This window comes from Pseudophryne corroboree, unplaced genomic scaffold, assembly GCF_028390025.1.
Source record: "Pseudophryne corroboree isolate aPseCor3 unplaced genomic scaffold, aPseCor3.hap2 scaffold_584, whole genome shotgun sequence".
NCBI classification, from domain to species: Eukaryota; Metazoa; Chordata; class Amphibia; order Anura; family Myobatrachidae; genus Pseudophryne; species Pseudophryne corroboree.
In genome coordinates, this window is record NW_026970183.1 from 18,637 (window position 1) to 136,207 (window position 117,571).

The 117,571-nt window shown below is 40.1% G+C and overlaps 35 non-coding genes and 2 pseudogenes across 35 annotated transcripts; 20 read left to right on the forward strand and 17 right to left on the reverse strand.

Annotated features, from left to right (window-relative positions):
• Positions 1-21,677: 21,677 nt before the first annotated feature.
• On the forward strand, positions 21,678-21,841 carry LOC135034590 (U1 spliceosomal RNA). Its single transcript, XR_010229752.1, has one exon. It is a non-coding gene; the product is annotated as a U1 spliceosomal RNA (small nuclear RNA).
• Positions 21,842-21,993: 152 nt separating this feature from the next.
• LOC135034518 (U1 spliceosomal RNA) lies at positions 21,994-22,156 on the forward strand. The gene has a single exon (XR_010229696.1). It is a non-coding gene; the product is annotated as a U1 spliceosomal RNA (small nuclear RNA).
• A 674-nt stretch (positions 22,157-22,830) lies between these two features.
• LOC135034597 (U1 spliceosomal RNA) lies at positions 22,831-22,994 on the forward strand. Its single transcript, XR_010229758.1, has one exon. It is a non-coding gene; the product is annotated as a U1 spliceosomal RNA (small nuclear RNA).
• Positions 22,995-23,146: 152 nt separating this feature from the next.
• On the forward strand, positions 23,147-23,309 carry LOC135034533 (U1 spliceosomal RNA). Its single transcript, XR_010229710.1, has one exon. It is a non-coding gene; the product is annotated as a U1 spliceosomal RNA (small nuclear RNA).
• A 674-nt stretch (positions 23,310-23,983) lies between these two features.
• LOC135034616 (U1 spliceosomal RNA) lies at positions 23,984-24,147 on the forward strand. The gene has a single exon (XR_010229777.1). It is a non-coding gene; the product is annotated as a U1 spliceosomal RNA (small nuclear RNA).
• Positions 24,148-24,297: 150 nt separating this feature from the next.
• Positions 24,298-24,461, forward strand: LOC135034504 (U1 spliceosomal RNA). Its single transcript, XR_010229683.1, has one exon. It is a non-coding gene; the product is annotated as a U1 spliceosomal RNA (small nuclear RNA).
• Positions 24,462-31,336: 6,875 nt separating this feature from the next.
• LOC135034583 (U5 spliceosomal RNA) lies at positions 31,337-31,452 on the reverse strand. Its single transcript, XR_010229745.1, has one exon. It is a non-coding gene; the product is annotated as a U5 spliceosomal RNA (small nuclear RNA).
• A 274-nt stretch (positions 31,453-31,726) lies between these two features.
• LOC135034573 (U5 spliceosomal RNA) lies at positions 31,727-31,842 on the reverse strand. Its single transcript, XR_010229736.1, has one exon. It is a non-coding gene; the product is annotated as a U5 spliceosomal RNA (small nuclear RNA).
• A 275-nt stretch (positions 31,843-32,117) lies between these two features.
• Positions 32,118-32,233, reverse strand: LOC135034569 (U5 spliceosomal RNA). Its single transcript, XR_010229732.1, has one exon. It is a non-coding gene; the product is annotated as a U5 spliceosomal RNA (small nuclear RNA).
• Positions 32,234-32,507: 274 nt separating this feature from the next.
• On the reverse strand, positions 32,508-32,623 carry LOC135034566 (U5 spliceosomal RNA). The gene has a single exon (XR_010229729.1). It is a non-coding gene; the product is annotated as a U5 spliceosomal RNA (small nuclear RNA).
• A 264-nt stretch (positions 32,624-32,887) lies between these two features.
• LOC135034581 (U5 spliceosomal RNA) lies at positions 32,888-33,003 on the reverse strand. Its single transcript, XR_010229743.1, has one exon. It is a non-coding gene; the product is annotated as a U5 spliceosomal RNA (small nuclear RNA).
• A 270-nt stretch (positions 33,004-33,273) lies between these two features.
• LOC135034571 (U5 spliceosomal RNA) lies at positions 33,274-33,389 on the reverse strand. Its single transcript, XR_010229734.1, has one exon. It is a non-coding gene; the product is annotated as a U5 spliceosomal RNA (small nuclear RNA).
• Positions 33,390-33,533: 144 nt separating this feature from the next.
• LOC135034557 (U1 spliceosomal RNA) lies at positions 33,534-33,661 on the forward strand (annotated as a pseudogene).
• A 593-nt stretch (positions 33,662-34,254) lies between these two features.
• LOC135034606 (U1 spliceosomal RNA) lies at positions 34,255-34,418 on the forward strand. Its single transcript, XR_010229767.1, has one exon. It is a non-coding gene; the product is annotated as a U1 spliceosomal RNA (small nuclear RNA).
• A 152-nt stretch (positions 34,419-34,570) lies between these two features.
• Positions 34,571-34,733, forward strand: LOC135034516 (U1 spliceosomal RNA). The gene has a single exon (XR_010229694.1). It is a non-coding gene; the product is annotated as a U1 spliceosomal RNA (small nuclear RNA).
• Positions 34,734-35,408: 675 nt separating this feature from the next.
• On the forward strand, positions 35,409-35,572 carry LOC135034627 (U1 spliceosomal RNA). Its single transcript, XR_010229788.1, has one exon. It is a non-coding gene; the product is annotated as a U1 spliceosomal RNA (small nuclear RNA).
• Positions 35,573-35,724: 152 nt separating this feature from the next.
• LOC135034541 (U1 spliceosomal RNA) lies at positions 35,725-35,887 on the forward strand. Its single transcript, XR_010229716.1, has one exon. It is a non-coding gene; the product is annotated as a U1 spliceosomal RNA (small nuclear RNA).
• A 9,214-nt stretch (positions 35,888-45,101) lies between these two features.
• LOC135034631 (U1 spliceosomal RNA) lies at positions 45,102-45,265 on the forward strand. The gene has a single exon (XR_010229792.1). It is a non-coding gene; the product is annotated as a U1 spliceosomal RNA (small nuclear RNA).
• Positions 45,266-45,417: 152 nt separating this feature from the next.
• Positions 45,418-45,580, forward strand: LOC135034522 (U1 spliceosomal RNA). Its single transcript, XR_010229700.1, has one exon. It is a non-coding gene; the product is annotated as a U1 spliceosomal RNA (small nuclear RNA).
• Positions 45,581-46,235: 655 nt separating this feature from the next.
• LOC135034604 (U1 spliceosomal RNA) lies at positions 46,236-46,399 on the forward strand. The gene has a single exon (XR_010229765.1). It is a non-coding gene; the product is annotated as a U1 spliceosomal RNA (small nuclear RNA).
• A 9,745-nt stretch (positions 46,400-56,144) lies between these two features.
• LOC135034542 (U1 spliceosomal RNA) lies at positions 56,145-56,307 on the reverse strand. Its single transcript, XR_010229717.1, has one exon. It is a non-coding gene; the product is annotated as a U1 spliceosomal RNA (small nuclear RNA).
• Positions 56,308-56,459: 152 nt separating this feature from the next.
• Positions 56,460-56,623, reverse strand: LOC135034629 (U1 spliceosomal RNA). Its single transcript, XR_010229790.1, has one exon. It is a non-coding gene; the product is annotated as a U1 spliceosomal RNA (small nuclear RNA).
• A 675-nt stretch (positions 56,624-57,298) lies between these two features.
• Positions 57,299-57,461, reverse strand: LOC135034517 (U1 spliceosomal RNA). Its single transcript, XR_010229695.1, has one exon. It is a non-coding gene; the product is annotated as a U1 spliceosomal RNA (small nuclear RNA).
• Positions 57,462-57,613: 152 nt separating this feature from the next.
• Positions 57,614-57,777, reverse strand: LOC135034617 (U1 spliceosomal RNA). The gene has a single exon (XR_010229778.1). It is a non-coding gene; the product is annotated as a U1 spliceosomal RNA (small nuclear RNA).
• Positions 57,778-58,370: 593 nt separating this feature from the next.
• On the reverse strand, positions 58,371-58,498 carry LOC135034558 (U1 spliceosomal RNA; annotated as a pseudogene).
• Positions 58,499-58,642: 144 nt separating this feature from the next.
• LOC135034572 (U5 spliceosomal RNA) lies at positions 58,643-58,758 on the forward strand. Its single transcript, XR_010229735.1, has one exon. It is a non-coding gene; the product is annotated as a U5 spliceosomal RNA (small nuclear RNA).
• Positions 58,759-59,028: 270 nt separating this feature from the next.
• On the forward strand, positions 59,029-59,144 carry LOC135034582 (U5 spliceosomal RNA). The gene has a single exon (XR_010229744.1). It is a non-coding gene; the product is annotated as a U5 spliceosomal RNA (small nuclear RNA).
• Positions 59,145-59,408: 264 nt separating this feature from the next.
• LOC135034568 (U5 spliceosomal RNA) lies at positions 59,409-59,524 on the forward strand. Its single transcript, XR_010229731.1, has one exon. It is a non-coding gene; the product is annotated as a U5 spliceosomal RNA (small nuclear RNA).
• Positions 59,525-59,798: 274 nt separating this feature from the next.
• On the forward strand, positions 59,799-59,914 carry LOC135034570 (U5 spliceosomal RNA). The gene has a single exon (XR_010229733.1). It is a non-coding gene; the product is annotated as a U5 spliceosomal RNA (small nuclear RNA).
• A 275-nt stretch (positions 59,915-60,189) lies between these two features.
• LOC135034574 (U5 spliceosomal RNA) lies at positions 60,190-60,305 on the forward strand. Its single transcript, XR_010229737.1, has one exon. It is a non-coding gene; the product is annotated as a U5 spliceosomal RNA (small nuclear RNA).
• Positions 60,306-60,579: 274 nt separating this feature from the next.
• On the forward strand, positions 60,580-60,695 carry LOC135034584 (U5 spliceosomal RNA). The gene has a single exon (XR_010229746.1). It is a non-coding gene; the product is annotated as a U5 spliceosomal RNA (small nuclear RNA).
• Positions 60,696-67,570: 6,875 nt separating this feature from the next.
• Positions 67,571-67,734, reverse strand: LOC135034505 (U1 spliceosomal RNA). The gene has a single exon (XR_010229684.1). It is a non-coding gene; the product is annotated as a U1 spliceosomal RNA (small nuclear RNA).
• Positions 67,735-67,884: 150 nt separating this feature from the next.
• LOC135034618 (U1 spliceosomal RNA) lies at positions 67,885-68,048 on the reverse strand. Its single transcript, XR_010229779.1, has one exon. It is a non-coding gene; the product is annotated as a U1 spliceosomal RNA (small nuclear RNA).
• A 674-nt stretch (positions 68,049-68,722) lies between these two features.
• LOC135034534 (U1 spliceosomal RNA) lies at positions 68,723-68,885 on the reverse strand. Its single transcript, XR_010229711.1, has one exon. It is a non-coding gene; the product is annotated as a U1 spliceosomal RNA (small nuclear RNA).
• Positions 68,886-69,037: 152 nt separating this feature from the next.
• LOC135034598 (U1 spliceosomal RNA) lies at positions 69,038-69,201 on the reverse strand. The gene has a single exon (XR_010229759.1). It is a non-coding gene; the product is annotated as a U1 spliceosomal RNA (small nuclear RNA).
• A 674-nt stretch (positions 69,202-69,875) lies between these two features.
• LOC135034535 (U1 spliceosomal RNA) lies at positions 69,876-70,038 on the reverse strand. The gene has a single exon (XR_010229712.1). It is a non-coding gene; the product is annotated as a U1 spliceosomal RNA (small nuclear RNA).
• A 152-nt stretch (positions 70,039-70,190) lies between these two features.
• Positions 70,191-70,354, reverse strand: LOC135034592 (U1 spliceosomal RNA). Its single transcript, XR_010229754.1, has one exon. It is a non-coding gene; the product is annotated as a U1 spliceosomal RNA (small nuclear RNA).
• Positions 70,355-117,571: the final 47,217 nt, after the last annotated feature.

Here is a 117,571-nt window from a genome sequence, read left to right on the forward strand (position 1 = left end):
ATGAGTGAGTGCTTCAGGATCTCTTGCACTTACATGTGCAGCAGAGTACTGCACTGGAAGCATGCTGGGCCCATAAGCCAGAGGTAGGCAGATTGAAACTATCCTTTGCTATATGCATTTTTTTTTTGTTCATTAAAGTAATCCAAAACTGGGATTGATATTTTAGCTTTTATTTTTACTTAAAGTACAATAACTTTTACCATTTTAATTTTTTTTAATAGTATATTGACAGTATTGTTTTCTTTCAAAAATCCAATTAATTTTCTTTACCCGATTATTAAAATGGTAATTGACAAAAACAAACTACATTGTCACCAGAAGAGCAATACAAAATGTACAAGTGATATATTAAAATCATCTTTTCAGCTTGAATTTCAATGATGCATTGGGGCAACGATTTTGTGAGAAACATCTTCACCCTTAAATAAAGATTTTCTTAATTCCTTACCTGTGTGCTAATTAGATATCACCTTGTTTTCACATTAAACAGACTTCCACATGAGAAAGCAGCAAGGATGCAGTGGCGTTAATGTTTCCTGGTGTCAACCTGTATTATTTCAGTAGATATTGAAATGAGGATGCATCTTGCTGCCTTTCCAATGAAGCAAGTTTAATTTAGTAATAGGTGAAAAACCATCACTACAAATATGTTAATCAGATACTTGGCTTTGTGGACACTTTTCAGAGAACAAATTAGTTAGCATAAAAATAAAGCCAGAAAATGAAGAGCTGTTTAATCATTCAATTGGATTTTTCTGCCAGCATATTTCTTTTTCTCTGCAACCCACTGCTAAATTGTGCTTCCTAGCTGTTTTTATAAAATCACTGAATCAAATCTAACTCTGATTACATCAGAGAAGGCCAGGTACCCTACACCATAAGAGGGGGTTTGCAATTTTGACTTGTCTACTTAAATATCACCAAAATCTGATCACAAGGTCAATTACGTCCCTGGGTGGGATTGAACCACCAACCTTTTGATTAATAGCTGAACACACTAACCGATTGCGCCACAGAGACACTTTGCGAAAAGTATATACTGACAAAGACTAATAAGCATTCATCTAGAACGTTTCCTAGAAAAACTTTAAAAAGTCAATAATCTGGAGAGTGTTTGTAAGATGTTTCTTCCAGCAACCAATGAAGAAACACATTGGTACTTTCGCATGATGAGTGAGTGCTTCAGGATCTCTTGCACTTACATGTGCAGCAGAGTACTGCACTGGAAGCATGCTGGGCCCATAACCCAGAGGTAGGCAGATTGAAACTATCCTTTGCTATATGCATTTTTTTTTTGTTCATTAAAGTAATCCAAAACTGGGATTGATATTTTAGCTTTTATTTTTACTTAAAGTACAATAACTTTTACCATTTTAATTTTTTTTAATAGTATATTGACAGTATTGTTTTCTTTCAAAAATCCAATTAATTTTCTTTACCCGATTATTAAAATGGTAATTGACAAAAACAAACTACATTGTCACCAGAAGAGCAATACAAAATGTACAAGTGATATATTAAAATCATCTTTCCAGCTTGAATTTCAATGATGCATTGGGGCAACGATTTTGTGAGAAACATCTTCACCCTTAAATAAAGATTTTCTTAATTCCTTACCTGTGTGCTAATTAGATATCACCTTGTTTTCACATTAAACAGACTTCCACATGAGAAAGCAGCAAGGATGCAGTGGCGTTAATGTTTCCTGGTGTCAACCTGTATTATTTCAGTAGATATTGAAATGAGGATGCATCTTGCTGCCTTTCCAATGAAGCAAGTTTAATTTAGTAATAGGTGAAAAACCATCCCTACAAATATGTTAATCAGATACTTGGCTTTGTGGACACTTTTCAGAGAACAAATTAGTTAGCATAAAAATAAAGCCAGAAAATGAAGAGCTGTTTAATCACTCAATTGGATTTTTCTGCCAGCATTTTTCTTTTTCTCTGCAACCCACTGCTAAATTGTGCTTCCTAGCTGTTTTTATAAAATCACTGAATCAAATCTAACTCTGATTACATCAGAGAAGGCCAGGTACCCTACACCATAACAGGGGGTTTGAAATTTTGACTTGTCTACTTAAAGATCACCAAAATCTGATAACAAGGTCAATTAAGACCCTGGGTGGGATTGAACCACCAACCTTTTGGTTAAAAGCCTTACACACTAACTGATTGCGCCTCCGCGACACTTTGCAAAAGTACATACTGACAAAGGCTAATAAGCATTCATCTAGAACGATTCCTAGAAACATTTTAAAAAGTCAATAATGTGGAGAGTTTTTGTATGATGTTTCTTCCATCAACCAATGAAGAAACACATTGGTACTTTCCCATGATGAGTGAGTGCTTCAGGATCTCTTGCACTTACATGTGCAGCAGAGTACTGTAATGGAAGCATGCTGGGTCCATAACCCAGAGGTAGGCAGATTGAAACTATCCTCTGCTATATGCATTTTTTTTTTGTTAATTAAAGTAATCCAAAACTGGGATTGATATTTTTGCTCTTTTATTTTTACTTAAAGTACAATAACTTTTACCATTTTAATTTGTTTTAATAGTATATTGACAGTATTGTTTTCTTTCAAAAATCCAATTAATTTTCTTTACCCGATTATTAAAATGGTAATTGACAAAAGCAAACTACATTGTCACCAGAAGAGCAATACAAAATGTACAAGTGATATATTAAAATCATCTTTCCAGCTTGAATTTCAATGATGCATTGGGGCAACGATTTTGTGAGAAACATCTTCACCCTTAAATAAAGATTTTCTTAATTCCTTACCTGTGTGCTAATTAGATATCACCTTGTTTTCACATTAAACAGACTTCCACATGAGAAAGCAGCAAGGATGCAGTGGCGTTAATGTTTCCTGGTGTCAACCTGTATTATTTCAGTAGATATTGAAATGAGGATGCATCTTGCTGCCTTTCCAATGAAGCAAGTTTAATTTAGTAATAGGTGAAAAACCATCCCTACAAAGATGTTAATCAGATACTTGGCTTTGTGGACACTTTTCAGAGAACAAATTTGTTAGCATAAAAATAAAGCCAGAAAATGAAGAGCTGTTTAATCAGTCAATTGGATTTTTTTGCCAGCATATTTCTTTTTCTCTGCAACCCACTGCTAAATTGTGCTTCCTAGCTGTTTTTATAAAATCACTGAATCAAATCTAACTCTGATTACATCAGAGAAGGCCAGGTACCCTACACCATAACAGGGGTTTTCGAAATTTTGACTTGTCTACTTAAATATCACCAAAATCTGATCACAAGGTCAATTACGTCCCTGGGTGGGATTGAACCACCAACCTTTTGATTAATAGCTGAACACACTAACCGATTGCGCCACAGAGACACTTTGCAAAAAGTACATACTGACAAAGACTAATAAGCATTCATCTAGAACGTTTCCTAGAAAAACTTTAAAAAGTCAATAATCTGGAGAGTTTTTGTAAGATGTTTCTTCCAGCAACCAATGAAGAAACACATTGGTACTTTCGCATGATGAGTGAGTGCTTCAGGATCTCTTGCACTTACATGTGCAGCAGAGTACTGCACTGGAAGCATGCTGGGCCCATAAGCCAGAGGTAGGCAGATTGAAACTATCCTTTGCTATATGCATTTTTTTTTTGTTCATTAAAGTAATCCAAAACTGGGATTGATATTTTAGCTTTTATTTTTACTTAAAGTACAATAACTTTTACCATTTTAATTTTTTTTAATAGTATATTGACAGTATTGTTTTCTTTCAAAAATCCAATTAATTTTCTTTACCCGATTATTAAAATGGTAATTGACAAAAACAAACTACATTGTCACCAGAAGAGCAATACAAAATGTACAAGTGATATATTAAAATCATCTTTTCAGCTTGAATTTCAATGATGCATTGGGGCAACGATTTTGTGAGAAACATCTTCACCCTTAAATAAAGATTTTCTTAATTCCTTACCTGTGTGCTAATTAGATATCACCTTGTTTTCACATTAAACAGACTTCCACATGAGAAAGCAGCAAGGATGCAGTGGCGTTAATGTTTCCTGGTGTCAACCTGTATTATTTCAGTAGATATTGAAATGAGGATGCATCTTGCTGCCTTTCCAATGAAGCAAGTTTAATTTAGTAATAGGTGAAAAACCATCACTACAAATATGTTAATCAGATACTTGGCTTTGTGGACACTTTTCAGAGAACAAATTAGTTAGCATAAAAATAAAGCCAGAAAATGAAGAGCTGTTTAATCATTCAATTGGATTTTTCTGCCAGCATATTTCTTTTTCTCTGCAACCCACTGCTAAATTGTGCTTCCTAGCTGTTTTTATAAAATCACTGAATCAAATCTAACTCTGATTACATCAGAGAAGGCCAGGTACCCTACACCATAAGAGGGGGTTTGCAATTTTGACTTGTCTACTTAAATATCACCAAAATCTGATCACAAGGTCAATTACGTCCCTGGGTGGGATTGAACCACCAACCTTTTGATTAATAGCTGAACACACTAACCGATTGCGCCACAGAGACACTTTGCGAAAAGTATATACTGACAAAGACTAATAAGCATTCATCTAGAACGTTTCCTAGAAAAACTTTAAAAAGTCAATAATCTGGAGAGTGTTTGTAAGATGTTTCTTCCAGCAACCAATGAAGAAACACATTGGTACTTTCGCATGATGAGTGAGTGCTTCAGGATCTCTTGCACTTACATGTGCAGCAGAGTACTGTAATGGAAGCATGCTGGGTCCATAACCCAGAGGTAGGCAGATTGAAACTATCCTCTGCTATATGCATTTTTTTTTTGTTAATTAAAGTAATCCAAAACTGGGATTGATATTTTTGCTCTTTTATTTTTACTTAAAGTACAATAACTTTTACCATTTTAATTTGTTTTAATAGTATATTGACAGTATTGTTTTCTTTCAAAAATCCAATTAATTTTCTTTACCCGATTATTAAAATGGTAATTGACAAAAACAAACTACATTGTCACCAGAAGAGCAATACAAAATGTACAAGTGATATATTAAAATCATCTTTCCAGCTTGAATTTCAATGATGCATTGGGGCAACGATTTTGTGAGAAACATCTTCACCCTTAAATAAAGATTTTCTTAATTCCTTACCTGTGTGCTAATTAGATATCACCTTGTTTTCACATTAAACAGACTTCCACATGAGAAAGCAGCAAGGATGCAGTGGCGTTAATGTTTCCTGGTGTCAACCTGTATTATTTCAGTAGATATTGAAATGAGGATGCATCTTGCTGCCTTTCCAATGAAGCAAGTTTAATTTAGTAATAGGTGAAAAACCATCCCTACAAAGATGTTAATCAGATACTTGGCTTTGTGGACACTTTTCAGAGAACAAATTTGTTAGCATAAAAATAAAGCCAGAAAATGAAGAGCTGTTTAATCAGTCAATTGGATTTTTTTGCCAGCATATTTCTTTTTCTCTGCAACCCACTGCTAAATTGTGCTTCCTAGCTGTTTTTATAAAATCACTGAATCAAATCTAACTCTGATTACATCAGAGAAGGCCAGGTACCCTACACCATAACAGGGGTTTTCGAAATTTTGACTTGTCTACTTAAATATCACCAAAATCTGATCACAAAGTCAATTACGTCCCTGGGTGGGATTGAACCACCAACCTTTTGATTAATAGCTGAACACACTAACCGATTGCGCCACAGAGACACTTTGCAAAAAGTACATACTGACAAAGACTAATAAGCATTCATCTAGAACGTTTCCTAGAAAAACTTTAAAAAGTCAATAATCTGGAGAGTTTTTGTAAGATGTTTCTTCCAGCAACCAATGAAGAAACACATTGGTACTTTCGCATGATGAGTGAGTGCTTCAGGATCTCTTGCACTTACATGTGCAGCAGAGTACTGCACTGGAAGCATGCTGGGCCCATAACCCAGAGGTAGGCAGATTGAAACTATCCTTTGCTATATGCATTTTTTTTTTGTTCATTAAAGTAATCCAAAACTGGGATTGATATTTTAGCTTTTATTTTTACTTAAAGTACAATAACTTTTACCATTTTAATTTGTTTTAATAGTATATTGACAGTATTGTTTTCTTTCAAAAATCCAATTAATTTTCTTTACCCGATTATTAAAATGGTAATTGACAAAAACAAACTACATTGTCACCAGAAGAGCAATACAAAATGTACAAGTGATATATTAAAATCATCTTTCCAGCTTGAATTTCAATGATGCATTGGGGCAACGATTTTGTGAGAAACATCTTCACCCTTAAATAAAGATTTTCTTAATTCCTTACCTGTGTGCTAATTAGATATCACCTTGTTTTCACATTAAACAGACTTCCACATGAGAAAGCAGCAAGGATGCAGTGGCGTTAATGTTTCCTGGTGTCAACCTGTATTATTTCAGTAGATATTGAAATGAGGATGCATCTTGCTGCCTTTCCAATGAAGCAAGTTTAATTTAGTAATAGGTGAAAAACCATCACTACAAATATGTTAATCAGATACTTGGCTTTGTGGACACTTTTCAGAGAACAAATTAGTTAGCATAAAAATAAAGCCAGAAAATGAAGAGCTGTTTAATCACTCAATTGGATTTTTCTGCCAGCATATTTCTTTTTCTCTGCAACCCACTGCTAAATTGTGCTTCCTAGCTGTTTTTATAAAATCACTGAATCAAATCTAACTCTGATTACATCAGAGAAGGCCAGGTACCCTACACCATAACAGGGGGTTTGAAATTTTGACTTGTCTACTTAAAGATCACCAAAATCTGATAACAAGGTCAATTAAGTCCCTGGGTGGGATTGAACCACCAACCTTTTGGTTAATAGCCTTACACACTAACTGATTGCGCCACAGCGACACTTTGCAAAACTATATACTGACAAAGGCTAATAAGCATTCATCTAGAACGATTCCTAGAAACATTTTAAAAAGTCAATAATGTTGAGAGTTTTTGTAAGATGTTTCTTCCATCAACCAATGAAGAAACACATTGGTACTTTCCCATGATGAGTGAGTGCTTCAGGATCTCTTGCACTTACATGTGCAGCAGAGTACTGTAATGGAAGCATGCTGGGTCCATAACCCAGAGGTAGGCAGATTGAAACTATCCTCTGCTATATGCATTTTTTTTGTTAATTAAAGTAATCCAAAACTGGGATTGATATTTTTGCTCTTTTATTTTTACTTAAAGTACAATAACTTTTACCATTTTAATTTGTTTTAATAGTATATTGACAGTATTGTTTTCTTTCAAAAATCCAATTAATTTTCTTTACCCGATTATTAAAATGGTAATTGACAAAAACAAACTACATTGTCACCAGAAGAGCAATACAAAATGTACAAGTGATATATTAAAATCATCTTTCCAGCTTGAATTTCAATGATGCATTGGGGCAACGATTTTGTGAGAAACATCTTCACCCTTAAATAAAGATTTTCTTAATTCCTTACCTGTGTGCTAATTAGATATCACCTTGTTTTCACATTAAACAGACTTCCACATGAGAAAACAGCAAAGATGCAGTGGCGTTAATGTTTCCTGGTGTCAACCTGTATTATTTCCGTAGATATTGAAATGAGGATGCATCTTGCTGCCTTTCCAATGAAGCAAGTTTAATTTAGTAATAGGTGAAAAACCATCCCTACAAAGATGTTAATCAGATACTTGGCTTTGTGGACACTTTTCAGAGAACAAATTTGTTATCATAAAAATAAAGCCAGAAAATGAAGAGCTGTTTAATCACTCAATTGGATTTTTCTGCCAGCATTTTTCTTTTTCTCTGCAACCCACTGCTAAATTGTGCTTCCTAGCTGATTTTTTATAAAATCACTTAATCAAATCTAACTCTGATTACATCAGAGAAGGCCAGGTACCCTACACCATAAGAGGGGGTTTGCAATTTTGACTTGTCTACTTAAATATCACCAAAATCTGATCACAAGGTCAATTACGTCCCTGGGTGGGATTGAACCACCAACCTTTTGACTAATAGCTGAACACACTAACCGATTGCGCCACAGAGACACTTTGCAAAAAGTCCATACTGACAAAGACTAATAAGCATTCATCTAGAACGTTTCCTAGAAAAACTTTAAAAAGTCAATAATCTGGAGAGTTTTTGTAAGATGTTTCTTCCAGCAACCAATGAAGAAACACATTGGTACTTTCCCATGATGAGTGAGTGCTTCAGGATCTCTTGCACTTACATGTGCAGCAGAGTACAGTAATGGAAGCATGCTGGGTCCATAACCCAGAGGTAGGCAGATTGAAACTATCCTCTGCTATATGCATTTTTTTTTTGTTAATTAAAGTAATCCAAAACTGGGATTGATATTTTTGCTCTTTTATTTTTACTTAAAGTACAATAACTTTTACCATTTTAATTTGTTTTAATAGTATATTGACAGTATTGTTTTCTTTCAAAAATCCAATTAATTTTCTTTACCCGATTATTAAAATGGTAATTGACAAAAGCAAACTACATTGTCACCAGAAGAGCAATACAAAATGTACAAGTGATATATTAAAATCATCTTTCCAGCTTGAATTTCAATGATGCATTGGGGCAACGATTTTGTGAGAAACATCTTCACCCTTAAATAAAGATTTTCTTAATTCCTTACCTGTGTGCTAATTAGATATCACCTTGTTTTCACATTAAACAGACTTCCACATGAGAAAGCAGCAAGGATGCAGTGGCGTTAATGTTTCCTGGTGTCAACCTGTATTATTTCAGTAGATATTGAAATGAGGATGCATCTTGCTGCCTTTCCAATGAAGCAAGTTTAATTTAGTAATAGGTGAAAAACCATCCCTACAAAGATGTTAATCAGATACTTGGCTTTGTGGACACTTTTCAGAGAACAAATTTGTTAGCATAAAAATAAAGCCAGAAAATGAAGAGCTGTTTAATCAGTCAATTGGATTTTTTTGCCAGCATATTTCTTTTTCTCTGCAACCCACTGCTAAATTGTGCTTCCTAGCTGTTTTTATAAAATCACTGAATCAAATCTAACTCTGATTACATCAGAGAAGGCCAGGTACCCTACACCATAACAGGGGTTTTCGAAATTTTGACTTGTCTACTTAAATATCACCAAAATCTGATCACAAGGTCAATTACGTCCCTGGGTGGGATTGAACCACCAACCTTTTGATTAATAGCTGAACACACTAACCGATTGCGCCACAGAGACACTTTGCAAAAAGTACATACTGACAAAGACTAATAAGCATTCATCTAGAACGTTTCCTAGAAAAACTTTAAAAAGTCAATAATCTGGAGAGTTTTTGTAAGATGTTTCTTCCAGCAACCAATGAAGAAACACATTGGTACTTTCGCATGATGAGTGAGTGCTTCAGGATCTCTTGCACTTACATGTGCAGCAGAGTACTGCACTGGAAGCATGCTGGGCCCATAACCCAGAGGTAGGCAGATTGAAACTATCCTTTGCTATATGCATTTTTTTTTGTTCATTAAAGTAATCCAAAACTGGGATTGATATTTTAGCTTTTATTTTTACTTAAAGTACAATAACTTTTACCATTTTAATTTTTTTTAATAGTATATTGACAGTATTGTTTTCTTTCAAAAATCCAATTAATTTTCTTTACCCGATTATTAAAATGGTAATTGACAAAAACAAACTACATTGTCACCAGAAGAGCAATACAAAATGTACAAGTGATATATTAAAATCATCTTTCCAGCTTGAATTTCAATGATGCATTGGGGCAACGATTTTGTGAGAAACATCTTCACCCTTAAATAAAGATTTTCTTAATTCCTTACCTGTGTGCTAATTAGATATCACCTTGTTTTCACATTAAACAGACTTCCACATGAGAAAGCAGCAAGGATGCAGTGGCGTTAATGTTTCCTGGTGTCAACCTGTATTATTTCAGTAGATATTGAAATGAGGATGCATCTTGCTGCCTTTCCAATGAAGCAAGTTTAATTTAGTAATAGGTGAAAAACCATCCCTACAAATATGTTAATCAGATACTTGGCTTTGTGGACACTTTTCAGAGAACAAATTAGTTAGCATAAAAATAAAGCCAGAAAATGAAGAGCTGTTTAATCACTCAATTGGATTTTTCTGCCAGCATTTTTCTTTTTCTCTGCAACCCACTGCTAAATTGTGCTTCCTAGCTGTTTTTATAAAATCACTGAATCAAATCTAACTCTGATTACATCAGAGAAGGCCAGGTACCCTACACCATAACAGGGGGTTTGAAATTTTGACTTGTCTACTTAAAGATCACCAAAATCTGATAACAAGGTCAATTAAGTCCCTGGGTGGGATTGAACCACCAACCTTTTGGTTAATAGCCTTACACACTAACTGATTGCGCCACTGCGACACTTTGCAAAAGTACATTCTGACAAAGGCTAATAAGCATTCATCTAGAACGATTCCTAGAAACATTTTAAAAAGTCAATAATGTGGAGAGTTTTTGTATGATGTTTCTTCCATCAACCAATGAAGAAACACATTGGTACTTTCCCATGATGAGTGAGTGCTTCAGGATCTCTTGCACTTACATGTGCAGCAGAGTACTGTAATGGAAGCATGCTGGGTCCATAACCCAGAGGTAGGCAGATTGAAACTATCCTCTGCTATATGCATTTTTTTTTTGTTAATTAAAGTAATCCAAAACTGGGATTGATATTTTTGCTCTTTTATTTTTACTTAAAGTACAATAACTTTTACCATTTTAATTTGTTTTAATAGTATATTGACAGTATTGTTTTCTTTCAAAAATCCAATTAATTTTCTTTACCCGATTATTAAAATGGTAATTGACAAAAGCAAACTACATTGTCACCAGAAGAGCAATACAAAATGTACAAGTGATATATTAAAATCATCTTTCCAGCTTGAATTTCAATGATGCATTGGGGCAACGATTTTGTGAGAAACATCTTCACCCTTAAATAAAGATTTTCTTAATTCCTTACCTGTGTGCTAATTAGATATCACCTTGTTTTCACATTAAACAGACTTCCACATGAGAAAGCAGCAAGGATGCAGTGGCGTTAATGTTTCCTGGTGTCAACCTGTATTATTTCAGTAGATATTGAAATGAGGATGCATCTTGCTGCCTTTCCAATGAAGCAAGTTTAATTTAGTAATAGGTGAAAAACCATCCCTACAAAGATGTTAATCAGATACTTGGCTTTGTGGACACTTTTCAGAGAACAAATTTGTTAGCATAAAAATAAAGCCAGAAAATGAAGAGCTGTTTAATCAGTCAATTTGATTTTTTTGCCAGCATATTTCTTTTTCTCTGCAACCCACTGCTAAATTGTGCTTCCTAGCTGTTTTTATAAAATCACTGAATCAAATCTAACTCTGATTACATCAGAGAAGGCCAGGTACCCTACACCATAACAGGGGTTTTCGAAATTTTGACTTGTCTACTTAAATATCACCAAAATCTGATCACAAGGTCAATTACGTCCCTGGGTGGGATTGAACCACCAACCTTTTGATTAATAGCTGAACACACTAACCGATTGCGCCACAGAGACACTTTGCAAAAAGTACATACTGACAAAGACTAATAAGCATTCATCTAGAACGTTTCCTAGAAAAACTTTAAAAAGTCAATAATCTGGAGAGTTTTTGTAAGATGTTTCTTCCAGCAACCAATGAAGAAACACATTGGTACTTTCGCATGATGAGTGAGTGCTTCAGGATCTCTTGCACTTACATGTGCAGCAGAGTACTGCACTGGAAGCATGCTGGGCCCATAACCCAGAGGTAGGCAGATTGAAACTATCCTTTGCTATATGCATTTTTTTTTGTTCATTAAAGTAATCCAAAACTGGGATTGATATTTTAGCTTTTATTTTTACTTAAAGTACAATAACTTTTACCATTTTAATTTTTTTTAATAGTATATTGACAGTATTGTTTTCTTTCAAAAATCCAATTAATTTTCTTTACCCGATTATTAAAATGGTAATTGACAAAAACAAACTACATTGTCACCAGAAGAGCAATACAAAATGTACAAGTGATATATTAAAATCATCTTTCCAGCTTGAATTTCAATGATGCATTGGGGCAACGATTTTGTGAGAAACATCTTCACCCTTAAATAAAGATTTTCTTAATTCCTTACCTGTGTGCTAATTAGATATCACCTTGTTTTCACATTAAACAGACTTCCACATGAGAAAGCAGCAAGGATGCAGTGGCGTTAATGTTTCCTGGTGTCAACCTGTATTATTTCAGTAGATATTGAAATGAGGATGCATCTTGCTGCCTTTCCAATGAAGCAAGTTTAATTTAGTAATAGGTGAAAAACCATCACTACAAATATGTTAATCAGATACTTGGCTTTGTGGACACTTTTCAGAGAACAAATTAGTTAGCATAAAAATAAAGCCAGAAAATGAAGAGCTGTTTAATCACTCAATTGGATTTTTCTGCCAGCATATTTCTTTTTCTCTGCAACCCACTGCTAAATTGTGCTTCCTAGCTGTTTTTATAAAATCACTGAATCAAATCTAACTCTGATTACATCAGAGAAGGCCAGGTACCCTACACCATAACAGGGGGTTTGAAATTTTGACTTGTCTACTTAAAGATCACCAAAATCTGATAACAAGGTCAATTAAGTCCCTGGGTAGGATTGAACCACCAACCTTTTGGTTAATAGCCTTACACACTAACTGATTGCGCCACAGCGACACTTTGCAAAAGTACATACTTACAAAGGCTAATAAGCATTCATCTAGAACGATTCCTAGAAACATTTTAAAAAGTCAATAATGTGGAGAGTTTTTGTAAGATGTTTCTTCCATCAACCAATGAAGAAACACATTGGTACTTTCCCATGACGAGTGAGTGCTTCAGGATCTCTTGCACTTACATGTGCAGCAGAGTACTGTAATGGAAGCATGCTGGGTCCATAACCCAGAGGTAGGCAGATTGAAACTATCCTCTGCTATATGCATTTTGTTTTGTTAATTAAATTAATCCAAAACTGGGATTGATATTTTTGCTCTTTTATTTTTACTTAAAGTACAATAACTTTTACCATTTTAATTTGTTTTAATAGTATATTGACAGTATTGTTTTCTTTCAAAAATCCAATTAATTTTCTTTACCCGATTATTAAAATGGTAATTGACAAAAACAAACTACATTGTCACCAGAAGAGCAATACAAAATGTACAAGTGATATATTAAAATCATCTTTCCAGCTTGAATTTCAATGATGCATTGGGGCAACGATTTTGTGAGAAACATCTTCACCCTTAAATAAAGATTTTCTTAATTCCTTACCTGTGTGCTAATTAGATATCACCTTGTTTTCACATTAAACAGACTTCCACATGAGAAAACAGCAAAGATGCAGTGGCGTTAATGTTTCCTGGTGTCAACCTGTATTATTTCCGTAGATATTGAAATGAGGATGCATCTTGCTGCCTTTCCAATGAAGCAAGTTTAATTTAGTAATAGGTGAAAAAACATCCCTACAAAGATGTTAATCAGATACTTGGCTTTGTGGACACTTTTCAGAGAACAAATTTGTTATCATAAAAATAAACCCAGAAAATGAAGAGCTGTTTAATCACTCAATTGGATTTTTCTGCCAGCATTTTTCTTTTTCTCTGCAACCCACTGCTAAATTGTGCTTCCTAGCTGTTTTTTTTATAAAATCACTTAATCAAATCTAACTCTGATTACATCAGAGAAGGCCAGGTACCCTACACCATAAGAGGGGGTTTGCAATTTTGACTTGTCTACTTAAATATCACCAAAATCTGATTACAAGGTCAATTACGTCCCTGGGTGGGATTGAACCACCAACCTTTTGATTAATAGCTGAACACACTAACCGATTGCGCCACAGAGACACTTTGCAAAAAGTCCATACTGACAAAGATTAATAAGCATTCATCTAGAACGTTTCCTAGAAAAACTTTAAAAAGTCAATAATCTGGAGAGTTTTTGTAAGATGTTTCTTCCAGCAACCAATGAAGAAACACATTGGTACTTTCGCATGATGAGTGAGTGCTTCAGGATCTCTTGCACTTACATGTGCAGCAGAGTACTGCAATGGAAGCATGCTGGGCCCATAACCCAGAGGTAGGCAGATTGAAACTATCCTTTGCTATATGCATTTTTTTTTTGTTCATTAAAGTAATCCAAAACTGGGATTGATATTTTAGCTTTTATTTTTACTTAAAGTACAATAACTTTTACCATTTTAATTTGTTTTAGTGCAAAAGGCATATCAGCAGTCAGCACTAACTGGTGACATGCCATTTGTACAAGTAAGCCATGTGTGACTAATATATAAACATACTTTATTAAATAACACCTCAAACTATCATACCCTGGATTCAAACCTATAACCTGTTGAATTCTAATCAAACACCCTACCCATGGAGCTACTTGATCCTGCATCTTTTCTAACCTCCAAAAACAGATTCAGTTGCATTTTCCAGCGTGTTTTGTTTGCGCCTTTGCAAATGTCTTACATCGACAAACTTATTTAGTACTATTTTGCAAATAGGGTTACATTGTCGCAACATTGTGTTCCCTAATTGCTTGATTTTTTAAATGCAACAATTGATAAAGACACCTGATAATTGCTCTGTGGAGTCTTATTTTGTGTTTTGTGTTTAGTCTTTAGATCTGAATTTGAATGTACTTGTGAACTAACTTAATTTCCTACTTCTAAATTCATTCCTAAATTCACTACTTACATGAATCCTGTAGTTGGGCATTTTGGGACTTCGATTGTGGGCATTGTTTTGTGTCCAGATCAGCAGCAGGTGGTGTGCATTTGCTGGAAAGGCATCGAAGACCTCCGATATGCTGCATCTCCTGATGTGTGTCTCCCTCAAGTGGCTGTCAGCAAATGCCTGCTAGACACCCCATTCCAAGCTGATTGTGACATCATGGAACATGCATCATAGAACAGGCATGCTAAAACATGGGTCTTCAACCTGCGACCCTCCAGCTGCTGTGGAACTACACATCCCAGCATGCCCTGCCTCAGTTTTAGCATACCTTAATAGCAAAACTGTGGCAGGGCATGCTGGGATGTGTAGTTTCACAGCAGCTGGAGGGCCACAGGATGAAGACCCATGTGCTAGAGCCAAGCCGCAGGTACATTGAATGCTAGCAAGCTGAATATTTAAATCCTTTTTGTTCCGCAGCATTCCAATGCGGAAGATTCCATGGAACCAGAGATCCTTCCATTGAGAAGGACATGCTGCCTGGATGACTACACTGTGCAAATTAAATCACGGAGCCAGTTGGCTTGTGGGTGGCTCTGGTGACTGGGTGGTTGGGTGGGTGGTGTGTCGGAAGTGGAGCGCATGCAAATGATTGTGTATCATCCAGCTAGTGAGAGAGAAAACTCATGCAGGAGTGTGCCTGCTTGTCAGTGGGTTATGCACCTTGCCAGACGTTAAATCTACATAGAGCAGCTGGAGGGGACAAGAGCAGGTTTGCAAAATATAGATAGAAGAGCATATATGCTGGCGCATTCTCCATGATTGTGTCAGCTTATGTTTTGGTGCACTGCACTTTCCTCCACTAAGTTTTAGCCATTTTTGTTAAGCTCAAGTGTAGTTGCTTCTCGGCCTTTTGGCTGTGATCTTGTATCGTGGTTGAAGGGTCTGCTGGAGGGAGGGATTGTTTTCTTCATTGGCGAAAGACCAAAGATATTCCAGGATGGAAGGCTTGGGAACACTATCTGTTTTTCAGTTGTGGAAGAGCACAGAGGTCGGATTGGACTACATTCTATAGTAAAGGATATCTTTCTATTTATTGACCCTCCCCTTATATGTGTCTGTGTTACAATAAAGCTTCGGTTTTGTGAATCCCTCACCCTCTTACACTCCACACCCATAGCCTTATTAACTGTTGTATTATTGTATAGTTTAAATGTATAGTGCAGTTCATGATTTATAGTGTAGGCTGGCCTGTGCTGTAGTTCTGGAACTGTACTATACCGTCAGCATTTGTATTGTGTTTTGGCTGTGCTGCAACACTGTACTTATGTGTGTAATGTTTATGTATGTTTTTTAATGTCAATAAAAACTGCTTTTTCAAGCCAATATCTGAAAACAATCAATGTTTATCTTTGATGGCAATAAAAGTGGTATGATATTTGATGCTTTTGAAAGGCAATATCTGATATGTCCCCTATCTGGGAACCATATATTAAATGGCTTTTCAGAAAAGGGAGATGGGAGAAGAGCTTTCAGTACTTGTAGGACCGATGCACATAAAGAAGCAAAAAAACATACATAAACATTACACACATAAGTACCGCGTTGCGGCAATGCCAAAACACAATAGAAATGCTGACGGTATAGTACAGTTCAAGAACTACAGCACAGGCCAGCCTACACTATAAATCATGAACTGCACTATACATTTAAACTGTACAATAATACAACAGTTAATAAGGCTATGGGTGTGGAGTGTAAGAGGGTGAGGGAATCACAAGCCCGAAGCTTTATTGAAAGACTGACACATATAAGGGGAGGATTAATAAATAGAAAGACATCCTTTACTATAGAATGTAGTCCAATCCGGTCTTTCAACTCTTCCACAATTGAAAAACGGATAGTGTTCCCAAGCCTTCCATCCTGGAATATCTTTGGTCTTTCGCCAATGAAGAAAGCAATCCCTCCCTCCAGCAGACCCTTCAACCACAATACAAGATCACAGCCAAAAGGCCGAGAAGCAACTACACTTGAGCTTAACAAAAATGGCTAAAACTTAGTGGAGGAAAGTGCAGTGCACCAAAACATAAGCTGACACAATCATGGAGAATGCGCCAGCATATATGCTCTTCTATCTATATTTTGCAAACCTGCTCTTGTCCCCTCCAGCTGCTCTATGTAGATTTAACGTCTGGCAAGGTGCATAACCCACTGACAAGCAGGCACACTCCTGCATGAGTTTTCACTCTCACTAGCTGGATGATACACAATCATTTGCATGTGCTCCACCTCCGACACACCACCCACCCAACCACCCAGTCACCAGAGCCACCCACAAACCAACTGGCTCCGTGATTTAATTTGCACAGTGTAGTCATCCAGGCAGCATGTCCTTCTCAATGGAAGGATCTCTGGTTCCATGGAATCTTCCGCATTGGAATGCTGCGGAACAAAAAGGATTTAAATATTCAGCTTGCTAGCATTCAATGTACCTGCGGCTTGGCTCTAGCACATGGGTCTTCATCCTGTGGCCCTCCAGCTGCTGTGAAACTACACATCCCAGCATGCCCTGCCACAGTTTTGCTATAAGGTATGCTAAAACTGAGGCAGGGCATGCTGGGATGTGTAGTTCCACAGCAGCTGGAGGGTCGCAGGTTGAAGACCCATGTTTTAGCATGCCTGTTCTATGATGCATGTTCCGTGATGTCACAATCAGCTTGGAATGGGGTGTCTAGCAGGCATTTGCTGACAGCCACTTGAGGGAGACACACATCAGGAGATGCAGCATATCGGAGGTCTTCGATGCCTTTCCAGCAAATGCACACCACCTGCTGCTGGTCTGGACACAAAACAATGCCCACAATCGAAGTCCCAAAATGCCCAACTACAGGATTCATGTAAGTAGTGAATTTAGGAATGAATTTAGAAGTAGGAAATTAAGTTAGTTCACAAGTACATTCAAATTCAGATCTAAAGTCTAGTTAGTCCACACGTCCTGGCAGTCGCCAGCATTTAAAAATGCCTTGATTAGAGGTACGGAATTAAATGTAGATAAGAAGTAGACACAAAATAAGACTCCGCAGAGCAGTTATCAGGTGTTTTTATCAATTGTTGCATTTAAAAAATCAAGCAATTAGGGAACACAATGTTGCAACAATGTAACCCTATTTGCAAAATAGTACTAAATAAGTTTGTCGATGTAAGACATTTGCAAAGGCGCATCCAAAACACGCTGGAAAATGCAACTGAATCTGTTTTTGGAGGCTAGAATAGGAAATGTGCATCGGTCCTACAAGTACTGAAAGCTCTTCTCCCATCTCCCTTTTCTGAAAAGCCATTTAATATATGGTTCCCAGATAGGGGACATATCAGATATTGCCTTTCAAAAGCAGCAAATATCATACCACTTCTATTGCCATCAAAGATAAACATTGATTGTTTTCAGATATTGGATTGAAAAAGCAGTCTTTATTGACATAAAGAAGCAAAAAAACATACATAAACATTACACACATAAGTACTGTGTTGCAGCACAGCCAAAACACAATACAAATGCTGTCGGTATAGTACAGTTCAAGAACTACAGCACAGGTCAGCCTACACTATAAATCATGAACTGCACTATACATTTAAACAATACAATAGTTAATAAGGCTATGGGTGTGGAGTGTAAGAGGGTGACGGAATCACAAGCCCAAAGCTTTATTGAAAGACAGACACATATAAAGGGAGGATTAATAAATACAAAGATACCCTTTACTATAGAATGTAGTCCAATCCGGTCTTTCAACTCTTCCACAACTGAAAAACGGATAGTGTTCCCAAGCCTTCCATCCTGGAATATCTTCAGTCTCTCGCCAATGAAGAAAACAATCCCTCCAGCAGACTCTTCAACCACAATACAATATCACAGCCAAAAGAGCGAGAAGCAACTACACTTGCGTTTAAACAAAATGGCTAAAACTTAGTGGAGGAAAGTGCAGTGCACCAAAACATAAGCTGACACAATCATGGAGAATGCGCCAGCATATATGCTCTTCTGTCTATATTTTCCAAACCTGCTCTTGTCCCCTCCAGTTGCTCCATGTAGATTTGACGTCTGGCAAGGTGCATAACTCACTGACAAGCAGGCACACTCCTACATGAGTTTTCTCTCTCACTAGCTGGATGATACACATTCATTTGCATGTGCTCCACCTCCGACACACCGCCCACCCAACCACCCAGTCACCAGAGCCACCCACAAGCCAACTGGCTCCGTGATTTAATTTGCACAGTGCAGTCATCCAGGCAGCATGTCCTTCTCAATGGAATAATCTCTGGTTCCATGGAATCTTCCGCATTGGAATGCTGCGGAACAAAAAGGATTTAAACATTCAGCTTGCTAGCATTCAATGTACCTGCGGTTTGGTTCTAGCACATGGGTCTTCATCCTGTGGCCCTCCAGCTGCTGTGAAACTACACATCCCAGCATGCCCTGCCACAGTTTTGCTTTTAAGGTATGCTAAAACTGAGGCAGGGCATGCTGGGATATGTAGTTCCACAGCAGCTGGAGGGTCGCAGGTTGAAGACCCATGTTCTAGCATGCCTGTTCTATGATGCATGTTCCGTGATGTCACAATCAGCTTGGAATGGGGTGTCTAGCATGCATTTGCTGACAGCCACTTGAGGCAGACACACATCAGGGGATGCAGCATATCGGAGGTCTTCGATGCCTTTCCAGCAAATGCACACCACCAGCTGCTGGTCTGGACACAAAACAATGCCCACAATTGAAGGCTCAAAATGCCCAACTACAGGATTAATGTAAGTAGTGAATTTAGGAATGAATTTAGAAGTAGGAAATTAAGTTAGTTCACAAGTACATTCAAATTCAGATCTAAAGACTAGGTAGGCCTCACGTCCTGGCAGCACCCAGCATTTAAAAATGCCTTGATTATAGGTAGGGAATTAAATGTAGATAAGAAGTAGACACAAAAGAAGACTCCACAGAGCAATTATCAGGTGTCTTTATCAATTTTTGCATTTAAAAAATCAAGCAATTAGGGAACACAATGTTGCGACAATGTAACCCTATTTGCAAAATAGTACTAAATAAGTTTGTCGATGTAAGACATTTGCAAAGGCGCAAACAAAACACGCTGGAAAATGCAACTGAATCTGTTTTTGGAGGTTAGAATAGATGCAGGATCAAGTAGCTCAATGGGTAGGGTGTTTGATTAGAATTTAACAGGTTTTAGGTTTGAATCCTGGGTATGATAGTTTGAGGTGTTATTTAATAAAGTATGTTTATATATTAGTCACACATGGCTTACTTGTACAAATGGCATGTCACCAGTTAGTGCTGACTGCTGATATGCCATTTACACAAACATGCCATGTGTGACTGTATATGCATTTAAGGAGGGCACCCCTGCAATACCACAAACCATTGAGTGTCAAGTATACTAGATATATCTTCATATCTCATGTGCTTTCTCTGAGACCAATCTTGTTATGCCCCTTCCCCACAAGGCATGCGCCTTTTGTCCATATTGCAAAAATGGGGGGGAGGGCATATAATTCTCTGTCACAGGGCACCAAAAAGTCTAGTTATGGCTCTGGTATGCATTATGTAATCTGGCAGACCATCTCTCCAACACTGGCTGGTTGGAATAGAAATCCGGTTATCTATGTGAGCAAATGACCATCAACGATTTACTCTCAAACACTAAAAAATGGACAAAAATGGTCCCCTAAACAAATTGGTTAAATTTTGGGTTTAACCAATTTGTGTAATGACCATTTTTGACCACTTTTCTAGTGTTTGGGAGCAAATGGTTAATTGACATTTGCTCCTATACATTACCAGATTTTCATTCCAACCATCCAGACTGGATAGATAGCCTGACAGATAATTGTGTAGTGTACGCCCAGGATAACTGTTAGTCATGCTTTATTTTATGGCGGCACATAAATGGGTGGACAGATCCAGGGCAAGCACTGCCCACTCATGCATAGTTGTCAACTGATGTGAAGTTCCAGGGGGCAATCTCAGTTATAAAGGGAAGTATCTGGAAATTGTCCCTAGTTAAAAAAAAAAAAAAAAATTTGATCAACTCCATTTATTTAGTATGATATCCCAGGTGATAGGATGCCGGCAGTCAGAACAACATACTTTATTAAATAACACATCTCAAACTACCATACCCAGGATTCAAACCTATAACCTGTTGAATTCTAATCAAACACCCTACCTATTGAGCTATTTGATCCTGCATAAAAATTGTGAACATTATATGAAGCTATTGGTACTTTGCAAAAAAAAAGAATCAGCATTACAACGCAGCAGATCCATGCAGTTTGCAGCCACACACTACATGTATCTGCTCAGCCACAATGCTGATTATTTCTTCACAAAGTACAAGGTGAGCTCCAAACAGAATTCTCTAGCTTAGAATTATACCTTTCTTTGCCAAACCTAGAAGTCGGGCCCCCCACCCTGGGATCCCCCAGAGGGAGGCCTGCACCGTCATGCGGCAGGCTTGTCCGTTTTGGAAGCAGGCTGATGGGCAGCCCAGGATTGCTTCAGTCTGGGCTTGGCAGGTCTGGAAACATGAGCTTGCTTTGGGTATGCCTGACCTTGGGTACGCTTTACCTGGAGGATGAAAGGGCCAAGAAAAGTACTTTTAGCCTTCTGCGTGGTAGGAGTCATACTAGGTAGGCAAGCTGTTTTAGCAGTAGCCAGATCAGCTACAATCTTATTGAGGTCTTCTCCAAAAGGAGATTCAACTGAGGCAGCACAAGGGAACTCTCATCTGGGGACAACAACTGCAGGGAGAACACATATTTTCAGATGAACATGGTAGGGCAGAAGGCTGCCTAATACTGAAGCACCCCCAAACAACAAATCAAATGCAACTTACTTGACAGAGATGTGCCTGAGCAACGGCCCTCCCCAGCCCTATCCCAAATCATACTTATTTTGCATAGGAGATACCATGGTCATGAAGATTGTTCTCCCAGGGTTAGGTTCATTCATTGCATTCTGGGTATGCTGACCCCTGTGATTTCCCCAAATGTGGGAAACTCGACTGCATTATTTGTGGTAGTGGGGGACTGTATTTGTGCTTTCCTCTGGTCAGCTCTGGTAAAATTCAGATTTCTTTGTCTCAGATCTTCCTCTAGCCTTGTTCTTCTTTCGAGAGTTCCCTTGTGCTGCCTCAGTTGGATCTCCTTCACTTGACAGGGGGGTGCCCGAGCAGCGACCCTCCCCAGCTCTAGCCCAACTCCTACTTACCTGCCAGGTGAGATACCATGATCATGAAGTTGCTTCTCCCAGGGCAAGGCTCACCCATTGCACTCTGGGTGTGCTGCCCCTGCGATTTCCCCAAATGTGGGAAACTTGACTGCATAATTTGAGTTTTCCCTGGTCGGCTCTCATGTAATTCAGATCTCTTTGTCTCAGGTCTCTCTCCAGCCTAGTTTGCTGTCTGGTTCCACTTCTTTTTTCTTGAGCCCCTCCCTTCTATACCCTTGTGCACTATCCTGACTTCTCCTCCCGTCTGCTTACTTTGTGCCTCCCAATGCACAATGCAAACTACGGGTAGTGCTGCAGGGCCCACACCCTTTTACTTGCTTTACAGAGCAGCTCTGGAGCTGTTACAGTGCCCAGCTGCTGCAAGAAATCAGCTTGAATGCTTCAGGGGCTGGGGAATGGCCAACATGAGCCCCACACCGAAGGAGGGTGGGGGTGCTTAATGCGAACTAGGGGTCATCCAAGCACCACAAAAGGCCTCCATGCCCTGCACGCTCCTTTTCTCTTTTCATATGCAGACAAGGGTTGAAGCCAACTTTGACCCACTGCTTGGATGACATCACCATATTCAAATCCATCTGCTGCAGGCCATCCCCCAGGAATGCTTGCACTAGTTGTTGCATTTGGTTTGTTGTTTGGGGGTGCTTCAGTATTAGGCAGCCTTCTGCCACCCCATGTTCATCTGAAAATATGTGTTCTCCCTGCAGTTGTTGTCCCCAGATGAGAGTTCCCTTGTGCTGCCTCAGTTGAATCTCCTTTACTTGACAGAGATGTGCCTGAGCAGCGGCCCTCCCCAGCCCTATCCCAAATCATACTTATTTTGCATAGGAGATACTATTGTCATGAAGATTGTTTTCCCAGGGTGAGGTTCATTCATTGCATTCTGGGTATGCTGACCCCTGTGATTTCCCCAAATGTGGGAAACTCGACTGCATTATTTGTGGTAGTGGGGGACTGTATTTGTGCTTTCCTCTGGTCAGCTCTGGTAAAATTCAGATTTCTTTGTCTCAGATCTTCCTCTAGCCTTGTTCTTCTTTCGAGAGTTCCCTTGTGCTGCCTCAGTTGGATCTCCTTCACTTGACAGGGGGGTGCCCGAGCAGCGACCCTCCCCAGCTCTAGCCCAACTCCTACTTACCTGCCAGGTGAGATACTATGATCATGAAGTTGCTTCTCCCAGGGCAAGGCTCACCCATTGCACTCTGGGTGTGCTGCCCCTGCGATTTCCCCAAATGTGGGAAACTTGACTGCATAATTTGAGTTTTCCCTGGTCGGCTCTCATGTAATTCAGATCTCTTTGTCTCAGGTCTCTCTCCAGCCTAGTTTGCTGTCTGGTTCCACTTCTTTTTTCTTGAGCCCCTCCCTTCTATACCCTTGTGCACTATCCTGACTTCTCCTCCCGTCTGCTTACTTTGTGCCTCCCAATGCACAATGCAAACTACGGGTAGTGCTGCAGGGCCCACACCCTTTTACTTGCTTTACAGAGCAGCTCTGGAGCTGTTACAGTGCCCAGCTGCTGCAAGAAATCAGCTTGAATGCTTCAGGGGCTGGGGAATGGCCAACATGAGCCCCACACCGAAGGAGGGTGGGGGTGCTTAATGCGAACTAGGGGTCATCCAAGCACCACAAAAGGCCTCCATGCCCTGCACGCTCCTTTTCTCTTTTCATATGCAGACAAGGGTTGAAGCCAACTTTGACCCACTGCTTGGATGACATCACCATATTCAAATCCATCTGCTGCAGGCCATCCCCCAGGAATGCTTGCACTAGTTGTTGCATTTGGTTTGTTGTTTGGGGGTGCTTCAGTATTAGGCAGCCTTCTGCCACCCCATGTTCATCTGAAAATATGTGTTCTCCCTGCAGTTGTTGTCCCCAGATGAGAGTTCCCTTGTGCTGCCTCAGTTGAATCTCCTTTACTTGACAGAGATGTGCCTGAGCAGCGGCCCTCCACAGCCCTATCCCAAATCATACTTATTTTGCATAGGAGATACTATTGTCATGAAGATTGTTTTCCCAGGGTGAGGTTCATTCATTGCATTCTGTGTATGCTGACCCCTGTGATTTCCCCAAATGTGGGAAACTCGACTGCATTATTTGTGGTAGTGGTGGACTGTGTTTGTGCTTTCCTCTGGTCAGCTCTGGTAAAGTCAGATTTCTTTGTCTCAGATCTTCCTCTAGCCTTGTTCTTCTTTTGAGAGTTCCCTTGTGCTGCCTCAGTTGGATCTCCTTCACTTGAAAGGTAGTGCCCGAGCAGCGACCCTCCCCAGCTCTAGCCCAACTCCTACTAACCTGCCAGGTGAGATACTATGATCATGAAGGTGCTTCTCCCAGGGCAAGGCTCACCCATTGCACTCTGGGTGTGCTGCCCCTTGCGATTTCCCCAAATGTGGGAAACTTGACTGCATAATTTGTGTTTCCCCTGGACGGCTCTCGTATAATTCAGATCTCTTTGTCTCAGGTCTCTCTCCAGCCTAGTATGCTGTCTGTTTCCACTTCTCTTTTCTTGAGCCCCTCCCTTCTATAACCTTGTGCACTATCCTGACTTCTCCTCCCGTCTGCTTACTTTGTGCCTTCCAATGCACAATGCAAACTACAGGTAGTGCTGCAGGGCCCACACCCTTTTACTTGCCTTACAGAGCAGCTCTGGAGCTGTTACAGTACCCAGCTGCTGCAAGAAATCAGCTTGAATGCTTCAGGGGCTGGGGCATGGCCAACATGAGCCCCACACCGAAGGAGGGTGGGGGTGTTTAATGCGAACTAGGGGTCATCCAAGCGTCGCAAAAGGCCGCCATGCCCTGCATATCCCTTTTCTCTTTTCATAAGCAGACGAGGGTTGAAGCAAACTTTGACCCACTGCTTGGATGACATCACTTGCTGCCTTTCCAATGAAGCAAGTTTAATTTAGTAATAGGTGAAAAACCATCCCTACAAAGGTGTTAATCAGATACTTGGCTTTGTGGACACTTTTCAGAGAACAAATTAGTTAGCATAAAAATAAAGCCAGAAAATGAAGAGCTGTTTAATCACTCAATTGGATTTTTCTGCAAGCGTATTTCTTTTTCTCTGCAACCCACTGCTAAGTTGTGCTTCCTAGCTGTTCTTTTATAAAATCACTTAATCAAATCTAACTCTGATTACATCAGAGAAGGCCAGGTACCCTACACCATAAGAGGGGGTTTGAAATTTTGACTTGTCTACTTAAAGATCACCAAAATCTGATGACAAGGTCAATAACATCCCTGGGTGGGATTGAACCACCAACCCTTTGGTTAATAACCAAACACACTAACCGATTGCACCACCGAGACACTTTGCAAAAGTACATACTGACAAAGGTTAATAAGCATTCATCTAGAACGTTTCCTAGAAAACTTTAAAAAGTCAATAATCTGGAGAGTTTTTGTAAAATGTTTCTTCCATCAACCAATGAAGAAACGCATTGGTACTTTCCCATGATGAGTGAGTGCTTCAGGATCTCTTGCACTTACATGTGCAGCAGAGTACTGCAATGGAAGCATGCTGGGCCCCTTAACCCAGAGGTAGGCAGATTGAAACTATCCTCTGCTATATGCATTTTTTTTTTGTTAATTAAAGTAATCCAAAACTGGGATTGATATTTTTGCTCTTTTATTTTTACTTAAAGTACAATAACTTTTACCATTTTAATTTGTTTTAATAGTATATTGACAGTATTGTTTTCTTTCAAAAATCCACTTAATTTTCTTTACCCTATTATTAAAATGGTAATTGACAAAAACAAACTACATTGTCACCAGAAGAGCAATACAAAATGTACAAGTGATATATTAAAATCATCTTTCCAGCTTGAATTTCAATGATGCATTGGGGCAACGATTTTGTGAGAAACATCTTCACCCTTAAATAAAGATTTTCTTAATTCCTTACCTGTGTGCTAATTAGATATCACCTTGTTTTCACATTAAACAGACTTCCACATGAGAAAGCAGCAAGGATGCAGTGGCGTTAATGTTTCCTGGTGTCAACCTGTATTATTTCAGTAGATATTGAAATGAGGATGCATCTTGCTGCCTTTCCAATGAAGCAAGTTTAATTTAGTAATAGGTGAAAAACCATCCCTACAAAGATGTTAATCAGATACTTGGCTTTGTGGACACTTTTCAGAGAACAAATTTGTTAGCATAAAAATAAAGCCAGAAAATGAAGAGCTGTTTAATCACTCAATTTGATTTTTTTGCCAGCATATTTCTTTTTCTCTGCAAACCACTGCTAAATTGTGCTTCCTAGCTGTTTTTATAAAATCACTGAATCAAATCTAACTCTGATTACATCAGAGAAGGCCAGGTACCCTACACCATAACAGGGGTTTTTGAAATTTTGACTTGTCTACTTAAAGATCACCAAAATCTGATAACAAGGTCAATTACATCCCTGGGTGGGATTGAACCACCAACCTTTTGGTTAATAGCTGTACACACTAACTGATTGCGCCACAGCGACACTTTGCAAAAGTACATACTGACAAAGGCTAATAAGCATTCATCTAGAACGTTTCCTAGAAAAACTTTAAATAGTCAATAATCTGGAGAGTTTTTGTAAGATGTTTCTTCCATCAACCAATGAAGAAACACATTGGTACTTTCCCATGATGAGTGAGTGCTTCAGGATCTCTTGCAATTACATGTGCAGCAGAGTACTGTAATGGAAGCATGCTGGGTCCATAGCCCAGAGGTAGGCAGATTGAAACTATCCTCTGCTATATGCGTTTTTTTTTTGTTAATTAAAGTAATCCAAAACTGGGATTGATATTTTTGCTCTTTTATTTTTACTTAAAGTACAATAACTTTTACCATTTTCATTTGTTTTAATAGTATATTGACAGTATTGTTTTCTTTCAAAAATCCACTTAATTTTCTTTACCCGATTATTAAAATGGTAATTGACAAAAACAAACTACATTGTCACCAGAAGAGCAATACAAAATGTACAAGTGATATATTAAAATCATCTTTCCAGCTTGAATTTCAATGATGCATTGGGGCAACGATTTTGTGAGAAACATCTTCACCCTTAAATAAAGATTTTCTTAATTCCTTACCTGTGTGCTAATTAGATATCACCTTGTTTTCACATTAAACAGACTTCCACATGAGAAAGCACAAAGGATGCAGTGGCGTTAATGTTTCCTGGTGTCAACCTGTATTATTTCAGTAGATATTGAAATGAGGATGCATCTTGCTGCCTTTCCAATGAAGCAAGTTTAATTTAGTAATAGGTTAAAAACCATCCCTACAAATGTGTTAATCAGAAACTTGGCTTTGTGGACACTTTTCAGAGAACAAATTTGTTAGCATAAAAATAAAGCCAGAAAATGAAAAGCTGTTTAATCACTCAATTGGATTTTTTTGCCAGCATATTTCTTTTTCTCTGCAACCCACTGCTAAATTGTGCTTCCTAGCTGTTTTTATAAAATCACTGAATCAAATCTAACTCTGATTACATCAGAGAAGGCCAGGTACCCTACACCATAAGAGGGGGTTTGAAATTTTCACTTGTCTACTTAAAGATCACCAAAATCTGATAACAAGGTCAATTACGTCCCTGGGTGGGATTGAACCACCAACCTTTTGGTTAATAGCCTTACACAGTAACTGATTGCGCCACAGCAACACTTTGTAAAAGTCCATACTGACAAAGGCTAATAAGCATTCATCTAGAACGATTCCTAGAAACATTTTAAAAAGTCAATAATGTGGAGAGTTTTTGTAAGATGTTTCTTCCATCAACCAATGAAGAAACACATTGGTACTTTCCCATGATGAGTGAGTGCTTCAGGATCTCTTGCACTTACATGTGCAGCAGAGTACTGTAATGGAAGCATGCTGGGTCCATAACCCAGAGGTAGGCAGATTGAAACTATCCTTTGCTATATGCATTTTTTTTTTGTTCATTAAAGTAATCCAAAACTGGGATTGATATTTTAGCTTTTATTTTTACTTAAAGGACAATAACTTTTACCATTTTAATTTGTTTTAGTGCAAATGGCATATCAGCAGTCAGCACTAACTGGTGACATGCCATTTGTACAAGTAAGCCATGTGTGACTAATATATAAACATGCTTTATTAAATAACACCTCAAACTATCATACCCAGGATTCAAACCTATAACCTGTTGAATTCTAATCAAACACCCTACCCATGGAGCTACTTGATCCTGCATCTTTTCTAACCTCCAAAAACAGATTCAGTTGCATTTTCCAGCGTGTTTTGTTTGCGCCTTTGCAAATGTCTTACATCGACAAACTTATTTAGTACTATTTTGCAAATAGGGTTACATTGTCGCAACATTGTGCTCCCTAATTGCTTGATTTTTTAAATGCAACAATTAATAAAGACACCTGATAATTGCTCTGTGGAGTCTTATTTTGTGTTTTGTGTTTAGTCTTTAGATCTGAATTTGAATGTACTTGTGAACTAACTTAATTTCCTACTTCTAAATTCATTCCTAAATTCACTACTTACATGAATCCTGTAGTTGGGCATTTTGGGACTTCGATTGTGGGCATTGTTTTGTGTCCAGACCAGCAGCAGGTGGTGTGCATTTGCTGGAAAGGCATCGAAGACCTCCGATATGCTGCATCTCCTGATGTGTGTCTCCCTCAAGTGGCTGTCAGCAAATGCCTGCTAGACACCCCATTCCAAGCTGATTGTGACATCATGGAACATGCATCATAGAACAGGCATGCTAAAACATGGGTCTTCAACCTGCGACCCTCCAGCTGCTGTGGAACTACACATCCCAGCATGCCCTGCCTCAGTTTTAGCATACCTTAATAGCAAAACTGTGGCAGGGCATGCTGGGATGTGTAGTTTCACAGCAGCTGGAGGGCCACAGGATGAAGACCCATGTGCTAGAGCCAAGCCGCAGGTACATTGAATGCTAGCAAGCTGAATATTTAAATCCTTTTTGTTCCGCAGCATTCCAATGCGGAAGATTCCATGGAACCAGAGATCCTTCCATTGAGAAGGACATGCTGCCTGGATGACTACACTGTGCAAATTAAATCACGGAGCCAGTTGGCTTGTGGGTGGCTCTGGTGACTGGGTGGTTGGGTGGGTGGTGTGTCGGAAGTGGAGCGCATGCAAATGATTGTGTATCATCCAGCTAGTGAGAGAGAAAACTCATGCAGGAGTGTTCCTGCTTGTCAGTGGGTTATGCACCTTGCCAGACGTTAAATCTACATAGAGCAGCTGGAGGGGACAAGAGCAGGTTTGCAAAATATAGATAGAAGAGCATATATGCTGGCGCATTCTCCATGATTGTGTCAGCTTATGTTTTGGTGCACTGCACTTTCCTCCACTAAAATTAATGTGTCACACCCATTGGCAGCAACCTTAGAATAGCTGCTGACGGGCACAATTGAGAAAGGAAGGGGGGGGGACATTTGAATCCAGCACATAGATGCAATTCAAATATGTAATTCGTACCTTCCTATTTTAAAATATAATGGATGAACCTCACCCTGTGAGAACAATCTTCATGATCAAGAGATCTCATATGCAAAATAAATATGAGTTGGGATAGGGCTGGGGAGGGCTGCTCGGGCAGCACCTCCCCCGTCAAGTTAAGGAGATTCAACTGAGGAAGCACAAGGGAACTCTCGTCTGGGGACAACAACTGCAGGGAGACCACATCTTTTCAGATGAACATGGGAGGGCGGAAGGCTGCCTAATACTGAAGCACCATATGCAACAACTAGTACAAGCATTCCTGGGGGAAGGTCTGCAGCAGACGGATTTGCATACGGTGATGTTATCCAAGCAGTGGGCCAAAGTTGACTGGAACCCTCATCTGCATATGAAAAGAGAAAAGGGGCATGCAGGGCATGGCGGCCTTTTGCAGTGCTTGGATGACCCCTAGTTCACATTAAACACCCCCACCCTCCTTTGGTGTGGGGCTCATGTTGGCCATGCCCCATCCCCTGAAGCATTCAAGCTGATTTCTTGCAGCAGCTGGGCACTGTAACAGCTCCAGAGCTGTTCTGTAAGGCAAGTAAAAGGGTGTGGGCCCTGCAGCACCACCTGTAGTTCGCATTGTGCGTTGGAAGGCACAAAGTAAGCAGACGGGAGGAGAAGTCAGGATAGTGCGCAAGGGCATTATTTTCTCTTAGTCCGTAGAGGATGCTGGGGTCACATTAAGAACCATGGGGTATAGACGGGATCCGCAAGAGACATGTGCACTTTAAGACTTTCAAAGGGTGTGAACTGGCTCCTCCCTCTATGCCCCTCCTCCAGACTCCAGTTATAGGAACTGTGCCCAGGGAGACGGACATTTCGAGGAAAGGATTTATTGTTAAACTAAGGTGAGCATCTTACCAGCTCACACCTTAAACATGCCGCAGAACGTGGCATTCAACAGAACACAAGCCAACGGCATGAACAATTGCAGCAAAAAGCTGACCAGAACCATAACACAACATGTGTATAACCACAAGTAATAACTGCAGACACAGTATGGACTGGGACGGGTGCCCAGCATCCTCTACAGACTAAGAGAAAAGGATTTACCGGTAGGTATTAAAATCCTATTTTCTCATACGACCTAGAGGATGCTGGGGTCACATTAAGAACCATGGGGTTATACCAAAGCTCTTGAACGGGTGGGAGAGTGCGTACGACTCTGCAGCACCGAATGACCCAACTTAAGGTTATCATCAGCCAAGGTATCAAACTTGTAAAACTTAGCAAAAGTGTTTACTAAATAGCTGCTCGGCAAAGTTGCAATGCCGAGACTCCCCGACCAGCTGCCAAGGATGAACCCACCTTTCTAGTAGAATGGGTCTTCACCTACTTCAGTAACGGCAATCCTGCCGTGGAACGAGCATGCTGAATCTTACCACAGATCCAGCGCATAATGGTCTGCATGGAAGCAGGACACCAAATCCTGTTGGGAGCATACAGGACAAACAGAGCCTCTGTTTTCCTAATCTGAACCGTTCTGGTGACATACATTTTCAAAGTTCTGACCACAGCCAGAGACTTTGACTCAACGAAGGTGTCAGTGGCCAAAGGCACCATGTGGAAAGATGAACCACCTTCGGCAGAAATTGTTGACGTGTCCTCAATTCTGCTCTATCTTCATGAAAGATCAAATAAAGGCTCTTGTGATACTGCATGGTTTGTACTGTTTTCCATGTGCTCCCAGACCTTTAAGCAAGTAGCATGGTCAAGAAAGTTCTGTTTGAAAAGAAACAACATTTACTGTCATTGTTATGCAAATAAACTTACATTAAAGCTAACAAGAAAGCACACTCGTTCTGTCTTTAAACTGATAAAAGAAACCCCAATAATATGGGGCATGCAAAAATTGAGATAAAACTCAGTTTTGCTCCTCTCCACGGAAATCTTTAATAAAAGGCGAAATATTTGTTAGTTCTGAAGAGAAACCAGAGCATGACCAAGATGCCACCTGTCGCCTGAGTGCCATGCCAGCAGTTCTCATTCAGCTGAAAGTGAGCACCCAATTTGAATGAAAGAAAGCAGATTTCTCACCAGGCTTCCCCTTGCTATAAACATGGTTTGTACTCTTTTCTATGTGCTCCCAGATCTTTCAAGCAATTAGTATAGTCAAGAAAGTTCTGTTTGAAAAGAAACAAACATTTACTGTCATTTCTATGCAAATGAGCTTACATTAAAGCACACTCGTTCTATCTTTAAACCGATAAAAGAAACCCCAATAAGACGGAGCATGCAAAAATTGAGATAAAACTCAGTTTTGCTCCTCTCCACGGAAATCTTTAGTAAAAGGCGAAAGATCTGTTCGTTTTGAAGAGAAACCAGAGCATGACCAAGATTCCACCTGTCGCCTGAGTGCCATGCCAGCAATCCTCATTCAGCTCAAAGTGAGCACCCAATTTGAAAGAAAGAAAGCAGATTTCTCACCAGGCTTCCCCTTGCTATAAACATGGTTTGTACTCTTTTCCATGTGCTCCCAGATCTTTCAAGCAATTAGTGTGGTCAAGAAAGTTCTGTTTGAAAAGAAACAAACATTTACTGTCATTTCTATGCAAATGAGCTTACATTAAAGCACACTCGTTCTATCTTTAAACCGATAAAATAAAATCCCAATAAGATGGGGCATGCAAAAATTGAGATAAAACTCAGTTTTGCTCCTCTCCACGGAAATCTTTAGTAAAAGGCGAAAGATTTGTTCGTTCTGAAGAGAAACCAGAACATGACCAAGATTCCACCTGTCGCCTGAGTGCCATGCCAGCAGTCCTCATTCAGCTCAAAGTGAGCACCCAATTTGAAAGAAAGAAAGCAGATTTCTCACCAGGCTTCCCCTTGCTATAAACATGGTTTGTACTCTTTTCCATGTGCTCCCAGATCTTTCAAGCATTTAGTATAGTCAAGAAAGTTCTGTTTGAAAAGAAACAAACATTTACTGTCATTTCTATGCAAATGAGCTTACATTAAAGCACACTCGTTCTATCTTTAAACCGATAAAAGAAACCCCAATAAGACGGAGCATGCAAAAATTGAGATAAAACTCAGTTTTGCTCCTCTCCACGGAAATCTTTAGTAAAAGGCGAAAGATCTGTTCGTTTTGAAGAGAAACCAGAGTATGACTAAGATTCCACCTGTCGCCTGAGTGCCATGCCAGCAGTCCTCATTCAGCGCAAAGTGAGCACCCAATTTGAAAGAAAGAAAGCAGATTTCTCACCAGGCTTCCCCTTGCTATAAGCATGGTTTGTACTCTTTTCCATGTGCTCCCAGATCTTTCAAGCAATTAGAATGGTCAAGAAAGTTCTGCTTGAAAAGAAACAGACATTTATAGTCATTGTTATGCAAATAAACTTACATTAAAGCTAACAAGAAACTGATAAAAGAAACCCCAATAATATGGGGCATGCAAAAATTGAGATAAAACTCAGTTTTGCTCCTCTCCACAGAAATCTTTAATAAAAGGCGAAAGATTTGTTCGTTCTGAAGAGAAACCAGAGCATGACCAAGATTCCACCTGTCGCCTAAATGCTGTGCCAGCAGTCCTCATTCAGATCAAAGTGAGCGCCCAACTTGAAAGTAAGCAGATTTCTCACCTGGCTTCTCCTTGCTATAAGCATGGTTTGTACTGTATTCCATGTGCTCCCAGATCTTTCAAGCAAGTAGCATGGTCAAGAAAGTTCTGTTTGAAAAGAAACAAACATTTACTGTCATTTCTATGCAAATGAGCTTACATTAAAGCACACTCATTCTATCTTTTAACCGATAAAAGAAACCCCAAAAAGATGGGGCATGCAAAAATTGAGATAAAACTCGGTTTTGCTCCTCTCCACGGAAATCTTTAATAAAAGGCGAAAGATTTGTTCGTTCTGAAGAGAAACCAGAGCATGACCAAGATTTTTATCTGAAAATATGTGTTCTCCCTGCAGTTGTTGTCCCCAGATGAGAGTTCCCTTGTGCTGCCTCAGTTGAATCTCCTTTACTTGACAGAGATGTGCCTGAGCAGCGGCCCTCCCCAGCCCTATCCCAAATCATACTTATTTTGCATAGGAGATACCATGGTCATGAAGATTGTTCTCCCAGGGTGAGGTTCATTCATTGCATTCTGGGTATGCTGACCCCTGTGATTTTCCCAAATGTGGGAAACTCGCTTTTATACCCTTGTGCACTATCCTGACTTCTCCTCCTGTCTGCTTACTTTGTGCCTTCCAATGCACAATGCAAACTACAGGTAGTGCTGCAGGGCCCACACCCTTTTACTTGCCTTACAGAGCAGCTCTGGAGCTGATACAGTGCCAAGCTGCTGCAAGAAATCAGCTTGAATGCTTCAGGGGATGGGGCATGGCCAACATGAGCCCCACACCGAAGGAGGGTGGGGGTGTTTAATGCGAACTAAGGGTCATCCAAGCGCCGCAAAAGGCCGCCATGCCCTGCATACCCCTTTTCTCTTTTCATATGCAGATGAGGGTTCCAGCCAACTTTGGCCCACTGCTTGGATGACATCACCGTATGCAAATCCGTCTTCTGCAGAACTTCCCCCAGGAATGCTTGCACTAGTTGTTGCATTTGGTTTGTTGTTTGGGGGTGCTTCAGTATTAGGCAGCCTTCTGCCCTCCCATGTTCATCTGAAAATATGTGTTCTCCCTGCAGTTGTTGTCCCCAGATGAGAGTTCCCTTGTGCTGCCTCAGTTGAATCTCCTTTACTTGACAGAGATGTGCATGAGCAGCGGCCCTCCCCAGCCCTATCCCAAATCATACTTATTTTGCATAGGAGATACCATGGTCATGAAGATTGTTCTCCCAGGGTGAGGTTCATTCATTGCATTTTGGGTATGCTGACCCCTGTGATTTACCCAAATGTGGGAAACTCGACTGCATTATTTGTGGTAGTGGGGGACTGTGTTTGTGCTTTCCTCTGGTCAGCTCTGTTAAAACTCAGATTTCTTTGTCTCAGATTTTCCTCTAGCCTTGTTCTTCTTTCGAGAGTTCCCTTGTGCTGCCTCAGGTGGATCTCCTTCACTTGACAGGGGGGTGCCCGAGCAGCGACCCTCCCCAGCTCTAGCCCAACTCCTACTTACCTGCCAGGTGAGATACTATGATCAGGAAGGTGCTTCTCCCAGGGCAAGGCTCACCCATTGCACTCTGGGTGTGCTGCTCCTACGATTTCCCCAAATGTGGGACACTTGACTGCATAATTTGTGTTTCCTCTGGTCGGCTCTCGTATAATTCAGATCTCTTTGTCTCAGGTCTTTCTCCAGCCTAGTTTGCTGTCTGTTTCCACTTCTTTTATCTTGAGCCCCTCCCTTCTATACCCTTGTGCACTATCCTGACTTCTCCTCCCGTCTGCTTACTTTGTGCCTTCCAATGCACAATGCAAACTACAGGTAGTGCTGCAGGGCCCACACAATCTTTTACTTGCCTTAAAGAGCAGCTCTGGAGCTGTTACAGTGCCCAGCTGCTGCAAGAAATCAGCTTGAATGCTTCAGGGGATGGGGCATGGCCAACATGAGCCCCACACCAAAGGTGGGTGGGGGTGTTTAATGCGAACTAGGGGTAATCCAAGCACCGCAAAAGGCCGCCATGCCCTGCACGCCCCTTTTCTCTTTTCATATGCAGATGAGGGTTGAAGCCAACTTTGACCCACTGCTTGGATGACATCACCATATGCAAATCCATCTGCTGCAGGCCTTGCCCCAGGAATGCTTGCACTAGTTGTTGCATTTGGTTTGTTGTTTGGGGGTGCTTCAGTATTAGGCAGCCTTCTGCCCTCCCATGTTCATCTGAAAATATGTGTTCTCCCTGCAGTTGTTGTCCCCAGATGAGAGTTCCCTTGTGCTGCCTCAGTTGAATCTCCTTTACTTGACAGAGATGTGCCTGAGCAGCGGCCCTCCCAGCCCTATCCCAAATCATACTTATTTTGCATAGGAGACACCATGGTCATGAAGATTGTTCACCCAGGGTGAGGTTCATTCATTGCATTCTGGGTATGCTGACCCCTGTGATTTCCCCAAATGTGGGAAACTCGCCTGCATTTTTTGTGGTAGTGGGGGACTGTGTTTGTGTTTTCCTCTGGTCAGCTCTGGTAAAAGTCAGATTTCTTTGTCTCATATATTCCTCTAGCCTTGTTCTTCTTTCGAGAGTTCCCTTGTGCTGCCTCAGTTGGATCTCCTTCACTTGACAGGGGGGTGCCCGAGCAGTGACCCTCCCCAGCTCTAGCCCAACTCCTACTTACCTGCCAGGTGAGATACTATGATCATGAAGGTGCTTCTCCCAGGGCAAGGCTCACCCATTGCACTCTGGGTGTGCTGCTCCTGTGATTTCCCCAAATGTGGGAAACTTGATTGCATAATTTGTGTTTCCCCTGGTCGGCTCTCGTATAATTCAGATCTCTTTGTCTCAGGTCTCTCTCCAGCCTAGTTTGCTGTCTGTTTCCACTTCTCTTTTCTGGAGCCACTCCCTTCTATGCCCTTGCGCACTATCCTGACTTCTCCCGTCTGCTTACTTTGTGCCTTCCAACGCACAATGCGAACTACAGGTAGTGCTGCAGGGCCCACACCCTTTTAGTTGCCTTACAGAGCAGCTCTGGAGCTGTTACAGTGCCCAGCTGCTGCAAGAAATCAGCTTGAATGCTTCAGGGGCTGGGGCATAGCCAACATGAGCCCCACACCAAAGGAGGGTGGGGGTGTTTAATGCGAACTAGGGGTCATCCAAGCACCGCAAAAGGCCGCCATGCCCTGCATGCCCCTTTTCTCTTTTCATATGCAGATGAGGGTTCCAGCCAACTTTGGCCCACTGCTTGGATGACATCACCGTATGCAAATCCGTCTGCTGCAGACCTTCCCCCAGGAATGCTTGTACTAGTTGTTGCATATGGTTTGATATTTGATGGTGCTTCAGTATTAGGCAGCCTTCCGCCCTCCCATGTTCATCTGAAAAGATGTGGTCTCCCTGCAGTTGTTGTCCCCAGACGAGAGTTCCCTTGTGCTTCCTCAGTTGAATCTCCTTAACTTGATGGGGGAGGGGCTGCCCGAGCAGCCACCCTCCCCAGCCCTATCCCAACTCATACTTATTTTGCATATGAGATCTCTTGATCATGAAGATTGTTCTCACAGGGTGAAGTTCATCCATTATATTTTAAAATAGGAAGGTACAAATTACATATTTGAATTGCATCTATGTGCTGGATTCAAATGTCCCCCCCCCCCCTTCCTTTCTCAATTGTGCCCATCAGCAGCTATTCTAAGGTTGATGCCAATGGGTGTGACACATTAATTTCTTCTGTGGGGTACACAGGACTCCACAAGGATTCACATTGGGGTGTAGAGTAGGATCTTGATCTGAGGCACCAACCGACTCAAAGCTTTTGACTGTTCCCAAGATGCTCAGCGCATCCTCCTCTATAACCCCGCTTCCATGAACAGGGAGCTCAGTTTGTAGTTGGTGCCTTCAGTAGCAGGCCACTTAACAGGGGCCTGCCTCAGGAAGCCAATTCTTAGCTATTCATTTTGACAAGAAAAGAAGAACTTGTTTTATGAGAATCTACAAGGGCTGCAGCAGGCTAGGTCTAATAGACATCTTTACTGCAGCTTCATCACTCCCAGCGGCACTGTATACTCCCGTGCCCTGGTTGCTGGGTCACTGCAGCGGAGGCTCCGGATTCTTCCTAAGGTCAGTCACACACACACCGCCCTTCCGGATCACGAGGCCGCTGATGAAGGGGAGCGTGGCCGTAGGGGGTGGACCGTGTGCGCACTGGCGTGGACACTGATTACTGGGCAGCCGCTCCACTAGCCACCAGGTACAGTTAAGGAGCACAGGTCTGGGGGGTTTTCTCCTATATTAAACCAATTTTGTACTGCCCGCAGCGCATTGTGATAGGTAATAGGGCCTGATTCAGGTTGGATTGCAATCACAATAAGTGATCCAACTGCAAAAATTGCTAAGAGCATACGCATGTGCCTGCATTTTCTGCAGCACCCCACAGAGAATGCGATCGCCTCTGCCTGTCAATCGGGGCAGGGGGGGAGAGGGGGGTCAGCAACACTCCATTTCCAAGTCAGGGATGGAGCGGTGCGGGGGCAAGGCTTCAAAATGGGGTCTGCAATGGAGGAGACACAGGGGGCGTGGTCACAGCAGCTGTATGACATCACATTCAGCCGCTGTGATCACAAAAATGGTGGCGGCTTCCTGCGCGCACATACAGTCTGCACCAGCAGGAGGCTACACCATTTTTTATGATCACGCTGAACTGCAGTGCGACTGCAATTACAGCATGGTCAAGAAGGGAGGCGTCATGCTGGGTGGCCATAAGAGATGAGCGGGTTCGGTTCCTCGGAATCCGAACCCGCCCGAGCTTCACCCTTTTTTGCTCGGGTCCGAGCAGACTCGGATCCTCTCGCCTTGCTCGGTTAACCCGAGCGCGCCCGAACGTCATCATCCCGCTGTCGGATTCTCACGAGACTTGGATTCTATATAAGGAGCCGCGCGTCGCCGCCATTTTCACACGTGCATTGAGATTGATAGGGAGAGGACGTGGCTGGCGTCCTCTCCGTTTAGATTAGAAGATAGAGACGAGTGACATTTGATTTACTACTAATTTGGGGAGCAGTTGAACTTGTCAGGAGTACTCAGTAGTGCAGAGTTTTGCTGATAGTGACCACCAGTTTTATTATTTATAATCCGTTCTCTGCCTGAAAAAAAACGATACACATACCATATCTGTGCTCAGCCTCAGTGTGCTGCATGATATATCATCTATGTATATCTGACTGTGCTGAGTGCTCACTGCTCACACAGCTTAATTGTGGGGGAGACTGGGGAGCAGTTATAGCAGGAGTACAGTGCACACTTTTGCTGCCAGTGTGACCACCAGTATATTGTCTGCCTGAAAAAGTTAAACACTCCTGTGGTGTTTTTTTTTTATTCTATAAATGCATTCTGCTGACAGTGTCCAGCAGGTCCGTCATACATATATTATATAAATATTTACCTGCAGTAGTGTTATATATTTTTTTTCATCTTTATCATCTCTATATTAGCAGACGCAGTACGGTAGTCCACGGCTGTGGCTATCTCTGTGTCGTCAGTGCTCGTCCATAATTGTATACCTACCTACCTGTGGTGGTTTTTTTTTTTCTATCTTCTTCATACTAGTAGTTTAGGAGTCTACTGACAGTGTCCACCAGGTCCATCATTATATTATATACCTACAGTAGTAATATATTTATTATATTATCTATACTAGCAGACGCAGTACGGTAGTCCACGGCTGTGGCTATCTCTGTGTCGTCAGTGCTCGTCCATAATTGTATACCTACCTACCTGTGGTGGGGTTTTTTTTTATCTTCTTCATACTAGCAGTTTAGCAGTCTGCTGACAGTGTCCACCAGGTCCGTCATTATATTATATACCTACAGTAGTAATATATTTATTATATTATCTATACTAGCAGATGCAGTACGGTAGTCCACGGCTGTACCTACCTCTGTGTCGTCAGTGCTCGTCCATAATTGTATACCTACCTGTGGTGGGGTTTTTTTTTCTATCTTCTTCATACTAGTAGTTTAGGAGTCTGCTGACAGTGTCCACCAGGTCCGTCATTATATTATATACCTACAGTAGTAATATATTTAGTATATTATCTATACTAGCAGACGCAGTACGGTAGTCCACGGCTGTACCTACCTCTGTGTCGTCACTCGTCCATAATTGTATACCTAACTGTGGTGGTTTTTTTTTTCTATCTTCTTCATACTAGTAGTTTAGCAGTCTGCTGACAGTGTCCACCAGGTCCGTCATTATATTATATATACCTACAGTAGTTATATATATTTTTTTTTATATCATTAATTATCATCTCTATACTAGCAGACGCAGTACGGTAGGCCACGGCTGTGGCTATCTCTGTGTCGTCAGTGCTCGTCCATAATTGTATACCTACCTACCTGTGGTGGAAGTTTTTTTCTATCTTCTTCATACTAGTAGTTTAGCAGTCTGCTGACAGTGTCCACCAGGTCCGTCATTATATTATATATACCTACAGTAGTTATATATATATTTTTTTTTATATCATTAATTATCATCTCTATACTAGCAGACGCAGTACAGTAGTCCACGGCTGTAGCTACCTCTGTGTCGTCAGTCACTCGTCATCCATAAGTATACTAGTATCCATCCATCTCCATTGTTTACCTGAGGTGCCTTTTAGTTGTGCCTATTAAAATATGGAGAACAAAAATGTTGAGGTTCCAAAAATAGGGAAAGATCAAGATCCACTTCCACCTCGTGCTGAAGCTGCTGCCACTAGTCATGGCCGAGACGATGAAATTCCATCAACGTCGTCTCCCAAGGCCGATGCCCAATGTCATAGTACAGAGCATGTAAAATCCAAAACACAAAAGATCAGTAAAAAAATGACTCAAAAATCTAAATAAAAATCGTCGGAGGAGAAGCGTAAACTTGCCAATATGCCATTTACCACACGGAGTGGCAAGGAACGGCTGAGGCCCTGGCCTATCTTCATGGCTAGTGGTTCAGCTTCACATGAGGATGGAAGCACTCAGCCTCTCGCTAGAAAAATGAAAAGACTTAAGCTGGCAAAAGCACAGCAAAGAACTGTGCGTTCTTCAAAATCACAAATCCACAAGGAGAGTCCAATTGTGTCGGTTGCGATGCCTGACCTTCCCAACACTGGACGTGAAGAGCATGCACCTTCCACCATTTGCACGCCCCCTGCAAGTGCTGGAAGGAGCACCCACAGTCCAGTTCCTGATAGTCAGATTGAAGATGTCAGTGTTGAAGTACACCAGGATGAGGAGAATATGGGTGTTGCTGGCGCTGGGGAGGAAATTGACAAGGAGGATTCTGATGGTGAGGTGGTTTGTTTAAGTCAGGCACCCGGCGAGACACCTGTTGTCCGTGGGAGGAATATGGCCATTGACATGCCTGGTGAAAATACAAAAAAAATCAGCTCTTCGGTGTGGAAGTATTTCAACAGAAATGCGGACAACAGGTGTCAAGCCGTGTGTTGCCTTTGTCAAGCTGTAATAAGTAGGGGTAAGGACGTTAACCACCTCGGAACATCCTCCCTTATACGTCACCTGCAGCGCATTCATCATAAGTCAGTGACAAGTTCAAAAACTTTGGGCGACAGCGGAAGCAGTCCACTGACCAGTAAATCCCTTCCTCTTGTAACCAAGCTCACGCAAACCACCCCACCAACTCCCTCAGTGTCAATTTCCTCCTTCCCCAGGAATGCCAATAGTCCTGCAGGCCATGTCACTGGCAATTCTGACGAGTTCTCTCCTGCCTGGGATTCCTCCGATGCATCCTTGAGTGTAACGCCTACTGCTGCTGGCGCTGCTGTTGTTGCTGCTGGGAGTCGATGGTCATCCCAGAGGGGAAGTCGTAAGACCATTTTTACTACTTCCACCAAGCAATTGACTGTCCAACAGTCCTTTGCGAGGAAGATGAAATATCACAGCAGTCATCCTGCTGCAAAGCGGATAACTGAGGCCTTGGCATCCTGGGCAGTGAGAAACGTGGTTCCGGTATCCATCATTACTTCAGAGCCAACTATAGACTTGATTGAGGTACTGTGTCCCCGGTACCAAATACTATCTAGGTTCCATTTCTCTAGGCAGGCGATACCGAAAATGTACACAGACCTCAGAAAAAGACTCACCAGTGTCCTAAAAAATGCAGTTGTACCCAATGTCCACTTAACCACGGACATGTGGACAAGTGGAGCAGGGCAGACTCAGGACTATATGACTGTGACAGCCCACTGGGTAGATGTATTGACTCCCGCCGCAAGAACAGCAGCGGCGGCACCAGTAGCAGCATCTCGCAAACGCCAACTCTTTCCTAGGCAGGCTACGCTTTGTATCACCGCTTTCCAGAATACGCACACAGATGAAAACCTCTTACGGCAACTGAGGAAGATCATCACAGAATGGCTTACCCCAATTGGACTCTCCTGTGGATTTGTGGCATCGGACAACGCCAGCAATATTGTGCGTGCATTATATCTGGGCAAATTCCAGCACGTCCCATGTTTTGCACATACCTTGAATTTGGTGGTGCAGAATTATTTAAAAAACGACAGGGGCGTGCAAGAGATGCTGTCGGTGGCCACAAGAATTGCGGGACACTTTCGGCGTACAGGCACCACGTACAGAAGACTGGAGCAACACCAAAAACGCCTGAACCTGCCCTGCCATCATCTGAAGCAAGAAGTGGAAACGAGGTGGAATTCAACCCTCTATATGCTTCAGAGGATGGAGGAGCAGCAAAAGGCCATTCAAGCCTATACATCTGACCACGATATAGGAGGTGGAATGCACCTGTCTCAAGCGCAGTGGAGAATGATTTCAACGTTGTGCAAGGTTCTGCAACCTTTTGAACTTGCCACACGTGAAGTCAGTTCAGACACTGCCAGCCTGAGTCAGGTCATTCCCGTCATCAGGCTTTTGCAGAAGAAGCTGGAGACATTGAAGGAGGAGCTAAGACAGAGCGATTCCGCTAGGCATGTGGGACTTGTGGATGGAGCCCTTCATTCGCTTAACCAGGATTCACGGGTGGTCAATCTGTTGAAATCAGAGCACTACATTTTGGCCACCGTGCTCGATCCTAGATTTAAAACCTACGTTGTATCTCTCTTTCCGGCAGACACAAGTCTGCAGGGGTTCAAAGACCTGCTGGTGAGAAAATTATCAAGTCAAGCGGAACTTGATCGGTCAACAGCTCCTCCTTCACAGTCTCCCGCAATTGGGGGTGCGAGGAAAAGGCTCAGAATTCCGAGCCCACCCGCTGGCGGTGATGCAGGGCAGTCTGGAGCGACTGCTGATGCTGACATCTGGTCCGGACTGAAGGACCTGCCAACGATTACGGACATGTCGTCTACTGTCACTGCATATGATTCTCTCACCATTGAAAGAATGGTGGAGGATTATATGAGTGACCGCATCCAAGTAGGCACGTCAGACAGTCCGTACGTATACTGGCAGGAAAAAGAGGCAATTTGGAGGCCCTTGCACAAACTGGCTTTATTCTACCTAAGTTGCCCTCCCACAAGTGTGTACTCCGAAAGAGTGTTTAGTGCCGCCGCTCACCTTGTCAGCAATCGGCGTACGAGGTTACTTCCAGAAAATGTGGAGAAGATGATGTTCATTAAAATGAATTATAATCAATTGCTCCGTGGAGACATTGACCAGCAGCAATTGCCTCCACAAAGTATACAGGGAGCTGAGATGGTGGATTCCAGTGGGGACGAATTGATAATCTGTGAGGAGGGGGATGTACACGGTGATGAATCGGAGGATGATGATGAGGTGGACATCTTGCCTCTATAGAGCCAGTTTGTGCAAGGAGAGATTTATTGCTTCTTTTTTGGTGGGGGTCCAAACCAACCCGTCATTTCAGTCACAGTCGTGTGGCAGACCCTGTCACTGAAATGATGGGTTGGTTAAAGTGTGCATGTCCTGTTTATACAACATAAGGGTGGGTGGGAGGGCCCAAGGCAATTCCACCTTGCACCTCTTTTTTCTTTTATTTTTCTTTGCGTCATGTGCTGTTTGGGGAGTGTTTTTTGGAAGGGCCATCCTGCGTGACACTGCAGTGCCACTCCTAGATGGGCCAGGTGTTTGTGTCGGCCACTTGGGTCGCTGAGCTTAGTCACACAGCTACCTCATTGCGCCTCTTTTTTTCTTTGCGTCATGTGCTGTTTGGGGAGTGTTTTTTGGAAGGGCCATCCTGCGTGACACTGCAGTGACACTCCTAGATGGGCCAGGTGTTTGTGTCGTCCACTTGGGTCGCTGAGCTTAGTCACACAGCTACCTCATTGCGCCACTTTTTTTCTTTGCGTCATGTGCTGTTTGGGGAGTGTTTTTTGGAAGGGCCATCCTGCGTGACACTGCAGTGCCACTCCTAGATGGGCCAGGTGTTTGTGTCGGCCACTTGGGTCGCTGAGCTTAGTCACACAGCTACCTCATTGCGCCTCTTTTTTTCTTTGCGTCATGTGCTGTTTGGGGAGTGTTTTTGGAAGGGCCATCCTGCGTGACACTGCAGTGCCACTCCTAGATGGGCCAGGTGTTTGTGTCGGCCACTTGGGTCGCTGAGCTTAGTCACACAGCTACCTCATTGCGCCTCTTTTTTTCTTTGCGTCATGTGCTGTTTGGGGAGTGTTTTTTGGAAGGGCCATCCTGCGTGACACTGCAGTGCCACTCCTAGATGGGCCAGGTGTTTGTGTCGGCCACTTGGGTCGCTGAGCTTAGTCACACAGCTACCTCATTGCGCCTCTTTTTTTCTTTGCGTCATGTGCTGTTTGGGGAGTGTTTTTTGGAAGGGCCATCATGCGTGACACTGCAGTGCCACTCCTAGATGGGCCAGGTGTTTGTGTCGGCCACTTGGGTCACTGAGCTTAGTCATCCAGCGACCTCGGTGCAAATTTTAGGACTAAAAATAATATTGTGAGGTGTGAGGTGTTAAGAATAGACTGAAAATTAGTGGAAATTATGGTTATTGAGGTTAATAATACTTTGGGATCAAAATGACTCCCAAATTCTATGATTTAAGCTGTTTTTTAGGGTTTTTTGAAAAAAACACCCGAATCCAAAACACACCCGAATCCGACAAAAAAAATTCGGTGAGGTTTAGCCAAAATGCGTTCGAACCCAAAACACGGCCGCGGAACCGAACCCAAAACCAAAACACAAAACCCGAAAAATTTCCGGTGCACATCTCTAGTGGCCATGCCATGTCACTGTGCAGGAGCCAGCACCGCTCACACACTTGTCCCCGGTGCAGCCCCCAACCCCCGGGACACCCGGAGCAACAAAATGTAGATTCAGGCCACCAGGCCACGCCCCTACCTATGAAACCATGCCTCCTTTTTACCATTGCGCTGCTTATCTGCGCGCACTGCATTACAATCTCCCTCGCCACCTCTCTGGGTGTCACCAGTGATAGTGACACCTCTGCCATGCTTGTAGCAGCTGGTCCTAAGATCTACACCTCAAGCCCTGAGTGTTTGCCCTTGTGACTTGTTGATCATCATAGCAAAGCAGATGCTTACAGAAAACTGCAGGGGCTTAGATTGAAAATAAAAAAAATTGATGGGTATAAGGTAGAGAGGAGCGGGTTCGGTTCTCCGAGAACCGAATTCCCCACGAACCCCACGAACTCCTCCTCCGAGGCAGGCTCGGTTGTTCCCGCCTGACTCGGAAAACCTGAACAAGGGAAAATGTCATCATCCCGCTGTCGGATTCTCGCGAGATTCGGATTTCATATAAAGAGTGCAAGCATTCCTGGGGGAAGGCCTGCAGCAGATGGATTTGCATATGGTGATGTCATCCAAGCAGTGGGTCAAAGTTGGCTTCAGAAACAAACAGGAATGCTTGCACTAGTTGTTGCATTTGGTTTGTTGTTTGGGGGTGCTTCAGTATTAGGCAGCCTTCTGCCCTCCCATGTTCATCTGAAAATATGTGTTCTCCCTGCAGTTGTTGTCCCCAGATGAGAGTTCCCTTGTGCTGCCTCAGTTGAATCTCCTTTACTTGACAGAGATGTGCCTGAGCAGCGGCCCTCCCCAGCCCTATCCCAAATCATACTTATTTTGCATATGAGATACCATGGTCATGAAGATTATTCTCCCAGGGTGAGGTTCATTCATTGCATTCTGGGTATGCTGACCCCTGTGATTTCCCCAAATGTGGGTAACTCGACTGCATTATTTGTGGTAGTGGGGGACTGTGTTTGTGTTTTCCTCTGGTCAGCTCTGGTAAAAGTCAGATTTCTTTGTTTCAGATCTTCCTCTAGCCTTGTTCTTCTTTCGAGAGTTCCCTTGTGCTGCCTCAGTTGGATCTCCTTCACTTGACAGGGGGGTGCCCGAGCAGCGACCCTCCCCAGCTCAAGCCCAACTCCTACTTACCTGCCAGGTGAGATACTATGATCATGAAGGTGCTTCTTCCAGGGCAAGGCTCACCCATTGCACTCTGGGTGTGCTGCCCCTGCGATTTCCCCAAATGTGGGAAACTTGACTGCATAATTTGTGTTTCCCCTGGTCGGCTCTCGTATAATTCAGATCTCTTTGTCTCAGGTCTCTCTCCAGCCTAGTTTGCTGTCTGTTTCCACTTCTTTTTTCTTGAGCCCCTCCCTTTTATACCCTTGTGCACTATCCTGACTTCTCCTCCTGTCTGCTTACTTTGTGCCTTCCAATGCACAATGCAAACTACACACCCTTTTACTTGCCTTACAGAGCAGCTCTGGAGCTGTTACAGTGCCAAGCTGCTGTAAGAAATCAGCTTGAATGCTTCAGGGGCTGGGGCATTGTCAACATGAGCCCCACACCGAAGGAGGGTGGGGGTGTTTAATGCGAACTAAGGGTCATCCAAGCGCCGCAAAAGGCCGCCATGCCCTGCATACCCCTTTTCTCTTTTCATATGCAGATGAGGGATCCAGCCAACTTTGGCCCACTGCTTGGATGACATCACCGTATGCAAATCCGTCTTCTGCAGAACTTCCCCCAGGAATGCTTGCACTAGTTGTTGCATTTGGTTTGTTGTTTGGGGGTGCTTCAGTATTAGGCAGCCTTCTGCCCTCCCATGTTCATCTGAAAATATGTGTTCTCCCTGCAGTTGTTGTCCCCAGATGAGAGTTCCCTTGTGCTGCCTCAGTTGAATCTCCTTTACTTGACAGAGATGTGCCTGAGCAGCGGCCCTCCCCAGCCCTATCCCAAATCATACTTATTTTGCATAGGCGATACCATGGTCATGAAGATTGTTCTCCCAGGGTGAGGTTCATTCATTGCATTCTGGGTATGCTGACCCCTGTGATTTCCCCAAATGTGGGAAACTCGACTGCATTATTTGTGGTAGTGGGGGACTGTGTTTGTGCTTTCCTCTGGTCAGCTCTGGTAAAAGTCAGATTTCTTTGTCTCAGATCTTCCTCTAGCCTTGTTCTTCTTTCGAGAGTTCCCTTGTGCTGCCTCAGTTGGAACTCCTTCATTTGACAGGGGGTGCCCGAGCAGCAATCCTCCACAGCTCTGGCCCAACTCCTACTTACCTGCCAGGTGAGATACTATGATCTTCACTGTTAGGGCAATCAGGATGTGGAATTCCCTGCCAGGGAAGGTGGTAATGGCGGACTCTGTAATTGGATTTAAAAAAGGAATGGATACATTTCTGAATGAAAAAGCTATCCAAGGTTATAATACTTAAAATATCAACATGGTTAATCCGGGGGTAACATGAGTTGTAGTAGCTAACTAGTCATAAAACATTATTCAGCAAGTATGTAGAATCATCACAACTTAAAACAGGTTGAACACGATGGGCAATTTGCCTCTATTCAACCTCAAAAACTATGTTACTATATGTTACTATATTACTATGTTACTGTAGTATACAGAACACCACAATGCAATGAGCAGTGATAGTGAGCACTGATGAGGATACTAGAACTGACACTGAGCAGCAAGATGCAGCACTGGACTATTAGTAATGTACTGTAGTATGCTGAGCACAACAATGCAGCACAAGACAATGAGCAGTGATACTGAGCACTGATGAGGATACTACTGAGAACTGACACTGAGCAGGAGAGACACACTACTAGTATTACTGAGCAGCAATAAGTATCCACTGATACTGAGCACTGATATTGAGATTTCCACTGAGAGAACATAGCCACGTCCTCTCCGCTCTCTCTTCAATGCACGAGTAAAAATGGCGGCAACGCGCAGCTCTTTATATGGAATCCGAATCTCGCGAGAATCCGACAGCGGGATGATGACATTTTCCCTTGTTCAGGTTTTCCGAGTCAGGCGGGAACAACCGAGCCTGCCTCGGAGGAGGAGTTCGTGGGGTTCGTGGGGAATTCAGTTCTCGGAGAACCGAACCCGCTCCTCTCTACCTTATACCCATCAATTTTTTTTATTTTCAATCTAAGCCCCTGCAGTTTTCTGTAAGCATCTGCTTTGCTATGATGATCAACAAGTCACAAGGGCAAACACTCAGGGCTTGAGGTGTAGATCTTAGGACCAGCTGCTACAAGCATGGCAGAGGTGTCACTATCACTGGTGACACCCAGAGAGGTGGCGAGGGAGATTGTAATGCAGTGCGCGCAGATAAGCAGCGCAATGGTAAAAAGGAGGCATGGTTTCATAGGTAGGGGCGTGGCCTGGTGGCCTGAATCTACATTTTGTTGCTCCGGGTGTCCCGGGGGTTGGGGGCTGCACCGGGGACTAGTGTGTGAGCGGTGCTGGCTCCTGCACAGTGACATGGCATGGCCACTAGAGATGTGCACCGGAAATTTTTCGGGTTTTGTGTTTTGGTTTTGGGTTCGGTTCCGCGGCCGTGTTTTGGGTTCGAACGCGTTTTGGCTAAACCTCACCGAATTTTTTTTGTCGGATTCGGGTGTGTTTTGGATTCGGGTGTTTTTTTCAAAAAACCCTAAAAAACAGCTTAAATCATAGAATTTGGGAGTCATTTTGATCCCAAAGTATTATTAACCTCAATAACCATAATTTCCACTAATTTTCAGTCTATTCTTAACACCTCACACCTCACAATATTATTTTTAGTCCTAAAATTTGCACCGAGGTCGCTGGATGACTAAGCTCAGTGACCCAAGTGGCCGACACAAACACCTGGCCCATCTAGGAGTGGCACTGCAGTGTCACGCATGATGGCCCTTCCAAAAAACACTCCCCAAACAGCACATGACGCAAAGAAAAAAAGAGGCGCAATGAGGTAGCTGTGTGACTAAGCTCAGCGACCCAAGTGGCCGACACAAACACCTGGCCCATCTAGGAGTGGCACTGCAGTGTCACGCAGGATGGCCCTTCCAAAAAACACTCCCCAAACAGCACATGACGCAAAGAAAAAAAGAGGTGCAATGAGGTAGCTGTGTGACTAAGCTCAGCGACCCAAGTGGCCGACACAAACACCTGGCCCATCTAGGAGTGGCACTGCATTGTCACGCAGGATGGCCCTTCCAGAAACACTCCCCAAACAGCACATGACGCAAAGAAAAAAAGAGGCGCAATGAGGTAGCTGTGTGACTAAGCTCAGCGACCCAAGTGGCCGACACAAACACCTGGCCCATCTAGGAGTGGCACTGCAGTGTCACGCAGGATGGCCCTTCCAAAAAACACTCCCCAAACAGCACATGACGCAAAGAAAAAAAGTGGCGCAATGAGGTAGCTGTGTGACTAAGCTCAGCGACCCAAGTGGACGACACAAACACCTGGCCCATCTAGGAGTGTCACTGCAGTGTCACGCAGGATGGCCCTTCCAAAAAACACTCCCCAAACAGCACATGACGCAAAGAAAAAAAGAGGCGCAATGAGGTAGCTGTGTGACTAAGCTCAGCGACCCAAGTGGCCGACACAAACACCTGGCCCATCTAGGAGTGGCACTGCAGTGTCACGCAGGATGGCCCTTCCAAAAAACACTCCCCAAACAGCACATGACGCAAAGAAAAATAAAAGAAAAAAGAGGTGCAAGGTGGAATTGCCTTGGGCCCTCCCACCCACCCTTATGTTGTATAAACAGGACATGCACACTTTAACCAACCCATCATTTCAGTGACAGGGTCTGCCACACGACTGTGACTGAAATGACGGGTTGGTTTGGACCCCCACCAAAAAAGAAGCAATAAATCTCTCCTTGCACAAACTGGCTCTATAGAGGCAAGATGTCCACCTCATCATCATCCTCCGATTCATCACCGTGTACATCCCCCTCCTCACAGATTATCAATTCGTCCCCACTGGAATCCACCATCTCAGCTCCCTGTATACTTTGTGGAGGCAATTGCTGCTGGTCAATGTCTCCACGGAGCAATTGATTATAATTCATTTTAATGAACATCATCTTCTCCACATTTTCTGGAAGTAACCTCGTACGCCGATTGCTGACAAGGTGAGCGGCGGCACTAAACACTCTTTCGGAGTACACACTTGTGGGAGGGCAACTTAGGTAGAATAAAGCCAGTTTGTGCAAGGGCCTCCAAATTGCCTCTTTTTCCTGCCAGTATACGTACGGACTGTCTGACGTGCCTACTTGGATGCGGTCACTCATATAATCCTCCACCATTCTTTCAATGGTGAGAGAATCATATGCAGTGACAGTAGACGACATGTCCGTAATCGTTGGCAGGTCCTTCAGTCCGGACCAGATGTCAGCATCAGCAGTCGCTCCAGACTGCCCTGCATCACCGCCAGCGGGTGGGCTCGGAATTCTGAGCCTTTTCCTCGCACCCCCAATTGCGGGAGACTGTGAAGGAGGAGCTGTTGACCGATCAAGTTCCGCTTGACTTGATAATTTTCTCACCAGCAGGTCTTTGAACCCCTGCAGACTTGTGTCTGCCGGAAAGAGAGATACAACGTAGGTTTTAAATCTAGGATCGAGCACGGTGGCCAAAATGTAGTGCTCTGATTTCAACAGATTGACCACCCGTGAATCCTGGTTAAGCGAATGAAGGGCTCCATCCACAAGTCCCACATGCCTAGCGGAATCGCTCTGTCTTAGCTCCTCCTTCAATGTCTCCAGCTTCTTCTGCAAAAGCCTGATGACGGGAATGACCTGACTCAGGCTGGCAGTGTCTGAACTGACTTCACGTGTGGCAAGTTCAAAAGGTTGCAGAACCTTGCACAACGTTGAAATCATTCTCCACTGCGCTTGAGACAGGTGCATTCCACCTCCTATATCGTGGTCAGATGTATAGGCTTGAATGGCCTTTTGCTGCTCCTCCATCCTCTGAAGCATATAGAGGGTTGAATTCCACCTCGTTTCCACTTCTTGCTTCAGATGATGGCAGGGCAGGTTCAGGCGTTTTTGGTGTTGCTCCAGTCTTCTGTACGTGGTGCCTGTACGCCGAAAGTGTCCCGCAATTCTTGTGGCCACCGACAGCATCTCTTGCACGCCCCTGTCGTTTTTTAAATAATTCTGCACCACCAAATTCAAGGTATGTGCAAAACATGGGACGTGCTGGAATTTGCCCAGATATAATGCACGCACAATATTGCTGGCGTTGTCCGATGCCACAAATCCACAGGAGAGTCCAATTGGGGTAAGCCATTCTGTGATGATCTTCCTCAGTTGCCGTAAGAGGTTTTCATCTGTGTGCGTATTCTGGAAAGCGGTGATACAAAGCGTAGCCTGCCTAGGAAAGAGTTGGCGTTTGCGAGATGCTGCTACTGGTGCCGCCGCTGCTGTTCTTGCGGCGGGAGTCAATACATCTACCCAGTGGGCTGTCACAGTCATATAGTCCTGAGTCTGCCCTGCTCCACTTGTCCACATGTCCGTGGTTAAGTGGACATTGGGTACAACTGCATTTTTTAGGACACTGGTGAGTCTTTTTCTGAGGTCTGTGTACATTTTCGGTATCGCCTGCCTAGAGAAATGGAACCTAGATAGTATTTGGTACCGGGGACACAGTACCTCAATCAAGTCTATAGTTGGCTCTGAAGTAATGATGGATACCGGAACCACGTTTCTCACTGCCCAGGATGCCAAGGCCTCAGTTATCCGCTTTGCAGCAGGATGACTGCTGTGATATTTCATCTTCCTCGCAAAGGACTGTTGGACAGTCAATTGCTTGGTGGAAGTAGTAAAAGTGGTCTTACGACTTCCCCTCTGGGATGACCATCGACTCCCAGCAGCAACAACAGCAGCGCCAGCAGCAGTAGGCGTTACACTCAAGGATGCATCGGAGGAATCCCAGGCAGGAGAGAACTCGTCAGAATTGCCAGTGACATGGCCTGCAGGACTATTGGCATTCCTGGGGAAGGAGGAAATTGACACTGAGGGAGTTGGTGGGGTGGTTTGCGTGAGCTTGGTTACAAGAGGAAGGGATTTACTGGTCAGTGGACTGCTTCCGCTGTCGCCCAAAGTTTTTGAACTTGTCACTGACTTATGATGAATGCGCTGCAGGTGACGTATAAGGGAGGATGTTCCGAGGTGGTTAACGTCCTTACCCCTACTTATTACAGCTTGACAAAGGCAACACACGGCTTGACACCTGTTGTCCGCATTTCTGTTGAAATACTTCCACACCGAAGAGCTGATTTTTTTTGTATTTTCACCAGGCATGTCAATGGCCATATTCCTCCCACGGACAACAGGTGTCTCGCCGGGTGCCTGACTTAAACAAACCACCTCACCATCAGAATCCTCCTTGTCAATTTCCTCCCCAGCGCCAGCAACACCCATATTCTCCTCATCCTGGTGTACTTCAACACTGACATCTTCAATCTGACTATCAGGAACTGGACTGCGGGTGCTCCTTCCAGCACTTGCAGGGGGCGTGCAAATGGTGGAAGGTGCATGCTCTTCACGTCCAGTGTTGGGAAGGTCAGGCATCGCAACCGACACAATTGGACTCTCCTTGTGGATTTGTGATTTTGAAGAACGCACAGTTCTTTGCTGTGCTTTTGCCAGCTTAAGTCTTTTCATTTTTCTAGCGAGAGGCTGAGTGCTTCCATCCTCATGTGAAGCTGAACCACTAGCCATGTAGATAGGCCAGGGCCTCAGCCGTTCCTTGCCACTCCGTGTGGTAAATGGCATATTGGCAAGTTTACGCTTCTCCTCCGACGATTTTTATTTAGATTTTTGAGTCATTTTTTTACTGATCTTTTGTGTTTTGGATTTTACATGCTCTGTACTATGACATTGGGCATCGGCCTTGGGAGACGACGTTGATGGAATTTCATCGTCTCGGCCATGACTAGTGGCAGCAGCTTCAGCACGAGGTGGAAGTGGATCTTGATCTTTCCCTATTTTTGGAACCTCAACATTTTTGTTCTCCATATTTTAATAGGCACAACTAAAAGGCACCTCAGGTAAACAATGGAGATCGATGGATACTAGTATACTTATGGATGACGAGTGACTGACGACACAGAGGTAGCTACAGCCGTGGACTACCGTACTGCGTCTGCTAGTATAGAGATGATAATTAATGATATAAAAAAATATATATATATAACTACTGTAGGTATATATAATATAATGACGGACCTGGTGGACACTGTCAGCAGACTGCTAAACTACTAGTATGAAGAAGATAGAAAAAAACTTCCACCACAGGTAGGTAGGTATACAATTATGGACGAGCACTGACGACACAGAGATAGCCACAGCCGTGGCCTACCGTACTGCGTCTGCTAGTATAGAGATGATAATTAATGATATAAAAAAAAATATATATAACTACTGTAGGTATATATAATATAATGACGGACCTGGTGGACACTGTCAGCAGACTGCTAAACTACTAGTATGAAGAAGATAGAAAAAAAAAACCACCACAGTTAGGTATACAATTATGGACGAGTGACGACACAGAGGTAGGTACAGCCGTGGACTACCGTACTGCGTCTGCTAGTATAGATAATATACTAAATATATTACTACTGTAGGTATATAATATAATGACGGACCTGGTGGACACTGTCAGCAGACTCCTAAACTACTAGTATGAAGAAGATAGAAAAAAAAACCCCACCACAGGTAGGTATACAATTATGGACGAGCACTGACGACACAGAGGTAGGTACAGCCGTGGACTACCGTACTGCATCTGCTAGTATAGATAATATAATAAATATATTACTACTGTAGGTATATAATATAATGACGGACCTGGTGGACACTGTCAGCAGACTGCTAAACTGCTAGTATGAAGAAGATAAAAAAAAACCCCACCACAGGTAGGTAGGTATACAATTATGGACGAGCACTGACGACACAGAGATAGCCACAGCCGTGGACTACCGTACTGCGTCTGCTAGTATAGATAATATAATAAATATATTACTACTGTAGGTATATAATATAATGATGGACCTGGTGGACACTGTCAGTAGACTCCTAAACTACTAGTATGAAGAAGATAGAAAAAAAAAAACCACCACAGGTAGGTAGGTATACAATTATGGACGAGCACTGACGACACAGAGATAGCCACAGCCGTGGACTACCGTACTGCGTCTGCTAATATAGAGATGATAAAGATGAAAAAAAATATATAACACTACTGCAGGTAAATATTTATATAATATATGTATGACGGACCTGCTGGACACTGTCAGCAGAATGCATTTATAGAATAAAAAAAAAACACCACAGGAGTGTTTAACTTTTTCAGGCAGACAATATACTGGTGGTCACACTGGCAGCAAAAGTGTGCACTGTACTCCTGCTATAACTGCTCCCCAGTCTCCCCCACAATTAAGCTGTGTGAGCAGTGAGCACTCAGCACAGTCAGATATACATAGATGATATATCATGCAGCACACTGAGGCTGAGCACAGATATGGTATGTGTATCGTTTTTTTTCAGGCAGAGAACGGATTATAAATAATAAAACTGGTGGTCACTATCAGCAAAACTCTGCACTACTGAGTACTCCTGACAAGTTCAACTGCTCCCCAAATTAGTAGTAAATCAAATGTCACTCGTCTCTATCTTCTAATCTAAACGGAGAGGACGCCAGCCACGTCCTCTCCCTATCAATCTCAATGCACGTGTGAAAATGGCGGCGACGCGCGGCTCCTTATATAGAATCCAAGTCTCGTGAGAATCCGACAGCGGGATGATGACGTTCGGGCGCGCTCGGGTTAACCGAGCAAGGCGAGAGGATCCGAGTCTGCTCGGACCCGAGCAAAAAAGGGTGAAGCTCGGGCGGGTTCGGATTCCGAGGAACCGAACCCGCTCATCTCTTATGGCCACCCAGCATGACGCCTCCCTTCTTGACCATGCTGTAATTGCAGTCGCACTGCAGTTCAGCGTGATCATAAAAAATGGTGTAGCCTCCTGCTGGTGCAGACTGTATGTGCGCGCAGGAAGCCGCCACCATTTTTGTGATCACAGCGGCTGAATGTGATGTCATACAGCTGCTGTGACCACGCCCCCTGTGTCTCCTCCATTGCAGACCCCATTTTGAAGCCTTGCCCCCGCACCGCTCCATCCCTGACTTGGAAATGGAGTGTTGCTGACCCCCCTCTCCCCCCCTGCCCCGATTGACAGGCAGAGGCGATCGCATTCTCTGTGGGGTGCTGCAGAAAATGCAGGCACATGCGTATGCTCTTAGCAATTTTTGCAGTTGGATCACTTATTGTGATTGCAATCCAACCTAAATCAGGCCCTATTACCTATCACAATGCGCTGCGGGCAGTACAAAATTGGTTTAATATAGGAGAAAACCCCCCAGACCTGTGCTCCTTAACTGTACCTGGTGGCTAGTGGAGCGGCTGCCCAGTAATCAGTGTCCACGCCAGTGCGCACACGGTCCACCCCCTACGGCCACGCTCCCCTTCATCAGCGGCCTCGTGATCCGGAAGGGCGGTGTGTGTGTGACTGACCTTAGGAAGAATCCGGAGCCTCCGCTGCAGTGACCCAGCAACCAGGGCACGGGAGTATACAGTGCCGCTGGGAGTGATGAAGCTGCAGTAAAGATGTCTATTAGACCTAGCCTGCTGCAGCCCTTGTAGATTCTCATAAAACAAGTTCTTCTTTTCTTGTCAAAATGAATAGCTAAGAATTGGCTTCCTGAGGCAGGCCCCTGTTAAGTGGCCTGCTACTGAAGGCACCAACTACAAACTGAGCTCCCTGTTCATGGAAGCGGGGTTATAGAGGAGGATGCGCTGAGCATCTTGGGAACAGTCAAAAGCTTTGAGTCGGTTGGTGCCTCAGATCAAGATCCTACTCTACACCCCAATGTGAATCCTTGTGGAGTCCTGTGTACCCCACAGAAGAAATTAATGTGTCACACCCATTGGCATCAACCTTAGAATAGCTGCTGATGGGCACAATTGAGAAAGGAAGGGGGGGGGGGGACATTTGAATCCAGCACATAGATGCAATTCAAATATGTAATTTGTACCTTCCTATTTTAAAATATAATGGATGAACTTCACCCTGTGAGAACAATCTTCATGATCAAGAGATCTCATATGCAAAATAAGTATGAGTTGGGATAGGGCTGGGGAGGGTGGCTGCTCGGGCAGCCCCTCCCCCATCAAGTTAAGGAGATTCAACTGAGGAAGCACAAGGGAACTCTCGTCTGGGGACAACAACTGCAGGGAGACCACATCTTTTCAGATGAACATGGGAGGGCGGAAGGCTGCCTAATACTGAAGCACCATCAAATATCAAACCATATGCAACAACTAGTACAAGCATTCCTGGGGGAAGGTCTGCAGCAGACGGATTTGCATACGGTGATGTCATCCAAGCAGTGGGCCAAAGTTGGCTGGAACCCTCATCTGCATATGAAAAGAGAAAAGGGGCATGCAGGGCATGGCGGCCTTTTGCGGTGCTTGGATGACCCCTAGTTCGCATTAAACACCCCCACCCTCCTTTGGTGTGGGGCTCATGTTGGCTATGCCCCAGCCCCTGAAGCATTCAAGCTGATTTCTTGCAGCAGCTGGGCACTGTAACAGCTCCAGAGCTGCTCTGTAAGGCAACTAAAAGGGTGTGGGCCCTGCAGCACTACCTGTAGTTCGCATTGTGCGTTGGAAGGCACAAAGTAAGCAGACGGGAGAAGTCAGGATAGTGCGCAAGGGCATAGAAGGGAGTGGCTCCAGAAAAGAGAAGTGGAAACAGACAGCAAACTAGGCTGGAGAGAGACCTGAGACAAAGAGATCTGAATTATACGAGAGCCGACCAGGGGAAACACAAATTATGCAATCAAGTTTCCCACATTTGGGGAAATCACAGGAGCAGCACACCCAGAGTGCAATGGGTGAGCCTTGCCCTGGGAGAAGCACCTTCATGATCATAGTATCTCACCTGGCAGGTAAGTAGGAGTTGGGCTAGAGCTGGGGAGGGTCACTGCTCGGGCACCCCCCTGTCAAGTGAAGGAGATCCAACTGAGGCAGCACAAGGGAACTCTCGAAAGAAGAACAAGGCTAGAGGAATATATGAGACAAAGAAATCTGACTTTTACCAGAGCTGACCAGAGGAAAACACAAACACAGTCCCCCACTACCACAAAAAATGCAGGCGAGTTTCCCACATTTGGGGAAATCACAGGGGTCAGCATACCCAGAATGCAATGAATGAACCTCACCCTGGGTGAACAATCTTCATGACCATGGTGTCTCCTATGCAAAATAAGTATGATTTGGGATAGGGCTGGGAGGGCCGCTGCTCAGGCACATCTCTGTCAAGTAAAGGAGATTCAACTGAGGCAGCACAAGGGAACTCTCATCTGGGGACAACAACTGCAGGGAGAACACATATTTTCAGATGAACATGGGAGGGCAGAAGGCTGCCTAATACTGAAGCACCCCCAAACAACAAACCAAATGCAACAACTAGTGCAAGCATTCCTGGGGCAAGGCCTGCAGCAGATGGATTTGCATATGGTGATGTCATCCAAGCAGTGGGTCAAAGTTGGCTTCAACCCTCATCTGCATATGAAAAGAGAAAAGGGGCGTGCAGGGCATGGCGGCCTTTTGCGGTGCTTGGATTACCCCTAGTTCGCATTAAACACCCCCACCCACCTTTGGTGTGGGGCTCATGTTGGCCATGCCCCATCCCCTGAAGCATTCAAGCTGATTTCTTGCAGCAGCTGGGCACTGTAACAGCTCCAGAGCTGCTCTTTAAGGCAAGTAAAAGATTGTGTGGGCCCTGCAGCACTACCTGTAGTTTGCATTGTGCATTGGAAGGCACAAAGTAAGCAGACGGGAGGAGAAGTCAGGATAGTGCACAAGGGTATAGAAGGGAGGGGCTCAAGATAAAAGAAGTGGAAACAGACAGCAAACTAGGCTGGAGAAAGACCTGAGACAAAGAGATCTGAATTATACGAGAGCCGACCAGAGGAAACACAAATTATGCAGTCAAGTGTCCCACATTTGGGGAAATCGTAGGAGCAGCACACCCAGAGTGCAATGGGTGAGCCTTGCCCTGGGAGAAGCACCTTCCTGATCATAGTATCTCACCTGGCAGGTAAGTAGGAGTTGGGCTAGAGCTGGGGAGGGTCGCTGCTCGGGCACCCCCCTGTCAAGTGAAGGAGATCCACCTGAGGCAGCACAAGGGAACTCTCGAAAGAAGAACAAGGCTAGAGGAAAATCTGAGACAAAGAAATCTGAGTTTTAACAGAGCTGACCAGAGGAAAGCACAAACACAGTCCCCCACTACCACAAATAATGCAGTCGAGTTTCCCACATTTGGGTAAATCACAGGGGTCAGCATACCCAAAATGCAATGAATGAACCTCACCCTGGGAGAACAATCTTCATGACCATGGTATCTCCTATGCAAAATAAGTATGATTTGGGATAGGGCTGGGGAGGGCCGCTGCTCATGCACATCTCTGTCAAGTAAAGGAGATTCAACTGAGGCAGCACAAGGGAACTCTCATCTGGGGACAACAACTGCAGGGAGAACACATATTTTCAGATGAACATGGGAGGGCAGAAGGCTGCCTAATACTGAAGCACCCCCAAACAACAAACCAAATGCAACAACTAGTGCAAGCATTCCTGGGGGAAGTTCTGCAGAAGACGGATTTGCATACGGTGATGTCATCCAAGCAGTGGGCCAAAGTTGGCTGGAACCCTCATCTGCATATGAAAAGAGAAAAGGGGTATGCAGGGCATGGCGGCCTTTTGCGGCGCTTGGATGACCCTTAGTTCGCATTAAACACCCCCACCCTCCTTCGGTGTGGGGCTCATGTTGGCCATGCCCCATCCCCTGAAGCATTCAAGCTGATTTCTTGCAGCAGCTTGGCACTGTATCAGCTCCAGAGCTGCTCTGTAAGGCAAGTAAAAGGGTGTGGGCCCTGCAGCACTACCTGTAGTTTGCATTGTGCATTGGAAGGCACAAAGTAAGCAGACAGGAGGAGAAGTCAGGATAGTGCACAAGGGTATAAAAGCGAGTTTCCCACATTTGGGAAAATCACAGGGGTCAGCATACCCAGAATGCAATGAATGAACCTCACCCTGGGAGAACAATCTTCATGACCATGGTATCTCCTATGCAAAATAAGTATGATTTGGGATAGGGCTGGGGAGGGCCGCTGCTCAGGCACATCTCTGTCAAGTAAAGGAGATTCAACTGAGGCAGCACAAGGGAACTCTCATCTGGGGACAACAACTGCAGGGAGAACACATATTTTCAGATAAAAATCTTGGTCATGCTCTGGTTTCTCTTCAGAACGAACAAATCTTTCGCCTTTTATTAAAGATTTCCGTGGAGAGGAGCAAAACCGAGTTTTATCTCAATTTTTGCATGCCCCATCTTTTTGGGGTTTCTTTTATCGGTTAAAAGATAGAATGAGTGTGCTTTAATGTAAGCTCATTTGCATAGAAATGACAGTAAATGTTTGTTTCTTTTCAAACAGAACTTTCTTGACCATGCTACTTGCTTGAAAGATCTGGGAGCACATGGAATACAGTACAAACCATGCTTATAGCAAGGAGAAGCCAGGTGAGAAATCTGCTTACTTTCAAGTTGGGCGCTCACTTTGATCTGAATGAGGACTGCTGGCACAGCATTTAGGCGACAGGTGGAATCTTGGTCATGCTCTGGTTTCTCTTCAGAACGAACAAATCTTTCGCCTTTTATTAAAGATTTCTGTGGAGAGGAGCAAAACTGAGTTTTATCTCAATTTTTGCATGCCCCATATTATTGGGGTTTCTTTTATCAGTTTCTTGTTAGCTTTAATGTAAGTTTATTTGCATAACAATGACTATAAATGTCTATTTCTTTTCAAGCAGAACTTTCTTGACCATTCTAATTGCTTGAAAGATCTGGGAGCACATGGAAAAGAGTACAAACCATGCTTATAGCAAGGGGAAGCCTGGTGAGAAATCTGCTTTCTTTCTTTCAAATTGGGTGCTCACTTTGCGCTGAATGAGGACTGCTGGCATGGCACTCAGGCGACAGGTGGAATCTTAGTCATACTCTGGTTTCTCTTCAAAACGAACAGATCTTTCGCCTTTTACTAAAGATTTCCGTGGAGAGGAGCAAAACTGAGTTTTATCTCAATTTTTGCATGCTCCGTCTTATTGGGGTTTCTTTTATCGGTTTAAAGATAGAACGAGTGTGCTTTAATGTAAGCTCATTTGCATAGAAATGACAGTAAATGTTTGTTTCTTTTCAAACAGAACTTTCTTGACTATACTAAATGCTTGAAAGATCTGGGAGCACATGGAAAAGAGTACAAACCATGTTTATAGCAAGGGGAAGCCTGGTGAGAAATCTGCTTTCTTTCTTTCAAATTGGGTGCTCACTTTGAGCTGAATGAGGACTGCTGGCATGGCACTCAGGCGACAGGTGGAATCTTGGTCATGTTCTGGTTTCTCTTCAGAACGAACAAATCTTTCGCCTTTTACTAAAGATTTCCGTGGAGAGGAGCAAAACTGAGTTTTATCTCAATTTTTGCATGCCCCATCTTATTGGGATTTTATTTTATCGGTTTAAAGATAGAACGAGTGTGCTTTAATGTAAGCTCATTTGCATAGAAATGACAGTAAATGTTTGTTTCTTTTCAAACAGAACTTTCTTGACCACACTAATTGCTTGAAAGATCTGGGAGCACATGGAAAAGAGTACAAACCATGTTTATAGCAAGGGGAAGCCTGGTGAGAAATCTGCTTTCTTTCTTTCAAATTGGGTGCTCACTTTGAGCTGAATGAGGATTGCTGGCATGGCACTCAGGCGACAGGTGGAATCTTGGTCATGCTCTGGTTTCTCTTCAAAACGAACAGATCTTTCGCCTTTTACTAAAGATTTCCGTGGAGAGGAGCAAAACTGAGTTTTATCTCAATTTTTGCATGCTCCGTCTTATTGGGGTTTCTTTTATCGGTTTAAAGATAGAACGAGTGTGCTTTAATGTAAGCTCATTTGCATAGAAATGACAGTAAATGTTTGTTTCTTTTCAAACAGAACTTTCTTGACTATACTAATTGCTTGAAAGATCTGGGAGCACATAGAAAAGAGTACAAACCATGTTTATAGCAAGGGGAAGCCTGGTGAGAAATCTGCTTTCTTTCATTCAAATTGGGTGCTCACTTTCAGCTGAATGAGAACTGCTGGCATGGCACTCAGGCGACAGGTGGCATCTTGGTCATGCTCTGGTTTCTCTTCAGAACTAACAAATATTTCGCCTTTTATTAAAGATTTCCGTGGAGAGGAGCAAAACTGAGTTTTATCTCAATTTTTGCATGCCCCATATTATTGGGGTTTCTTTTATCAGTTTAAAGACAGAACGAGTGTGCTTTCTTGTTAGCTTTAATGTAAGTTTATTTGCATAACAATGACAGTAAATGTTGTTTCTTTTCAAACAGAACTTTCTTGACCATGCTACTTGCTTAAAGGTCTGGGAGCACATGGAAAACAGTACAAACCATGCAGTATCACAAGAGCCTTTATTTGATCTTTCATGAAGATAGAGCAGAATTGAGGACACGTCAACAATTTCTGCCGAAGGTGGTTCATCTTTCCACATGGTGCCTTTGGCCACTGACACCTTCGTTGAGTCAAAGTCTCTGGCTGTGGTCAGAACTTTGAAAATGTATGTCACCAGAACGGTTCAGATTAGGAAAACAGAGGCTCTGTTTGTCCTGTATGCTCCCAACAGGATTTGGTGTCCTGCTTCCATGCAGACCATTATGCGCTGGATCTGTGGTAAGATTCAGCATGCTCGTTCCACGGCAGGATTGCCGTTACTGAAGTAGGTGAAGACCCATTCTACTAGAAAGGTGGGTTCATCCTTGGCAGCTGGTCGGGGAGTCTCGGCATTGCAACTTTGCCGAGCAGCTATTTAGTAAACACTTTTGCTAAGTTTTACAAGTTTGATACCTTGGCTGATGATAACCTTAAGTTGGGTCATTCGGTGCTGCAGAGTCGTACGCACTCTCCCACCCGTTCAAGAGCTTTGGTATAACCCCATGGTTCTTAATGTGACCCCAGCATCCTCTAGGTCGTATGAGAAAATAGGATTTTAATACCTACCGGTAAATCCTTTTCTCTTAGTCTGTAGAGGATGCTGGGCACCCGTCCCAGTCCATACTGTGTCTGCAGTTATTACTTGTGGTTATACACATGTTGTGTTATGGTTCTGGTCAGCTTTTTGCTGCAATTGTTCATGCCGTTGGCTTGTGTTCTGTTGAATGCCACGTTCTGCGGCATGTTTAAGGTGTGAGCTGGTAAGATGCTCACCTTAGTTTAACAATAAATCCTTTCCTCGAAATGTCCGTCTCCCTGGGCACAGTTCCTATAACTGGAGTCTGGAGGAGGGGCATAGAGGGAGGAGCCAGTTCACACCCTTTGAAAGTCTTAAAGTGCCCATGTCTCTTGCGGATCCCGTCTATACCCCATGGTTCTTAATGTGACCCCAGCATCCTCTACGGACTAAGAGAAAATAATGCCCTTGCGCACTATCCTGACTTCTCCTCCCGTCTGCTTACTTTGTGCCTTCCAACGCACAATGCGAACTACAGGTGGTGCTGCAGGGCCCACACCCTTTTACTTGCCTTACAGAACAGCTCTGGAGCTGTTACAGTGCCCAGCTGCTGCAAGAAATCAGCTTGAATGCTTCAGGGGATGGGGCATGGCCAACATGAGCCCCACACCAAAGGAGGGTGGGGGTGTTTAATGTGAACTAGGGGTCATCCAAGCACTGCAAAAGGCCGCCATGCCCTGCATGCCCCTTTTCTCTTTTCATATGCAGATGAGGGTTCCAGTCAACTTTGGCCCACTGCTTGGATAACATCACCGTATGCAAATCCGTCTGCTGCAGACCTTCCCCCAGGAATGCTTGTACTAGTTGTTGCATATGGTGCTTCAGTATTAGGCAGCCTTCCGCCCTCCCATGTTCATCTGAAAAGATGTGGTCTCCCTGCAGTTGTTGTCCCCAGACGAGAGTTCCCTTGTGCTTCCTCAGTTGAATCTCCTTAACTTGACGGGGGAGGTGCTGCCCGAGCAGCCCTCCCCAGCCCTATCCCAACTCATATTTATTTTGCATATGAGATCTCTTGATCATGAAGATTGTTCTCACAGGGTGAGGTTCATCCATTATATTTTAAAATAGGAAGGTACGAATTACATATTTGAATTGCATCTATGTGCTGGATTCAAATGTCCCCCCCCCTTCCTTTCTCAATTGTGCCCGTCAGCAGCTATTCTAAGGTTGCTGCCAATGGGTGTGACACATTAATTTTAGTGGAGGAAAGTGCAGTGCACCAAAACATAAGCTGACACAATCATGGAGAATGCGCCAGCATATATGCTCTTCTATCTATATTTTGCAAACCTGCTCTTGTCCCCTCCAGCTGCTCTATGTAGATTTAACGTCTGGCAAGGTGCATAACCCACTGACAAGCAGGAACACTCCTGCATGAGTTTTCTCTCTCACTAGCTGGATGATACACAATCATTTGCATGCGCTCCACTTCCGACACACCACCCACCCAACCACCCAGTCACCAGAGCCACCCACAAGCCAACTGGCTCCGTGATTTAATTTGCACAGTGTAGTCATCCAGGCAGCATGTCCTTCTCAATGGAAGGATCTCTGGTTCCATGGAATCTTCCGCATTGGAATGCTGCGGAACAAAAAGGATTTAAATATTCAGCTTGCTAGCATTCAATGTACCTGCGGCTTGGCTCTAGCACATGGGTCTTCATCCTGTGGCCCTCCAGCTGCTGTGAAACTACACATCCCAGCATGCCCTGCCACAGTTTTGCTATTAAGGTATGCTAAAACTGAGGCAGGGCATGCTGGGATGTGTAGTTCCACAGCAGCTGGAGGGTCGCAGGTTGAAGACCCATGTTTTAGCATGCCTGTTCTATGATGCATGTTCCATGATGTCACAATCAGCTTGGAATGGGGTGTCTAGCAGGCATTTGCTGACAGCCACTTGAGGGAGACACACATCAGGAGATGCAGCATATCGGAGGTCTTCGATGCCTTTCCAGCAAATGCACACCACCTGCTGCTGGTCTGGACACAAAACAATGCCCACAATCGAAGTCCCAAAATGCCCAACTACAGGATTCATGTAAGTAGTGAATTTAGGAATGAATTTAGAAGTAGGAAATTAAGTTAGTTCACAAGTACATTCAAATTCAGATCTAAAGACTAAACACAAAACACAAAATAAGACTCCACAGAGCAATTATCAGGTGTCTTTATTAATTGTTGCATTTAAAAAATCAAGCAATTAGGGAGCACAATGTTGCGACAATGTAACCCTATTTGCAAAATAGTACTAAATAAGTTTGTCGATGTAAGACATTTGCAAAGGCGCAAACAAAACACGCTGGAAAATGCAACTGAATCTGTTTTTGGAGGTTAGAAAAGATGCAGGATCAAGTAGCTCCATGGGTAGGGTGTTTGATTAGAATTCAACAGGTTATAGGTTTGAATCCTGGGTATGATAGTTTGAGGTGTTATTTAATAAAGCATGTTTATATATTAGTCACACATGGCTTACTTGTACAAATGGCATGTCACCAGTTAGTGCTGACTGCTGATATGCCATTTGCACTAAAACAAATTAAAATGGTAAAAGTTATTGTACTTTAAGTAAAAATAAAAGCTAAAATATCAATCCCAGTTTTGGATTACTTTAATGAACAAAAAAAAAATGCATATAGCAAAGGATAGTTTCAATCTGCCTACCTCTGGGTTATGGACCCAGCATGCTTCCATTACAGTACTCTGCTGCACATGTAAGTGCAAGAGATCCTGAAGCACTCACTCATCATGGGAAAGTGCCAATGTGTTTCTTCATTGGTTGATGGAAGAAACATCTTACAAAAACTCTCCACATTATTGACTTTTTAAAATGTTTCTAGGAATCGTTCTAGATGAATGCTTATTAGCCTTTGTCAGTATGGACTTTTACAAAGTGTTGCTGTGGCGCAATCAGTTACTGTGTAAGGCTATTAACCAAAAGGTTGGTGGTTCAATCCCACCCAGGGACGTAATTGACCTTGTTATCAGATTTTGGTGATCTTTATGTAGACAAGTGAAAATTTCAAACCCCCTCTTATGGTGTAGGGTACCTGGCCTTCTCTGATGTAATCAGAGTTAGATTTGATTCAGTGATTTTATAAAAACAGCTAGGAAGCACAATTTAGCAGTGGGTTGCAGAGAAAAAGAAATATGCTGGCAAAAAAATCCAATTGAGTGATTAAACAGCTTTTCATTTTCTGGCTTTATTTTTATGCTAACAAATTTGTTCTCTGAAAAGTGTCCACAAAGCCAAGTTTCTGATTAACACATTTGTAGGGATGGTTTTTAACCTATTACTAAATTAAACTTGCTTCATTGGAAAGGCAGCAAGATGCATCCTCATTTCAATATCTACTGAAATAATACAGGTTGACACCAGGAAACATTAACGCCACTGCATCCTTTGTGCTTTCTCATGTGGAAGTCTGTTTAATGTGAAAACAAGGTGATATCTAATTAGCACACAGGTAAGGAATTAAGAAAATCTTTATTTAAGGGTGAAGATGTTTCTCACAAAATCGTTGCCCCAATGCATCATTGAAATTCAAGCTGGAAAGATGATTTTAATATATCACTTGTACATTTTGTATTGCTCTTCTGGTGACAATGTAGTTTGTTTTTGTCAATTACCATTTTAATAATCGGGTAAAGAAAATTAAGTGGATTTTTGAAAGAAAACAATACTGTCAATATACTATTAAAACAAATGAAAATGGTAAAAGTTATTGTACTTTAAGTAAAAATAAAAGAGCAAAAATATCAATCCCAGTTTTGGATTACTTTAATTAACAAAAAAAAACGCATATAGCAGAGGATAGTTTCAATCTGCCTACCTCTGGGCTATGGACCCAGCATGCTTCCATTACAGTACTCTGCTGCACATGTAATTGCAAGAGATCCTGAAGCACTCACTCATCATGGGAAAGTACCAATGTGTTTCTTCATTGGTTGATGGAAGAAACATCTTACAAAAACTCTCCAGATTATTGACTATTTAAAGTTTTTCTAGGAAACGTTCTAGATGAATGCTTATTAGCCTTTGTCAGTATGTACTTTTGCAAAGTGTCGCTGTGGCGCAATCAGTTAGTGTGTACAGCTATTAACCAAAAGGTTGGTGGTTCAATCCCACCCAGGGATGTAATTGACCTTGTTATCAGATTTTGGTGATCTTTAAGTAGACAAGTCAAAATTTCAAAAACCCCTGTTATGGTGTAGGGTACCTGGCCTTCTCTGATGTAATCAGAGTTAGATTTGATTCAGTGATTTTATAAAAACAGCTAGGAAGCACAATTTAGCAGTGGTTTGCAGAGAAAAAGAAATATGCTGGCAAAAAAATCAAATTGAGTGATTAAACAGCTCTTCATTTTCTGGCTTTATTTTTATGCTAACAAATTTGTTCTCTGAAAAGTGTCCACAAAGCCAAGTATCTGATTAACATCTTTGTAGGGATGGTTTTTCACCTATTACTAAATTAAACTTGCTTCATTGGAAAGGCAGCAAGATGCATCCTCATTTCAATATCTACTGAAATAATACAGGTTGACACCAGGAAACATTAACGCCACTGCATCCTTGCTGCTTTCTCATGTGGAAGTCTGTTTAATGTGAAAACAAGGTGATATCTAATTAGCACACAGGTAAGGAATTAAGAAAATCTTTATTTAAGGGTGAAGATGTTTCTCACAAAATCGTTGCCCCAATGCATCATTGAAATTCAAGCTGGAAAGATGATTTTAATATATCACTTGTACATTTTGTATTGCTCTTCTGGTGACAATGTAGTTTGTTTTTGTCAATTACCATTTTAATAATAGGGTAAAGAAAATTAAGTGGATTTTTGAAAGAAAACAATACTGTCAATATACTATTAAAACAAATTAAAATGGTAAAAGTTATTGTACTTTAAGTAAAAATAAAAGAGCAAAAATATCAATCCCAGTTTTGGATTACTTTAATTAACAAAAAAAAAAATGCATATAGCAGAGGATAGTTTCAATCTGCCTACCTCTGGGTTAAGGGGCCCAGCATGCTTCCATTGCAGTACTCTGCTGCACATGTAAGTGCAAGAGATCCTGAAGCACTCACTCATCATGGGAAAGTACCAATGCGTTTCTTCATTGGTTGATGGAAGAAACATTTTACAAAAACTCTCCAGATTATTGACTTTTTAAAGTTTTCTAGGAAACGTTCTAGATGAATGCTTATTAACCTTTGTCAGTATGTACTTTTGCAAAGTGTCTCGGTGGTGCAATCGGTTAGTGTGTTTGGTTATTAACCAAAGGGTTGGTGGTTCAATCCCACCCAGGGATGTTATTGACCTTGTCATCAGATTTTGGTGATCTTTAAGTAGACAAGTCAAAATTTCAAACCCCCTCTTATGGTGTAGGGTACCTGGCCTTCTCTGATGTAATCAGAGTTAGATTTGATTAAGTGATTTTATAAAAGAACAGCTAGGAAGCACAACTTAGCAGTGGGTTGCAGAGAAAAAGAAATACGCTTGCAGAAAAATCCAATTGAGTGATTAAACAGCTCTTCATTTTCTGGCTTTATTTTTATGCTAACTAATTTGTTCTCTGAAAAGTGTCCACAAAGCCAAGTATCTGATTAACACCTTTGTAGGGATGGTTTTTCACCTATTACTAAATTAAACTTGCTTCATTGGAAAGGCAGCAAGTGATGTCATCCAAGCAGTGGGTCAAAGTTTGCTTCAACCCTCGTCTGCTTATGAAAAGAGAAAAGGGATATGCAGGGCATGGCGGCCTTTTGCGACGCTTGGATGACCCCTAGTTCGCATTAAACACCCCCACCCTCCTTCGGTGTGGGGCTCATGTTGGCCATGCCCCAGCCCCTGAAGCATTCAAGCTGATTTCTTGCAGCAGCTGGGTACTGTAACAGCTCCAGAGCTGCTCTGTAAGGCAAGTAAAAGGGTGTGGGCCCTGCAGCACTACCTGTAGTTTGCATTGTGCATTGGAAGGCACAAAGTAAGCAGACGGGAGGAGAAGTCAGGATAGTGCACAAGGTTATAGAAGGGAGGGGCTCAAGAAAAGAGAAGTGGAAACAGACAGCATACTAGGCTGGAGAGAGACCTGAGACAAAGAGATCTGAATTATACGAGAGCCGTCCAGGGGAAACACAAATTATGCAGTCAAGTTTCCCACATTTGGGGAAATCGCAAGGGGCAGCACACCCAGAGTGCAATGGGTGAGCCTTGCCCTGGGAGAAGCACCTTCATGATCATAGTATCTCACCTGGCAGGTTAGTAGGAGTTGGGCTAGAGCTGGGGAGGGTCGCTGCTCGGGCACTACCTTTCAAGTGAAGGAGATCCAACTGAGGCAGCACAAGGGAACTCTCAAAAGAAGAACAAGGCTAGAGGAAGATCTGAGACAAAGAAATCTGACTTTACCAGAGCTGACCAGAGGAAAGCACAAACACAGTCCACCACTACCACAAATAATGCAGTCGAGTTTCCCACATTTGGGGAAATCACAGGGGTCAGCATACACAGAATGCAATGAATGAACCTCACCCTGGGAAAACAATCTTCATGACAATAGTATCTCCTATGCAAAATAAGTATGATTTGGGATAGGGCTGGGGAGGGCCGCTGCTCAGGCACATCTCTGTCAAGTAAAGGAGATTCAACTGAGGCAGCACAAGGGAACTCTCATCTGGGGACAACAACTGCAGGGAGAACACATATTTTCAGATGAACATGGGGTGGCAGAAGGCTGCCTAATACTGAAGCACCCCCAAACAACAAACCAAATGCAACAACTAGTGCAAGCATTCCTGGGGGATGGCCTGCAGCAGATGGATTTGAATATGGTGATGTCATCCAAGCAGTGGGTCAAAGTTGGCTTCAACCCTTGTCTGCATATGAAAAGAGAAAAGGAGCGTGCAGGGCATGGAGGCCTTTTGTGGTGCTTGGATGACCCCTAGTTCGCATTAAGCACCCCCACCCTCCTTCGGTGTGGGGCTCATGTTGGCCATTCCCCAGCCCCTGAAGCATTCAAGCTGATTTCTTGCAGCAGCTGGGCACTGTAACAGCTCCAGAGCTGCTCTGTAAAGCAAGTAAAAGGGTGTGGGCCCTGCAGCACTACCCGTAGTTTGCATTGTGCATTGGGAGGCACAAAGTAAGCAGACGGGAGGAGAAGTCAGGATAGTGCACAAGGGTATAGAAGGGAGGGGCTCAAGAAAAAAGAAGTGGAACCAGACAGCAAACTAGGCTGGAGAGAGACCTGAGACAAAGAGATCTGAATTACATGAGAGCCGACCAGGGAAAACTCAAATTATGCAGTCAAGTTTCCCACATTTGGGGAAATCGCAGGGGCAGCACACCCAGAGTGCAATGGGTGAGCCTTGCCCTGGGAGAAGCAACTTCATGATCATAGTATCTCACCTGGCAGGTAAGTAGGAGTTGGGCTAGAGCTGGGGAGGGTCGCTGCTCGGGCACCCCCCTGTCAAGTGAAGGAGATCCAACTGAGGCAGCACAAGGGAACTCTCGAAAGAAGAACAAGGCTAGAGGAAGATCTGAGACAAAGAAATCTGAATTTTACCAGAGCTGACCAGAGGAAAGCACAAATACAGTCCCCCACTACCACAAATAATGCAGTCGAGTTTCCCACATTTGGGGAAATCACAGGGGTCAGCATACCCAGAATGCAATGAATGAACCTCACCCTGGGAAAACAATCTTCATGACAATAGTATCTCCTATGCAAAATAAGTATGATTTGGGATAGGGCTGGGGAGGGCCGCTGCTCAGGCACATCTCTGTCAAGTAAAGGAGATTCAACTGAGGCAGCACAAGGGAACTCTCATCTGGGGACAACAACTGCAGGGAGAACACATATTTTCAGATGAACATGGGGTGGCAGAAGGCTGCCTAATACTGAAGCACCCCCAAACAACAAACCAAATGCAACAACTAGTGCAAGCATTCCTGGGGGATGGCCTGCAGCAGATGGATTTGAATATGGTGATGTCATCCAAGCAGTGGGTCAAAGTTGGCTTCAACCCTTGTCTGCATATGAAAAGAGAAAAGGAGCGTGCAGGGCATGGAGGCCTTTTGTGGTGCTTGGATGACCCCTAGTTCGCATTAAGCACCCCCACCCTCCTTCGGTGTGGGGCTCATGTTGGCCATTCCCCAGCCCCTGAAGCATTCAAGCTGATTTCTTGCAGCAGCTGGGCACTGTAACAGCTCCAGAGCTGCTCTGTAAAGCAAGTAAAAGGGTGTGGGCCCTGCAGCACTACCCGTAGTTTGCATTGTGCATTGGGAGGCACAAAGTAAGCAGACGGGAGGAGAAGTCAGGATAGTGCACAAGGGTATAGAAGGGAGGGGCTCAAGAAAAAAGAAGTGGAACCAGACAGCAAACTAGGCTGGAGAGAGACCTGAGACAAAGAGATCTGAATTACATGAGAGCCGACCAGGGAAAACTCAAATTATGCAGTCAAGTTTCCCACATTTGGGGAAATCGCAGGGGCAGCACACCCAGAGTGCAATGGGTGAGCCTTGCCCTGGGAGAAGCAACTTCATGATCATAGTATCTCACCTGGCAGGTAAGTAGGAGTTGGGCTAGAGCTGGGGAGGGTCGCTGCTCGGGCACCCCCCTGTCAAGTGAAGGAGATCCAACTGAGGCAGCACAAGGGAACTCTCGAAAGAAGAACAAGGCTAGAGGAAGATCTGAGACAAAGAAATCTGAATTTTACCAGAGCTGACCAGAGGAAAGCACAAATACAGTCCCCCACTACCACAAATAATGCAGTCGAGTTTCCCACATTTGGGGAAATCACAGGGGTCAGCATACCCAGAATGCAATGAATGAACCTAACCCTGGGAGAACAATCTTCATGACCATGGTATCTCCTATGCAAAATAAGTATGATTTGGGATAGGGCTGGGGAGGGCCGTTGCTCAGGCACATCTCTGTCAAGTAAGTTGCATTTGATTTGTTGTTTGGGGGTGCTTCAGTATTAGGCAGCCTTCTGCCCTACCATGTTCATCTGAAAATATGTGTTCTCCCTGCAGTTGTTGTCCCCAGATGAGAGTTCCCTTGTGCTGCCTCAGTTGAATCTCCTTTTGGAGAAGACCTCAATAAGATTGTAGCTGATCTGGCTACTGCTAAAACAGCTTGCCTACCTAGTATGACTCCTACCACGCAGAAGGCTAAAAGTACTTTTCTTGGCCCTTTCATCCTCCAGGTAAAGCGTACCCAAGGTCAGGCATACCCAAAGCAAGCTCATGTTTCCAGACCTGCCAAGCCCAGACTGAAGCAATCCTGGGCTGCCCATCAGCCTGCTTCCAAAACGGACAAGCCTGCCGCATGACGGTGCAGGCCTCCCTCTGGGGGATCCCAGGGTGGGGGGCCCGACTTCTAGGTTTGGCAAAGAAAGGTATAATTCTAAGCTAGAGAATTCTGTTTGGAGCTCACCTTGTACTTTGTGAAGAAATAATCAGCATTGTGGCTGAGCAGATACATGTAGTGTGTGGCTGCAAACTGCATGGATCTGCTGCGTTGTAATGCTGATTCTTTTTTTTTGCAAAGTACCAATAGCTTCATATAATGTTCACAATTTTTATGCAGGATCAAATAGCTCAATAGGTAGGGTGTTTGATTAGAATTCAACAGGTTATAGGTTTGAATCCTGGGTATGGTAGTTTGAGATGTGTTATTTAATAAAGTATGTTGTTCTGACTGCCGGCATCCTATCACCTGGGATATCATACTAAATAAATGGAGTTGATCAAATTTTTTTTTTTTTTTTTAACTAGGGACAATTTCCAGATACTTCCCTTTATAACTGAGATTGCCCCCTGGAACTTCACATCAGTTGACAACTATGCATGAGTGGGCAGTGCTTGCCCTGGATCTGTCCACCCATTTATGTGCCGCCATAAAATAAAGCATGACTAACAGTTATCCTGGGCGTACACTACACAATTATCTGTCAGGCTATCTATCCAGTCTGGATGGTTGGAATGAAAATCTGGTAATGTATAGGAGCAAATGTCAATTAACCATTTGCTCCCAAACACTAGAAAAGTGGTCAAAAATGGTCATTACACAAATTGGTTAAACCCAAAATTTAACCAATTTGTTTAGGGGACCATTTTTGTCCATTTTTTAGTGTTTGAGAGTAAATCGTTGATGGTCATTTGCTCACATAGATAACCGGATTTCTATTCCAACCAGCCAGTGTTGGAGAGATGGTCTGCCAGATTACATAATGCATACCAGAGCCATAACTAGACTTTTTGGTGCCCTGTGACAGAGAATTATATGCCCTCCCCCCCATTTTTGCAATATGGACAAAAGGCGCATGCCTTGTGGGGAAGGGGCATAACAAGATTGGTCTCAGAGAAAGCACATGAGATATGAAGATATATCTAGTATACTTGACACTCAATGGTTTGTGGTATTGCAGGGGTGCCCTCCTTAAATGCATATACAGTCACACATGGCATGTTTGTGTAAATGGCATATCAGCAGTCAGCACTAACTGGTGACATGCCATTTGTACAAGTAAGCCATGTGTGACTAATATATAAACATACTTTATTAAATAACACCTCAAACTATCATACCCAGGATTCAAACCTAAAACCTGTTAAATTCTAATCAAACACCCTACCCATTGAGCTACTTGATCCTGCATCTATTCTAACCTCCAAAAACAGATTCAGTTGCATTTTCCAGCGTGTTTTGTTTGCGCCTTTGCAAATGTCTTACATCGACAAACTTATTTAGTACTATTTTGCAAATAGGGTTACATTGTCGCAACATTGTGTTCCCTAATTGCTTGATTTTTTAAATGCAAAAATTGATAAAGACACCTGATAATTGCTCTGTGGAGTCTTCTTTTGTGTCTACTTCTTATCTACATTTAATTCCCTACCTATAATCAAGGCATTTTTAAATGCTGGGTGCTGCCAGGACGTGAGGCCTACCTAGTCTTTAGATCTGAATTTGAATGTACTTGTGAACTAACTTAATTTCCTACTTCTAAATTCATTCCTAAATTCACTACTTACATTAATCCTGTAGTTGGGCATTTTGAGCCTTCAATTGTGGGCATTGTTTTGTGTCCAGACCAGCAGCTGGTGGTGTGCATTTGCTGGAAAGGCATCGAAGACCTCCGATATGCTGCATCCCCTGATGTGTGTCTGCCTCAAGTGGCTGTCAGCAAATGCATGCTAGACACCCCATTCCAAGCTGATTGTGACATCACGGAACATGCATCATAGAACAGGCATGCTAGAACATGGGTCTTCAACCTGCGACCCTCCAGCTGCTGTGGAACTACATATCCCAGCATGCCCTGCCTCAGTTTTAGCATACCTTAAAAGCAAAACTGTGGCAGGGCATGCTGGGATGTGTAGTTTCACAGCAGCTGGAGGGCCACAGGATGAAGACCCATGTGCTAGAACCAAACCGCAGGTACATTGAATGCTAGCAAGCTGAATGTTTAAATCCTTTTTGTTCCGCAGCATTCCAATGCGGAAGATTCCATGGAACCAGAGATTATTCCATTGAGAAGGACATGCTGCCTGGATGACTGCACTGTGCAAATTAAATCACGGAGCCAGTTGGCTTGTGGGTGGCTCTGGTGACTGGGTGGTTGGGTGGGCGGTGTGTCGGAGGTGGAGCACATGCAAATGAATGTGTATCATCCAGCTAGTGAGAGAGAAAACTCATGTAGGAGTGTGCCTGCTTGTCAGTGAGTTATGCACCTTGCCAGACGTCAAATCTACATGGAGCAACTGGAGGGGACAAGAGCAGGTTTGGAAAATATAGACAGAAGAGCATATATGCTGGCGCATTCTCCATGATTGTGTCAGCTTATGTTTTGGTGCACTGCACTTTCCTCCACTAAGTTTTAGCCATTTTGTTTAAACGCAAGTGTAGTTGCTTCTCGCTCTTTTGGCTGTGATATTGTATTGTGGTTGAAGAGTCTGCTGGAGGGATTGTTTTCTTCATTGGCGAGAGACTGAAGATATTCCAGGATGGAAGGCTTGGGAACACTATCCGTTTTTCAGTTGTGGAAGAGTTGAAAGACCGGATTGGACTACATTCTATAGTAAAGGGTATCTTTGTATTTATTAATCCTCCCTTTATATGTGTCTGTCTTTCAATAAAGCTTTGGGCTTGTGATTCCGTCACCCTCTTACACTCCACACCCATAGCCTTATTAACTATTGTATTGTTTAAATGTATAGTGCAGTTCATGATTTATAGTGTAGGCTGACCTGTGCTGTAGTTCTTGAACTGTACTATACCGACAGCATTTGTATTGTGTTTTGGCTGTGCTGCAACACAGTACTTATGTGTGTAATGTTTATGTATGTTTTTTTGCTTCTTTATGTCAATAAAGACTGCTTTTTCAATCCAATATCTGAAAACAATCAATGTTTATCTTTGATGGCAATAGAAGTGGTATGATATTTGCTGCTTTTGAAAGGCAATATCTGATATGTCCCCTATCTGGGAACCATATATTAAATGGCTTTTCAGAAAAGGGAGATGGGAGAAGAGCTTTCAGTACTTGTAGGACCGATGCACATTTCCTATTCTAGCCTCCAAAAACAGATTCAGTTGCATTTTCCAGCGTGTTTTGGATGCGCCTTTGCAAATGTCTTACATCGACAAACTTATTTAGTACTATTTTGCAAATAGGGTTACATTGTTGCAACATTGTGTTCCCTAATTGCTTGATTTTTTAAATGCAACAATTGATAAAAACACCTGATAACTGCTCTGCGGAGTCTTATTTTGTGTCTACTTCTTATCTACATTTAATTCCGTACCTCTAATCAAGGCATTTTTAAATGCTGGCGACTGCCAGGACGTGTGGACTAACTAGACTTTAGATCTGAATTTGAATGTACTTGTGAACTAACTTAATTTCCTACTTCTAAATTCATTCCTAAATTCACTACTTACATGAATCCTGTAGTTGGGCATTTTGGGACTTCGATTGTGGGCATTGTTTTGTGTCCAGACCAGCAGCAGGTGGTGTGCATTTGCTGGAAAGGCATCGAAGACCTCCGATATGCTGCATCTCCTGATGTGTGTCTCCCTCAAGTGGCTGTCAGCAAATGCCTGCTAGACACCCCATTCCAAGCTGATTGTGACATCACGGAACATGCATCATAGAACAGGCATGCTAAAACATGGGTCTTCAACCTGCGACCCTCCAGCTGCTGTGGAACTACACATCCCAGCATGCCCTGCCTCAGTTTTAGCATACCTTATAGCAAAACTGTGGCAGGGCATGCTGGGATGTGTAGTTTCACAGCAGCTGGAGGGCCACAGGATGAAGACCCATGTGCTAGAGCCAAGCCGCAGGTACATTGAATGCTAGCAAGCTGAATATTTAAATCCTTTTTGTTCCGCAGCATTCCAATGCGGAAGATTCCATGGAACCAGAGATCCTTCCATTGAGAAGGACATGCTGCCTGGATGACTACACTGTGCAAATTAAATCACGGAGCCAGTTGGTTTGTGGGTGGCTCTGGTGACTGGGTGGTTGGGTGGGTGGTGTGTCGGAGGTGGAGCACATGCAAATGATTGTGTATCATCCAGCTAGTGAGAGTGAAAACTCATGCAGGAGTGTGCCTGCTTGTCAGTGGGTTATGCACCTTGCCAGACGTTAAATCTACATAGAGCAGCTGGAGGGGACAAGAGCAGGTTTGCAAAATATAGATAGAAGAGCATATATGCTGGCGCATTCTCCATGATTGTGTCAGCTTATGTTTTGGTGCACTGCACTTTCCTCCACTAAGTTTTAGCCATTTTTGTTAAGCTCAAGTGTAGTTGCTTCTCGGCCTTTTGGCTGTGATCTTGTATTGTGGTTGAAGGGTCTGCTGGAGGGAGGGATTGCTTTCTTCATTGGCGAAAGACCAAAGATATTCCAGGATGGAAGGCTTGGGAACACTATCCGTTTTTCAATTGTGGAAGAGTTGAAAGACCGGATTGGACTACATTCTATAGTAAAGGATGTCTTTCTATTTATTAATCCTCCCCTTATATGTGTCAGTCTTTCAATAAAGCTTCGGGCTTGTGATTCCCTCACCCTCTTACACTCCACACCCATAGCCTTATTAACTGTTGTATTATTGTACAGTTTAAATGTATAGTGCAGTTCATGATTTATAGTGTAGGCTGGCCTGTGCTGTAGTTCTTGAACTGTACTATACCGTCAGCATTTCTATTGTGTTTTGGCATTGCCGCAACGCGGTACTTATGTGTGTAATGTTTATGTATGTTTTTTTGCTTCTTTATGTGCATCGGTCCTACAAGTACTGAAAGCTCTTCTCCCATCTCCCTTTTCTGAAAAGCCATTTAATATATGGTTCCCAGATAGGGGACATATCAGATATTGCCTTTCAAAAGCATCAAATATCATACCACTTTTATTGCCATCAAAGATAAACATTGATTGTTTTCAGATATTGGCTTGAAAAAGCAGTTTTTATTGACATTAAAAAACATACATAAACATTACACACATAAGTACAGTGTTGCAGCACAGCCAAAACACAATACAAATGCTGACGGTATAGTACAGTTCCAGAACTACAGCACAGGCCAGCCTACACTATAAATCATGAACTGCACTATACATTTAAACTATACAATAATACAACAGTTAATAAGGCTATGGGTGTGGAGTGTAAGAGGGTGAGGGATTCACAAAACCGAAGCTTTATTGTAACACAGACACATATAAGGGGAGGGTCAATAAATAGAAAGATATCCTTTACTATAGAATGTAGTCCAATCCGACCTCTGTGCTCTTCCACAACTGAAAAACAGATAGTGTTCCCAAGCCTTCCATCCTGGAATATCTTTGGTCTTTCGCCAATGAAGAAAACAATCCCTCCCTCCAGCAGACCCTTCAACCACGATACAAGATCACAGCCAAAAGGCCGAGAAGCAACTACACTTGAGCTTAACAAAAATGGCTAAAACTTAGTGGAGGAAAGTGCAGTGCACCAAAACATAAGCTGACACAATCATGGAGAATGCGCCAGCATATATGCTCTTCTATCTATATTTTGCAAACCTGCTCTTGTCCCCTCCAGCTGCTCTATGTAGATTTAACGTCTGGCAAGGTGCATAACCCACTGACAAGCAGGCACACTCCTGCATGAGTTTTCTCTCTCACTAGCTGGATGATACACAATCATTTGCATGCGCTCCACTTCCGACACACCACCCACCCAACCACCCAGTCACCAGAGCCACCCACAAGCCAACTGGCTCCGTGATTTAATTTGCACAGTGTAGTCATCCAGGCAGCATGTCCTTCTCAATGGAAGGATCTCTGGTTCCATGGAATCTTCCGCATTGGAATGCTGCGGAACAAAAAGGATTTAAATATTCAGCTTGCTAGCATTCAATGTACCTGCGGCTTGGCTCTAGCACATGGGTCTTCATCCTGTGGCCCTCCAGCTGCTGTGAAACTACACATCCCAGCATGCCCTGCCACAGTTTTGCTATTAAGGTATGCTAAAACTGAGGCAGGGCATGCTGGGATGTGTAGTTCCACAGCAGCTGGAGGGTCGCAGGTTGAAGACCCATGTTTTAGCATGCCTGTTCTATGATGCATGTTCCATGATGTCACAATCAGCTTGGAATGGGGTGTCTAGCAGGCATTTGCTGACAGCCACTTGAGGGAGACACACATCAGGAGATGCAGCATATCGGAGGTCTTCGATGCCTTTCCAGCAAATGCACACCACCTGCTGCTGGTCTGGACACAAAACAATGCCCACAATCGAAGTCCCAAAATGCCCAACTACAGGATTCATGTAAGTAGTGAATTTAGGAATGAATTTAGAAGTAGGAAATTAAGTTAGTTCACAAGTACATTCAAATTCAGATCTAAAGACTAAACACAAAACACAAAATAAGACTCCACAGAGCAATTATCAGGTGTCTTTATCAATTGTTGCATTTAAAAAATCAAGCAATTAGGGAACACAATGTTGCGACAATGTAACCCTATTTGCAAAATAGTACTAAATAAGTTTGTCGATGTAAGACATTTGCAAAGGCGCAAACAAAACACGCTGGAAAATGCAACTGAATCTGTTTTTGGAGGTTAGAAAAGATGCAGGATCAAGTAGCTCCATGGGTAGGGTGTTTGATTAGAATTCAACAGGTTATAGGTTTGAATCCAGGGTATGATAGTTTGAGGTGTTATTTAATAAAGTATGTTTATATATTAGTCACACATGGCTTACTTGTACAAATGGCATGTCACCAGTTAGTGCTGACTGCTGATATGCCTTTTGCACTAAAACAAATTAAAATGGTAAAAGTTATTGTACTTTAAGTAAAAATAAAAGCTAAAATATCAATCCCAGTTTTGGATTACTTTAATGAACAAAAAAAAAATGCATATAGCAAAGGATAGTTTCAATCTGCCTACCTCTGGGTTATGGGCCCAGCATGCTTCCATTGCAGTACTCTGCTGCACATGTAAGTGCAAGAGATCCTGAAGCACTCACTCATCATGCGAAAGTACCAATGTGTTTCTTCATTGGTTGCTGGAAGAAACATCTTACAAAAACTCTCCAGATTATTGACTTTTTAAAGTTTTTCTAGGAAACGTTCTAGATGAATGCTTATTAATCTTTGTCAGTATGGACTTTTTGCAAAGTGTCTCTGTGGCGCAATCGGTTAGTGTGTTCAGCTATTAATCAAAAGGTTGGTGGTTCAATCCCACCCAGGGACGTAATTGACCTTGTAATCAGATTTTGGTGATATTTAAGTAGACAAGTCAAAATTGCAAACCCCCTCTTATGGTGTAGGGTACCTGGCCTTCTCTGATGTAATCAGAGTTAGATTTGATTAAGTGATTTTATAAAAAAAACAGCTAGGAAGCACAATTTAGCAGTGGGTTGCAGAGAAAAAGAAAAATGCTGGCAGAAAAATCCAATTGAGTGATTAAACAGCTCTTCATTTTCTGGGTTTATTTTTATGATAACAAATTTGTTCTCTGAAAAGTGTCCACAAAGCCAAGTATCTGATTAACATCTTTGTAGGGATGTTTTTTCACCTATTACTAAATTAAACTTGCTTCATTGGAAAGGCAGCAAGATGCATCCTCATTTCAATATCTACGGAAATAATACAGGTTGACACCAGGAAACATTAACGCCACTGCATCTTTGCTGTTTTCTCATGTGGAAGTCTGTTTAATGTGAAAACAAGGTGATATCTAATTAGCACACAGGTAAGGAATTAAGAAAATCTTTATTTAAGGGTGAAGATGTTTCTCACAAAATCGTTGCCCCAATGCATCATTGAAATTCAAGCTGGAAAGATGATTTTAATATATCACTTGTACATTTTGTATTGCTCTTCTGGTGACAATGTAGTTTGTTTTTGTCAATTACCATTTTAATAATCGGGTAAAGAAAATTAATTGGATTTTTGAAAGAAAACAATACTGTCAATATACTATTAAAACAAATTAAAATGGTAAAAGTTATTGTACTTTAAGTAAAAATAAAAGAGCAAAAATATCAATCCCAGTTTTGGATTAATTTAATTAACAAAACAAAATGCATATAGCAGAGGATAGTTTCAATCTGCCTACCTCTGGGTTATGGACCCAGCATGCTTCCATTACAGTACTCTGCTGCACATGTAAGTGCAAGAGATCCTGAAGCACTCACTCGTCATGGGAAAGTACCAATGTGTTTCTTCATTGGTTGATGGAAGAAACATCTTACAAAAACTCTCCACATTATTGACTTTTTAAAATGTTTCTAGGAATCGTTCTAGATGAATGCTTATTAGCCTTTGTAAGTATGTACTTTTGCAAAGTGTCGCTGTGGCGCAATCAGTTAGTGTGTAAGGCTATTAACCAAAAGGTTGGTGGTTCAATCCTACCCAGGGACTTAATTGACCTTGTTATCAGATTTTGGTGATCTTTAAGTAGACAAGTCAAAATTTCAAACCCCCTGTTATGGTGTAGGGTACCTGGCCTTCTCTGATGTAATCAGAGTTAGATTTGATTCAGTGATTTTATAAAAACAGCTAGGAAGCACAATTTAGCAGTGGGTTGCAGAGAAAAAGAAATATGCTGGCAGAAAAATCCAATTGAGTGATTAAACAGCTCTTCATTTTCTGGCTTTATTTTTATGCTAACTAATTTGTTCTCTGAAAAGTGTCCACAAAGCCAAGTATCTGATTAACATATTTGTAGGGATGGTTTTTCACCTATTACTAAATTAAACTTGCTTCATTGGAAAGGCAGCAAGATGCATCCTCATTTCAATATCTACTGAAATAATACAGGTTGACACCAGGAAACATTAACGCCACTGCATCCTTGCTGCTTTCTCATGTGGAAGTCTGTTTAATGTGAAAACAAGGTGATATCTAATTAGCACACAGGTAAGGAATTAAGAAAATCTTTATTTAAGGGTGAAGATGTTTCTCACAAAATCGTTGCCCCAATGCATCATTGAAATTCAAGCTGGAAAGATGATTTTAATATATCACTTGTACATTTTGTATTGCTCTTCTGGTGACAATGTAGTTTGTTTTTGTCAATTACCATTTTAATAATAGGGTAAAGAAAATTAAGTGGATTTTTGAAAGAAAACAATACTGTCAATATACTATTAAAACAAATTAAAATGGTAAAAGTTATTGTACTTTAAGTAAAAATAAAAGCTAAAATATCAATCCCAGTTTTGGATTACTTTAATGAACAAAAAAAAAATGCATATAGCAAAGGATAGTTTCAATCTGCCTACCTCTGGGTTATGGGCCCAGCATGCTTCCATTGCAGTACTCTGCTGCACATGTAAGTGCAAGAGATCCTGAAGCACTCACTCATCATGCGAAAGTACCAATGTGTTTCTTCATTGGTTGCTGGAAGAAACATCTTACAAAAACTCTCCAGATTATTGACTTTTTAAAGTTTTTCTAGGAAACGTTCTAGATGAATGCTTATTAGTCTTTGTCAGTATGGACTTTTTGCAAAGTGTCTCTGTGGCGCAATCGGTTAGTGTGTTCAGCTATTAGTCAAAAGGTTGGTGGTTCAATCCCACCCAGGGACGTAATTGACCTTGTGATCAGATTTTGGTGATATTTAAGTAGACAAGTCAAAATTGCAAACCCCCTCTTATGGTGTAGGGTACCTGGCCTTCTCTGATGTAATCAGAGTTAGATTTGATTAAGTGATTTTATAAAAAATCAGCTAGGAAGCACAATTTAGCAGTGGGTTGCAGAGAAAAAGAAAAATGCTGGCAGAAAAATCCAATTGAGTGATTAAACAGCTCTTCATTTACTGGCTTTATTTTTATGATAACAAATTTGTTCTCTGAAAAGTGTCCACAAAGCCAAGTATCTGATTAACATCTTTGTAGGGATGGTTTTTCACCTATTACTAAATTAAACTTGCTTCATTGGAAAGGCAGCAAGATGCATCCTCATTTCAATATCTACGGAAATAATACAGGTTGACACCAGGAAACATTAACGCCACTGCATCTTTGCTGTTTTCTCATGTGGAAGTCTGTTTAATGTGAAAACAAGGTGATATCTAATTAGCACACAGGTAAGGAATTAAGAAAATCTTTATTTAAGGGTGAAGATGTTTCTCACAAAATCGTTGCCCCAATGCATCATTGAAATTCAAGCTGGAAAGATGATTTTAATATATCACTTGTACATTTTGTATTGCTCTTCTGGTGACAATGTAGTTTGTTTTTGTCAATTACCATTTTAATAATCGGGTAAAGAAAATTAATTGGATTTTTGAAAGAAAACAATACTGTCAATATACTATTAAAACAAATTAAAATGGTAAAAGTTATTGTACTTTAAGTAAAAATAAAAGAGCAAAAATATCAATCCCAGTTTTGGATTACTTTAATTAACAAAAAAAATGCATATAGCAGAGGATAGTTTCAATCTGCCTACCTCTGGGTTATGGACCCAGCATGCTTCCATTACAGTACTCTGCTGCACATGTAAGTGCAAGAGATCCTGAAGCACTCACTCATCATGGGAAAGTACCAATGTGTTTCTTCATTGGTTGATGGAAGAAACATCTTACAAAAACTCTCCACATTATTGACTTTTTAAAATGTTTCTAGGAATCGTTCTAGATGAATGCTTATTAGCCTTTGTCAGTATATAGTTTTGCAAAGTGTCGCTGTGGCGCAATCAGTTAGTGTGTAAGGCTATTAACCAAAAGGTTGGTGGTTCAATCCCACCCAGGGACTTAATTGACCTTGTGATCAGATTTTGGTGATCTTTAAGTAGACAAGTCAAAATTTCAAACCCCCTGTTATGGTGTAGGGTACCTGGCCTTCTCTGATGTAATCAGAGTTAGATTTGATTCAGTGATTTTATAAAAACAGCTAGGAAGCACAATTTAGCAGTGGGTTGCAGAGAAAAAGAAATATGCTGGCAGAAAAATCCAATTGAGTGATTAAACAGCTCTTCATTTTCTGGCTTTATTTTTATGCTAACTAATTTGTTCTCTGAAAAGTGTCCACAAAGCCAAGTATCTGATTAACATATTTGTAGTGATGGTTTTTCACCTATTACTAAATTAAACTTGCTTCATTGGAAAGGCAGCAAGATGCATCCTCATTTCAATATCTACTGAAATAATACAGGTTGACACCAGGAAACATTAACGCCACTGCATCCTTGCTGCTTTCTCATGTGGAAGTCTGTTTAATGTGAAAACAAGGTGATATCTAATTAGCACACAGGTAAGGAATTAAGAAAATCTTTATTTAAGGGTGAAGATGTTTCTCACAAAATCGTTGCCCCAATGCATCATTGAAATTCAAGCTGGAAAGATGATTTTAATATATCACTTGTACATTTTGTATTGCTCTTCTGGTGACAATGTAGTTTGTTTTTGTCAATTACCATTTTAATAATCGGGTAAAGAAAATTAATTGGATTTTTGAAAGAAAACAATACTGTCAATATACTATTAAAAAAAATTAAAATGGTAAAAGTTATTGTACTTTAAGTAAAAATAAAAGCTAAAATATCAATCCCAGTTTTGGATTACTTTAATGAACAAAAAAAAATGCATATAGCAAAGGATAGTTTCAATCTGCCTACCTCTGGGTTATGGGCCCAGCATGCTTCCAGTGCAGTACTCTGCTGCACATGTAAGTGCAAGAGATCCTGAAGCACTCACTCATCATGCGAAAGTACCAATGTGTTTCTTCATTGGTTGCTGGAAGAAACATCTTACAAAAACTCTCCAGATTATTGACTTTTTAAAGTTTTTCTAGGAAACGTTCTAGATGAATGCTTATTAGTCTTTGTCAGTATGTACTTTTTGCAAAGTGTCTCTGTGGCGCAATCGGTTAGTGTGTTCAGCTATTAATCAAAAGGTTGGTGGTTCAATCCCACCCAGGGACGTAATTGACCTTGTGATCAGATTTTGGTGATATTTAAGTAGACAAGTCAAAATTTCGAAAACCCCTGTTATGGTGTAGGGTACCTGGCCTTCTCTGATGTAATCAGAGTTAGATTTGATTCAGTGATTTTATAAAAACAGCTAGGAAGCACAATTTAGCAGTGGGTTGCAGAGAAAAAGAAATATGCTGGCAAAAAAATCAAATTGACTGATTAAACAGCTCTTCATTTTCTGGCTTTATTTTTATGCTAACAAATTTGTTCTCTGAAAAGTGTCCACAAAGCCAAGTATCTGATTAACATCTTTGTAGGGATGGTTTTTCACCTATTACTAAATTAAACTTGCTTCATTGGAAAGGCAGCAAGATGCATCCTCATTTCAATATCTACTGAAATAATACAGGTTGACACCAGGAAACATTAACGCCACTGCATCCTTGCTGCTTTCTCATGTGGAAGTCTGTTTAATGTGAAAACAAGGTGATATCTAATTAGCACACAGGTAAGGAATTAAGAAAATCTTTATTTAAGGGTGAAGATGTTTCTCACAAAATCGTTGCCCCAATGCATCATTGAAATTCAAGCTGGAAAGATGATTTTAATATATCACTTGTACATTTTGTATTGCTCTTCTGGTGACAATGTAGTTTGCTTTTGTCAATTACCATTTTAATAATCGGGTAAAGAAAATTAATTGGATTTTTGAAAGAAAACAATACTGTCAATATACTATTAAAACAAATTAAAATGGTAAAAGTTATTGTACTTTAAGTAAAAATAAAAGAGCAAAAATATCAATCCCAGTTTTGGATTACTTTAATTAACAAAAAAAAAATGCATATAGCAGAGGATAGTTTCAATCTGCCTACCTCTGGGTTATGGACCCAGCATGCTTCCATTACAGTACTCTGCTGCACATGTAAGTGCAAGAGATCCTGAAGCACTCACTCATCATGGGAAAGTACCAATGTGTTTCTTCATTGGTTGATGGAAGAAACATCATACAAAAACTCTCCACATTATTGACTTTTTAAAATGTTTCTAGGAATCGTTCTAGATGAATGCTTATTAGCCTTTGTCAGAATGTACTTTTGCAAAGTGTCGCAGTGGCGCAATCAGTTAGTGTGTAAGGCTATTAACCAAAAGGTTGGTGGTTCAATCCCACCCAGGGACTTAATTGACCTTGTTATCAGATTTTGGTGATCTTTAAGTAGACAAGTCAAAATTTCAAACCCCCTGTTATGGTGTAGGGTACCTGGCCTTCTCTGATGTAATCAGAGTTAGATTTGATTCAGTGATTTTATAAAAACAGCTAGGAAGCACAATTTAGCAGTGGGTTGCAGAGAAAAAGAAAAATGCTGGCAGAAAAATCCAATTGAGTGATTAAACAGCTCTTCATTTTCTGGCTTTATTTTTATGCTAACTAATTTGTTCTCTGAAAAGTGTCCACAAAGCCAAGTATCTGATTAACATATTTGTAGGGATGGTTTTTCACCTATTACTAAATTAAACTTGCTTCATTGGAAAGGCAGCAAGATGCATCCTCATTTCAATATCTACTGAAATAATACAGGTTGACACCAGGAAACATTAACGCCACTGCATCCTTGCTGCTTTCTCATGTGGAAGTCTGTTTAATGTGAAAACAAGGTGATATCTAATTAGCACACAGGTAAGGAATTAAGAAAATCTTTATTTAAGGGTGAAGATGTTTCTCACAAAATCGTTGCCCCAATGCATCATTGAAATTCAAGCTGGAAAGATGATTTTAATATATCACTTGTACATTTTGTATTGCTCTTCTGGTGACAATGTAGTTTGTTTTTGTCAATTACCATTTTAATAATAGGGTAAAGAAAATTAAGTGGATTTTTGAAAGAAAACAATACTGTCAATATACTATTAAAACAAATTAAAATGGTAAAAGTTATTGTACTTTAAGTAAAAATAAAAGCTAAAATATCAATCCCAGTTTTGGATTACTTTAATGAACAAAAAAAAATGCATATAGCAAAGGATAGTTTCAATCTGCCTACCTCTGGGTTATGGGCCCAGCATGCTTCCATTGCAGTACTCTGCTGCACATGTAAGTGCAAGAGATCCTGAAGCACTCACTCATCATGCGAAAGTACCAATGTGTTTCTTCATTGGTTGCTGGAAGAAACATCTTACAAACACTCTCCAGATTATTGACTTTTTAAAGTTTTTCTAGGAAACGTTCTAGATGAATGCTTATTAGTCTTTGTCAGTATATACTTTTTGCAAAGTGTCTCTGTGGCGCAATCGGTTAGTGTGTTCAGCTATTAATCAAAAGGTTGGTGGTTCAATCCCACCCAGGGACGTAATTGACCTTGTGATCAGATTTTGGTGATATTTAAGTAGACAAGTCAAAATTGCAAACCCCCTCTTATGGTGTAGGGTACCTGGCCTTCTCTGATGTAATCAGAGTTAGATTTGATTCAGTGATTTTATAAAAACAGCTAGGAAGCACAATTTAGCAGTGGGTTGCAGAGAAAAAGAAATATGCTGGCAGAAAAATCCAATTGAGTGATTAAACAGCTCTTCATTTTCTGGCTTTATTTTTATGCTAACTAATTTGTTCTCTGAAAAGTGTCCACAAAGCCAAGTATCTGATTAACATATTTGTAGTGATGGTTTTTCACCTATTACTAAATTAAACTTGCTTCATTGGAAAGGCAGCAAGATGCATCCTCATTTCAATATCTACTGAAATAATACAGGTTGACACCAGGAAACATTAACGCCACTGCATCCTTGCTGCTTTCTCATGTGGAAGTCTGTTTAATGTGAAAACAAGGTGATATCTAATTAGCACACAGGTAAGGAATTAAGAAAATCTTTATTTAAGGGTGAAGATGTTTCTCACAAAATCGTTGCCCCAATGCATCATTGAAATTCAAGCTGGAAAGATGATTTTAATATATCACTTGTACATTTTGTATTGCTCTTCTGGTGACAATGTAGTTTGTTTTTGTCAATTACCATTTTAATAATCGGGTAAAGAAAATTAATTGGATTTTTGAAAGAAAACAATACTGTCAATATACTATTAAAAAAAATTAAAATGGTAAAAGTTATTGTACTTTAAGTAAAAATAAAAGCTAAAATATCAATCCCAGTTTTGGATTACTTTAATGAACAAAAAAAAATGCATATAGCAAAGGAAAGTTTCAATCTGCCTACCTCTGGGTTATGGGCCCAGCATGCTTCCAGTGCAGTACTCTGCTGCACATGTAAGTGCAAGAGATCCTGAAGCACTCACTCATCATGCGAAAGTACCAATGTGTTTCTTCATTGGTTGCTGGAAGAAACATCTTACAAAAACTCTCCAGATTATTGACTTTTTAAAGTTTTTCTAGGAAACGTTCTAGATGAATGCTTATTAGTCTTTGTCAGTATGTACTTTTTGCAAAGTGTCTCTGTGGCGCAATCGGTTAGTGTGTTCAGCTATTAATCAAAAGGTTGGTGGTTCAATCCCACCCAGGGACGTAATTGACCTTGTGATCAGATTTTGGTGATATTTAAGTAGACAAGTCAAAATTTCGAAAACCCCTGTTATGGTGTAGGGTACCTGGCCTTCTCTGATGTAATCAGAGTTAGATTTGATTCAGTGATTTTATAAAAACAGCTAGGAAGCACAATTTAGCAGTGGGTTGCAGAGAAAAAGAAATATGCTGGCAAAAAAATCCAATTGACTGATTAAACAGCTCTTCATTTTCTGGCTTTATTTTTATGCTAACAAATTTGTTCTCTGAAAAGTGTCCACAAAGCCAAGTATCTGATTAACATCTTTGTAGGGATGGTTTTTCACCTATTACTAAATTAAACTTGCTTCATTGGAAAGGCAGCAAGATGCATCCTCATTTCAATATCTACTGAAATAATACAGGTTGACACCAGGAAACATTAACGCCACTGCATCCTTGCTGCTTTCTCATGTGGAAGTCTGTTTAATGTGAAAACAAGGTGATATCTAATTAGCACACAGGTAAGGAATTAAGAAAATCTTTATTTAAGGGTGAAGATGTTTCTCACAAAATCGTTGCCCCAATGCATCATTGAAATTCAAGCTGGAAAGATGATTTTAATATATCACTTGTACATTTTGTATTGCTCTTCTGGTGACAATGTAGTTTGCTTTTGTCAATTACCATTTTAATAATCGGGTAAAGAAAATTAATTGGATTTTTGAAAGAAAACAATACTGTCAATATACTATTAAAACAAATTAAAATGGTAAAAGTTATTGTACTTTAAGTAAAAATAAAAGAGCAAAAATATCAATCCCAGTTTTGGATTACTTTAATTAACAAAAAAAAAATGCATATAGCAGAGGATAGTTTCAATCTGCCTACCTCTGGGTTATGGACCCAGCATGCTTCCATTACTGTACTCTGCTGCACATGTAAGTGCAAGAGATCCTGAAGCACTCACTCATCATGGGAAAGTACCAATGTGTTTCTTCATTGGTTGCTGGAAGAAACATCTTACAAAAACTCTCCAGATTATTGACTTTTTAAAGTTTTTCTAGGAAACGTTCTAGATGAATGCTTATTAGTCTTTGTCAGTATGGACTTTTTGCAAAGTGTCTCTGTGGCGCAATCGGTTAGTGTGTTCAGCTATTAGTCAAAAGGTTGGTGGTTCAATCCCACCCAGGGACGTAATTGACCTTGTGATCAGATTTTGGTGATATTTAAGTAGACAAGTCAAAATTGCAAACCCCCTCTTATGGTGTAGGGTACCTGGCCTTCTCTGATGTAATCAGAGTTAGATTTGATTAAGTGATTTTATAAAAAATCAGCTAGGAAGCACAATTTAGCAGTGGGTTGCAGAGAAAAAGAAAAATGCTGGCAGAAAAATCCAATTGAGTGATTAAACAGCTCTTCATTTTCTGGCTTTATTTTTATGATAACAAATTTGTTCTCTGAAAAGTGTCCACAAAGCCAAGTATCTGATTAACATCTTTGTAGGGATGGTTTTTCACCTATTACTAAATTAAACTTGCTTCATTGGAAAGGCAGCAAGATGCATCCTCATTTCAATATCTACGGAAATAATACAGGTTGACACCAGGAAACATTAACGCCACTGCATCTTTGCTGTTTTCTCATGTGGAAGTCTGTTTAATGTGAAAACAAGGTGATATCTAATTAGCACACAGGTAAGGAATTAAGAAAATCTTTATTTAAGGGTGAAGATGTTTCTCACAAAATCGTTGCCCCAATGCATCATTGAAATTCAAGCTGGAAAGATGATTTTAATATATCACTTGTACATTTTGTATTGCTCTTCTGGTGACAATGTAGTTTGTTTTTGTCAATTACCATTTTAATAATCGGGTAAAGAAAATTAATTGGATTTTTGAAAGAAAACAATACTGTCAATATACTATTAAAACAAATTAAAATGGTAAAAGTTATTGTACTTTAAGTAAAAATAAAAGAGCAAAAATATCAATCCCAGTTTTGGATTACTTTAATTAACAAAAAAAATGCATATAGCAGAGGATAGTTTCAATCTGCCTACCTCTGGGTTATGGACCCAGCATGCTTCCATTACAGTACTCTGCTGCACATGTAAGTGCAAGAGATCCTGAAGCACTCACTCATCATGGGAAAGTACCAATGTGTTTCTTCATTGGTTGATGGAAGAAACATCTTACAAAAACTCTCAACATTATTGACTTTTTAAAATGTTTCTAGGAATCGTTCTAGATGAATGCTTATTAGCCTTTGTCAGTATATAGTTTTGCAAAGTGTCGCTGTGGCGCAATCAGTTAGTGTGTAAGGCTATTAACCAAAAGGTTGGTGGTTCAATCCCACCCAGGGACTTAATTGACCTTGTTATCAGATTTTGGTGATCTTTAAGTAGACAAGTCAAAATTTCAAACCCCCTGTTATGGTGTAGGGTACCTGGCCTTCTCTGATGTAATCAGAGTTAGATTTGATTCAGTGATTTTATAAAAACAGCTAGGAAGCACAATTTAGCAGTGGGTTGCAGAGAAAAAGAAATATGCTGGCAGAAAAATCCAATTGAGTGATTAAACAGCTCTTCATTTTCTGGCTTTATTTTTATGCTAACTAATTTGTTCTCTGAAAAGTGTCCACAAAGCCAAGTATCTGATTAACATATTTGTAGTGATGGTTTTTCACCTATTACTAAATTAAACTTGCTTCATTGGAAAGGCAGCAAGATGCATCCTCATTTCAATATCTACTGAAATAATACAGGTTGACACCAGGAAACATTAACGCCACTGCATCCTTGCTGCTTTCTCATGTGGAAGTCTGTTTAATGTGAAAACAAGGTGATATCTAATTAGCACACAGGTAAGGAATTAAGAAAATCTTTATTTAAGGGTGAAGATGTTTCTCACAAAATCGTTGCCCCAATGCATCATTGAAATTCAAGCTGGAAAGATGATTTTAATATATCACTTGTACATTTTGTATTGCTCTTCTGGTGACAATGTAGTTTGTTTTTGTCAATTACCATTTTAATAATCGGGTAAAGAAAATTAATTGGATTTTTGAAAGAAAACAATACTGTCAATATACTATTAAAACAAATTAAAATGGTAAAAGTTATTGTACTTTAAGTAAAAATAAAAGCTAAAATATCAATCCCAGTTTTGGATTACTTTAATGAACAAAAAAAAAATGCATATAGCAAAGGATAGTTTCAATCTGCCTACCTCTGGGTTATGGGCCCAGCATGCTTCCAGTGCAGTACTCTGCTGCACATGTAAGTGCAAGAGATCCTGAAGCACTCACTCATCATGCGAAAGTACCAATGTGTTTCTTCATTGGTTGCTGGAAGAAACATCTTACAAAAACTCTCCAGATTATTGACTTTTTAAAGTTTTTCTAGGAAACGTTCTAGATGAATGCTTATTAGTCTTTGTCAGTATGTACTTTTTGCAAAGTGTCTCTGTGGCGCAATCGGTTAGTGTGTTCAGCTATTAATCAAAAGGTTGGTGGTTCAATCCCACCCAGGGACGTAATTGACTTTGTGATCAGATTTTGGTGATATTTAAGTAGACAAGTCAAAATTTCGAAAACCCCTGTTATGGTGTAGGGTACCTGGCCTTCTCTGATGTAATCAGAGTTAGATTTGATTCAGTGATTTTATAAAAACAGCTAGGAAGCACAATTTAGCAGTGGGTTGCAGAGAAAAAGAAATATGCTGGCAAAAAAATCCAATTGACTGATTAAACAGCTCTTCATTTTCTGGCTTTATTTTTATGCTAACAAATTTGTTCTCTGAAAAGTGTCCACAAAGCCAAGTATCTGATTAACATCTTTGTAGGGATGGTTTTTCACCTATTACTAAATTAAACTTGCTTCATTGGAAAGGCAGCAAGATGCATCCTCATTTCAATATCTACTGAAATAATACAGGTTGACACCAGGAAACATTAACGCCACTGCATCCTTGCTGCTTTCTCATGTGGAAGTCTGTTTAATGTGAAAACAAGGTGATATCTAATTAGCACACAGGTAAGGAATTAAGAAAATCTTTATTTAAGGGTGAAGATGTTTCTCACAAAATCGTTGCCCCAATGCATCATTGAAATTCAAGCTGGAAAGATGATTTTAATATATCACTTGTACATTTTGTATTGCTCTTCTGGTGACAATGTAGTTTGTTTTTGTCAATTACCATTTTAATAATCGGGTAAAGAAAATTAATTGGATTTTTGAAAGAAAACAATACTGTCAATATACTATTAAAACAAATTAAAATGGTAAAAGTTATTGTACTTTAAGTAAAAATAAAAGAGCAAAAATATCAATCCCAGTTTTGGATTACTTTAATTAACAAAAAAAAAATGCATATAGCAGAGGATAGTTTCAATCTGCCTACCTCTGGGTTATGGACCCAGCATGCTTCCATTACAGTACTCTGCTGCACATGTAAGTGCAAGAGATCCTGAAGCACTCACTCATCATGGGAAAGTACCAATGTGTTTCTTCATTGGTTGATGGAAGAAACATCATACAAAAACTCTCCACATTATTGACTTTTTAAAATGTTTCTAGGAATCGTTCTAGATGAATGCTTATTAGCCTTTGTCAGTATGTACTTTTGCAAAGTGTCGCGGTGGCGCAATCAGTTAGTGTGTAAGGCTATTAACCAAAAGGTTGGTGGTTCAATCCCACCCAGGGACTTAATTGACCTTGTTATCAGATTTTGGTGATCTTTAAGTAGACAAGTCAAAATTTCAAACCCCCTGTTATGGTGTAGGGTACCTGGCCTTCTCTGATGTAATCAGAGTTAGATTTGATTCAGTGATTTTATAAAAACAGCTAGGAAGCAAAATTTAGCAGTGGGTTGCAGAGAAAAAGAAAAATGCTGGCAGAAAAATCCAATTGAGTGATTAAACAGCTCTTCATTTTCTGGCTTTATTTTTATGCTAACTAATTTGTTCTCTGAAAAGTGTCCACAAAGCCAAGTATCTGATTAACATATTTGTAGGGATGGTTTTTCACCTATTACTAAATTAAACTTGCTTCATTGGAAAGGCAGCAAGATGCATCCTCATTTCAATATCTACTGAAATAATACAGGTTGACACCAGGAAACATTAACGCCACTGCATCCTTGCTGCTTTCTCATGTGGAAGTCTGTTTAATGTGAAAACAAGGTGATATCTAATTAGCACACAGGTAAGGAATTAAGAAAATCTTTATTTAAGGGTGAAGATGTTTCTCACAAAATCGTTGCCCCAATGCATCATTGAAATTCAAGCTGGAAAGATGATTTTAATATATCACTTGTACATTTTGTATTGCTCTTCTGGTGACAATGTAGTTTGTTTTTGTCAATTACCATTTTAATAATAGGGTAAAGAAAATTAAGTGGATTTTTGAAAGAAAACAATACTGTCAATATACTATTAAAACAAATTAAAATGGTAAAAGTTATTGTACTTTAAGTAAAAATAAAAGCTAAAATATCAATCCCAGTTTTGGATTACTTTAATGAACAAAAAAAAATGCATATAGCAAAGGATAGTTTCAATCTGCCTACCTCTGGGTTATGGACCCAGCATGCTTCCATTGCAGTACTCTGCTGCACATGTAAGTGCAAGAGATCCTGAAGCACTCACTCATCATGCGAAAGTACCAATGTGTTTCTTCATTGGTTGCTGGAAGAAACATCTTACAAACACTCTCCAGATTATTGACTTTTTAAAGTTTTTCTAGGAAACGTTCTAGATGAATGCTTATTAGTCTTTGTCAGTATATACTTTTTGCAAAGTGTCTCTGTGGCGCAATCGGTTAGTGTGTTCAGCTATTAATCGAAAGGTTGGTGGTTCAATCCCACCCAGGGACGTAATTGACCTTGTGATCAGATTTTGGTGATATTTAAGTAGACAAGTCAAAATTGCAAACCCCCTCTTATGGTGTAGGGTACCTGGCCTTCTCTGATGTAATCAGAGTTAGATTTGATTCAGTGATTTTATAAAAACAGCTAGGAAGCACAATTTAGCAGTGGGTTGCAGAGAAAAAGAAATATGCTGGCAGAAAAATCCAATTGAGTGATTAAACAGCTCTTTATTTTCTGGCTTTATTTTTATGCTAACTAATTTGTTCTCTGAAAAGTGTCCACAAAGCCAAGTATCTGATTAACATATTTGTAGTGATGGTTTTTCACCTATTACTAAATTAAACTTGCTTCATTGGAAAGGCAGCAAGATGCATCCTCATTTCAATATCTACTGAAATAATACAGGTTGACACCAGGAAACATTAACGCCACTGCATCCTTGCTGCTTTCTCATGTGGAAGTCTGTTTAATGTGAAAACAAGGTGATATCTAATTAGCACACAGGTAAGGAATTAAGAAAATCTTTATTTAAGGGTGAAGATGTTTCTCACAAAATCGTTGCCCCAATGCATCATTGAAATTCAAGCTGGAAAGATGATTTTAATATATCACTTGTACATTTTGTATTGCTCTTCTGGTGACAATGTAGTTTGTTTTTGTCAATTACCATTTTAATAATCGGGTAAAGAAAATTAATTGGATTTTTGAAAGAAAACAATACTGTCAATATACTATTAAAAAAAATTAAAATGGTAAAAGTTATTGTACTTTAAGTAAAAATAAAAGCTAAAATATCAATCCCAGTTTTGGATTACTTTAATGAACAAAAAAAATGCATATAGCAAAGGATAGTTTCAATCTGCCTACCTCTGGGTTATGGGCCCAGCATGCTTCCAGTGCAGTACTCTGCTGCACATGTAAGTGCAAGAGATCCTGAAGCACTCACTCATCATGCGAAAGTACCAATGTGTTTCTTCATTGGTTGCTGGAAGAAACATCTTACAAAAACTCTCCAGATTATTGACTTTTTAAAGTTTTTCTAGGAAACGTTCTAGATGAATGCTTATTAGTCTTTGTCAGTATGTACTTTTTGCAAAGTGTCTCTGTGGCGCAATCGGTTAGTGTGTTCAGCTATTAATCAAAAGGTTGGTGGTTCAATCCCACCCAGGGACGTAATTGACCTTGTGATCAGATTTTGGTGATATTTAAGTAGACAAGTCAAAATTTCGAAAACCCCTGTTATGGTGTAGGGTACCTGGCCTTCTCTGATGTAATCAGAGTTAGATTTGATTCAGTGATTTTATAAAAACAGCTAGGAAGCACAATTTAGCAGTGGGTTGCAGAGAAAAAGAAATATGCTGGCAAAAAAATCCAATTGACTGATTAAACAGCTCTTCATTTTCTGGCTTTATTTTTATGCTAACAAATTTGTTCTCTGAAAAGTGTCCACAAAGCCAAGTATCTGATTAACATCTTTGTAGGGATGGTTTTTCACCTATTACTAAATTAAACTTGCTTCATTGGAAAGGCAGCAAGATGCATCCTCATTTCAATATCTACTGAAATAATACAGGTTGACACCAGGAAACATTAACGCCACTGCATCCTTGCTGCTTTCTCATGTGGAAGTCTGTTTAATGTGAAAACAAGGTGATATCTAATTAGCACACAGGTAAGGAATTAAGAAAATCTTTATTTAAGGGTGAAGATGTTTCTCACAAAATCGTTGCCCCAATGCATCATTGAAATTCAAGCTGGAAAGATGATTTTAATATATCACTTGTACATTTTGTATTGCTCTTCTGGTGACAATGTAGTTTGTTTTTGTCAATTACCATTTTAATAATCGGGTAAAGAAAATTAATTGGATTTTTGAAAGAAAACAATACTGTCAATATACTATTAAAAAAAATTAAAATGGTAAAAGTTATTGTACTTTAAGTAAAAATAAAAGCTAAAATATCAATCCCAGTTTTGGATTACTTTAATGAACAAAAAAAAATGCATATAGCAAAGGATAGTTTCAATCTGCCTACCTCTGGGTTATGGGCCCAGCATGCTTCCAGTGCAGTACTCTGCTGCACATGTAAGTGCAAGAGATCCTGAAGCACTCACTCATCATGCGAAAGTACCAATGTGTTTCTTCATTGGTTGCTGGAAGAAACATCTTACAAAAACTCTCCAGATTAATGACTTTTTAAAGTTTTTCTAGGAAACGTTCTAGATGAATGCTTATTAGTCTTTGTCAGTATGTACTTTTTGCAAAGTGTCTCTGTGGCGCAATCGGTTAGTGTGTTCAGCTATTAATCAAAAGGTTGGTGGTTCAATCCCACCCAGGGACGTAATTGACCTTGTGATCAGATTTTGGTGATATTTAAGTAGACAAGTCAAAATTGCAAACCCCCTCTTATGGTGTAGGGTACCTGGCCTTCTCTGATGTAATCAGAGTTAGATTTGATTAAGTGATTTTATAAAAAATCAGCTAGGAAGCACAATTTAGCAGTGGGTTGCAGAGAAAAAGAAAAATGCTGGCAGAAAAATCCAATTGAGTGATTAAACAGCTCTTCATTTTCTGGCTTTATTTTTATGATAACAAATTTGTTCTCTGAAAAGTGTCCACAAAGCCAAGTATCTGATTAACATCTTTGTAGGGATGGTTTTTCACCTATTACTAAATTAAACTTGCTTCATTGGAAAGGCAGCAAGATGCATCCTCATTTCAATATCTACTGAAATAATACAGGTTGACACCAGGAAACATTAACGCCACTGCATCCTTGCTGCTTTCTCATGTGGAAGTCTGTTTAATGTGAAAACAAGGTGATATCTAATTAGCACACAGGTAAGGAATTAAGAAAATCTTTATTTAAGGGTGAAGATGTTTCTCACAAAATCGTTGCCCCAATGCATCATTGAAATTCAAGCTGGAAAGATGATTTTAATATATCACTTGTACATTTTGTATTGCTCTTCTGGTGACAATGTAGTTTGTTTTTGTCAATTACCATTTTAATAATCGGGTAAAGAAAATTAATTGGATTTTTGAAAGAAAACAATACTGTCAATATACTATTAAAACAAATTAAAATGGTAAAAGTTATTGTACTTTAAGTAAAAATAAAAGAGCAAAAATATCAATCCCAGTTTTGGATTACTTTAATTAACAAAAAAAATGCATATAGCAGAGGATAGTTTCAATCTGCCTACCTCTGGGTTATGGACCCAGCATGCTTCCATTACAGTACTCTGCTGCACATGTAAGTGCAAGAGATCCTGAAGCACTCACTCATCATGGGAAAGTACCAATGTGTTTCTTCATTGGTTGATGGAAGAAACATCTTACAAAAACTCTCCACATTATTGACTTTTTAAAATGTTTCTAGGAATTGTTCTAGATGAATGCTTATTAGCCTTTGTCAGTATATAGTTTTGCAAAGTGTCGCTGTGGCGCAATCAGTTAGTGTGTAAGGCTATTAACCAAAAGGTTGGTGGTTCAATCCCACCCAGGGACTTAATTGACCTTGTTATCAGATTTTGGTGATCTTTAAGTAGACAAGTCAAAATTTCAAACCCCCTGTTATGGTGTAGGGTACCTGGCCTTCTCTGATGTAATCAGAGTTAGATTTGATTCAGTGATTTTATAAAAACAGCTAGGAAGCACAATTTAGCAGTGGGTTGCAGAGAAAAAGAAATATGCTGGCAGAAAAATCCAATTGAGTGATTAAACAGCTCTTCATTTTCTGGCTTTATTTTTATGCTAACTAATTTGTTCTCTGAAAAGTGTCCACAAAGCCAAGTATCTGATTAACATATTTGTAGTGATGGTTTTTCACCTATTACTAAATTAAACTTGCTTCATTGGAAAGGCAGCAAGATGCATCCTCATTTCAATATCTACTGAAATAATACAGGTTGACACCAGGAAACATTAACGCCACTGCATCCTTGCTGCTTTCTCGTGTGGAAGTCTGTTTAATGTGAAAACAAGGTGATATCTAATTAGCACACAGGTAAGGAATTAAGAAAATCTTTATTTAAGGGTGAAGATGTTTCTCACAAAATCGTTGCCCCAATGCATCATTGAAATTCAAGCTGGAAAGATGATTTTAATATATCACTTGTACATTTTGTATTGCTCTTCTGGTGACAATGTAGTTTGTTTTTGTCAATTACCATTTTAATAATCGGGTAAAGAAAATTAATTGGATTTTTGAAAGAAAACAATACTGTCAATATACTATTAAAACAAATTAAAATGGTAAAAGTTATTGTACTTTAAGTAAAAATAAAAGCTAAAATATCAATCCCAGTTTTGGATTACTTTAATGAACAAAAAAAAAATGCATATAGCAAAGGATAGTTTCAATCTGCCTACCTCTGGGTTATGGGCCCAGCATGCTTCCAGTGCAGTACTCTGCTGCACATGTAAGTGCAAGAGATCCTGAAGCACTCACTCATCATGCGAAAGTACCAATGTGTTTCTTCATTGGTTGCTGGAAGAAACATCTTACAAAAACTCTCCAGATTATTGACTTTTTAAAGTTTTTCTAGGAAACGTTCTAGATGAATGCTTATTAGTCTTTGTCAGTATGTACTTTTTGCAAAGTGTCTCTGTGGCGCAATCGGTTAGTGTGTTCAGCTATTAATCAAAAGGTTGGTGGTTCAATCCCACCCAGGGACGTAATTGACCTTGTGATCAGATTTTGGTGATATTTAAGTAGACAAGTCAAAATTTCGAAAACCCCTGTTATGGTGTAGGGTACCTGGCCTTCTCTGATGTAATCAGAGTTAGATTTGATTCAGTGATTTTATAAAAACAGCTAGGAAGCACAATTTAGCAGTGGGTTGCAGAGAAAAAGAAATATGCTGGCAAAAAAATCCAATTGACTGATTAAACAGCTCTTCATTTTCTGGCTTTATTTTTATGCTAACAAATTTGTTCTCTGAAAAGTGTCCACAAAGCCAAGTATCTGATTAACATCTTTGTAGGGATGGTTTTTCACCTATTACTAAATTAAACTTGCTTCATTGGAAAGGCAGCAAGATGCATCCTCATTTCAATATCTACTGAAATAATACAGGTTGACACCAGGAAACATTAACGCCACTGCATCCTTGCTGCTTTCTCATGTGGAAGTCTGTTTAATGTGAAAACAAGGTGATATCTAATTAGCACACAGGTAAGGAATTAAGAAAATCTTTATTTAAGGGTGAAGATGTTTCTCACAAAATCGTTGCCCCAATGCATCATTGAAATTCAAGCTGGAAAGATGATTTTAATATATCACTTGTACATTTTGTATTGCTCTTCTGGTGACAATGTAGTTTGTTTTTGTCAATTACCATTTTAATAATCGGGTAAAGAAAATTAATTGGATTTTTGAAAGAAAACAATACTGTCAATATACTATTAAAACAAATTAAAATGGTAAAAGTTATTGTACTTTAAGTAAAAATAAAAGCTAAAATATCAATCCCAGTTTTGGATTACTTTAATGAACAAAAAAAAATGCATATAGCAAAGGATAGTTTCAATCTGCCTACCTCTGGGTTATGGGCCCAGCATGCTTCCAGTGCAGTACTCTGTTGCACATGTAAGTGCAAGAGATCCTGAAGCACTCACTCATCATGCGAAAGTACCAATGTGTTTCTTCATTGGTTGCTGGAAGAAACATCTTACAAAAACTCTCCAGATTATTGACTTTTTAAAGTTTTTCTAGGAAACGTTCTAGATGAATGCTTATTAGTCTTTGTCAGTATGTACTTTTTGCAAAGTGTCTCTGTGGCGCAATCGGTTAGTGTGTTCAGCTATTAATCAAAAGGTTGGTGGTTCAATCCCACCCAGGGATGTAATTGACCTTGTGATCAGATTTTGGTGATATTTAAGTAGACAAGTCAAAATTTCGAAAACCCCTGTTATGGTGTAGGGTACCTGGCCTTCTCTGATGTAATCAGAGTTAGATTTGATTCAGTGATTTTATAAAAACAGCTAGGAAGCACAATTTAGCAGTGGGTTGCAGAGAAAAAGAAATATGCTGGCAAAAAAATCCAATTGACTGATTAAACAGCTCTTCATTTTCTGGCTTTATTTTTATGCTAACAAATTTGTTCTCTGAAAAGTGTCCACAAAGCCAAGTATCTGATTAACATCTTTGTAGGGATGGTTTTTCACCTATTACTAAATTAAACTTGCTTCATTGGAAAGGCAGCAAGATGCATCCTCATTTCAATATCTACTGAAATAATACAGGTTGACACCAGGAAACATTAACGCCACTGCATCCTTGCTGCTTTCTCATGTGGAAGTCTGTTTAATGTGAAAACAAGGTGATATCTAATTAGCACACAGGTAAGGAATTAAGAAAATCTTTATTTAAGGGTGAAGATGTTTCTCACAAAATCGTTGCCCCAATGCATCATTGAAATTCAAGCTGGAAAGATGATTTTAATATATCACTTGTACATTTTGTATTGCTCTTCTGGTGACAATGTAGTTTGCTTTTGTCAATAACCATTTTAATAATCGGGTAAAGAAAATTAATTGGATTTTTGAAAGAAAACAATACTGTCAATATACTATTAAAACAAATTAAAATGGTAAAAGTTATTGTACTTTAAGTAAAAATAAAAGAGCAAAAATATCAATCCCAGTTTTGGATTACTTTAATTAACAAAAAAAAAATGCATATAGCAGAGGATAGTTTCAATCTGCCTACCTCTGGGTTATGGACCCAGCATGCTTCCATTACAGTACTCTGCTGCACATGTAAGTGCAAGAGATCCTGAAGCACTCACTCATCATGGGAAAGTACCAATGTGTTTCTTCATTGGTTGATGGAAGAAACATCATACAAAAACTCTCCACATTATTGACTTTTTAAAATGTTTCTAGGAATCGTTCTAGATGAATGCTTATTAGCCTTTGTCAGTATGTACTTTTGCAAAGTGTCGCGGTGGCGCAATCAGTTAGTGTGTAAGGTTTTTAACCAAAAGGTTGGTGGTTCAATCCCACCCAGGGACTTAATTGACCTTGTTATCAGATTTTGGTGATCTTTAAGTAGACAAGTCAAAATTTCAAACCCCCTGTTATGGTGTAGGGTACCTGGCCTTCTCTGATGTAATCAGAGTTAGATTTGATTCAGTGATTTTATAAAAACAGCTAGGAAGCACAATTTAGCAGTGGGTTGCAGAGAAAAAGAAATATGCTGGCAGAAAAATCCAATTGAATGATTAAACAGCTCTTCATTTTCTGGCTTTATTTTTATGCTAACTAATTTGTTCTCTGAAAAGTGTCCACAAAGCCAAGTATCTGATTAACATATTTGTAGTGATGGTTTTTCACCTATTACTAAATTAAACTTGCTTCATTGGAAAGGCAGCAAGATGCATCCTCATTTCAATATCTACTGAAATAATACAGGTTGACACCAGGAAACATTAACGCCACTGCATCCTTGCTGCTTTCTCATGTGGAAGTCTGTTTAATGTGAAAACAAGGTGATATCTAATTAGCACACAGGTAAGGAATTAAGAAAATCTTTATTTAAGGGTGAAGATGTTTCTCACAAAATCGTTGCCCCAATGCATCATTGAAATTCAAGCTGAAAAGATGATTTTAATATATCACTTGTACATTTTGTATTGCTCTTCTGGTGACAATGTAGTTTGTTTTTGTCAATTACCATTTTAATAATCGGGTAAAGAAAATTAATTGGATTTTTGAAAGAAAACAATACTGTCAATATACTATTAAAAAAAATTAAAATGGTAAAAGTTATTGTACTTTAAGTAAAAATAAAAGCTAAAATATCAATCCCAGTTTTGGATTACTTTAATGAACAAAAAAAAAATGCATATAGCAAAGGATAGTTTCAATCTGCCTACCTCTGGGTTATGGGCCCAGCATGCTTCCAGTGCAGTACTCTGCTGCACATGTAAGTGCAAGAGATCCTGAAGCACTCACTCATCATGCGAAAGTACCAATGTGTTTCTTCATTGGTTGCTGGAAGAAACATTTTACAAAAACTCTCCAGATTATTGACTTTTTAAAGTTTTTCTAGGAAACGTTCTAGATGAATGCTTATTAGTCTTTGTCAGTATGTACTTTTTGCAAAGTGTCTCTGTGGCGCAATCGGTTAGTGTGTTCAGCTATTAATCAAAAGGTTGGTGGTTCAATCCCACCCAGGGACGTAATTGACCTTGTGATCAGATTTTGGTGATATTTAAGTAGACAAGTCAAAATTTCGAAAACCCCTGTTATGGTGTAGGGTACCTGGCCTTCTCTGATGTAATCAGAGTTAGATTTGATTCAGTGATTTTATAAAAACAGCTAGGAAGCACAATTTAGCAGTGGGTTGCAGAGAAAAAGAAATATGCTGGCAAAAAAATCCAATTGACTGATTAAACAGCTCTTCATTTTCTGGCTTTATTTTTATGCTAACAAATTTGTTCTCTGAAAAGTGTCCACAAAGCCAAGTATCTGATTAACATCTTTGTAGGGATGGTTTTTCACCTATTACTAAATTAAACTTGCTTCATTGGAAAGGCAGCAAGATGCATCCTCATTTCAATATCTACTGAAATAATACAGGTTGACACCAGGAAACATTAACGCCACTGCATCCTTGCTGCTTTCTCATGTGGAAGTCTGTTTAATGTGAAAACAAGGTGATATCTAATTAGCACACAGGTAAGGAATTAAGAAAATCTTTATTTAAGGCTGAAGATGTTTCTCACAAAATCGTTGCCCCAATGCATCATTGAAATTCAAGCTGGAAAGATGATTTTAATATATCACTTGTACATTTTGTATTGCTCTTCTGGTGACAATGTAGTTTGCTTTTGTCAATTACCATTTTAATAATCGGGTAAAGAAAATTAATTGGATTTTTGAAAGAAAACAATACTGTCAATATACTATTAAAACAAATTAAAATGGTAAAAGTTATTGTACTTTAAGTAAAAATAAAAGAGCAAACATATCAATCCCAGTTTTGGATTACTTTAATTAACAAAAAAAAAATGCATATAGCAGAGGATAGTTTCAATCTGCCTACCTCTGGGTTATGGACCCAGCATGCTTCCATTACAGTACTCTGCTGCACATGTAAGTGCAAGAGATCCTGAAGCACTCACTCATCATGGGAAAGTACCAATGTGTTTCTTCATTGGTTGATGGAAGAAACATCATACAAAAACTCTCCACATTATTGACTTTTTAAAATGTTTCTAGGAATCGTTCTAGATGAATGCTTATTAGCCTTTGTCAGTATGTACTTTTGCAAAGTGTCGCGGTGGCGCAATCAGTTAGTGTGTAAGGCTATTAACCAAAAGGTTGGTGGTTCAATCCCACCCAGGGACTTAATTGACCTTGTTATCAGATTTTGGTGATCTTTAAGTAGACAAGTCAAAATTTCGAAAACCCCTGTTATGGTGTAGGGTACCTGGCCTTCTCTGATGTAATCAGAGTTAGATTTGATTCAGTGATTTTATAAAAACAGCTAGGAAGCACAATTTAGCAGTGGGTTGCAGAGAAAAAGAAATATGCTGGCAAAAAAATCCAATTGACTGATTAAACAGCTCTTCATTTTCTGGCTTTATTTTTATGCTAACAAATTTGTTCTCTGAAAAGTGTCCACAAAGCCAAGTATCTGATTAACATCTTTGTAGGGATGGTTTTTCACCTATTACTAAATTAAACTTGCTTCATTGGAAAGGCAGCAAGATGCATCCTCATTTCAATATCTACTGAAATAATACAGGTTGACACCAGGAAACATTAACGCCACTGCATCCTTGCTGCTTTCTCATGTGGAAGTCTGTTTAATGTGAAAACAAGGTGATATCTAATTAGCACACAGGTAAGGAATTAAGAAAATCTTTATTTAAGGGTGAAGATGTTTCTCACAAAATCGTTGCCCCAATGCATCATTGAAATTCAAGCTGGAAAGATGATTTTAATATATCACTTGTACATTTTGTATTGCTCTTCTGGTGACAATGTAGTTTGCTTTTGTCAATTACCATTTTAATAATCGGGTAAAGAAAATTAATTGGATTTTTGAAAGAAAACAATACTGTCAATATACTATTAAAACAAATTAAAATGGTAAAAGTTATTGTACTTTAAGTAAAAATAAAAGAGCAAAAATATCAATCCCAGTTTTGGATTACTTTAATTAACAAAAAAAAAATGCATATAGCAGAGGATAGTTTCAATCTGCCTACCTCTGGGTTATGGACCCAGCATGCTTCCATTACAGTACTCTGCTGCACATGTAAGTGCAAGAGATCCTGAAGCACTCACTCATCATGGGAAAGTACCAATGTGTTTCTTCATTGGTTGATGGAAGAAACATCATACAAAAACTCTCCACATTATTGACTTTTTAAAATGTTTCTAGGAATCGTTCTAGATGAATGCTTATTAGCCTTTGTCAGTATGTACTTTTGCAAAGTGTCGCGGTGGCGCAATCAGTTAGTGTGTAAGGCTATTAACCAAAAGGTTGGTGGTTCAATCCCACCCAGGGACTTAATTGACCTTGTTATCAGATTTTGGTGATCTTTAAGTAGACAAGTCAAAATTTCGAAAACCCCTGTTATGGTGTAGGGTACCTGGCCTTCTCTGATGTAATCAGAGTTAGATTTGATTCAGTGATTTTATAAAAACAGCTAGGAAGCACAATTTAGCAGTGGGTTGCAGAGAAAAAGAAATATGCTGGCAAAAAAATCCAATTGACTGATTAAACAGCTCTTCATTTTCTGGCTTTATTTTTATGCTAACAAATTTGTTCTCTGAAAAGTGTCCACAAAGCCAAGTATCTGATTAACATCTTTGTAGGGATGGTTTTTCACCTATTACTAAATTAAACTTGCTTCATTGGAAAGGCAGCAAGATGCATCCTCATTTCAATATCTACTGAAATAATACAGGTTGACACCAGGAAACATTAACGCCACTGCATCCTTGCTGCTTTCTCATGTGGAAGTCTGTTTAATGTGAAAACAAGGTGATATCTAATTAGCACACAGGTAAGGAATTAAGAAAATCTTTATTTAAGGGTGAAGATGTTTCTCACAAAATCGTTGCCCCAATGCATCATTGAAATTCAAGCTGGAAAGATGATTTTAATATATCACTTGTACATTTTGTATTGCTCTTCTGGTGACAATGTAGTTTGCTTTTGTCAATTACCATTTTAATAATCGGGTAAAGAAAATTAATTGGATTTTTGAAAGAAAACAATACTGTCAATATACTATTAAAACAAATTAAAATGGTAAAAGTTATTGTACTTTAAGTAAAAATAAAAGAGCAAAAATATCAATCCCAGTTTTGGATTACTTTAATTAACAAAAAAAAAATGCATATAGCAGAGGATAGTTTCAATCTGCCTACCTCTGGGTTATGGACCCAGCATGCTTCCATTACAGTACTCTGCTGCACATGTAAGTGCAAGAGATCCTGAAGCACTCACTCATCATGGGAAAGTACCAATGTGTTTCTTCATTGGTTGATGAAAGAAACATCATACAAAAACTCTCCACATTATTGACTTTTTAAAATGTTTCTAGGAATCGTTCTAGATGAATGCTTATTAGCCTTTGTCAGTATGTACTTTTGCAAAGTGTCGCGGTGGCGCAATCAGTTAGTGTGTAAGGCTATTAACCAAAAGGTTGGTGGTTCAATCCCACCCAGGGACTTAATTGACCTTGTTATCAGATTTTGGTGATCTTTAAGTAGACAAGTCAAAATTTCAAACCCCCTGTTATGGTGTAGGGTACCTGGCCTTCTCTGATGTAATCAGAGTTAGATTTGATTAAGTGATTTTATAAAAAATCAGCTAGGAAGCACAATTTAGCAGTGGGTTGCAGAGAAAAAGAAAAATGCTGGCAGAAAAATCCAATTGAGTGATTAAACAGCTCTTCATTTTCTGGCTTTATTTTTATGATAACAAATTTGTTCTCTGAAAAGTGTCCACAAAGCCAAGTATCTGATTAACATCTTTGTAGGGATGGTTTTTCACCTATTACTAAATTAAACTTGCTTCATTGGAAAGGCAGCAAGATGCATCCTCATTTCAATATCTACGGAAATAATACAGGTTGACACCAGGAAACATTAACGCCACTGCATCTTTGCTGTTTTCTCATGTGGAAGTCTGTTTAATGTGAAAACAAGGTGATATCTAATTAGCACACAGGTAAGGAATTAAGAAAATCTTTATTTAAGGGTGAAGATGTTTCTCACAAAATCGTTGCCCCAATGCATCATTGAAATTCAAGCTGGAAAGATGATTTTAATATATCACTTGTACATTTTGTATTGCTCTTCTGGTGACAATGTAGTTTGTTTTTGTCAATTACCATTTTAATAATCGGGTAAAGAAAATTAATTGGATTTTTGAAAGAAAACAATACTGTCAATATACTATTAAAACAAATTAAAATGGTAAAAGTTATTGTACTTTAAGTAAAAATAAAAGAGCAAAAATATCAATCCCAGTTTTGGATTACTTTAATTAACAAAAAAAATGCATATAGCAGAGGATAGTTTCAATCTGCCTACCTCTGGGTTATGGACCCAGCATGCTTCCATTACAGTACTCTGCTGCACATGTAAGTGCAAGAGATCCTGAAGCACTCACTCATCATGGGAAAGTACCAATGTGTTTCTTCATTGGTTGATGGAAGAAACATCTTACAAAAACTCTCCACATTATTGACTTTTTAAAATGTTTCTAGGAATCGTTCTAGATGAATGCTTATTAGCCTTTGTCAGTATATAGTTTTGCAAAGTGTCGCTGTGGCGCAATCAGTTAGTGTGTAAGGCTATTAACCAAAAGGTTGGTGGTTCAATCCCACCCAGGGACTTAATTGACCTTGTTATCAGATTTTGGTGATCTTTAAGTAGACAAGTCAAAATTTCAAACCCCCTGTTATGGTGTAGGGTACCTGGCCTTCTCTGATGTAATCAGAGTTAGATTTGATTCAGTGATTTTATAAAAACAGCTAGGAAGCACAATTTAGCAGTGGGTTGCAGAGAAAAAGAAATATGCTGGCAGAAAAATCCAATTGAGTGATTAAACAGCTCTTCATTTTCTGGCTTTATTTTTATGCTAACTAATTTGTTCTCTGAAAAGTGTCCACAAAGCCAAGTATCTGATTAACATATTTGTAGTGATGGTTTTTCACCTATTACTAAATTAAACTTGCTTCATTGGAAAGGCAGCAAGATGCATCCTCATTTCAATATCTACTGAAATAATACAGGTTGACACCAGGAAACATTAACGCCACTGCATCCTTGCTGCTTTCTCATGTGGAAGTCTGTTTAATGTGAAAACAAGGTGATATCTAATTAGCACACAGGTAAGGAATTAAGAAAATCTTTATTTAAGGGTGAAGATGTTTCTCACAAAATCGTTGCCCCAATGCATCATTGAAATTCAAGCTGGAAAGATGATTTTAATATATCACTTGTACATTTTGTATTGCTCTTCTGGTGACAATGTAGTTTGTTTTTGTCAATTACCATTTTAATAATCGGGTAAAGAAAATTAATTGGATTTTTGAAAGAAAACAATACTGTCAATATACTATTAAAACAAATTAAAATGGTAAAAGTTATTGTACTTTAAGTAAAAATAAAAGCTAAAATATCAATCCCAGTTTTGGATTACTTTAATGAACAAAAAAAAAATGCATATAGCAAAGGATAGTTTCAATCTGCCTACCTCTGGGTTATGGGCCCAGCATGCTTCCAGTGCAGTACTCTGCTGCACATGTAAGTGCAAGAGATCCTGAAGCACTCACTCATCATGCGAAAGTACCAATGTGTTTCTTCATTGGTTGCTGGAAGAAACATCTTACAAAAACTCTCCAGATTATTGACTTTTTAAAGTTTTTCTAGGAAACGTTCTAGATGAATGCTTATTAGTCTTTGTCAGTATGTACTTTTTGCAAAGTGTCTCTGTGGCGCAATCGGTTAGTGTGTTCAGCTATTAATCAAAAGGTTGGTGGTTCAATCCCACCCAGGGACGTAATTGACCTTGTGATCAGATTTTGGTGATATTTAAGTAGACAAGTCAAAATTTCGAAAACCCCTGTTATGGTGTAGGGTACCTGGCCTTCTCTGATGTAATCAGAGTTAGATTTGATTCAGTGATTTTATAAAAACAGCTAGGAAGCACAATTTAGCAGTGGGTTGCAGAGAAAAAGAAATATGCTGGCAAAAAAATCCAATTGACTGATTAAACAGCTCTTCATTTTCTGGCTTTATTTTTATGCTAACAAATTTGTTCTCTGAAAAGTGTCCACAAAGCCAAGTATCTGATTAACATCTTTGTAGGGATGGTTTTTCACCTATTACTAAATTAAACTTGCTTCATTGGAAAGGCAGCAAGATGCATCCTCATTTCAATATCTACTGAAATAATACAGGTTGACACCAGGAAACATTAACGCCACTGCATCCTTGCTGCTTTCTCATGTGGAAGTCTGTTTAATGTGAAAACAAGGTGATATCTAATTAGCACACAGGTAAGGAATTAAGAAAATCTTTATTTAAGGCTGAAGATGTTTCTCACAAAATCGTTGCCCCAATGCATCATTGAAATTCAAGCTGGAAAGATGATTTTAATATATCACTTGTACATTTTGTATTGCTCTTCTGGTGACAATGTAGTTTGCTTTTGTCAATTACCATTTTAATAATCGGGTAAAGAAAATTAATTGGATTTTTGAAAGAAAACAATACTGTCAATATACTATTAAAACAAATTAAAATGGTAAAAGTTATTGTACTTTAAGTAAAAATAAAAGAGCAAAAATATCAATCCCAGTTTTGGATTACTTTAATTAACAAAAAAAAAATGCATATAGCAGAGGATAGTTTCAATCTGCCTACCTCTGGGTTATGGACCCAGCATGCTTCCATTACAGTACTCTGCTGCACATGTAAGTGCAAGAGATCCTGAAGCACTCACTCATCATGGGAAAGTACCAATGTGTTTCTTCATTGGTTGATGGAAGAAACATCATACAAAAACTCTCCACATTATTGACTTTTTAAAATGTTTCTAGGAATCGTTCTAGATGAATGCTTATTAGCCTTTGTCAGTATGTACTTTTGCAAAGTGTCGCGGTGGCGCAATCAGTTAGTGTGTAAGGCTATTAACCAAAAGGTTGGTGGTTCAATCCCACCCAGGGACTTAATTGACCTTGTTATCAGATTTTGGTGATCTTTAAGTAGACAAGTCAAAATTTCGAAAACCCCTGTTATGGTGTAGGGTACCTGGCCTTCTCTGATGTAATCAGAGTTAGATTTGATTCAGTGATTTTATAAAAACAGCTAGGAAGCACAATTTAGCAGTGGGTTGCAGAGAAAAAGAAATATGCTGGCAAAAAAATCCAATTGACTGATTAAACAGCTCTTCATTTTCTGGCTTTATTTTTATGCTAACAAATTTGTTCTCTGAAAAGTGTCCACAAAGCCAAGTATCTGATTAACATCTTTGTAGGGATGGTTTTTCACCTATTACTAAATTAAACTTGCTTCATTGGAAAGGCAGCAAGATGCATCCTCATTTCAATATCTACTGAAATAATACAGGTTGACACCAGGAAACATTAACGCCACTGCATCCTTGCTGCTTTCTCATGTGGAAGTCTGTTTAATGTGAAAACAAGGTGATATCTAATTAGCACACAGGTAAGGAATTAAGAAAATCTTTATTTAAGGGTGAAGATGTTTCTCACAAAATCGTTGCCCCAATGCATCATTGAAATTCAAGCTGGAAAGATGATTTTAATATATCACTTGTACATTTTGTATTGCTCTTCTGGTGACAATGTAGTTTGCTTTTGTCAATTACCATTTTAATAATCGGGTAAAGAAAATTAATTGGATTTTTGAAAGAAAACAATACTGTCAATATACTATTAAAACAAATTAAAATGGTAAAAGTTATTGTACTTTAAGTAAAAATAAAAGAGCAAAAATATCAATCCCAGTTTTGGATTACTTTAATTAACAAAAAAAAAATGCATATAGCAGAGGATAGTTTCAATCTGCCTACCTCTGGGTTATGGACCCAGCATGCTTCCATTACAGTACTCTGCTGCACATGTAAGTGCAAGAGATCCTGAAGCACTCACTCATCATGGGAAAGTACCAATGTGTTTCTTCATTGGTTGATGGAAGAAACATCATACAAAAACTCTCCACATTATTGACTTTTTAAAATGTTTCTAGGAATCGTTCTAGATGAATGCTTATTAGCCTTTGTCAGTATGTACTTTTGCAAAGTGTCGCGGTGGCGCAATCAGTTAGTGTGTAAGGCTATTAACCAAAAGGTTGGTGGTTCAATCCCACCCAGGGACTTAATTGACCTTGTTATCAGATTTTGGTGATCTTTAAGTAGACAAGTCAAAATTTCAAACCCCCTGTTATGGTGTAGGGTACCTGGCCTTCTCTGATGTAATCAGAGTTAGATTTGATTCAGTGATTTTATAAAAACAGCTAGGAAGCACAATTTAGCAGTGGGTTGCAGAGAAAAAGAAAAATGCTGGCAGAAAAATCCAATTGAGTGATTAAACAGCTCTTCATTTTCTGGCTTTATTTTTATGCTAACTAATTTGTTCTCTGAAAAGTGTCCACAAAGCCAAGTATCTGATTAACATATTTGTAGGGATGGTTTTTCACCTATTACTAAATTAAACTTGCTTCATTGGAAAGGCAGCAAGATGCATCCTCATTTCAATATCTACTGAAATAATACAGGTTGACACCAGGAAACATTAACGCCACTGCATCCTTGCTGCTTTCTCATGTGGAAGTCTGTTTAATGTGAAAACAAGGTGATATCTAATTAGCACACAGGTAAGGAATTAAGAAAATCTTTATTTAAGGGTGAAGATGTTTCTCACAAAATCGTTGCCCCAATGCATCATTGAAATTCAAGCTGGAAAGATGATTTTAATATATCACTTGTACATTTTGTATTGCTCTTCTGGTGACAATGTAGTTTGTTTTTGTCAATTACCATTTTAATAATCGGGTAAAGAAAATTAATTGGATTTTTGAAAGAAAACAATACTGTCAATATACTATTAAAACAAATTAAAATGGTAAAAGTTATTGTACTTTAAGTAAAAATAAAAGAGCAAAAATATCAATCCCAGTTTTGGATTACTTTAATTAACAAAAAAAATGCATATAGCAGAGGATAGTTTCAATCTGCCTACCTCTGGGTTATGGACCCAGCATGCTTCCATTACAGTACTCTGCTGCACATGTAAGTGCAAGAGATCCTGAAGCACTCACTCATCATGGGAAAGTACCAATGTGTTTCTTCATTGGTTGATGGAAGAAACATCTTACAAAAACTCTCCACATTATTGACTTTTTAAAATGTTTCTAGGAATCGTTCTAGATGAATGCTTATTAGCCTTTGTCAGTATATAGTTTTGCAAAGTGTCGCTGTGGCGCAATCAGTTAGTGTGTAAGGCTATTAACCAAAAGGTTGGTGGTTCAATCCCACCCAGGGACTTAATTGAACTTGTTATCAGATTTTGGTGATCTTTAAGTAGACAAGTCAAAATATCAAACCCCCTGTTATGGTGTAGGGTACCTGGCCTTCTCTGATGTAATCAGAGTTAGATTTGATTCAGTGATTTTATAAAAACAGCTAGGAAGCACAATTTAGCAGTGGGTTGCAGAGAAAAAGAAATATGCTGGCAGAAAAATCCAATTGAGTGATTAAACAGCTCTTCATTTTCTGGCTTTATTTTTATGCTAACTAATTTGTTCTCTGAAAAGTGTCCACAAAGCCAAGTATCTGATTAACATATTTGTAGTGATGGTTTTTCACCTATTACTAAATTAAACTTGCTTCATTGGAAAGGCAGCAAGATGCATCCTCATTTCAATATCTACTGAAATAATACAGGTTGACACCAGGAAACATTAACGCCATTGCATCCTTGCTGCTTTCTCATGTGGAAGTCTGTTTAATGTGAAAACAAGGTGATATCTAATTAGCACACAGGTAAGGAATTAAGAAAATCTTTATTTAAGGGTGAAGATGTTTCTCACAAAATCGTTGCCCCAATGCATCATTGAAATTCAAGCTGGAAAGATGATTTTAATATATCACTTGTACATTTTGTATTGCTCTTCTGGTGACAATGTAGTATGTTTTTGTCAATTACCATTTTAATAATCGGGTAAAGAAAATTAATTGGATTTTTGAAAGAAAACAATACTGTCAATATACTATTAAAACAAATTAAAATGGTAAAAGTTATTGTACTTTAAGTAAAAATAAAAGCTAAAATATCAATCCCAGTTTTGGATTACTTTAATGAACAAAAAAAAATGCATATAGCAAAGGATAGTTTCAATCTGCCTACCTCTGGGTTATGGGCCCAGCATGCTTCCAGTGCAGTACTCTGCTGCACATGTAAGTGCAAGAGATCCTGAAGCACTCACTCATCATGCGAAAGTACCAATGTGTTTCTTCATTGGTTGCTGGAAGAAACATCGTACAAAAACTCTCCAGATTATTGACTTTTTAAAGTTTTTCTAGGAAACGTTCTAGATGAATGCTTATTAGTCTTTGTCAGTATGTACTTTTTGCAAAGTGTCTCTGTGGCGCAATCGGTTAGTGTGTTCAGCTATTATTCAAAAGGTTGGTGGTTCAATCCCACCCAGGGACGTAATTGACCTTGTGATCAGATTTTGGTGATATTTAAGTAGACAAGTCAAAATTTCGAAAACCCCTGTTATGGTGTAGGGTACCTGGCCTTCTCTGATGTAATCAGAGTTAGATTTGATTCAGTGATTTTATAAAAACAGCTAGGAAGCACAATTTAGCAGTGGGTTGCAGAGAAAAAGAAATATGCTGGCAAAAAAATCCAATTGACTGATTAAACAGCTCTTCATTTTCTGGCTTTATTTTTATGCTAACAAATTTGTTCTCTGAAAAGTGTCCACAAAGCCAAGTATCTGATTAACATCTTTGTAGGGATGGTTTTTCACCTATTACTAAATTAAACTTGCTTCATTGGAAAGGCAGCAAGATGCATCCTCATTTCAATATCTACTGAAATAATACAGGTTGACACCAGGAAACATTAACGCCACTGCATCCTTGCTGCTTTCTCATGTGGAAGTCTGTTTAATGTGAAAACAAGGTGATATCTAATTAGCACACAGGTAAGGAATTAAGAAAATCTTTATTTAAGGGTGAAGATGTTTCTCACAAAATCGTTGCCCCAATGCATCATTGAAATTCAAGCTGGAAAGATGATTTTAATATATCACTTGTACATTTTGTATTGCTCTTCTGGTGACAATGTAGTTTGTTTTTGTCAATTACCATTTTAATGATCGGGTAAAGAAAATTAATTGGATTTTTGAAAGAAAACAATACTGTCAATATACTATTAAAACAAATTAAAATGGTAAAAGTTATTGTACTTTAAGTAAAAATAAAAGCTAAAATATCAATCCCAGTTTTGGATTACTTTAATGAACAAAAAAAAAATGCATATAGCAAAGGATAGTTTCAATCTGCCTACCTCTGGGTTATGGGCCCAGCATGCTTCCAGTGCAGTACTCTGCTGCACATGTAAGTGCAAGAGATCCTGAAGCACTCACTCATCATGCGAAAGTACCAATGTGTTTCTTCATTGGTTGCTGGAAGAAACATCTTACAAAAACTCTCCAGATTATTGACTTTTTAAAGTTTTTCTAGGAAACGTTCTAGATGAATGCTTATTAGTCTTTGTCAGTATGTACTTTTTGCAAAGTGTCTCTGTGGCGCAATCGGTTAGTGTGTTCAGCTATTAATCAAAAGGTTGGTGGTTCAATCCCACCCAGGGATGTAATTGACTTTGTGATCAGATTTTGGTGATATTTAAGTAGACAAGTCAAAATTTCGAAAACCCCTGTTATGGTGTAGGGTACCTGGCCTTCTCTGATGTAATCAGAGTTAGATTTGATTCAGTGATTTTATAAAAACAGCTAGGAAGCACAATTTAGCAGTGGGTTGCAGAGAAAAAGAAATATGCTGGCAAAAAAATCCAATTGACTGATTAAACAGCTCTTCATTTTCTGGCTTTATTTTTATGCTAACAAATTTGTTCTCTGAAAAGTGTCCACAAAGCCAAGTATCTGATTAACATCTTTGTAGGGATGGTTTTTCACCTATTACTAAATTAAACTTGCTTCATTGGAAAGGCAGCAAGATGCATCCTCATTTCAATATCTACTGAAATAATACAGGTTGACACCAGGAAACATTAACGCCACTGCATCCTTGCTGCTTTCTCATGTGGAAGTCTGTTTAATGTGAAAACAAGGTGATATCTAATTAGCACACAGGTAAGGAATTAAGAAAATCTTTATTTAAGGGTGAAGATGTTTCTCACAAAATCGTTGCCCCAATGCATCATTGAAATTCAAGCTGGAAAGATGATTTTAATATATCACTTGTACATTTTGTATTGCTCTTCTGGTGACAATGTAGTTTGCTTTTGTCAATAACCATTTTAATAATCGGGTAAAGAAAATTAATTGGATTTTTGAAAGAAAACAATACTGTCAATATACTATTAAAATAAAATTAAAATGGTAAAAGTTATTGTACTTTAAGTAAAAATAAAAGAGCAAAAATATCAATCCCAGTTTTGGATTACTTTAATTAACAAAAAAAAAATGCATATAGCAGAGGATAGTTTCAATCTGCCTACCCCTGGGTTATGGACCCAGCATGCTTCCATTACAGTACTCTGCTGCACATGTAAGTGCAAGAGATCCTGAAGCACTCACTCATCATGGGAAAGTACCAATGTGTTTCTTCATTGGTTGATGGAAGAAACATCATACAAAAACTCTCCACATTATTGACTTTTTAAAATGTTTCTAGGAATCGTTCTAGATGAATGCTTATTAGCCTTTGTCAGTATGTACTTTTGCAAAGTGTCGCGGTGGCGCAATCAGTTAGTGTGTAAGGCTATTAACCAAAAGGTTGGTGGTTCAATCCCACCCAGGGACTTAATTGACCTTGTTATCAGATTTTGGTGATCTTTAAGTAGACAAGTCAAAATGTCAAACCCCCTGTTATGGTGTAGGGTACCTGGCCTTCTCTGATGTAATCAGAGTTAGATTTGATTCAGTGATTTTATAAAAACAGCTAGGAAGCACAATTTAGCAGTGGGTTGCAGAGAAAAAGAAAAATGCTGGCAGAAAAATCCAATTGAGTGATTAAACAGCTCTTCATTTTCTGGCTTTATTTTTATGCTAACTAATTTGTTCTCTGAAAAGTGTCCACAAAGCCAAGTATCTGATTAACATATTTGTAGGGATGGTTTTTCACCTATTACTAAATTAAACTTGCTTCATTGGAAAGGCAGCAAGATGCATCCTCATTTCAATATCTACTGAAATAATACAGGTTGACACCAGGAAACATTAACGCCACTGCATCCTTGCTGCTTTCTCATGTGGAAGTCTGTTTAATGTGAAAACAAGGTGATATCTAATTAGCACACAGGTAAGGAATTAAGAAAATCTTTATTTAAGGGTGAAGATGTTTCTCACAAAATCGTTGCCCCAATGCATCATTGAAATTCAAGCTGGAAAGATGATTTTAATATATCACTTGTACATTTTGTATTGCTCTTCTGGTGACAATGTAGTTTGTTTTTGTCAATTACCATTTTAATAATAGGGTAAAGAAAATTAAGTGGATTTTTGAAAGAAAACAATACTGTCAATATACTATTAAAACAAATTAAAATGGTAAAAGTTATTGTACTTTAAGTAAAAATAAAAGCTAAAATATCAATCCCAGTTTTGGATTACTTTAATGAACAAAAAAAAATGCATATAGCAAAGGATAGTTTCAATCTGCCTACCTCTGGGTTATGGACCCAGCATGCTTCCATTGCAGTACTCTGCTGCACATGTAAGTGCAAGAGATCCTGAAGCACTCACTCATCATGCGAAAGTACCAATGTGTTTCTTCATTGGTTGCTGGAAGAAACATCTTACAAACACTCTCCAGATTATTGACTTTTTAAAGTTTTTCTAGGAAACGTTCTAGATGAATGCTTATTAGTCTTTGTCAGTATACACTTTTCGCAAAGTGTCTCTGTGGCGCAATCGGTTAGTGTGTTCAGCTATTAATCAAAAGGTTGGTGGTTCAATCCCACCCAGGGACGTAATTGACCTTGTGATCAGATTTTGGTGATATTTAAGTAGACAAGTCAAAATTGCAAACCCCCTCTTATGGTGTAGGGTACCTGGCCTTCTCTGATGTAATCAGAGTTAGATTTGATTCAGTGATTTTATAAAAACAGCTAGGAAGCACAATTTAGCAGTGGGTTGCAGAGAAAAAGAAATATGCTGGCAGAAAAATCCAATTGAATGATTAAACAGCTCTTCATTTTCTGGCTTTATTTTTATGCTAACTAATTTGTTCTCTGAAAAGTGTCCACAAAGCCAAGTATCTGATTAACATATTTGTAGTGATGGTTTTTCACCTATTACTAAATTAAACTTGCTTCATTGGAAAGGCAGCAAGATGCATCCTCATTTCAATATCTACTGAAATAATACAGGTTGACACCAGGAAACATTAACGCCACTGCATCCTTGCTGCTTTCTCATGTGGAAGTCTGTTTAATGTGAAAACAAGGTGATATCTAATTAGCACACAGGTAAGGAATTAAGAAAATCTTTATTTAAGGGTGAAGATGTTTCTCACAAAATCGTTGCCCCAATGCATCATTGAAATTCAAGCTGAAAAGATGATTTTAATATATCACTTGTACATTTTGTATTGCTCTTCTGGTGACAATGTAGTTTGTTTTTGTCAATTACCATTTTAATAATCAGGTAAAGAAAATTAATTGGATTTTTGAAAGAAAACAATACTGTCAATATACTATTAAAAAAAATTAAAATGGTAAAAGTTATTGTACTTTAAGTAAAAATAAAAGCTAAAATATCAATCCCAGTTTTGGATTACTTTAATGAACAAAAAAAAAATGCATATAGCAAAGGATAGTTTCAATCTGCCTACCTCTGGGTTATGGGCCCAGCATGCTTCCAGTGCAGTACTCTGCTGCACATGTAAGTGCAAGAGACCCTGAAGCACTCACTCATCATGCGAAAGTACCAATGTGTTTCTTCATTGGTTGCTGGAAGAAACATCTTACAAAAACTCTCCAGATTATTGACTTTTTAAAGTTTTTCTAGGAAACGTTCTAGATGAATGCTTATTAGTCTTTGTCAGTATGTACTTTTTGCAAAGTGTCTCTGTGGCGCAATCGGTTAGTGTGTTCAGCTATTAATCAAAAGGTTGGTGGTTCAATCCCACCCAGGGACGTAATTGACCTTGTGATCAGATTTTGGTGATATTTAAGTAGACAAGTCAAAATTTCGAAAACCCCTGTTATGGTGTAGGGTACCTGGCCTTCTCTGATGTAATCAGAGTTAGATTTGATTCAGTGATTTTATAAAAACAGCTAGGAAGCACAATTTAGCAGTGGGTTGCAGAGAAAAAGAAATATGCTGGCAAAAAAATCCAATTGACTGATTAAACAGCTCTTCATTTTCTGGCTTTATTTTTATGCTAACAAATTTGTTCTCTGAAAAGTGTCCACAAAGCCAAGTATCTGATTAACATCTTTGTAGGGATGGTTTTTCACCTATTACTAAATTAAACTTGCTTCATTGGAAAGGCAGCAAGATGCATCCTCATTTCAATATCTACTGAAATAATACAGGTTGACACCAGGAAACATTAACGCCACTGCATCCTTGCTGCTTTCTCATGTGGAAGTCTGTTTAATGTGAAAACAAGGTGATATCTAATTAGCACACAGGTAAGGAATTAAGAAAATCTTTATTTAAGGGTGAAGATGTTTCTCACAAAATCGTTGCCCCAATGCATCATTGAAATTCAAGCTGGAAAGATGATTTTAATATATCACTTGTACATTTTGTATTGCTCTTCTGGTGACAATGTAGTTTGCTTTTGTCAATTACCATTTTAATAATCGGGTAAAGAAAATTAATTGGATTTTTGAAAGAAAACAATACTGTCAATATACTATTAAAACAAATTAAAATGGTCAAAGTTATTGTACTTTAAGTAAAAATAAAAGAGCAAAAATATCAATCCCAGTTTTGGATTACTTTAATTAACAAAAAAAAAATGCATATAGCAGAGGATAGTTTCAATCTGCCTACCTCTGGGTTATGGACCCAGCATGCTTCCATTACAGTACTCTGCTGCACATGTAAGTGCAAGAGATCCTGAAGCACTCACTCATCATGGGAAAGTACCAATGTGTTTCTTCATTGGTTGATGGAAGAAACATCATACAAAAACTCTCCACATTATTGACTTTTTAAAATGTTTCTAGGAATCGTTCTAGATGAATGCTTATTAGCCTTTGTCAGTATGTACTTTTGCAAAGTGTCGCGGAGGCGCAATCAGTTAGTGTGTAAGGCTTTTAACCAAAAGGTTGGTGGTTCAATCCCACCCAGGGACTTAATTGACCTTGTTATCAGATTTTGGTGATCTTTAAGTAGACAAGTCAAAATTTCAAACCCCCTGTTATGGTGTAGGGTACCTGGCCTTCTCTGATGTAATCAGAGTTAGATTTGATTCAGTGATTTTATAAAAACAGTTAGGAAGCACAATTTAGCAGTGGGTTGCAGAGAAAAAGAAAAATGCTGGCAGAAAAATCCAATTGAGTGATTAAACAGCTCTTCATTTTCTGGCTTTATTTTTATGCTAACTAATTTGTTCTCTGAAAAGTGTCCACAAAGCCAAGTATCTGATTAACATATTTGTAGGGATGGTTTTTCACCTATTACTAAATTAAACTTGCTTCATTGGAAAGGCAGCAAGATGCATCCTCATTTCAATATCTACTGAAATAATACAGGTTGACACCAGGAAACATTAACGCCACTGCATCCTTGCTGCTTTCTCATGTGGAAGTCTGTTTAATGTGAAAACAAGGTGATATCTAATTAGCACACAGGTAAGGAATTAAGAAAATCTTTATTTAAGGGTGAAGATGTTTCTCACAAAATCGTTGCCCCAATGCATCATTGAAATTCAAGCTGGAAAGATGATTTTAATATATCACTTGTACATTTTGTATTGCTCTTCTGGTGACAATGTAGTTTGTTTTTGTCAATTACCATTTTAATAATCGGGTAAAGAAAATTAATTGGATTTTTGAAAGAAAACAATACTGTCAATATACTATTAAAAAAAATTAAAATGGTAAAAGTTAT